Here is a 144,179-nt window from a genome sequence, read left to right as displayed (position 1 = left end):
AGTAATGCAAGGCTGAGCTGTTAGGCAATAAGAAGCTCTCAAAACTGGGCAAGCTGGCCTACATGGCTTTGTGTACCAGGCATGGTGCATATAAATGACTGCAAACATCTCAGGATCCAGTGCAGAAATCTCCTTAGCATGCAAGATTTGCAGTGCAGAGTGTGACAACTTTCTGGCTTCCACTCTATGAATGCTTAGAAAGACAAAGATGTAGTACAAAGGCTATTTCTTCCAAATTACAGATGAGTTTGCTTTCAACACCTTTGTAATATACAAAAAAGATGAAGAATGTAGATCCGCTTACCAAGGCTAAATACATAAAAACTTTATTGAAACATGTAGCTGCAGTCCGTTTTAATAAAGTTTTTTATGCGTTCATCTGTGGTAGCTGGATCTATGTTCTTCCTCCTGATAACTTCTTTGTGGGACTGGTTTAATATACAAAAAGAATTAATCAAGGCACTGAGCAAAAACACATCACAATTTTTTTTTGTATTGCTGTTTTGTGCCAGTTTAATATTTTCAGTAAGAAGCCATACTTTTCCATTACTCTGATAAGAACCCATAAGGTGAAGTTCAGAAAAGTCCACCCACTTGGAAAACATAGACAAATAAATAATATTTATATATTTATATAGAACTCATTTTATTTTTACTGAAACACATTATGCTTTATATCATACTATTTTGTCTTTTAAAGCAACATTTACAAACTTCAGAATGTATCAAATATGAAGCAAGTTGCTTCAGCCAGACACTGCATTCATATTTTCCTGTGCTTTGCAATATGCCAGTAACAGTTTTACTTCTACTGCAATATAAAAAAACTAACTACAGATTTTCTCAGGTTACATTCTCAATAAACATGTATATATTTTCAGCATGGGAAAGTGACGTGTAATCATAACTTTTTTCATAATGGTATTAATCTGCAGTTTAATTCAGTAAACATTTGTCTGTAAAAGTGAGGATTACCATTTTTAAGTGTTAAGTGTTCACAAGAAGAAAAAAAAAATTAGGAAATTGATTTCTTCACACAAAAATTCAAGATGCTGCTATTCCAGAAAATGTTAGTCCATAAAGTTAAAATGCATTTGACAAATTGCAAACTTCCACTTATATACTTTACAATGAGGTTGCTAAGCTTGTCCTTGGACTGTTTTCAGTCATGACTAAGCTCAAAGACTGGAAAAAAAAGTTAATATAAATGGATTAATACGCAAGTCGCATAATGAAATGATCTGAATGCTAGAATTTAAATTGTGTTAATTAACTTAACTTGGCAAAACAAAGGATGCTGAACAAAGAGGAGTTAAAACCAGTCTTATTGAATGCAAGGTGGCTTTCACCGAAACTTATAAACTCTCATTTTAAGGAAGAAAACTCACGCATTCCTCTATTTACTATAATGAACTCCAGCAGCCATGCACATTGAGTTGAAGGGGAAATAAACAGGGCATAATAAATACAAATCAGTATATACACTGACAGTACTCACACACACACATATACGCATTCACACACACACACACACACACACACACACACACACACACACACACACACACACACACACACACACACACACACACACACATCAAGCTAGCGGTCTATATATGTGTTGAACATCACTGTGCTCCTGTACAAACCAAGATTATACGCAACATATCTGTGTGGTCACCACCTGGCCTGAATGCTTCCAGCAGGACACTAATGACTCTTGTAAGCTTGGTAGCAGAGGACATTGATGGACTTCTATCACTATCATAAGTCACATATTAAACTCAACTTAATGTTTACAGATCACTCAGGTATGAATACAAAACTGCAGATGTGCATACCATAGCAAGGGTGAGGGGCACATCAAATACCTGATGTACATACACATGTAATAAGATGAACACATTGAAAATTTTCTTCATTTTAAAAGACAATAGCACAATTTGAACTAGAAAAATCTTAGGAAGGAATGATGTGCACATCTTGTTCTACAGTGGTTTGATATTGCAGTGGCAGAGGATGTCAGATCTTTAGGTGAATGAGGGAGCATCAGGTGGGAGTATTTAAGCTAAAGCTATAGATGGTAGTGAACCATCTAGTAAATCAAGGAAGGCAAGGTGAGACTGGTAAGGAATGAATTGGAGTAAGGAGTCAGGACAGGTTAAGAAAGAAGAAAGAAGAGGCAGCCAGAAAGCAAGAGTACACAACATGAGGTTATAAGAGGAATACACACAAGCTATGGACAATCAGTAAGATGAAGGGAAGAAGTAGTTGTGGAAAAAAGAATAAGTCCGAAAGTGGAATGGCAGGGATAGACATCAGTGAGCAAATGATGATGGGAAGGCAGTGTCAGAAGGAGTTATGCAACAATATGCCAGTAACAGTTTTAAAAGTGTAACAAATGAAGTGGCACAGAGAGGCAGCAAACCAGGTGTGAAGGACAGAAAGATGCAGAATCAGAACAATGGACCTGTCTTCTAGGAAAAGTACAGGCAGGCTGAAGAAGAGATCACATGCTTAAAGTACGTGATAACCAACAGAGACAGTGTGGAGTGTCATGAGTTGTGGTCTAGAGGAAGTGCAGCTGTATGTGAGAGGGATAGAAATATGGGGTGAAAAGGAAAGAATACAAGAATTACTGTGAGATGAGAAAAGGATGCTTTGATATCAAGAAGATTAAGAAACTTAGGAAAGAATTTAGACCTAGAAATTGTGATATTGGATATGGGAGAATATGACAAAGGTGGTCACCAATAGGGTGGGGTGGACATATTTTGTGCTCAGTACGGGAATCATTGACCTAACAGTGGGTTGGAGGTAGAATCCCAAGAAGTGCTGCTCATACCAGTGGACAGCACACTGAAAAGGAAAGCAAAGGATATGGGGGCATAATGAATTGTTTTAGATGGGATCATCGTTGGCAGCTTGGAACTTGCAGAAGAATGGGGGAAACCTGGCAAAGAGATCAGTTGTGTTCCAGATATGTTTTCCATCTCAACTCAGAAGGAACAGTTGTGCTCAGAACTAGGTTGGAAAGGAACCCAACAACTCTTAAACTAAAAGTTAATGGGAAAGCAGTGCTACTGATTCAAAAGAAGAAGAAAGGTACTCATACACTAGAAAGGAGTAGAAGGGACACATATAATAGCAGCAGAATAATCATGGATGACATGGATCATGGCTAGGTAGTACAGTGTGCAATTCAATTAATGAGTCTGGGTATGAATATAGGAGAGTGGAGATACATGACTTGAAGGTGGACATGGTATCAGAGAAAAACAGGACAGAAACAAGAGGAGGTGATATGTGGCAGTGCCTGGGTATATTTTATTCCGGAATGACAAAGGGAAGGAGAATGGAAGTGTATTAGTGACATACACAAAGAAAGGCATCAAATGTAAGGTCAAACTATAGTGTATTGGGTCCCAATCATATCACGGAGAGATGATGAGAAAATGAGAGAGAAAATGTCGGGGTGATTATAGTAATGGGGTATCTGAATCTGCTTGGAATAGACTAGGGGATTCAAAATTCCTGGGTAGAGATGGGGTAAGAATTGAAAAAGTCCTTCAACCAAGAGGGGATCAGCATGTAGGAGTGCATCAGAAAGGACAATCTTTTGAGCTGGCCCTAATCAAAGTAGTTGGTGTCAAAGATATTCATGAAAAATGCAATAGTAGCCAACAGTGGTCATGACAATGTGGTTTGGAGTTACATAGAAGGGTAAGAACACATGGACAGACACGATGGAATTAGATTATGATACACTGGGTGAAGTCAGGTAAAATTTAGTTGGGGGGACTGGGGATAAACTGCTAGAGTAAACAACCTATGTGAATGGATTAGGGATGTATGCCTCAGGCATATGGACAAGAATTTGAAAAAAAAAAACAGAATAAAAAAAAAAACAAAGCACAACTGACTGCAAAGAAAGTGAAGCTGTTGATTAGGTCAAAAGACAGGCTAATCAAGATGTGGAAGGGGGATGATGGGGATGTAGCCAAGACACAGTAGGTGGATGTAAACAGAAAAGCTATAAGGAGAGATAAGGCAGCAGAGATGAAGGCCAGAGTGAAGTCAGTAGAAGTTGATAAGAGGGCAATAAGGATTTCTTTTGGTGTACAGCAAAACAAGAAAGGGGGACCTAGACAGTCTACATAATGATGACAGGGAAATTTATGAAGTGTGATAAAAAGTAGAGGTATTGAATGCCGATGTTCCTTCAGTCTACATCAAAAAGCAAAAACAGTATATCCCTGCTGTGAGAGAGGTAAGGTAGAATTGGTAGAATAGAGTACAGATAATAAGATAGATATGGAGAAGGTTGAGAGGGAAGTGATTTTCATTAGGAAGGATGAATACAAAGACTGCCATAGCAGTGTTCTAGGGTCCTCTTGAAACTGAAAATAGATGATTGCAAATCCCATTATGAAAATTTTTATAAATCCCTGTCCAGTGTATAAGTACCTAATTAAAGGAAAAATCAGCAAGTGAGTAGCCTCGTATGAGAAAAGAGAACAAGAACAATTTGCAAAATTACAGCATTGTTATCTTAATAACTATATCAGGGAGACACACGGAGGGGATCCTGAGTGAAAGGTTGTTTTCCTAGATGACAACACTCTCCCAGACAACAACCAAAATGGATTCATGGCCTTATAAAGCTGTCAGTCAGTCCTGTTCCCAGTTTTGTGGATGGGTTATAGAACTTGAGAGGGAATCATATATAAATGTGGCCTGCCAGTGTTGCTGTCAGATCTAGGAGGGTGGACAAATGGTTAATGTGCTTGCCTTACAAACACAAGATGCAGGGTTTGAGTCTCATAAGGGATAATTGGCTAGGCTTGCAAAGGCAGTTAGCCTAGTACTAATCTATGAACTTCAGCCTGCAAAGGTTGCTTCTAAGAAAGTTGGAAATAGACCAAAACTAAGGAACTGGACTACTGCATTGATGGAAATTATGAAAAAAGGATTATTTTGAGATTGGTGGTGTCAGGAGAAAGAAACATGCGAATATACATTGCTAACATTGACAGACAGTCAGTGGCCAAAGTTTAACTTGTTCACCAGCACTGTCCCTACAGCTATAGTGATATAGTTATTTGTTTAATAATGTTGCCATTTATTGTTTAATCACAAGTTATGCTTTATCTGCAATGTCACAGAATGCTATGTTTACTAAAATTAAAGGAAACATTATTACAACTGAACAAGAAGTCTATTTTTCTCTAGATCATCATAGAGAACATCTGCATCTTTTATTGCATTAATTATGTTTCCTATTCTACAGTCCTCAGCATATTTGGTTATCCACAGTCAGTCAGTTTCATATCTGAAGAAAATAACCAAAAATGAAGAGAGAGAGAGAAAGAAATAAAGGAAGGCTGGGAAGACATGATTCACAAACCACGATGCTTTGCCAGAGATGGTCTGCACCTGTCACCCCTGGGATTCAGGTTACTGACTAAAGCTCTTGCCACCCCTATAATGCCTTTTTTAGGCAAGGTTCAAAGGATAAAACCACCACTATAACAGACACAAGCATGCAAAATCAGAAGGTAATGCTACTCAATGCTAGAAGTCTAAACCTCAAAATGCACTCTCTTGAGGCACTCCTAAAAATGGAGAACATCAATATCTGTGCAGTAACTGAGACCTGGTTCAAGGCTCCAGAGAGCACCCCTGTAATACCAGGCTACAACTCTTACCACACTTTTTGGCCACAAAATCAAGACCGAAACACTAAAGTTGGAGGAGTGTCCATATTCACCAAGGATATTCACAGCTCCAGGCTAGTTGCCCAACACAATGCATCTGAAATTCTCCAGGTGCAACTAACACTAGGTAAGACTGTAATCCAAATTGTAGCTTGCTACAGATCCCCCACTATGCCCCAAGATTCTCACTACACCTTTCTAAACATACTGGAAAATATTAAAATACAACCAAACACCCTAATACTGGGTGATTTCAACTACCCTGCCATTAACTGGGAAAACTACTCAGGTACCAACTCCTTTTCCCAACGGTTCTTGGAATTCATAAATTCCAACGCCCTAGATCAACTAATTCATTGTCCCACCAGGGGCTCCAATATCCTAGACCTGGTCATTACCAACATGGGAGATAGATGTCCCACACCAGTGGTCACCCCCTCATTGGTCAGGTCTGACCATAAGCAAATCACCCTTGACATCCACATCCCACCCCCACCCCCCATTAAGAAAACCTCCTTAAAAAACTTCTCCAAAGCCAACTTCATGCTACTAAAGTCAGAAGTGACAAACTTCACGACACCCATGCAGATGGGATCTGAAAGTGCGACTGCAGATTCCTACACTAAGGCACTGTACGAGCACATCCACTCGTGCATGAATCATGCCATCCCAAATAAAACCAAGATGCTCTTCTCCAAAAAAAGGAAGCCAATCTGGTGGTCCCCTGCTATAAACAAACTATACAACAGAAGGAAGAAACTGTTGCAGAAAAGAGGAAAATCCCAGGATGCAAAAAACGCCCTGACTAGCCTCAGTAAGAAGCTGAGATCCCTCATAAAATCCTCAAAAGCTAGTTACGAAAATAAAATTGCCAAAGATTCCAAAGACACCCACAAGTCATTCTGTAGTTATGTCAAGAATCTAAATGGTGATGCTCAGATATGCTCTGAGCTACAACAGAATGGCATTAAATATACTGATCCCAAGGATATTGCCAATATCCTGGCAGATTGATTTAGTGCCAACTTCACCCCCCTCTCACCTCCTAAAGGGCCCATCTCAATACCAAAAGATTGCCAAATTCCGGTAATCAAGGCCACACATGTAGAAACCGCACTCTCCAAAGCTAAGACTACAGCATCCATGGGACCAGATGACATTCCAGGCTGTGTACTACATGAACTACAAAATGAACTGGCACCTCTCCTAAGTGTCATGTTTAATCATAGCCTCACCTCAGGCTTTGTGCCCACTGAGTGGCGCACAGCTACAGTTACCTCACTCCACAAGGAGGGATCCACCTTGGATCCCAGAAACTACAGTCCCATCAGTCTGACAAGCCCGATCTGCAAGGGCATGGAATGCATTATCATGGAACTTATAAACAAAGACATTGGCAACGTTCAAACACTGGACCCCTGGGTTTGTGAAGGGCCGATCTTGTTTCCTGAATCTGATTGACTTCTTCGAATCAATCTCCAGAGCTGTGGAGGAGGGTAAGGCGGTCCACACAGCCTATCTGGACCTCGCCAAGGCCTTCGACACCATCCCCCACTCTGGAATCATAGATAAACTTACTAAGCTGGGCATAAATCCCTATGTCACTCGATGGGTTGTCAACTGGCTTACTGACAGAACCTAGACTGTAAAAGTAGCCGACTCCAAATCCAGCTCCAGACAAGTGACAAGTGGAGTACCTCATGGTTCAGCCTGGGACCACTCTTGCTTGGCATCTACTTCTCTGAAGTACAGGCCAACACTAAGGGACTCTGGCTAACAAAGTTTGCAGATGATTGCAAACTGGGAGCCATTATTGAATCCCCAAATTATGTGGATATTCTACATATGGCCTTACAGAAACATGTCTGGTGCCAGAGCCATGGGCTCAAGCTTAATGCCAAGAAATGTATAGTTATCCCCTTTGGAAAAAAAACATGCACCCATGAATTACCACATAGGTGGCAGTACACTAAACATCGAAAGTGTGATGAGAGATTTAGAGACAGAGGTGGACAGTGGTCTCACGTTCGATAACCACATCGCCACAACAGTCAGGAAATCCTTCTATGTGGCACTCCTCATCACTAAGGGCTTTTCATCCAGAAAAAAGGAGGTCATTGTCCTACTGTACTCATCCCTCATTAGACCCATTATAGAATACACCGCCTCGTTTGGTATGTACCTCTCAAGACATCTGCAACAACTGGAAAGGCCACAGAAATACCTCACTAAAAGAATCACAGGCCTAAAGCAGATGCTATATGCTGACCGTCTAAAACAACTCCAGCTATGTGGCATATCGTCTACTCAGAGGCGATCTCTGCTTAACATACAAGGCCATGTTAAACCCTGAGCTGTTGGACATGCTACGCTTAAAGAAATCCCAATTCCTCAGAGCCACATGCTCCAGGGATCTAAACATTGTCATCACAATGAACAAAACATGCTGGAGGGATAGGTTTCTGACCCAGAGACTCCCCATACTCTGGAATAGACTGCCCATACATGTCAAGCAGAGCGCCTCACTGGCCCTCTTCAAAAGGAACCTTGATGATTGGATGGGAGATAGGAAATTCACCCCGGGGATCATGTCAGTCGCCCAGCTAGGCAGGGGTCCAAAGAAGTAAATATTGTGGGAAGAAATATCCAGGGAATTTTTATGGCTAGGCTTGTATAGGCCCTAGGGCCGATAGCCTAGCACCAACTTACGAACCTATGAACCTATGAAAGAAAGAGAGTAAGAAAGAAAAAAGTGGCTTAGTAGAGATCCATGTGGGACACCAATTGCAGTCCCTATTGGGATAGCCAGGTAACTCTCACCCCTGACTTTCTATTGCATAACAAATGTTCTACTCATGCTCCCATTTTGTATTTACCATTCCACATTGGAATTGATTCAGGAAATCTTTATGCTTTGTAAAGTACATTTTCCAATATGAGTAGGTTCCTGTTATATTCGATACCACTGGTATTAATTATTGTATAAACAATTTCTAGTCCTACATTGTTTTCTTGGTTTCTGGCTTTTAATTTTTTCTTTATAAATACATAATAAATAATGAATAATTTATATCTCATAATAAATAATTTATAAATAGTTCCTTGCTCAGGCCTTTTTAATAAGTATTATACTTTAATAAAACAAATTCCTTTTCATTTCTTCCATTTTTATATTACAAAGATGCCACCAGTTAGAAAAATACTTTGCTCATTTTAACCTAATAACTAATGAAGTGTTTAATTTAAGTATGTTTTATTATTTCTTTAAATAAAAATCTCATTTTATGCTCCATTTGGACCAATTTCTGTATTTAAATTTACATTTTTCTAGACTATGGTAGTTTCAGGGTGGAAGGTTGTATAAAAACTGCTGGAATTACATCTACAAAAAGTCCTTGTTAAGGATTAGTTTTAGAAATGTGCCAACTTTTATCTTACAAGCATCGAAGAGGGCTTTTTTATAGTGTAAAATTAATTATGAGTATAATATATGGATTCAGTAACAACAAAAATAGGAATTATCACTAAGAAATGTTGTATATTGGTAATCCAATGCTGGTGAGCCAGAGGGGTCTGTCTATATTAGAAGACCGACTGTTTAGGTGATTGAACACCTTAACATTGATCTTCTAATATCGAACCACACAATGTCAAATGACCCAGGGAAACACGTCCCTCGGCCACAACACAAAAAACATTACTTTACATCTAAATTAAGTGGGGGCTGTGCCTCACACACACCCCCCCTAACTAAATATACCAACTCCGAGATCGCTCAACAGAAGGGAAATATCAAACTCCGTCGAATGGCCAAGGGAAATCTTTCCCTGCGTTAAATCGGCTGTTTGCCGTTTTTTGCTTTCGATATTAGAAGATCGATGTTTAGGTGTTTGATCACCTAAACATTCGGTCTATTAATATAGACCCAAGACAGAGCATCCATCTGAGTCTCTGACAAACGGAGTTTGGAAATGGACTCAGGCTATAAGTAGGGATGACCAGGAAGCTACAAGACATGGCCAGTGACCAGCTCTCCTCAACCCAGAGAGAGGGAGGGTGAGCTACAACCAGTGACCTCTACTGGAGTCCAGTAGCTTTGCAGGACATCTTAAGTTTAATACAGGTGGCTGTGACAATGTCCTAACACCTTTGCATTAGTTGTCTCCACAGCTAGAGTCATTGATGAGTCACCACAAAGTATGATGGTTCCCAGGCTCTGTCTTCACTGCTCATCACTGGATTTCTCACTCCCAGGGCCTAATAAACAACACCATTCAAGTTGACTTTCTGAAGAGTCAGGGGCCTAACCATTGAAGGGTCATGACTGGGGTACACTCAGAGGAGCTATTGGAGGATTCAGGTGAGGACAAACAAGCAAGCTGGGGAGAACAGCCTGAGGTGGGGTGAAGTCAGGAGAAGGTAGAGAATGGAGGAAAAGCACCATCTTGAATAGATGAATGTATGTATATAATTACATGAGACACAGTCTAGTTTTACAAAACATGATAGACATCCTTTCTAGAAAAAATTATATTTTAGTAAAACAGTTATTAATATTAATAATATTGAGCATAACAGATTTGCAAATACAAAAAAAGTTTTTGAAATGTCTAAACCAAAAACTCAGATTAAAGAAGTGGTCAATGATACGTGTTTGCTTTCAGAACATTGATCGTTTAGCATTAGAAAATAAAGGTTTATTTGTCAATGCAAATTGTTAGCTCAGAGGACATTAGAAAGTGCTTCTACAGCACAATTAGAGAGGTAAGAAAGCTAATTCTCTGCATACAGGCACCCCCAGCATTGGTCAGATCTAGACACCATTCAGTAGTTGTTATTTATAGGACACAACCCAATATGCCTACAAAAACCTACTTTAGGAATTTTTCTAAAACAAACATGGTGCTGACAACCATATCTGGTTCAGACCCGTCCACCATTTGATAAACCCACTGCATTTGCTCATTTCAATGAGCCTTCATTTCTGATTCAGCACAAACATGATGGCAAATTTAGGAACAAACCACTATGGTGGAACCCTGATATTTTACAAAATATATAACAAAATAAAAAAGTCTCAACCTTAGGAACAACTGGAAACCCTTTGTTCCAAAATGAACTTATGAAATTAATTCACTCAAGCCTATAGTGGCTTTTTGTTTACTTCCAATTCACACCCGCAGCTCCTCATGGTGTTCAGAAACTTTCGGGCTCTGACTTCATTTACTAAGTAACTTACCAGCTAATAATATGCAATATTAGAAAGGGCAAGGACTTGTTAACAAAGTGACACTAAGATTGTTAATCTAGAATATACTGCAGTACTTTTCATCACTTATTACTCACATGTTCATATTTATGTTCATATTTTCATAACTGAGGGTCCTACATTTTATTAAGGGGTATGGTGGATATGTCAAATCCATTGTCAGAGTCATGTCACACTATTTCTGATATATTGATAATTGTTTATTAGTAATTATGAAAATAAACAATAATACCATATGTACTTAACACTTCAAAATACAAGTGACTTACAAACTGTTGCATGACATCAGGTGAAACCTTAAAATTGTGGAAGAAGTCTGTCTTTCGAGTTTGCATACGTTGATAACCTTGAGAAACATTCAGTGTTATTTATTCTGCTGAATATAAAATTAAGCATATGTTTTCATATTTCTGTAAATATTACAATAAACATGTACTCATACAGGAATTTGTTGACATGTGAAAGCTTATGTTTGGTATACAAAAACGTTCTAACAATACATGTCTACATTATACAGTTTCCAAAATATGATACATTTTGAAAGTTTAACAAAAATATAATTTGGGTTTGTGTGCAGTATCTATCAACAGACTATTATCCCTGCAAAGAATACTTCTTACTGATACCATTGAAATTTGTACAGTATTAATAGCTTTCATTGTTCACAAAATATTTATTTTTGTTTATCTTATTCTTTTTTCAGTTTTTTTTTAAATGCTCCAGAATGCAAGATGTGTGCAGGCTGCTACAGGCATGACATTCCACACCACTTGGGTGCTAATTAGTTAAAAAACTACTTAGACATAAAATCAAATCCACCAAGGCTAAATATTAACTCAAAGCAATCATCACTAGCTAGGACAACCATAAATCATTTTAGCTATGTTAATAACCTTAAGAAAGCCCAGCATTACAACAAACTGAAAATAGAAATATTTTCCACTAAACCGACTAAGACATATTGAACGTATTTCCAGTTAATGATAGCTTAAACATTCCTCAGTCTCCCCCTAGCTTGTCCCTGCATATCTTGTAAACAGAGCCTCCATACAACACCTCTAAAGAAGTCCTAAAGGACCCCTATAAGGTAAAATGCCCTAGCTCTGAGGGGCCTGATAATGTACCAGGGTGTTTTCTTGTCAGAGTGAAAAATGACCTTACATACTTACTCCTTAATTGGATCACATCAGCCTTTCAGAAGGCTTCATGCCAGATACTAAGAGAACAATGTTAGTAATTCCCCCTTCACAAGAGTGGCCCTACCGTAGATCATGTCAGCTATACATCAATGCACCTCACTAGCCTTGGCTATAAGACAGTGGAATGCATCAATTATACAACCCATAAATAAATATACTTGTAGTTTACATTTCCTCTTCCCAAATCAGCTTGGATTTCTTGCACTTGTGATAACTACCACTTATTTTTTCTTTAGTCACATCCAAATTTATCACATTTTTATAGCCAAGTCAGTTATCCATCTATATAATATTCCAAAAGTAAGTTATTAACCTATGATATATCCATTCTTCTGCACTTCTGTACTTGCCAGTATGGAATCTTTTTCAGCTGTTTCCCCTTCTGTAGCCAGCCTTATACCACTAAGTATTTTGAGACAGTGTAGTTACTGCCTCGTTGCTTACCAAAAACTTTTTATTGCTACCTTCCAATGATACAGTAAGTCAGAGGTATAAGTATTTACTTAACTTGGAGGCTACCTTATCACCTCAAAACACATTTGTTAAATATAACACATATACATAATATAGCACAGAGTATTTGCACTAAACCAAGTTATGCTGAGATTATTAAGAAAAGACTGCCTAAACCTCCTAGGCTAAAGACTAAGAAATCTCAGGCATTAATTCACACAGGAATATATTCACCTTCACCCGCACTTAAGACAATACCTTTAACAGTCACAAGGGTGCCATGTGTGGCCCACTGAGATTGCATCAAGCCATGCTAATGTTTTAGCAATAGGTAACTCTTTTCTAAGGCATAACAGAAATCATACTCAGCAGGCTGGATAAAAAAAGGGTGCCTGTTAACTGTATTTCTAGAGCAAGGATCCAGGGTGTAACATGGGCTCATGGATCCCTCCATCCTGTCAAATATGATTATGACCTGGTAGTGGTCCACATAGGGTGAATGACCATAGACACTCTATCCAGAGGGCCATGCAGAAGGGTATGACTGAGCTTGCTATGCATGTGTCTGAGACAGGAAAGACATGGATCTTGAATGATATTTTGCAATCACCCAGAATGATGATGAGATTCAGGGACACGATAATTGTTTTTTAAAAATCTGCCATTTAGTTATTGCCATTCTGGGGGAATCCAGTATGTGTCAGCTTTGGATGACATACTGTTAAGCCTTTTTGTTTTGGTTGTGATGATCTGCACCTCTCGAAGTAAGGTTTATGCATTCTGGCTAAAGCCTTTGCTGCCCCCATAGTGCCTTTTATTAGGCATTCCGATGGACATGCCAACCTAGTAAATTCTAATTTAGAACACATTAATGTGGCTTTACTCAGTGCCAGGAGTTGTAACACATTACTTTGGCTTTACTTAGTGCCAGGAGTCTTAACAAAAAAAGTGTCTGAACTTGGAGGAGGTACTGCAACTTGAATGCACTCGTATATGAGTAGTTAGAGAAACATAGTTTCAGAGATTTGAAAACACTCCCTCTGCTCCTGAGTATATAGTCTGTCATATCTTCAGACCTACTGGCAGTCATTGGGGAGAGTATCAGTATTTGTCAAGGATATCAGCACTTCATGACATATAACTTGGTTCTGAAATTCCCATTAATCCCATGAACTTTCTGCTGGGGGACATGAACTATCCATCAGTAAACTGACTGACCTACACTGCCAATGCTTAACATGCTCGGAGCTTCCCTGAAATTATAAATGTGAATTCTATTTCACAGATAGTTAACCATCCTAATAATGGCCCCAATATCCTTGCTCTAGTTCTCACAAATATGGCCACTTCTTGTACATTTCCATATGCATCATAATGCTTTGTTAAAACAGACCATAATTTAGTGAACATTTCCTTTAAAACTGGTGGCATTTCCCCTGTAAATAGCTCTATGTTTAGGGACCTCTCAGAAGCAAGCCTTCTCTTGATGACTTAAACAATTTCTGTGGTAAACCTCCTCTGAAGAATTCAATTGCTAAATCTGTCTTCTACTCCCACTTAAATAGTTGTGTTGATAAGGCAGTCCCTAGCCACAACAAATATAATGAGACATTAAATACAAATCTCTGTGGTGGAATATCCATATAAATAAATTATATAACAAGAATAAAAAAACTGCTTAATGCTTATATGAGGTCTCATTCTGCTTACCTTAAGAGCACATTTATGTAAGCTAACAAAGATCTAAGATGAAGCATTGGGAATCTCAAAGCTGACTAAAAATTTAAAATATCCACTAGAACCAAAAATAAATGTAAATCTTTATTTAAAAATGTATGTTAGTTAAGAACTAATATCCAACCATGTTTGGAACAAGTCAAAAATAATACTTCAGTCTCTGACCCAAAGGAATCAGCTAATACCCTAGCTAATAAATGTAGTGCAAATTTTACTCCACCCACAGTTATAGCCATTCTTCAGGTTCCACAATCCCAGTATCCCTTTAGTTACTATAGAACAAGTTCTCTCAGCCATCTCAGTAATTAAGAATACTTAATCAATGTCCATTGATAACATACTAGGTAACCAGATTATCAGTGCCAAATACGACTTATGTGACCCCTAAATAACATATTTATTCTAAGCTTCTCCACTGGTTACATTCATGAAACCTGGAAAACAGGCACAGTAATGCCATTACTCAAGGGTAGCTTAACCACAGACCCTGGTAACTATAAACCCATTACTTTCACTAGCCTCATATGAAACGATACAAAGAGTATTATCTCAAACTTCATTAATCTAGGCATTGGAAAGTCTCTTAAACCTGGACCTTCACCAAATTGGATTTGTCAAAGGAAAGTACCTGCATCTTTAGCCTCATTGATCTCTGAAAAAGTAATTGAAGCAGTGAGTAATGGTTATGTAGTGCATTCCATGTATCTAGATCTGGTCAAGGTCTTTGACATGATTTTACATTATTGATAGACTTGTAAATCTGAATATAAATCCTCATATTTATATTATGCAGTGGAAAACTAACAGTTTATCTGACAGAACCCATATGGTTAGAGTAGCAGTTGCCTCTTCTGAAATTAAAAAAGTTACAAGTGGTGTACCCCAGAGTTCAGTTTTGAGCCCTCCCCAATTTGGCATGTATTTCTCAGACTTTCAGGGCAGCACTCCTGGTCTATGATTAACTAAGTTTGGATTAATTTGGTGTTGTCATTCAAACTTTAACTGACTCACAATTGCTCCAACATGGCTTAGACTATGTTAAGAATTGTGCAAGGGCAATGGTCTCAAATTAAATGTAAAAAAATGTAACATAGTTCATTTTGGTAAAGAGGCAACCCTCCAATCAGTCACTGTTGTAAGAGATCTAGGTACTCCTGTTGATAATTCCTTATCATTTGGACATCATGTATATATTTATATATGTATGTATATATATATATATATATATATATATATATATATATATATATATATATATATATATATGTATATATATATATATATATATATATATATATATATATATATATATTTATGGGTCTAGGACTATTCACTGAAAGCACATTTCACTGAAAGTCAAATGACTGTGCACAAATCACCGAAAGCTCGATTCACTGAAAAATCAATTCACTGAAACACATTTCACTGAAAGTTATATATGGCCTTTGGGACACTGTTGTGCAACCCTGGAGTTAGTATATATAGTAAGGGGTGGTGTAGCCCCCACCTATTTTAAATATTTTGAACTATATACATAGATACTTGCAATTCCAGTAAATTACTCTTTTTCTGAACTTAATATATACGATGTTACAAGAGTCGATGTTTTACATTTTCAATGTTTTGGGATTTAGACATTCTAGTCTCGACATTGTCATGCTCGACATTACAGAAATTCAACTTAATGAAGGGGATCCATATAGCTATAAATGTGCATTACACTAGTAATAATAATAATTATAATAATATGCTGTTAAACTCATTTATCAAACTAATACATATAAAATTATGATTTAGTTATTAAAATAACTTTAATAACATCTAAGATCAAAATCCATCCAAAGTCTGACTACCCTAAATTGTTCTGGGACTGCTTTTACGGCTAACAATGTTTGCATGGCCAATTGGCATACTAAGGGACTTTGTCTTAATACAAAAATAGTGAAGTTGTGGAATCCCTTTCTAAACAAATTGGTGCTTTAGAAAAGAAACTGTCAAATACTGCAGACTACAACTTGTCAATTGCTGTTTCAAACTTTTGCTTTGATAGAAAACAGGTGTCTAAAGGATTGCATGTTTGGAAATTCCCTAATGGGATTCAGCAAGGTTTTTCTTTATATCATGAACTAGTGGATATGTTAGACAGATACAGACTGGAACTTGAAATGTTTTAATGAAGGCAATATTAAACAACTGAACTTATTACATGAGGACATTTACAAACTGGACTTAAGTATTAAAAGCAATTTGTTGTTTGATTGTTAGAGTTATAAGTATTTTAAAGTGTTTAAAAGGTTGACAAGGAGATTGAAGTTATTAAGTGTAAGAAACTAGAAAATAAATTAGAATGGGATGATACAGGATATAGAGATCAGAAGGCTTATCCTGCAAAAAAATTACAAGATGAATGATTACCTTTGTGCTAGTGAACAACTAAACTTCAATGATTTGGCATCTGGGAATGATTACAGTAATGTTCCTTTTGATATTCTCCTGGATGACCCTTCGGAATCCCCCTTCACAGATTCTAGAGATTTTTAGACCAAAGTCAAGGATGGAATGAGACTGTCAATGCCCAGTATTCCCCAAATGATTCCATCATGGGAAACTTTACCCACAGGAGGGGCTGGGGGGGCAAGGCAGGAATATGAAGGGAAGGGGTCATGCATGATAATACAGCATAGTTTATTAACTGATACATATGGTATTATAAGCTCCCACAGCTGATTTAATATTTTAAGTTAAAGTGGAGTTGGACTTACTGATACACATTTTAAATTGTTTCAGTGTTGTTTCACTTTCATTCCAAATGTTAAATTTGATGTTGCTGATTGTCTTACTGAATTGAGGTTATTTACGAGAAAACTGAACTTGTCATTACTAATAATCAACAGATTAATTAAAAAAGGTCTGTGGAGATGCCTAGAAAGAAAAGTACTTTTAATCCCTCTTTACATCCATTATTGAACTTCTTTGAGATGATTTGTGAAAGGGATATAACTACAATTTGCAAGGCTGATCATAATTTTGGGCATGATGATTTGAGTGCAGATGAAAGAATTTTATTTTATTCAGTAATGAAAAATAACACCTTACAATGGGAGGGGGATAGTACTTATGAATTTTTGAATTACTCACGTAAAATGATTAATGTTATGTGATACTAGTAAATACTTGGCTGTGTCCTTAAATAAATTAATATTGAATATATGATGATTGATTTATATCTGAATGATCTGGTGTTGCATGTTTTGATTAACCCTACAGTGCATACTTATCTACAAAAGAATAAACCATTTGTACCCTCCATTTTAGGTATTTCCAAGGTACACCCATAGTTGTCGTCCATGATTCTAAAACTTACTCATTGACCACATATATAGATTTTAGTCTAAGGAATTTTTTTGAATGGTGTCCCACACTTGGTAAAAGGTTTGTGGGATTTTTCGGGATGCTTTACATCTAATTTATTTAATGAGGAATTAATTTTCCCCAGTGAAAATGCGGTAGACTTGTTTCAGTCTATTCCACGCAATGAAGGCCTTGAACAGTTTAGCAAAGCTCCTTCTCTTTATGACTGCTTGGAAACCAATGAAATTAACATTCTTACCAATCTCATGGAAACAGTGTTAAAAATAACTGTATATACTCTGAGAGTGAATAATATAGGCAAACCTATGGGGTAGCTATTGGTGCAGTGTGTGCCCCTAGTTTTACTTATTTAGTTATGTTAGCATGGGAGCTGACATTTATTCCTCATTCAGCTTTTGTTTCTTGTTGGAATTTATACATCCAATATTTGAACAATGTATGTATTCTAAGAAATTTCACCACTGACAAAATAAGGTAGTTCTGGAAATAGATTAGTGATATTACATCTTTTTTGAAATTCACACACAATTATTCTCTTAAGAGGGATGATTATTTAGATGTTACAATATACAAAAATGAAAGGAATTTTAAATCTAACATACACAAAAAATCTATTTTCTCTAATTACTACTTTCATTTTCAAAGCTGTCATCCAATTGCAAAAAAAGTTTTTAATTAATGCCCAGTTTGTTAGGCTAGCTAGAATGTGTCCATTGATGGCTTCTTCTGGTTGAAATGTCACAAACTTCAACGGATGTTTCTGGAAAGAGATTATCCTTAAAAGCTTGTCAGGGCTATAATGTTTGAAGTGTCGTGTGACAACAATATTAAATTTAAGACCTTATTGGGGCAACAGTTAGAACTCAAGCACCCAGCAAAGATCCCTTTGAGAGGTTTGATAAAGCGTTAGCTTTAAAATATGACCCCTTGATGTACCAAATGAAAGCCATTGTGACCATGAATTGGGGCATTTCACAATCAGATAATGCTTTGTCACAGGTGGTTGGTACACATCCCAGGTTTATATACAAAAGGGGCTGACCTCAACTCAGACTCAGAGCCAATAGAGGGTAACCCATCCCAGTGGAAACTAAGGTATGTGTAGCTCTTAGGTTACTAGCTATGGGTACATTCCAAAGACCAACTGGGGACATGATGGGGGTGTCACAGGCATCAGCATCCAGGATACTCCCACAGTTCCTGGATGCCATGCTACCACATGCCAGTGAACACATTTATTTTCCCCACACAGTAGCCACATCTTTTGCATTTGATGTAGTCATTAAGTGGTATTCCTACAGCCTGTCATAACCCCTCAATCTGTTACCACAACAAAGGGCCAAGCCTACAGACAGACATTATACATGCTCTGAGTAATCTAGAAGGTGACTAGTATAACAGCAGGTTGCAACAGGTCAGATTAACTGCAAGATATAAAGGCCCTCACTTAAATGTCTCAGTAGTTACAACAGTTCAGTGACTGTATTTTACAGTATAGTACCAGAAAACCACAAATGTATGAGAACAGTGCAGACATATGGGGCGAAATGCTGGACATACTGCAAAAACATGTACATGGAGAGGTATGCAGACTGTCATCCTATGTCTGGTGCAACATCATACCTCTCAACGTCTTGTGGCAGTAAATCTGGCCAAAGCCATGAATAAAAGTTTTAAATATTGCTCTTACAAATGTAGGTTGATATAATAATAAGTATCGCATTAGCATGAATCTCCTGATGTGTACAGAGTCTGAAACTCAAATGTCTGTCATTATTTATTGACTTTAATCTTCTCTGATTTGGCACTAATTTGCCATAAAATCACAATGTTATGTAAAATGGACCAAAAGTATGAGGCAAAATTCTGGACATTCTATGAAGCTCTGTACTGTTGTGAGGTATGACTCATATATTAAGGTCAGCAAACAGCCAGGGAATGCCTTGGACAATATCAAGGAAGTGCGGTACTGTGGTAACTGGTGCAGCAGCCAATAGCCTGCAGCACACATAATCCCAAACTGGAGTACAGGTAGCTCTGGCCTGGAGTAACCTTGTAAGTACTGACAGTCACACTGGGCATGCTCCTACACTTCGCTAAATTGAGCCCAAGTCTGTTGCCTCTACCGCCCAAAGACTTGCTACGTGGAAATATGTCTATACATACATACAGCTATGTATACATATATGTCTCTCCTTATCCCCCTCACACTTGATTAGTGACTCTATCAGTATGTGGTACATATATACATATGATAACGATATATATATATATATATATATATATATATATATATATATAAATATATATATATATATATATATAGCTATATAAAGTACAATGATACATAGACTCTCCGCATATATCTACATAAAACATTTACATAACGTACACACACAACAATAGTTAAGGAGGAATCCCTGTTATACACATTTATAAAGATATGTGTGGGGATGTACGAATGTGCCCACATATCCCAGAATGCTGTGGTTGTCTGCAGTTACACGTCACAACAGTTGTCTAATGGCACCAGACCAAGGCCACAACAGTACATAATCCACTCACTCACAGACCCCTGTGCCTGTGGACTGTCACCCTGTAGACAGCCACAGGTACACAGGTGGTGTTATGTACAATGGGAGCAATGGATGCCTTGGACAGGCCATATTGTTCCTGGCCAGATGTCCAACTATCGAACTGTAAACAGCAACATATGGCCAGACTGGTAAGTGTACACACATAGCAGGGATATTACCAGGTATCCTGCCCCTAGTACATTAGATACAATAACAGTACCAATCAGTATCACTCTGCAGGGCACACATGTTGTGTAACACAAGGCCACTTTGTGTACTCCACATGTACTGTGTCTGCATCCATATATGCAACAGACATAAACTGTGGTGTGTGTGATAAGCACTGTGAGCTGTAGTGTGTAATACTAGATAGGAAGGGGTTCTATTCTCACATCATCCTACTTGTTTGTATGTGTATAAATATATCCCCTTATAGCACTATGTATATGCCCAGATGGACTATCTCTGTGCAATGGTATACATTTTATGGCCCTGTGACTCACTGCTGGCCTCTAAATTGTCCTTCTCTACAAGGCTTGCTGATGTCATCCACCTTAAGAGCACTGGCTGACAATCTAGTATGAGATAAATTCCGTGGTGTATGCGATAAGTACTGTTAGCTCTAGTATGTAACAGTAGATAGGTAGGGGTTCTAATCTCACATCATCCAACTTGTGTGTGTGTATATAAATATATCCCCCTGCAGCAATACAGACATGGCCATCTGGCCTATCTCTGTGCAATGGTTATGCATTTTAAGACCCTGTGACTAGTTGCTGGCCTCTATATTGGCTTCGTTTATAAGGCCTGCTGATGTAATCCACCTTAAGGGTACTAGCTGACAGTCTAATGTCAGATAAACTCTGTGGCACATGCAATAAGTACTGCAAGCTGTAGTGTGTTATAGTTTCCCCATATGGGCTATCTCTGTGCAATGGTATGCATCTTATGGCCCCGTGACTGGCTACTGGCCTTTAAATTGCCCTCCTCTATAAGGCCTGCTGATGTCATCCATCTTAAGAGCACTGGCTGACAATCTAATATCAGATAAACTCCATGGTAAATGCGATAAGTACTATGAGATGTAGTGTGTAACAGTAGCTAGTTAGGGGTTAATCTTACATTATTCAAGTGTGTGTGTGTGTGTGTGTGTGTGTGTGTGTGTGTGTGTGTGTGTGTGTGTGTGTGTGTGTGTGCGTGCATAAATATATCCTCTTACAGCACTACTGACATGCCCATATGGGTTATCCTCGTGTAATGGTTATAGGTATAGGAAAAACCATAGCTATTCATTTCTTATAAAGCAACAGCTGTACATTTTGACTGGTTTTGTATATGAATTTGGATTCCCAAACCCCAGGGAGAGTAGAGAGAGGGGTGAGGACAACATAAATGCGCTGTCAAGCCAGTTAGGCCAAATTAGTTGTGTCTAGTGGACATGTGTGCAAAATGGAAAGCTAAGCATGGGGTGATATTTTTTTGAGGGACAGATGCCCTTTTTTTTAAGGAGAGAATGGAATGCTGGGGAAGAGACATAGGTACATGTGGGGGAGGTAAGATGGGTAGTAGAGGATGCAATAGCAGACAGACAAGACAGCAGACAAGGGTGGTGTGTGACACATGTGGGGGTAAACACCTTGGACAGGGAGGGTGTTGTGGAATTGGAGTTGCATGCACCTCCAGATGGCAGCAGAGTAACTGACAACCCCACCCATGGGCAGTCGACACTGCTCCTTCACTGCCCCGAAGGAGGCTGTGCTGGTGGCTGGGCACCAGGGCCAGCCTGCCCCACCAGGTCAGTCAGTGTGCCCCCAGTCTCATGCAGGTGTCATTCATAGGTCCAATGAATGATCCTGCACACCATAGCCAGCAGTTCCTGTTGGGTGACTGAAGCTCCTCAGTCACTGCTCCCAGGAAGAGGCCAGGCCCCATCCCATGAGACAGTCCCACCTGATGCCACAGATGGTGCAGGGGCAGTGTAGGGGGCACAACCAGTCTGGGTCACAGAGGTTCTAGGACCCAGTGCCATGGCCAGTTGAGGCAAGGTAGGCAGATCACTGGAAACTGACCTACCCTAACGTGCTGTGGTGATGGAGGTAGAGCAATAAGTATAGGTTAGTTATGAACGATACATAGTTAGTAATAGCAGCATTCCAGAAAAGTGGAAATAACCCAATTGCATGTCAATGCATATTTGGTGAAATACAGCAATACATGCCACAACAGTTAGTATGTTAACAACATGCCAGTAACAGTTACAGCATAAGGCCAGCAAAATTGGTAATTCAACAAGATATGTTAATATGCAACAATAATAACAAACATCCCCAAAATACAGGTAATTTAACAATGTATGAGAATACTAAACCACAACCAATGGATAACAATAACAATGAAATGAAGATAAGGAGTGGGGAGAGAGTGAGTAAAACAGTCCATTAGTACCATTATAGGCTATTTACTTGAAAACAGTACCTATCTACTTTACAGGGCTGTCCTTTCTTTATGCAAACCAGTCCCCTATAGCTGCTATAGCACTTACATACTTCTCAAGCTATTTGCATGGATCAGGCAGTAACAACTGTGGGTGCACATCTACACAGAACACTTGAACATCAGGTGGACCTATATAACTACCAAGGTGTAGTGTGAACTGATGCAGTGTTACTTTGCAATTTAGGTAGTCATTCTAATGGTAATCCTGTGACAGATGGATTATGCACTACTAATCACATTACATGACAGCATGACACTTGAGAGACATGTACATGTACAGTACAGAAACAAAACAACTATCATGCCTTGCTTGGCAGGCATGGGGATAGAACCCAATAGCAGTGATTGCAGAGGATATCTGCATGGAATATATGAAATGGCTGCAACAACTTTGAACAGACACTCCAGGCATACAGCCATACCAAGATTACACATGTTATTCATTTCATTTTATTTGATTATAATTATATTTATTTCCTTTATGTTATGCTGTACTTTCACATTCTTGCTAATGATTTTAACAGTCTGTGACATCTAGACACACAATTATTTACTCATAATATAGGCTACCTCTCCCACTTACCTGTAGTTCCCGTGGAAAGAGAATTTGTAAACATTATGCAAATTATATTGTAATATTTAGTGCTACATAGCACTGGATTTGAACCCTGGTCTGTGTGTGGCAAAATGTACTACAGACAGAGCATTTAACAAACTGAGGTACTGAGCCACTGCTGACTACTTCTTGACTGATATTTGCTAGAGCTTACATGAAACCAATATATGCCCTGGTAATACTACTACAGTTGTATAATAGACTGTAGTGACAGTGGAACACACATGCATGAAATACAACCATGACAGAGAAAGTAGGTAATCTATACATAAGTATATTGAATGGAGATGTACACAATATATTGTTACTGGTTTGAAATATCTGTGACGTCAGCAAACAATATCAGATCATGGTTTAGGCTACCTCACCCATCTATCTTGCTTATCTTCTATTTGTGGATGACAGAGCATTACGTGGACAATATTGACCTTGAAACAGCATTAAACGGTACTGTATATGTGTTAAATAAGATATTTGGCTGACGTTATATTTGCATGCTATAGCTATTACAGTGTTATACTTGACTACAGCACCTTTCTTTACAATGTACTACAATGGTTAAATCAAGGTAAACCTGATGTACACAATTTACCTTGGTGTTATTGGTAGTAATTCATGTGTTATTGAAAGACAGTTATCATTATTCATTTCTTGACAAGCAGCTCTAATTCCATGCTTATTGCACTACAGACTTTATTGTATATACTTTCATGCAGTTTCTGGTTCTGTTTCCAGTTTTTATTAAACAGCAGATGTCATTATTCAGGTCTTGCAATACAGCTTGACTTCCACACTTATTGCACTACAGACTTTATTGTATATACTTTTATGCAGTTTCTGGTACTGTTTCCAATTTTAATTGAACAACAGTTGTCATTATTCAGGTCTTGCAATACAGCTCTACTTCCACAGTTATTGCACTATAGACTTTCTTGTATATACTTGAATACAGGTAATGCTATTGTTTCATGATTTATTGCACTACAGTTGGCATTATTCATTTATTGTACTACAGCTGTAAGTCTACATTTATTGCTATACAAACTTTAATGTACAGACATTATTGCAGGTAATGCTTTACTCTTTCTTGCTTATTTCACTACAGTTAGCAAAATACATCCATATTCACCACACTCACGGTGCAACCTGGCCAAGCGCATGGCATGTGCCTTGAGGTTGTGAGCCCTCTCCTCTGAAGCTGTTGGGAGAGAAGAACAACCTTATGCATACCAGTTTAGCAGACATTCAGATTTAGATATTGGTGGTACAGAGTTAAAAGTACTTACATACATGTGGGACATTCCCTGCTCACAATTCTTGGACCCAGGTGTCCAAGAGATCCCCCCCTACATCTCTTCAGGTTGTCATAGTGGTGATGACATTGCTCCCTTGTGCTGGGGTTACCAGTTGCACTAGTGAGGTCCCTTGCCAGCCAGTCTCAGGCCTTCACCTTGCACTCTGAGCCCTGGTAACCTCCCTGCAGAAGCCGGCCTTCATAGTTCTTTACAAGGAGTTCAACTGAGATCCTGGACTCCAGGATGCACCAACACTGCACCCAAAAGTGCAAACCCTCACCAACATCTACAGTAGTATCCTTCAGAGACAGAACTCCAACAGATTATGCTGTATTCCCACCTATTGGGCTTAATATAGCCTGTTTTCCTGCCTTTATATGCCATTGGACAACATTTAAAAATGCGGTGCCTCACTTGGCAACATGCAAACCAGTGCAGTTGAGTTGAGCAGTTCAAAAACTTGAAGACCCATATGCTTACCATTGCTTACTGGTGCTCAAACTAGCTAAGCAGAGCTGAGCAGTGCGTAAACATTTTCAGCCGTTATTGTGTTTATGCAGTGCTTAGCAGGGTTTAGCAGAGCATAGCAGAGCTTAGTGGGCCAGAATTTAAATATAAGTGGTATAATTCCTATTTCAAAAATAAATGCTTATTTTCCCTTGCATGTATTCAAACTCTGCATTTACTGTTTACAAGGCCATACCTCTACCCATTTAGCTACAAGGATATGTGGAATTCCACTACCCCTTTACATATAACTCTCAGCTGCCTATAAGCACTGCTGAGCACCATGCCATGCCACGCAAACCTGCTCAGCTATGCTTAAACATGACCTTTCAATAAATAATTAATTGCATCTGGTTTCTATTTTTAGATGTCTGGTAGGTGTCTCGGCACTACTTAGCATTGCTGCAAACATCCTTTAAAAAAAATAGAAATAAGACAAAAATAAAAAATAAACACTTACAACAATAAAATAACCACTTGACATTATAAACTTGGACAGTGCAGGGAGTGTCTTACTCATCTGCAAACATAGTTGGCACCACACTCCCTACACTGATTCAATAACTGCGTTCCACAGATCTCCCACTGCAACATGCCATGATTAATATGCATGGTATACTGCCAAGAGGGAACCATGTACATGGACGTGATAACATTCTGTGTGGACTCTACACTGTGCCTACATGGAGTTTATTAAATCCTGGGGAATGTTTTACATTTTTGAGGGTGGTACTGCAGAGGTTAGTCAGTATGACAAAGGGATTAAACTCACTGATGGTTGCAATTGTGGTTCAGCTGGTGTGGTTTATTTATCTGTCTCCAACTTTTGTAAGGCATTTTATGTGGGTAAGACAGGCATTCAAACAAAATAATATATGAACATATATATGAAATCAGTAAGGGAAATGAAAAGAATGCCTTGTATAGACACTCACTTAAGTTTCAGAAATGTATTAAGTTTCTATTTGCTGTGTTAGAAAAAGGTTCCCAGAAGCCGTAGGGGTGGTCTCTGGGAAACTATAATTGAATACAAGAAACTGAAATGGCAGCTTAGTCTAAATGCTACAAATCCTCCAGGTTTGAATAGTGATGCTTCATTTTCTAGTGTATTAAAATTAAACCCAGCCAACCTTTGAAGGGATTTTGATCTTAGGTATTGTTACAGTCATTTTAAATAAATAAATCATAGTTTCATATTTATTAGTTTGTTAAATTAATTTAATGGCATATTAGTAGTAGAAGTAGTGGAATACATATTTATATGTATAAATATATTCATATTTGTATTTGCATTTGTAGAGAGCTGGATTAAATATTTTACATGTTATATAACTTTAAATTTTAAATGTTACAATCATGATTCATATATTTTGGCTTTAAATTGGTGAATTTTGGGTAGTAGAAATCAGGTTCTGATGATGATGTCTTGGTGATTTTGGAGTAAAAAGCACTCAACCTGTTGGAATAAATATTTGAATATTTACTAACTGACATCCACCTGTATTTTGAGATAGTTTTTCTTCATAGGTATGTGACTAGCCTTTTGTACTATGAAAGATCCGACCCTATATGACCTCCTCTTCCCTTGTCACATTCAAAGTAAAAATAGATAATGTTAGGGGCAGCCTCAAATTCTCCTCTAATCTATCTTGTTTTTCTTCTTTGAGGCTAGAGAGAATTTTGAATAGGGTTTTTGACAAGGCTTTAAATGGTCTGCAGACCAATTGCCTAGTACGTACCTATGACTCTATGAATCTTGGAGGAAATCCTACCTGCTTAACCTAATGAATTATTAAACATGTCACTGATGCTTTGAATGAGGACATATCAGTTCACAGACTGTACCTTGACCTTCCAAAAGTCTTTGATACCATCTCAAACAGAGGAATTGGAGACAAACTAATAAACCTAAATGTAAATCCTGATGTAACTCTCTGGATAGATAACTGGCTCACAGACCGAACCATGTAATTAGAATTGGTGGCAAACTATCAAAGGGCTTATTAGTACTAGGGCTGGTCTTATTTCATATTTATTTCCCTGATTTCAGATCTAATGTCAAGGATCTCTGGTTGTCTAGATTTGAAGATGATTGCAAACTTGAAGCTATCATCAACTCATAAGTTGAATCCTAGACCTTACAAGATGGCGTAAAGCATGCAATAAAACAGTACCAGGACCAAGGTCTAAAGCCAAATGTTAAAAAGTGTTGTGTCTTGCCATTTGTAAAATATAAGCACCTAGCACATAGAACATGTCCTCCTCAAAACAGATAGAGTTATTAGGGACCTGGATACTTTCATAGGCAATGTGATTCCTTTTGGCCAACAGGTTTTTACAGTCATGGAAGAAATAGAGGTTGGATCCAGCAATGTTATTATCCCTCTTTACTGCTCCCTTATAGAATATAATGCTCCCTTGACCACCTGCCTGCCCAAACACATGATCCATCTTGAAAGACTCCAGCACTTTCACATTAATAATATCAAGGGGTTGTGTTCTGTATTCTTTTCAGAGCATCTTAAAGCTCTCCTTCTATTCTCTGACTCAAACAGACTGCTGTGGGATGGCATCTGTCTATCTAATATGTCCTGAAATGATCCCATCCTACATGACCCTCCACACATTCAAACTGCATGTAACACCACAAACACGTATTCTAGAGGCCTAACCACTTAGCTCAAAATAAACAGAACTTGCTTCTGGTATAGAAAATTCTCCCAAATAATGCCTCTCTATTACAACAAACTTTCCCTTAATATTAAATAAGGTTCTGTAACCCTTTTTAAAAACAAATTGGATGAATGGAAGGGCAACTATAAATATACCAGAGGGCTGGCTCCACAATCCCTCAAAGAAAGTTGCAACATGTTGTGGGTATTGCATACAGCTCGACTGTCTAATAATAACCTATGAACCTATATCTCTTCCTGTCTTTTATGCACCCCTAACTTGGTATCTGCCATTTCTGCTCAATATGCATCTTTCTGTCTATTTTGCCATTTTTGATTCTTACTTTTTGCTCTGATCCTTGCTTGGATCCTGCTCCTCACAGCAGCTGTGATTGTTTTTGCTTTAGCTTACCATCCACTAATCGCACATTCCTCTTTCGCACTCTACACAATATTTTGCATATCCAAAAGACTCTTTCTTTATAGAAACTGCTGTCTTCCTTCAATAACATTCCACCATGCATACGTTTGGTGCTTGTAATCCACTATGCCTCATTTCATGCACTTTTTTCTAGAACTTCCCAAGGTATTCTTTATTTTTATTTCAAGAATTGAGGCTGTTAGTAAGGACCCATTAACATGCGCTTTTTATAGGTTCATAGGTTCATAGAAGGTTACTAGGCTAATGGCCGAAGAGCCCTTACAAGTCTAGTTATATTTCTTCCAAGTTGCCCCAGTTGTCAATGGTTAGGTGAGTGATGTTCACAGAGGTGAAGGTCTATATTAGTTAATACCAACTTCCTCTGTCCAGGAGGGGCATGGGCACCACACCAGGAGTGAATTTGCGTTCACTCTTTCATTAATCTATACTGTATTTGAAGAGGGTCAGGGAGGGGCTCTGTTTATCATGAATTGGAAGCTTGTTCCAGTAAAGTGTCAGTCTCTGGGTGATGTATCTATCTCTCCAGCATGACCTGCTCATGTCAGAGGCTAAGTGAAGATCCCTGGAGCAGGTGACCCTCCTGCAGTTTGAATTATGAATGTGTAGCATTTCCATCAGGGCCGTGTCAGAGATTGCCCTGTAAGCAGGCACAGGTCACCCTTTAGTAACCTGTAGGAGATAGAATACAGTGACAGGGATTGTCAGCAAACTTGGCCAGCCACAGGCCATCCACGTTTGCCTGTACTTCTGAGAAAAATGGAAAAACTGAGCCTTTCAACTTTTGCATCTATACAAGGCACTGCCAACCACCTCTAAATGAAGAGAAGCACCATGCAAACTCTAAGCCTAAATATAAGTAAAGAGAAACAATACTTAAGCAAACTACCAATCAGGGAAGCACACAGCAAGCACCTCACCAGCAATGCCCAACTCCAACAAGCCAGATCAACACACTTCTGCCACAAAGGTGCAGAAAAGCACCCTCCCATTGTAGAGCAGCTGGACTGTACCCCAAGTGCAACAAGACCTTACAAACTACCTACAGCAGCCCTACAATGAAAAGATACAGTGTAATACAATGCAATTAACTACTTAAATTAACAGCAGAGATGACATTTTTTTAAACTGCTGCAGCACAGTCACAGTATATAAGTAAAGTGCAAAAAAATACTTACAGCACTTTTGTGTTTCCCAGCTCAGATATACCAGATAAACACCTACTGCCACAAGATGAATAATCCCAGTCCTCCTAATACAAAAGCACAGTAAAGGAGTGTCTGGAGTGAAATATTACCACAAACTAACTTAAAGGATATAAAATGCTGCCACAAAAAAGCATGTAAATACGGATACAAAATGTACTTTAAACAGCTTATAAAAGTGTGATTATTCAATAAAAGGACTTTGTATCTTGTAGTCTAGCTTATTCTTTCAGAAACGTGGCATATCCAGCTTTTTCTCCACCAGCTGGGCATTGCCTGGAACATAAGGCAAAAAAAAAACCTCAAACCACTTCTATTGCTGTCTAAATGACAGCTCCTCCCCAGTCAACCCTGTTCCTTTTGATAAGGAATGAATGGGCCAATTGGCTGGGAAGGTACAGAGGATCAACAGGCAGTGGAAGGCAAAAGAACAATAAAAATAAAAAGGAGTTGTTCCAACATAACAGATTGAAATTTATAGTTGTGGCTGTACCTGTCAGTTGGCAACAGACATTGGGACAAGTACTGCAAAACCTTTCTAATAAGCAGTGCTACTATGATGACATTCCAGTGATGAAAAATAACGAAGACCAATTAGATATCCTGCAAATTTCCTAGACAATCTGGGACATGGAGACATAGAATGAGAAGATATAATTCTATTTTTTTTTCAAAATATACATATAATAATGTGGGTATTATATAAATCTCAAAAAGAGTTAAAGGTTGAGAAGCAAGAATGAAAAGTTCTAATACATTTTTGAAGAATTTTTGGCTCAAGGCAGTTTACTATCACATGCTTCCATTACCACTCCTTGTTCAACAGGTCTGTAGAATCTGGATAGACTTCCTAGACTAAATCTGTCTCATGTTTAGTGGTGGTAAGGAGATCAAGACATCCATCTTAGTGTAGTGTCACACTTCTTTATAGGAGTGTTGTTGCTCCTAATCTCATCACCTATGTGCACCCATCCTGCCCCAGGTGTGGGAGTGCCATGGGCTAGCTGATATATCTCTCTGCCTCCTCATTGACTCAGCTGCAGTCCTGTCTCGTAAAGACATCTTCCTTGCATGTCCCCGGCTTCCACCCAGAATCAATCATGAGAGTGCCTTTGAGTGCACATTAACCCCCCCTCCAAGATGGGCATGCCCTTCCTCCCTTATCCCTTTTGTAAAAATAATTTTATGCTGATCACTCACTGCCAGCTACTAATAGTCATATTCTGGCAAAGAAAGGCTACATGCTTATTGACTTGTGTGCAGTATTGGACCCTACCCCTACACAGACAGCCATAAGATATTCAGTATAGGGAAAGAGAGCAATATTATTACCATGAAGGACTGTCACAACTAACATAAGCAAACAGAAAGGACCAGCATTCCTATTATTCACTTTGCACACCCCTTTAGGAGGCAGGATTGTGACTGCAGTGAAACAATATTCAAAATAAATAGACATTATACAGTCTCATTGGAGACTTTGTCACATGGAAGGAAAGTATCAGTATTAAGAGCAATGTTTGGTAAGTGGCATCCCTTGGTAGACCATTAGCTGGTTTCCACATGGTATAAATCCAAAGAATTTAAGACATTCATGAAACAAAATGGAATTAAGCTCCTCATGTCCACAAGATACCATTCAGCCACAAATGTACTGAATGAATGATTTTTACAAGCATTTAAGGAACATGTGAAAAACGTGTTTCTCAATGGCAAGTCCCTATACCACACTGACAGGTGCACAAGCATATAACAGGAATATTATTCGATGTATTTCATAAGGATCTTAGTGAAAATTGCAAGGTCAGTTTGTTTGACACATGTTTATATTTGAAGCAAAGTTTTTTTATAATTGCACATGGCTCTATCTGGATTTTCTCCAACAGTGTGTCTGTTATTTTGTGCATGCATTGACTCTGAACACCCTGGTCTTATTACTGTTTTAGCCTTATCAGTTCAGATTCTATTGCATGATGAATTTCCTTTCACTACCCTTGTTTGTGTTTTTTTTCCAATGTATTACATAAATATGGAAAACAACTTATACTGTTTTTGCTCCCATCAGACCTGCTCTATGACTCCAGTATCTTTACTCAATTGACCCATTCCCCCTGTCAGACAAGAACAAGAGTCAAGTATCTTTGAGGTAGATGACAGTCTTAAGACCCATTGCTTCTTGCCTGGGTGCCTCATTAGTCCATTTTTTCCTTCCTATGTTGAGAGTTGTATAGTAGGGAGTGAGGCAGTTACTGGTCAAGTGAGGTGGCCTGTCACTTTCTAATTGGAGAATCTTCCTCCCTTGTGTTGGCTTACTGAGCTCAGCCTCTAAGCTGTTGGCCATAGCAAGAGTACTTTAACATACTCTCTCTGCTTGTGCATGCAGTGTGTACTCACAAATTCTTTATCGGATCATAGGATCATAGGAGGTTACTAGGCTAATGGCCCCAGGGCCCTTACATATCTAGCCAAGTTCAACCCATGTTCCCAAGGGTGTCTGATTCAAGCAGAACCTAAAATCAGCACATATTGCCCCTGCCCAAGTGGGACACATGGAACCCCTGGGGTGAATTTCTGGTTACCCATCCAATCATCCTAATTATACTTAAATAGGGCCAATGAGGGGCTTTGTTTAACATGAATAGGAAGCTTGTTCCAAAGGTAGAGCAACCTCAGTGAGACAAATCTATCACTCCATCAAGTCCTGTTGATGTCACATACCAGGTTAAGATCCTTTGAGCAAGAGACCAGTGCGCCATTTGACTTGTGAATATGCAGCATTTCCATTAAAGCTGGGTCAGAGATTGCTCTACATGCAAGGCACAGGTCGCCTCTGAGCAGTCTGTATATCATAGAGTAAAGTGACAATGATTTCAGTCTGCCTGCATAAGATAGAGCTTAAAGACCCTGAATTTTCTCTGTAAGGAACCTTCATGGTCTCTCTATTTGCTGCAGGTGTTTGGAAAGAAACATACCAAAGGGAATATTGTACTCTATTATTGGCCTGATGAGGGAAGAGTACAGAGGGGTTATAACCTCTTTTTTCTGGAGGCAATGCCCTTACTTAGAGATGAGCAATATAAAATGCCTTTCTTGCCACTGTGGAGACATGGTGATCGAAGTTAAGGTCGCTGTAGACTTGTGTGCCCAGATTTCTTACCACTGACTGCATGCTTTGGGTGTTGCTATTGATATGGTAGTTTGCAGGAACGTAACTCTTGCTGAAGGGGATGATAATGCCTTTTTTGCATTAAGTTTAAGACCGTGACTTTGGCACCAGTCATTAGTCTTCATAGGTGCAGTACCTAGTACTCACATTAAGCATATCTAAAGAATTGACCCTCCCCCAGAATGGGCGGAATGACAGCAGCTACTCATTCCTGTCAGCTTCTGTAGACAGCTGAGGTGCTAGTCAAAAGTCAGGTCACCTCCATTATGGTTAGGGCTTTACCTCTCTAAGACATGAAGCTGGCCTGTTTCTCTTGTGTTTTTACACTAACATGCAGTACTGGTTGAAATGATATTGTACCTTTGAGGTAACTCTGTGCACATCTTTTGCATATATAGTGCTATTATGTCATGCATACTAACCTATGTGGTACTTATTAAGCTATAGTTTCTTTGTATGGTATGACGTACAGTGTAACAGCTGAGTGATGTGCCCAGAGAATGCATAATGATGTGCATTGTGATTACATGTATGCAAGCCTGATTTTCCTGCTGCAGCTGTGTCACTATGGTTCATTCATGGATGGACCATTCATAGGTCCCAGTGTGCACCTTAATGAGATGAATATTACAGTGTAGTGGTCTTCCAAAGCCACTATTGCTCTGCTGATCTTTATGCACTGCATTTCATGGACAGGATTGTGGCATGAAATGGTACATTATTCACGTGTAATCTGGATGAGTGGATAGCATAATGTAAGTTCCCTCCTGGATTGGCACCTTTGTCCCTTATGGACAGAGATAACACGTACATGTCTGCCTACCCTTGGATTATTCATATTCATAATACAAGGAGTTCTCAGTTAATCAAACCAAAAATGCCATGGATTGAAACTTATTTGGAATGCATGGCTAGGCTTCTGAAGATGCTCTTGAATCATTAGCCTAAAGCATGTCCGCACTTCTATATATGCTCACAGCTTCATAAATTGTTAACTGGAAAGCATCAGTTAGTGTTTCATGCATTTGTAATAAAATTGTACTTTACCAGACAAGTGTATTTCCCTGACAGCATAGTTATTTCTTCTTGGCCAAAATACTCTGTTGTTTTTTTCTTGTCCAATATACCATAGTGTGCTATGAACAGATCAGTGCATAAAAGTACTGCTAGTAAACTTAGTCTTTTACACCAAGTCTGTTATACAGCTAGCTTCCAAGCAGCTGTTTCTTATGATTATTTTATCCCATCATTTCTTTGTGCTGTTTTATGCATTTTTAAATTCTGATGCTCAGTTACTCTATTCCACTGCCTCACTGCCTTGGATAATGGACTTAAAGTTCAAGCACATTAAAATGGTTTTGCATTTCCTAAAATACCATGCTTTAGAAGTCTCTGTGTAAATCTATGCCCCATCCATAATCTAATCCCCAATCTCTGTATAACCAGGGTATAATCTCATTTTGATCTCCAATTTTAGTATGATAGCCAGCACAAGCTTATCAAACAGAAGGGTCCCTATTACAACATCGAAAATTCAGTTCAGCGAACGGCATTTTCAGTGCACTTACATCGAACATGCTGTTCATCAAACTGTTCATAGTGAGCTTGTGGTACAGTGAAGATCGGAAAATTTGCCCTTTCCTCACTGTAGTGCGATCTCGGAGCTGGTATATATAATTAGCGGGGGTGCAGCCCTCTACAAGAGTGGAATTCGATGAATGGTATTTTCAATGAAATGCCATTTGTTCAAGAGAGTTTTTGCTGATGTAATATAGACCCCAAACAGAACTGGTTGTAACACTGGGTGCAGCATTTTGGCCAGATTTCCTCAAACAAGTACTGTCTAACTGTTATCAAACAGGCAGAATGTATTTCAGTCTGCCATTCTATACCTTACATTTCCTGCCATCCTTGTGTGAGGTACAGTCTGGGGTGAAGAGGTCCTCTTTTCTCGCCTCTCAACCTCTTAGAGCAAAAAATCTGGACAAAGCCTACAGTGATGGAGAAACAAATAGGGACAGATTTTAAATATTGCTCTTACAAACTTAGAAAGTTGATAAAATAATAGGTACTCCTTGTTACTGATGATGCAGTCATAGAAATTAATGAATGAAGAAGGACTGGCAAGACTTTTCCTGTATAAAGCCATACTGTCCACCTACTGTCAGATATTTAGCTTAAGAACTCCACCAAACTGCCCACAGCATCTATAAATGTGTCAGAGATATTCCGTTTCTTAACTGGTTATTTTACCCCTCTCCAAACCAGCTTTTTATAACATACTAAATATGATAATTTTTGCAGTTCACTGAAGGAAGTTTAAGGTTCTTTCTGACCATGTTTGTTCTCTTGTTTTGTCATCTGTCATTTTTTTTGTAATTATTCTTTATTCTGGCATACGCCAATCCCTGTAGTGCAACTACCCACCACTAGGGACTCCATACTTCCTCTTCCTGCCTCTAGCCCAACATATCCTTCTCCATTTTTTCTCCTTAATGAATATTTTCTATTCTGTCTCTGATCTTATTGCATATATACTTTGCCAAACTCACTGCTGCATTTGTTACTATCATCTATTGTATATACCTTGAATCTAAGTATCAGTATAATGCATTCATTGTCCATTAAATGTATATGTTTCTGTAATGCCCGCAATATCTAGAGATAAGTGTAGGAGGACAATACACATGTAACTAAGTATTAGGTATCTGGTATGTAAACATCTTACTCAGTACTCACTTTAACTTCTTGTCTACTGTGCTTTTATTCAGTTTAGCTACATCATGCACTCCCCCTGCTGTCTGAGAAAAGATGGTACTCCTAGAACCCAGTTCAGTTCTGTAGTAAGCTTTCAAGGTAAACCTAGATAATTGGATGCGCAGTCTCAAATTCTCTTCCAGTCCATCTTGTCTTCCCTCCTTGAGGATAGAGGGAACTTTTAAATAGTTTTTTTTTTTAGCTAGGTAAGTAATGGTCTGCAGACTGATTGTGTAGTTATTACCGATATACTTATGAACCTAAGACATTGATTGATTGCATTAGAGAAGATCTGCACCAATCAGGCATAATTGCTGAAGAAGGTGAGACAGTGACAGTGAATTGAGAGAAGTGATGAGAATTAACGTGACATCCTGGATTCACGAAGAAAAAAAATGGGAAAAAGAGAGATGGTGATGATGATGATGATGGTGCTGACTGCATATAGTGTCTGTGAGGTTCTCGGCTTCATCCTTTTGGAATCTGTAGAACAGCTATGATCATATTTCTTTTCTTTTTCTCTTGCTCTGCCTAGGGGTATACTGCTTTCTTGTTTTCAATCCTCATGGTGTATACGGCTTTGTTTCTTTCCTCTTACAGGAAGTTGTGGGATGGAGGTTGCTATGTTCTTGTTTTCTTTCTGGTTTTGTTATTTTGGCTCCACAGTGCCATGGAAAAGTATACCTATGACTTCACATATATGGCCCTTAAGCTGTGCACTTACTAATTAATAAAGATTTCATACAGTGATTCTCTTGCCATAATGATTGTGTCATGTATATTTTGGTGCACTTTTGCTGCCTTTCCTGATATATACCTATGCCTCTGGATGATTACAGTGTATTAAGCTTATATTACAGCAGTTGTATGCAGGTTTGTGACCTATCAACAATTATGTAGCTTTTTTATGTTAGTGTAGAGTTTTTTCCCTGCCAATGATTTTTTTGTGCTGTGCCTGAGTAAAAGAGCCCATTCAAGCTTCTTGGTACTGTCAGTGGTCAAACAGGTTGCACACTTACCTTTGATACAGAAGGCTGTGGTTTCTATACCCACACCAGGTAAATTGATTGCTGACACTGTAGTGCAGATTAAGGGGGTTGCTGCATTCTTGAGTGAGCTGTCCTTTTAATAAGATGTTAAACTGAAGCCCCATCTGCTTGAGTTGTGGTATCTCAGGTGGATGTAAATGAACCCCTGACTCCTGTTGAAAATATTAGGGAAAGTACCTGATGTCCTGTCTAAATACCATCTTGGATCTCCCTGAAAAGAAGCTACTAGCCTAGTGGAACTAAATTGGTCAACAAAGGGTACATAACAAATAAATGATTTCTTTAGAGCATTCTTGTCTTTGGTGATAATGCTGAAACTTTGAATTACAAGGCAATGAGGAACCAAAATGCCAAATACAAATGCCCAAATCATCAAAAGGGGCAAACATTTTTTACAGTAGCCAAGCTCCCACCCAAGTATTTTCATATGGTGGCAACCACTACACCATCCCCCTGAACTTCTACATACCAACTTCACATTTGCACAAACAGAAAAAAGGGAGAAGTCTCCCAAGACAAAGGTATCACTGCTCTAACACACTTAGAAATCAGACTAGCAGTGACTTCCAATGGAACGGTGTGACCAGAGTTCTATTCCTCAACTTTTGGGGATTTGGGTATTTGATGCTGGAGGAATCTGATCTCAGCCATCCATGTATTTACCAGTTAAGAGATTTCAGTCTTGTCTAATTTATTAGAAAATGTATCACAAAGAGCTTTTTTAGTAATGCATAGAATATATTTTGTGTCATTCATAGCTTGTAAAATTGTCATTTAAATTTGTTTGAATGGATTTTCAGTTTCTTTGCACATTTTTGTGTTGCTAGTGGAATGGGCATTCCTAAAGTCCTAGTCTGAGATTGAATAAAATAGTATGTCACATCTACTGATTGTTTTTACAGAAAATGTAGATTACAATTGAAGCTTCTTTCCCTTTTTATTGTAATATACACAAAAATCTTTCATTTTCTTAGCCATTCAATGTTAAAAAAAATATTTGCTCTTTTCTAAAACGGGAGTGATGTCATGCATGCAATGAAAAGTAATGCACCCTTTGTCAATTTTAGCCATAAAATAAGTGAAGTTCTTTTCCATTTCATTTGAAATGTTACCTAGATGATCAGATGGCAGTGAGAAAGGCTGAGGTATGTAAATTTCTACTAGATTTTGTCACTTTTGTTTGATATCATTTAACTACTAGATTTTCACAAAATCCCCCCAATCAATTTGTATTTCCATATGCATTTGTTACAGCACATATGAGTAAGTTGAAGAATTCTATGTAATTTTTCTCCGACAGACTATTAAAAGATCAGCATCCATTAAAAAAGTTCCAGAATCCAGTGAGAAAGTTATTTCTAAGAAGAGAGGCTGTTTGTGTGCTGGTCTGAAGGCTGACAGAAAGGACTGGAAAGATATTGTAAAAATATACTTAACTATTCATTTAAAGAACAATATGGAAATGGTTGAAGGCTTCATATTTTATTTATTCGCCGATGTCTGTTCAAACCTTGGTATGCACTGTTATATATTCTTTGATTTACTGCTTTATTGAGAATGGGTGTGCAGATAGTTTGAACTGGATTTTCTTGCACACAGAAGTGAAGTAAGAGCAGAATAAAATGACATTAGACTGTCACATAAATCAAGCAATGAATAATGGATACATCTGTTAAATAGTGATATATGCAGCAATATAATATGCAGGCCACTGTATAAGACCGGTTTTAACTCACTTTCCTCTCCATATAATACAGAACACTATGATTAAATTGTCTTCCAAGTGTCATTTATTACATGCTCCAAAATCAAGAAAAGGATGATACTCTTGCATATTTAAGAAAAAGTGATGTGAATATGTTTTGCACAATTTTGATAGAATCGCTACTTGCTTTAGAGTTCAGTAATTTAGTTTTTCTCTAATGTAGTAATGCACCATTTAATATTTTAAGTTATTATTATGAACTCTCATGGTATACCTGTCTTTGCAGTATTAGAGCAAACCAAATCACTCCTGGAATTAGATAAGTTTATGATCAGCAGACAGATGTTTTAAAAGGCAGTTTCCTATGCAAAGCTGCAGTTTTAGGTCTGCCTAGTGTAGTGGAATGCTTGCTTGGCATTACTTAGATTGCAAATATTGTGTTATATCTGAACTGTGAGATGTTAAATCTCTGACTAGCTGAAAACATAACACATCAGTGACAGAATTCTTGAATTTGTCATTAGTGTTTTAAAGGGTACAAAAGTAGGCTGAACAGAAAGATATTGTCTGCTATGTGCTCATATCAGCACAAATAGTAGTCATTAAATAAGTTATGTATTATTTTCACATGGCATTTCTGTACTGAGAATGTGAAGCATTTCACATCCCAGTTCTTCCAGTCCCAGTGTCTGGCAATAGAATTAAATGTTTTGAATCCTGCTTCTACATCTGAATACATCACAGAAAAATTAGTAACTAAACTAATCATTAACACAAGTATTGTATCAATCCTTACTTTGATAATGGGGAACCTACAAGGAAAGTATCCTGTTTTTATTAACTTTGCAGATCAACCTTCAACTGGATTAAGGGTACAATCACAGAATGAATGAATGAATCCTGTATAATACCATCAGATTGAATGTATCCAGATGCATTTATTCACTTGCACTTTAACTCTCAGGATTATCCTAGCAACACTTCTTTCTTACTTTTTAAGTTAGAACCATGAAGGAATAAACTGTTGTGAATTAAAAAATAATCTAAGAGAAAAACAAAGTTAATATATGCACACCTTAACATCACTACTGTTGCCATATCTTGTAATAAATTCTACAAGGTAATAAATGAGTATGTGTTATGCATACACAGCATCACAGCTAAAGCAAATACTAAGGAGACGGAGATGATGTGGCACACTGACTCAGGTGTAACAGTCTGATCTCATAGTCCGAATGTCTGCAGCTCCGTTTACACTTACCGTATGTTCACTGTCTATCAGCAGTCTTCATGCTCCCCTTCTGTGTGATATTTCCCTATGTACTTTAGTTTCCGTCCAAATCTTTCCAGCAGACTGATTACATGGAATTCCCTTTGGAATTCTGAATTGTCCATGTGTGTGTGTGTGTGTGTGTGTGTACATGTGAGCACAGGTGAGCATGTCTGTGACTTAAAAGTGTCCTTGGACCAAACCAACCAGTTAACAAATCATGAAAATAAATTAATAAATAAATAAATTAATTAATTAATAAGAATGAGTTCATAAGTCCAGCACAACAGTGAACATATAAGTTACAACTGTGTTTGGCAAATAAACATTATCAAGAGACATACTGATGATTTAGGCAAGTCATTACAATCTCATAACAGTGAATGGATATACCTCGAGATATGGAGGGGATAGAAAATGTAGAGGACATGAGCAAGGTCCCAGCGAAGGTGACCACAAGGCTACAAATAGGACTATCTTTGAATGGATAATCAAGTATCAAAATAAATCATGTCAACTTTTTTTTAATCTTTATTTATATGAGGAAAATAAGCACTGAACATCAATGATGTTACAGAGAAAAGAAGTCCAGTCCCTTACACACAATATTGGTCCAGTCATTTAGAAGACCCTATAGCTTGTGTATTCAACCCATAACAGCAGAACACAAAATGAAAACAGTTATTATTCTACCCCTAGATATGCTAAACATTCTTTTCATATCTATTTTGAAATGATATAATTGTTTGCTGCAGTTCCACAATGTGAGTTATTTTTCCCTTACATATTAGCCTTGATCTCAGCTTGGTGTATTTTCTTTTTATTTTTTTTTTGAATACTGTCACTTTCAAGGTACTAAATAACATTTTGCACTTTATACCCTCTTTGATATTGATAATGTGAAAGTACATGAAAGTAAAACAAACAAAGCAAAACATTTCTGAGGGATAATCATGTCTCAAAATAAATGGGTTAAAATATCGGTAAGAGATGAAAAAAAAAAGCCTTATTCCAATCATGTAGAATCTCTGGTCTGTGCCATCATTGCCTGTGACAGGTTTAGACCTACTTCTGATAACAGCCATATAGATCTTCCCTGGAGAAAACGAGAGAACATTTAAAAAAAAATTGTCAAATCTCCACTTCTCATACTAGATAAACTACAATTAGATATAGGTACCATTTTATTGAACTCCTATGTTATGTATTTTTAATTGTTTTCTTAATAAGCATATTAATTTTTCACAATTTCAGGTATTCATTTTGTTTCCCAGCCAATCGGTTCCTTAACTGTCATCCTTTCTTACTGGAATGACTTTGATAAAAGTGTAAGGGCAGGATTCATGAAGCTTCCGTGTAAGAGTTACAAGGCTTACACGGAGGCTGCAGTTAAACAGTGTGACATCAGCATGTCATGCATATGCATGAGGGCATGCTGAATCACACCTAAGGCTAACACGGTCCGTGGAAGACAGTAGGGGGTGTGTCCGTAGGCCGAGCCCTGCAAACAGACACGCCCCCAGAAGAGTAAAAGTCCCGAAAGTAAACCCACACATAAGAGTCCGTGTAAATGTGAATAAACACAACACAACACATGCCCCCACAGACTACGAACATAAAATGTAGAAATGAACATCTGATATATTTTTTTTTTAAATTGTAAAGATGTTTGCCCGTGAGTGCGCTCGTTTGCGCGGGCGTGCCCGTAGCTTCGCCACAGTTAGCAGTCAGTGGAAAAGCATATAAGAACTAAATATGCAAAGTAAGCCAAAAAGCAATAGCTTAGCGGTAGAGATGTCGGCTGAAGAGCAGGCAGTCATGGTTTGAGCCCCCACAACATCAATTTTTATTTTTAGTGAAATAAGCACGAAACAAGTCCCTGACATATATGTACACATGTAAAATTATATTTTATGTAAAATGTAATGAAATGGGCCATGTATTTTGAAGAAATGTGAGATAATAAAAAAAAAAAATGTCAGATGTGCCTATAGCTGAGCTACAGTCTAACAAGTTGAGTATATCTGCCTGTAGGTGAGCAGTGTTTTTACAGGTTTAAAATGAGTGCCCGTAGGTGAGCAGTGGTTTAACAGGTGTAAAATGAGTGCCCGGGGTTGAGCAGCGTTTTAACATGCTGAAACTGTGTGCCCGTAGCTGAGCTGAGCGTAATATGCGTGCTGACAGCCAAATGACACGTAAACCAGCGTAACCCATTAGCGTGGAGCTGCGCGCCGCGAAAACAAGCTAATCGACGGGCAACATTGAGCAAGCTGTATCAAAACTGCCTTTACACAGACACACCTCCTAGCCTGTGTAGACAGACATAAAATATAAAAAGCAATAGCTAGGTTTGAACCCTGGATACCATGCACCATAGTCAAAGTACTGAACCACTAAGCCATGACAGTTGCACTTAGAAATGCAATAATAGCATATATATAGGAATGAATAGAAAGAGGAGCATGACAAAGCAGGTTTTGTGAAGCTGATACAATTCAAAAATGGCCAGTCACAGATAAGTGTGGGAAAAACGGAATATATAAGCCCCATAGGCGGGAATACACAGCATAACCATTTGTAGAACTGACTTGCAGCCAGGATGTCAGGTGTAGGTGAGGGTAGTTGCTTCCGAGCACAGAGGTGGGGCATTGAGGAGTCCAAATATATGGTTTGGCTCCTTGTCCACAATCATGAGGCCCAACTCATGCAGGGCCAGGTCTTGTGGGGAGCATATAGGGCTGAGGCGTGGGACCGGTTGGCTCATGATCTCACCAGTGCCACAGGGATACCAAGGACTGGTGAGCAGGTCCGTCACCACCATGCGGACCTGAAGAGACGGAAGCAGGACCAACTGAACCGTTGGATCCAGGAGGCCTGGCAAATGCCCAACGCCCCACTACTGAGTAAGTTACATGTAATCATTTATGTAAGAAATTAACCTAGCTGATATTATGGAGATGTGTATTCCAATATTACTTTATTTATATTACAGCTGCAGGTGTCCGTTCTGCGAACCGTCGAGCCTATGGTGATAGGCTGGCACAGTTGCGCCACCAGGCAGGTCAGTAATTCTCTCCCTGTAACTGTAAATAAATATATAAGTATGACAGTTAGCAAAATAGTGCAGTGTAGTCACTAATTAATAAAATGTGCAAGTAACAGTGTAAGAGGGTTTGCAAGTATTGCTTGATTACAAAAGTGTGATGCAGCCTGTAATCCAAACATAAAAATGAAACAAGTCTGAAATAAAGATGTCCCACCTGTAATATAATAGTACATAACCTGCAGCAGGCTGAAAAGTACAGCTGCAGAAGCTGAGTAAAACACATGTGTGAAATATATCCCTGTTGAAATACAGAAACATGACAGAAGTGAGACTGTTGGAAAGGATTGTTATAACTACAGGTAAAACATGTCAATAAAGCCTAGAATTAAGTACCATCCTGAATTGTAAAAATAAAACAAGTGAGAGAGTGTGAGAAAGAGGTATGAATCCACCAATAAAGTAGTAATAACTCCTGAATAAAGTATACTGCAGTCAGTACAGAATGAAATTAATGTGACAGGCAGAACCAAACAGTAACATGTGTTGAAAACGGTACCGCAGCTGGAATGTGTGTCCCAAAATCTGGATATGTTGCTCTCAGTCTGCAATATGCAGATAGTATGGTTGTCTGAAATACCAAACACCCACAGTTGTCTATAGCTATATAAAGCAAATGTAGCAGGCTGATGTAGCTGAACAGAGCCAGATATGAATGTGTATGAATAAAAATGAAAATGTATATTGATGTAGCAGTAACATTCCTATCACCAACCTGAAATAGTTATCACATAGGAAACTGTAGGCAGAACTGTAGTGTGTATATATCTGCAGCTAGTAGAAATGTACAGCATATGTATTGGTATTTGAAGTTGTTAATTAAATTTTCTTCACCCTCCCTACCCTATAACCACATATAATACATTCCACGTGAAATTGGTATGTGCGATCACAATTAACACCCCTGGACATTTGTCCTGTTGGTTCATACATATTTGCATGTACGTTGATGCATCTGTCCTGTTCATACATCCAAACCTGATGGCCTGTTGCCATCAATCAACCCTGCATGTTGTTGGATTGTGTATTGCTGTTCAAATTATGCATGTGTTATGCTTGCTGTTCAATGGTTTGAATATATGGGTGTTTGGTTAATGGGAATACTAATGCATGCTGTTACAACTAATTGTGAATGGTATTGTACGTTACTAACCCAAACTATCATAACATAATGCAAAACATAGGACGACAGGGAAGGCGGGTTCCAGCGGACCCACCTCTCCCTCCTCAGCTGGCGAGTGCACCTGGCAGTAGTGCCCAGGCCGGACACTCCTCCGGTGGCCCTGTGCCACCTGCGGGTGGAAGTGCTGCAGGGGATGGCTGGAGGAGAACATCCATTCACCCTCCATAATGTCCGGACTGTGGTGTGTAGGGAGATCCGGGATGCTGTTCTTGGGCACCCTACGCCAGCTTGAGGCACGGATGGCACAACTAACGGGCGTACCTGCTGCCCGGCCTACACAGCCCCCAGCACAGCCCCGTCCTGGGCAGTGAAGGCACGGTGGCAACTGCCCATGGGTGGGGATCTCAGTTCCACTGTTGCCATCTGTGGGCTCATGGGCTCGAGATATCCAAACATCCGTCCCCGTCAATTGTGTAACCCCCCCACATGTGTCATACACCGCCCCTGTATGTGTCTTGTTTGTCTTGTCTGTTAACCTACCCAACCTACCTCCCCAGCTATACCGACTTCCTGTACCTGACATACCACTCTCACCTGAAAAAAAAAAAAAAAAGGGCACTCTGTACCCACAAAAAAATTACGCCCCATACATAGCTGCCCATTTTGCACACATGTCTGCTGGACATGGAAACTGTCAATTACAATTGGCTGTCCAACAAGTATTATTGTTGTCCTTACACATCTCTCAGGGGTGGAAGGTTTCAAATGTCACACCAAATTACAAACATATGCACAGCTGTTGCTGATGAAGAAATGGGCAGCTATGGGCCTTACCTACATCCCTCCTGCAAAACCCGAGCTTGTTTCCCTACTGTCCTACCCTCTTTGTGACCCCTTTTTCACCACTTTCCTGTCTCCCCATTTTCATTTCATTCAAAGAAATTAGTGTGGGTGTGCGCAAGAGTAAGCACTTTTAAGCAGTTGTAAGCGGGTATGCGCGGAGCTGAACTCCAGTTCGCATGCGTGAGCTCTGTGCAAACCAGCGTTAACCCGGTTACAACTGCTTAAAAGTGCCTTAGTCACTCTGAATGTCAAGGCCTGCAGTCTGCTCAAAAGCAAAATAAAATCCCACTGTCAGTCCCGAACCCAGGACCTTGGAAACAGTAGTCTGCATGACTTACCACTAAGCCATGACTGCTATATAAGAGCATTGTGCTACAATAAATATATCATGCAATAGTAGGAATGAATATAAAGGGAATATAGGATGTGTAGTACACAAAGCATGTCATGTATATTTACTGTCAAATGTAGTGGATTTCCATAATAGTAGTGTGTGAACAAAAACAGCCATGCTACTTGGTAGCTAGTAGGTAATAATGTCACTGTAGCACCTTGCAAGCCACACACATACTCACAGCAGGATAATCACTGCCCATACCCCACAACCTCTTACAGCAACACATCCGGACTAAGTAATAAAAAATGTGGAGCAAAGACCCAAAACAGGGACACATTTCAAATATTGCTCCGACAAACTTAGACAGTTGAGAGAGTAACAGGTTTTGCATTATGTTGGATGTTTGGAAGGGTACGAAGTCTGAAACTGAAATGTTTGTCACTATAGTCTGACTTGAGCCCTGAGTGATTTGCCAGAAAAAGCTGTTTATGAGATATGGACCAAAATATGAGGCAAAAATGTGGACATCCTGCAAATATCTGTACACTTGAGAGGTCTGACACTGCCATATTTGAATAGTTAAGAGCCTAGACATAGCAACAGTGACTGAGTTACAGGGATGCCCCACAGACTCCCTGTGAAATGTACAAACAGTAGGCAGAAAGGTGTTACAACACATGCAATGGTAAATATGAAGTACTGAAAGTATGCACCACTTGCACGGCAGAAATAGTGTAGTAATACATATGCTCATGCTAACCCACAGTCACAACTGCAGAATACCAGACAATTTAATGGGTGTACCCCACTGATATGTACCATTCCATGAGGCAGATAAAAGATGCACCTGAGAGTCTCTGGGGCCTGCTCAGCAGCATACTCAAATACCCTAATAGATGTCAAGGCCCACACCATGGCCAGACCACACTGCATGCAGTAACACCCTAGCAGATATAGCAAGCATTCCAAGGTGTGAATGTACATGGAAAATAGGAAAGCCACAGCAAAACACTACAGTCAAGACACCTAGCAGGCATACAAGTAGTGAATGTAAAGGGCAAATATTGAAGCCATAGCAACAAAGTGCAAGAGCCACTGCTATATACCAGTTACACCACATGTCCCACAGGAAAGCACACACACCCACATTAACAGTAGTAGTAGTCTTAGGTGTCAGTGTACATACACACTTAGTACAGGAAACTGGAGAAATGAATGGAGAAATGTTAATCTACAACACAGCCGGAAATATGAGAGAGATACTAACCTTTACACTCACAGAACAGTGTCCACAGCATACCAGCATGATCTCTGCCCTTAAACTATGAAAGGGCTACGCCTATCTCACATACCTTTTTATAGCACTGTCCTGAAATCACAGTGAGAACTGCAATCAGTACACAACTGGCTGCATGCAATTAGCAAATGCTGGCTAACAATTGGTGCAGAGGCCATCACATGGACATATGCAGATACCTACAAAAGCATGCTGTACTCCCAGTCCACACATGCAATACTTTCATTGCACCCTCTGGAGGTAGGGAGAGAAAGAGAGAGAAAAAAAAATACACAAACAAAAACACTCAACAAAACCTACTATAAAGCTGACATCTGTCAACTGGAGCAGCAGCAGGACACCAATCCAACAGGCAACGCAAGCAGCTGTGACAAACACAGGTAATGTAAAGTAATACTTTAAAAGTCTACATACTGTGAACCCTCCATATGTGTCATTGGTCTGTATCTATATGTATATGAAGATGTGCACAGGGCAAGGGACATACAGCAACTATCAGTGAAGGCTGTACATACATATGTATGTGAGGGCATCTATGTGCACGTATCAATGTAGGTTGAATGTAGGTTGTAGTGCAATGTACAAAGTAGGTTTCACAGTTATGTATGTTTAGCAGTATGTTAGTGTGTGTATACAGTTTTGTAAACAAACATGTTGATATACCTATCTATCATATAGATATGCATGTATGTCAATATATATATGTATGTATATATATATATATATATATATATATATATATATATATATATATATATATATATATATAATATGCATATATGTATACATAGATTGAGAGGGATGTAGGAATACATAGACAGATGTAGATAGATAGAATATGTACAAACATATATATGTAATACACATATACAGATAAAGATATATGTAGATACATATACATAGACAGACAGATCTGACTATCTACAGATATGACTGTATATGACTATATCACACTCCCCCTGTCCCACCCCCTCTGTCTCTCTCACCCCCTCTCCCCCCCGCTCCATAGCTATAGCAATATATGTACATCGATATATATATGTGTATATGTATACAGACATATATATATATATATATATATATATATATATATATATATATATATATATATATATATATATATATATATATATATATATATATATTTATATATATATATATATATATATATGTATATACACATATATATATATATAGAGAGAGATGTATATATATTCTGAGTGAGGCACATGTGTACAGATGTATTGCAACAGGTGTCTGGTGACAAAGGCATGGAGTGAACACCAGTGTCGAAACTGGAGTACCATACCCCATTTCAAATCACCTACACCAGTAACCACCAGATATGTGATTGGCTGCCCACCACTGCATGTGTCAGGGGTGAACAGGGTCATAAATGTGTACAATATTCCCCCCAATGATAGTCACAGTGGCACACTATTCCTGGAATACCTGTACATGGTATGTGTCAGCAGACATGGTGTGTCAGCTATGGACATGTAGGTCAGTGTACCCCTCCACACCACACAATGGCTTCCACGGTATGTACCTCACATGACAGATACAGATATGGAGAAGGACACAGTGACATGTACGACACTGTGACAATGCATTCAAACACATTACCAATGCACAGTGACTGACAACACCACAGAGTGCACACATACTACCCACATCGAGGTTACCACTCCTGGATTTACATACTTAAGTCAGACCCATGATAGATGTCCAACAACCATAGTAACACCTCACATCATCCACAACCTAAATGACCGCTGTGTGTTGTCCTTGACACCACAGTAGGGAGCACATGGCAGAGGTACAGGTTCCTACCCACAGATAAGACATACCCTGCAATAAACCACACAGTGTTAAGAAGCAAGACTCCCCATGAGTACATGTCACACATACCCCTGCTGAATGTTAGTCACATAGGTAATATGCCATATGAGTCACCCTGTGTAACTGTTTGACAGGAGCAGGTACCATCACATCACATGTCACAATGGTCAGGGTCACTTGACACACACACCCTTTATGGAATCTACATTTATGTGTACATATACATTTTCTGTTTATTATGCATACATGTATTATGTGTTTTTCAGGTCTTTCATGGGTTTAATGTCTGTTATGTTTTCACGTCTGTTATGACTATTTTCGTGAACTAGCTAGTTCCATCAAACGTGATTATGAATTCATTAAAACTAATTGATCACGATTTTCACGACATTAGGTATGCCTAACTTATCATAAATAATTTAGATCATTAATACAATACATAAAAATAAACAATTATTATTAAACATTATAAAAATTATTAAAAATTATTATAATATAACATTACTCAAAAAATATCACTTGAAATTCATCAAGTATATGTGGTATGTGTGACATTTACACACCTTCATGTATTTAACACACTTTTCATGCACTCTTTTTAGGGCTTTTTGTAGTACCATCACATACAAACAACCGTGTGTTTTTAACCTTTTGTTATGTTTTTAAGATCTGCTGTGCAAATATTATTTTAATTAACATTAAGCATTAATTTAAGTAATATTAACTCTTAGTAGCAGTTTTCAGTATCATCAAATATTGTAGTATACTTACTTATTGTTCTACAATTATACATAAATATATAAAAACATATAAATACATTAATTTTTCTTTCTAAACTAGTTTATAAACTGATTTTTTACCATGTTTTCTAACATGTTTTTTAAAACTTACAACACCTTTTGGGGTATTTGAGGTTTTTACCTTATACACAACGACATGGGTAGCTTTAGAACCTTGATTTAACAGTAAAATAAAACAAAATAAAACTAAGGTTCTAAAGCTGTATAAAAGTCAACATTACTGTGGTATAGTAGTTTATTAAAGGTTGCAACAAGCAACACATTCCACAGGATTCACTTTCACATCAACAGATTGTTTTATGTATTTGTGTTGTAGGCACACCTACAAGGTTGTTCAGTTTGCTACCATTAATCGGTTACTGTCTTTTTAAACAGTTCCTTTTTAAATTCATCCATTCTCTTTTTAAAATTCAATTTACTTCATGTTAATTAGACTAATTGAATTACTGCTTGAATACCTTAATGAGGGTTACGCCTTTATAAGGATCAAACTGTCAGTGGTCTTTGTTTTATGATCTGAAGAAGTCAGCTTATTAAACTGACGAAAAGCGCTTAAATAAACCTTTTTTTGACTGCCTGGAGTCGTTCACGGCTTGTTCTTGTGGTTCTACAATGGTCAGGGTAGCAGAACAGTATGCTGCTGTAGTCCCAGGGGCAATGGCATATTGTATTGTATTGTATTGTATTGTGTTGTATTGTATTGGTATGTAGAGGTGCCTCCTTTGTGGAATGGAACCACTGCTGCTGTACGCCAGTGTACAGGTACATATCCTGTAGTCAGGCTAGTGTTATATAGCACTTCTATATGTGGGTTTAGCTCCTCTTGGAGTTCATGTAGCATGCAACCGGGGATACCATCAGGTCCCATTGATGCTGTGTTTTTTGCTTTTCTGAGGGCGGCTCTCACCTGGACATCTGTGATGACAGGAGGTTACATTCAGCTGGGATAAGTATGTCTTCGTTTGGGGGAGAGGGGGGGAAATTGCACTGAACCTGTCTGCCACAATGTTGCCAATATCTGTGGGTTCAGTGAATTATTTGTTGTTGTGTACTAACTATGAGCATATTGGAGGGTTTCTGACCAGGTTTCTAACATAACTGAAGAAGGCCTTGTGGTTATCTGTAGTGTCCCCGGTGATTTCCCTCTCAAAGTTGCCCATGGATGTTTGTATGAGAGAACATAGCTCCTTACTAGTGCTGATCAGACATGCCTTCCCTTTATGGAATTATGCTCTGTCTTGCAGTAGCTTCCATCTTTTGTTATACAATCTGTCTATGGCTGGGGTCCACCAGACAGGATGCTTTCCCTTTGTGGAGAGTGTCTTGGTCTTATATGGGATTGCATGATCCATGCATTCTCGGAGATGTCCGTAGAAATCATTTGTGAAGGAGTCAGCATTGTGGGTTGTGGCTACCACTGGCCCAGTGGGCTTAAAGGATACCATCTCAGTCTTAAGAAGTGTAAAGTTTGCGTTTGAAATGTTATTCACTGTAGTCATTTGTGCTGGTGGTGGAGGTGGGATATGTATATCCAGGGCGATTAGTTTGTGGTCAGATCACAATAGTTGATGATGTACCCCATACAGTACCTCGATACAAACCCCCAGAGTGAGGAGGTGCTTTGGACCTGAATCAGTGTGCTGACTGCTGGGGTTTGGTAGTATGTCGTATGGAGTGTGCCAGGTACTGTTGCACAGTTGTTGGCTGAGCACTGATACCTGGCCATTTACATGTGTATCCACCAATAGACAAACAGATGCTATATATGGGAAATATGTTGTATCACAACAGTCGAGTAGCATGTGTAGTATGTGTGCCAAATTCTGCTGACATATTTTGCTGATATCATTTTATTTCCTTTTTCAGGACCATGGCTCACCAGCGCAATCCAGCATACTCTGCAGCCGAGGATGAGGAAATACACCAGAGCCTGGTGCGGGATTATGCAATACTCTTTTCCCGCACCAGCCAGAATCAGCAGGAGAGGGCTGCACTGTGGAAAGACCTGGTCTGTCGGGTAAATGACATAGGCACGCATAATAGGACATATGAGCAGGTACGACATCACTGCAGTGATTTAATCAGAAATGTCCATCAGCGTGCGTTGGATATACACAGGCAACAGGTTGCCACAGGTGGTGGGGTGGCTACACATCCCCCACTCACCAGACTGGAGGGACTACTCCTAAGTGTTGTGGCTCCTGCCCACCAACAACAACAACAGCAGCAGACCTGCATTATGATGGAGGCTGGAGCTACACAGCACCATGACTACGAGCGTGCAGATAATATGCCATATGTATAGTTGACTGTTGTGTACACTGGTAGTTAATGCATGTGTGAGGTGTGTCCTTGGTTTGTAACTGTCATCATAGTATTTAATGTGCAAGTGTGATATTCTCAATATCAGCAGCTGACCTGTGAAAGGCAACTGTTGTACTACTGACCTGTATCATACTCAGTAACAATGGCACAGTTGTGCCCACTGACATTAATTTCCTCACTTCTGCAGGTCCCTCAACAGCAGCATATCCATGCTGGTGAGTGTGTATTAGCAATACCTTTAATAGTCTTGATAGTAATAGTAATATTAGGCTCATTCAGTAGTGCTCTGTGTATGCATGCAGGTGTGTCTGTGTCTGTGTGTTGATATCTCACACACTGAGTAGTGTGCAAGTGTGCAACTGTGTGCAAGAGTGCGACTGTGTGCATGTGTGCACCTGTGCATGTGTGCATGTGTGCACCTGTGCATGTGTGCACCTGTGCATGTGTGCATGTGTGCATGTGTGCACCTGTGCATGTGTGCATGTGTGCATGTGTGCACCTGTGCATGTGTGCATGTGTGCATGTGTGCATGTGTGCATCACTGGTAACATTGTGTAGACATTATAAACTGTGTTTCCTGTTTCCCTGCCACAGGTTCTGGTGCTGCTCTGGTGTCATGCAGCAGGGAACTTGAATCAGGTGCCACGGGCACTGATAATGATGACATCTGTGTCATGGCACAGGAAAGTGTGCCAGGGTCCATCATTGATCAGCCAATTGACAGTACACAGCTGTCAACCCCATCAATGTGCACATTCATCCTGCCAATACATCCTTTGTCACAAATGTCCCTGGGTGATGGACAAGATACAGTGGGCATTGACCAGGGTAATGTGGTATCTGTGGCACATGCGTCCCCACACAGCAGCCATGGGCATGGCCCTGAGATGGTACCACACAGACAGATGTCCAGGGGTTCTCGTGGGAGCATCCGTGGGCGTATTGCCCCTGTCAGACGTGCCCACAGAGGTCTTACAACCTCAGCTATGTTTCGGGCTGTCATGCAGGCACAGTCACATATGGAATGGTACGCCAGACAGGGTCTGAGGGAGCTGACAGCATGTCGCACAGCCATGACTGACAGTATGCGTGACACTGCGGCTGCCATCCGTAATTTCACCGATGTCATAGACAGACGTTGTGGGGACATATTAGATCAGTTCCACAACTACATGTCCATGAGCCAGGGCAGTGGTGGACGGTTGAGGCGTCGACGTGAGCATATGCCAGCAACAGCAGCAGGGCCACGGCCACCCCCATAGTGCCAGCAGCAGCCCTAGCAATGCTGGGTCTGTGCTGTCATCAGACCACCCCAGGAGACCACGTGCACGTGGCTCTGGACAGGCCCAACAGGGATCTGTGTCCAGTCAACGAACACCTGCTTCTGATGACAGTACCCAGTCTGGAATGGTACTGGATACGGTCCGTAGCACCCCTGCAAGGCACAGGTACCGTGTCCGTAGCCAGAGACACTGATCTGTATGACCTGGCAGGTACAGTCTGTGGCTGTCCACAAACACCGGTATATGGCAGCAATGAGGTGGAACTGTGTGCATCCATACACACATGCAAATTGACAACACCTAGGGCTACCGCATACATGCACACACTGCATCAACATTGCTCCACCTTGTACTGCTGTCCCTCACCAACACACATACACATACATGTCAATTGGTGGCATCAGTGGCAGACTCAGACATACCAAGTTCACACCCTGTGCATATGATGAAACTGTGCCACCTCCTGCAATCTGTAACATCAGTGCAGGTACAGGTTAACATGTTGCTGATGCACAGGGTGACTACATAGATGTGTAGTAATAGTATCATGTTGTTAACAGTACTGTGTGCTGATATAATTGTGGGTATATCCCAGCATGCCTGATGCAGTAAGGGTATGATTGTCTTGTACTGCTTTCTACACCCATGGTAAGTACCATAGTGTATCATCTGCACATGTTTGCATACTGGTGGTAAGGATGTCAACAGAAGGCCACATGCATAGGTAGCACAGGGGATAAGGTAATGAAAGTATTGATACACAATGGACATGTAAACTGAAAGTGGCATGTTGCCCACACTGGACTCTGCAATGCGGATGTTTGCGGATGTTGATATGTGTGCAGTACTACACGACTGGTACAGGACACACAGGAGCACCCTAGCACTGCAAGCTCACATTTCATACCATGCTAGACAGCCCCAACACACAAAACTAACTTTCACAGGAGGGAGAGTCCCCATAAATGTCAGGGATACTGTGGTGGCAGCACAGGTAGCATAAATCCTACTAAGTATGGAACCACTGAGTGAAGGCTCAGTGTCTGTTATTTGACATGTGTATTACTGCAGGTATGAGCACCTGGGTTTCCATCCGGTTATTGTACATCCTGACGGTACATGGTCTGTACACTTGTGTGCGCTGAGACTGGACCCTGGCCATCTGACCTGTGTATTTCCATGTACATGTGTATAGTGCCTGCATATTTGCACTGTTACCTACTGGAAGTGGTACAGTTTGTTTGTTGTACAATGGACTACATGCAACCCTGCTTACTGTAGCTTTGTTTGCATGCATGTTTACTTGCAGTTACCCTGGAACACTGATCCCACCTGCAATGCAGATTTACAGAGCTTCTGTGTACTCCTAGTGACATCTGCATAGCTTACTATATGTATGTCCATGTCTCACTTGACAGAACGTCACTGTTTGTCCTGTTCGCATGTGCGTTGCCTGTGACACATTGCATATGACTTACCTGGCATTTGAACACGTGAGCAGTCATATATGCCAGTGATAACTAATCACAGGCACTACACCCTCACATACTCACCTTCTGTACCTTGTTCCCCATTGACCCTATGTGCTATTAATCACCATTGCAATCACAATACTATGGTAGCATGTGCAAAGGTCACTTGTCAGTCATCTCTATGGTACCATTGTGGAATATGTGAATCATGTGGCAATGTCACAGCTGCCACATGTACACAGTCAACCCTCTCCCCTACACATGGACGTACAACACGTGTGAAATGCAACCACATAGACAAACTGGGGACTAAGCACTCTGAACCCAGTACTGGCATAACCTGTCAGGTGGCATGAAATACTACAGTGACTACAATACCAGTCTGATGTAGACCTACACTGACAGCAATCCAAACACATGAACACACTGGGGCATTCGTGGAGCCTCAGAATAGCATCCTGCCTGAGCAGCAGACACCTCTGCAGCCGGCACACAGGCATACGTTAAGCCAGAACACAGCACGTGCAACACATAGCACACAAATCCTGTGTGCCAAACAGTCACAGCCTGTACGGCTAGACAACACACCTGCTACAGTTGTATTAGGTACCTTTATTGTCCGGTACAGTGAGGTACCGCTTACCAGGCTGGACAAGATGAAGGTCACAGTGATATGCCCGTGGGGCACTATGGTTCACCACATAACACAAGCATACAGGTCAGTCAGAGGCATGGACACATATGACTCAGTCATTGTCCATGCCACTATGGCTGACCTGTGATGTACCTCCCTGGGCTACATGATAGGGAACATAGAAGGGCTCTCTGAGCATGTGGCACAGGCTGGTATGACCCTGACCTTGGTTGGCATCATACCCTCACCAAGAATGCTGAAGTATTACTGAATACTGATGAATTACTGTAGCTACAACACCCTAGCTGAATGGTTCCTAGCAGGTAGTCACTGCATTGCTATGGAACAACTTGTTACCACTCCCAAAACAGGTGAAAACATGCAGCACCTGTTCATCAGCAACATGTAGACTATATGCCCCAGATCAGATGTGTATCCCTCGCTGCTAGGATGATACCATATTCAACTCACACTGTATATACACATACCACATGCAGCACCCGCACAGAAAACCACAGTCATAATGTTATCCAGTGCAAATACCATGTATTCACATGTGGCAGGCGTCAGACATGGGAACTATTGAAGGTCACAGGTATATATGTGTATTTGGCACACACATACATCATCTGTGTGCATTGCCATTACTGGTTTAATCGATGTCATGCATCATTGTGAACAACAACCCACACACATGGGCATTCTGTGTGACAAAAACACACGTGGCATTTGTGCAATTCAAAGCCATAACTAACTGTGCTATGACAGTAGTGAGAGATGCAGTAGCAGAGTGTGCTATTTGCATTACTGGGAGATTTGCCCTCTTCTGCTGTACTTGTAGGGTGCTGACATCATTTCTGTGTAGAGATTGGAATATGCAGCAGCTGGTGTGTTGTACTGGTTGCCAAAAGGGTCAGTTCTCTCACACATGTAATTGCACACACCCTACTTCCACCCCCCCCCCACACACACACTTGCCATAAAGGTCAGTTCTCTCACACATGTAATTGCACACATCCTACTTCCACCACACACACACACTTGCCATAAGGGTCAGTTCTCTCACACATGTAATTGCACACACCCTACTTCCACCCCCCACACACATGGGCATTCTGTGTGACAAAAACACACGTGGCATTTGTGGAATTCAAAGCCATAACTAACTGTGCTATGACAGTAGTGAAAGACGCAGTAGCAGAGTGTGCTATTTGCATTACTGGGAGATTTTCCCTCTTCTGCTTTACTTGTAAGGTGCTGACATCATCTCTGTGTAGAGATTGGAATATGCAGGAGCTGGTGTGTTGTACTGGTTGCCAAAAGGGTCAGTTCTCTCACACATGTAATTGCACACACCCTACTTCCACCCCCCACATTTGCCAAAAGGGTCAGTTCTCTCACACATGTAATTGCACACACCCTACTTCCACCATACACACACTTGCCATAAGGGTCAGTTCTCTCACACATGTAATTGCACACACCCTACTTCCACCCCCCCACACACACACATGGGCATTCTGTGTGACAAAAACACACGTGGCATTTGTGGAATTCAAAGCCATAACTAACTGTGCTATGACAGTAGTAAGAGATGCAGTAGCAGAGCATGCTATTTGCATTACTGGGAGATTTGCCCTCTTCTGCTGTACTTGTAGGGTGCTGACATCATCTCTGTGTAGAGATTGGAATATGCAGCAGATGGTGTGTTGTACTGGTTGCCAAAAGGGTCAGTTCTCTCACACATGTAATTGCACACAACCTACTTCCACCCCCCCCCACACACACACACACACTTGCCATAAGGGTCAGTTCTCTCACACATGTAATTGCACACACCCTACTTCCACCACACACACACACACACACACTCTTGCCATAAGGGTCAGTTCTCTCACACATGTAATTGCACACACCCTACTTCCACCCCCCACACACACATGGGCATTCTGTGTGACAAAAACACACGTGGCATTTGTGGAATTCAAAGCCATAACTAACTGTGCTATAACAGTAGTGAGAGACGCAGTAGCAGAGCGTGCTATTTGCATTACTGGGAGATTTGCCGTCTTCTGCTGTACTTGTAAGGTGCTGACATCATCTCTGTCTAGAGATTGGAATATGCAGCAGCTGGTGTGTTGTACTGGTTGCCAAAAGGGTCAGTTCTCTCACACATGTAATTGCACACACCCTACTTCCACCCCCCCCCCCCACACACACACTTGCCATAAAGGTCAGTTCTCTCACACATGTAATTGCACACATCCTACTTCCACCACACACACACACTTGCCATAAGGGTCAGTTCTCTCACACATGTAATTGCACACACCCTATTTCTACCCCCCCTGGGCATTCTGTGTGACAAAAACACACGTGGCATTTGTGGAATTCAAAGCCATAACTAAATGTGCTATGACAGTAGTGAGAGACGCAGTAGCAGAGCGTGCTATTTGCATTACTGGGAGATTTTCCCTCTTCTGCTTTACTTGTAAGGTGCTGACATCATCTCTGTGTAGAGATTGGAATATGCAGGAGCTGGTGTGTTGTACTGGTTGCCAAAAGAGTCAGTTCTCTCACACATGTAATTGCACACACCCTACTTCCACCCCCCCCACACACACACTTGCCATAAGGGTCAGTTCTCTCACACATGTAATTGCACACACCCTACTTCCACCACACACACACTTGCCATAAGGGTCAGTTCTCTCACACATGTAATTGCACACACCCTACTTCCACCCCCCCCCACACACACACATGGGCATTCTGTGAGACAAAAACACACGTGGCATTTGTGGAATTCAAAGCCATAACTAACTGTGCTATGACAGTAGTAAGAGATGCAGTAGCAGAGCGTGCTATTTGCATTACTGGGAGATTTGCCCTCTTCTGCTGTACTTGTAGGGTGCTGACATCATCTCTGTGTAGAGATTGGAATATGCAGCAGATGGTGTGTTGTACTGGTTGCCAAAAGGGTCAGTTCTCTCACACATGTAATTGCACACAACCTACTTCCACCCCCCCCACACACACACACACACTTGCCATAAGGGTCAGTTCTCTCACACATGTAATTGCACACACCCTACTTCCACCACACACACACACACACACACTCTTGCCATAAGGGTCAGTTCTCTCACACATGTAATTGCACACACCCTACTTCCACCCCCCACACACACATGGGCATTCTGTGTGACAAAAACACACGTGGCATTTGTGGAATTCAAAGCCATAACTAACTGTGCTATAACAGTAGTGAGAGACGCAGTAGCAGAGCGTGCTATTTGCATTACTGGGAGATTTGCCCTCTTCTGCTGTACTTGTAAGGTGCCGACATCATCTCTGTCTAGAGATTGGAATATGCAGCAGCTGGTGTGTTGTACTGGTTGCCAAAAGGGTCAGTTCTCTCACACATGTAATTGCACACACCCTACTTCCACCCCCCACACACACACACACACTTGCCATAAGGGTCAGTTCTCTCACACATGTAATTGAACACACCCTACTTCCACCACACACACACACTTGCCATAAGGGTCAGTTCTCTCACACATGTAATTGCACACACCCTACTTCCACCCCCCACACACACATGGGCATTCTGTGTGACAAAAACACACGTGGCATTTGTGGAATTCAAAGCCATAACTAACTGTGCTATGACAGTAGTGAGAGACGCAGTAGCAGAGTGTGCTATTTGCATTACTGGGAGGTTTCTCTTCTCCGGCTGTACTTATAGGGTGCTGACATCATCAGTGTTTAGAAAGGGGAATGTGCATCCTGTAGTGTGTTCTCCTAGTTGCCAAAAGGGACATTTCTCTCATACAGGATTGCACACACACCAAAATCCACTTACTTATACAGCATTGCACACACACTAACCCCCCCCCCCTCTCTCTTTCTCAAACACACACACGGAGCATTTGCAGGATTCAAACCCCTACCTAACTACTTTATGACACTTAAGACGGACGCATTAGCGGGGCAAGTTATTTGCATTACTGGGAGGTTTTTCTTCTCCTGCTGTACTTATAGGGTGCTCACATCATCAGTGTTTAGAAAGGGGAATGTGCATCCTGTAGTGTGTTCTCCTAGTTGCCAAAAGGGACATTTCTTTCACACACTAACCCCCTTCACCCAAACTGAGCAATTGCAGGATTCAAACCCCTACCTAATTATGTTTTGACATTCAAGATGGACGCATTAGCGGAGTGCGCTATTCGCAATACTGGAAGGTTTCGCTTCTCCTGCTGTACTTATAGGGTGCTGACATCATCAGTGTTTAGAAAGGGGTATGTGCATCCTGTAGTGTGTTTTCCTAGTTGCCAAAAGGGACATTTCTCTCACACAGAATTGCACACACACCAAAATCCACTTACCCACACACACTGAGCATTTGCAGGATTCAAACCCCTACCTAACTATATTACGACACTTGAGGAAGACACATTAGCAGAGCGCACTATCGGAATTACTAGGCAGCTGTTCTGCACCTGCAGTATTTATAGGGTGCTGACATCATTATTTATACAGAGGTATGTACATCTATTACTACCTGTCAGGTGGGGGATAGCATATATATATGCATTTGCAGCCACCTACTTCAGGGTCAGATATGCACATCAGCACAGGCAGGTTATGTTTTATACCGTGCTTCATGAACACAGGACCTGTAACACAACCAGTTCAGACCACCCCTCCCACATCCGGGACACACACTTTGCTTCCCTGGGAACAGTGCCAAGATATGAAGTTGTTCACATACACCATTCCAGTTGTTAATGTCAGGTACAGGTATATTGTGTGTGGGAACTACTCAGGCCTCTACAACTTTACCCTACAGCCACTACAATTTGTGAGTCCATGTGCTATGGCAGGACCACTCACCACAGCCACAAGGGGGAATACATATTTCACCTGACCATCTGCAACATGGGTACTCACTGTTCCACACCAGAGGTAGACCACCATTGTTGATATCTGACCATACCCACCTTTCCCTGGACATCCATATCCCATCCCTACCCCCAGGCAAGGTTGTCACTGCAAACAAAGTGTATTTATCAAAAGCAGACTTTGCACTTGTGAAGACTGGGGTGGAAGACTTCAGAGGACCCATGCTGGGGGAGTATACAGGCCACTCTGCATAATCCTTGACAATTGCATTCTATGAGCATGTGGAAGGTTTGCATTGATCATGCTATCCCAAATATACTCATGACGCCTCCACAACAGGACACCTGTCAGGTGTACACCAGCCATATATGAGCTGTCCAACAGATGGAGTGAGCTAATACATTGCAGAGCAGTAGCCCACAGAGGGAGGACATCTCTGAACAGTACTGGCACGACACTTCAATCCCTCATAATCATCACGACAAAGTGTTGACAGTGAAATTGTCCAGACACTGCATATAAGGCTCCCATCAGTCTGTTATTGACGCCCACTTATTGTTAGAGGACCTCACCAACCCTCTTCCAGCACACACCAACAACATGGATGTGGCATAGCAAATTCAACCCCTAGGATCTCCACTGTGTCCCTGCTTGATGGAGGCACAGCACACTAGCCTCAAACGGTGCCTTATGTGACCTACTTTACAGTGGCACAGTAGCCTATTGTACTGGGGAGGCAGACACCAAGCACACTCTGGCTAAGCCTTCATTCCCTAGGGCAAACAGCCTAGTATTGACCTCTACACCCATATGTTTAATTGTCAGATGCACAATATTTGTTGCTGATAGACTGTTTGCAGGTCTTTATTGCCATAGCATTCCCTGTTTCTATGAACAACTTGTGTATCTGTGGAAGATGTTTGAATATGAGAGGGATCCACTATATCACTTATGTCTCTGTAGTCATTTAACTGTGTGCACTGGGCAGATTGCTGTAATGTGGTTGGTTCCTGGAATAACACGTACAAATACCAGATATGTGTGGCCAACTGCTAAACTGAGATATGGCCTAAGTGTGTGAGCATGCCCAGTTCAGGCTTTCCATGGCATGTTGTCTGACATATGTCTCATTTATCAAAGTGTGCGAGCATGCCCAGTGTGAGCTTTCTATATGTTGAACTCTGCAGTCCACCACATTTGTGGATGAGTGTGAACTTCAACAATATCTCACGTTTATGGTTGTGTGTTGGGTGTCATGTTGTGTACTTACTGGCCAACTGCTTTGTGTCTGAACACAACAGGGATTATACTGTGCCTGCAGGGTTTGCATGGGATACTTTGCATACAGTTGTCAACATCCTTTCATACTGACCTAACACTGTAGTACCATATAGTGTACTGGTTCAGTACTTTCACTGTGGTGGACAGTATCCTGGGCTTTAGTCCTATCACTGCTTTAAATTTTCATAGTGAGCACAACAGACTGTTTAGGGGCCAGTTGTGCACATATGACCATGTTGCATTATGTTCAGATATGGACTACTTAAACCAGGCTTGTCCAACATTGGTAGTGTATTCCACAACATAGGTGGACATTGGCAAACACTAGCGATGTGCCCTAGGCCATTTCTAATGCTAGTCAGAGAGTGTGTTTGTCCTTCGACACACATTGTAACTGGAGTTTGCCATGACATATGTCATGGTTAGTATACTGTGCCTCGTCTACCCGTGACATAACAGTGATACCCAGGGTAAACCTACCATCTCCCATCCAATCATCAAGATTCCTCTTGAGGAAAGTCGATGAGTGACTCTCTGGCTAACCTGTACTGGGAGTTTACTCAAGAGTGGGGGTGGCTTCTGTGTTATGGATCATTCAGTACAGCTTGTCCTATGTATGTCAGTGCTGGGGTTCAGGTCTCTCATGTGCATAGCTCACTGCCATTCAGATTGTACAAGGTGCAGCATGTTCATTGATTCCAGCTTGGGCATGGCTTTATACATCAGGCACAGCTTGCCTCTGGGCGGGCAGTATGGCAGTGTGTGGAGCTGCAGTTTGTTTAATCAGGCAACACATGTCATCTGTTCAAGCTATTTGATACTCCTGGTGAGGTACTTTTGGGGTCTTTCCAGTTGATGGAGGTGTCTGCTGAGGTACATCCCACAGGGGCCATTGTAGTCAATTGTGATGCTGATGAAGGATGACTGCAGAGCCACAATGACCTCCCCTGATCTAGATCTGACTACCTTCATGATTAGGTGGGTATATGGTATGTTTCTGTAACCACAACAGCCACATGCTTGTCCAATGCAAGATATCTATCAACTTGTGTCCCCAGGTCTCTTATTACATCTTAAGTACTTAATGGGTTAACACCTATGTGGTAATTGGTGGGCACTTACTGTATATCCACAGGGGTTGACTATACACTTTTCTGCAATTAGCTTGCTGACATGGCTATGGCACCAGTTGTCTATTTCTATGTGGCCCTTTTGTGGGATGCTTGTGTCAGCTGGAGGGTCAGATATGGTGGCCAGTTTGTAGTCCTCTGCAAACTTGTTCAGGCACAGTCCTTCCATGTTGGCCTGTACCTATGGGATATATATACCAAACAAGGGAGGTCCCAGGACCGAGCCTTGTGGGATGCCAGTTATATCTGGTTTGTAGTCTGATATGGCTGCAGCATTTCTGACCATGTCAGTTCTGTCCTTGGTCTGGTTTGCAACCCCTCTACTGACATAGGGGTTTATATTTAAGCTGGTGAGCTTATCTATAATGAACACGTGGGGTATTGTATGGAAGCCTTTTGCAAGGGCCAGCTAGGCTATGTGGACCACATTCCCCTCATCAATGACCTTAATGACTGTTTCAAATGAGTCAAACATGTTTAAGGGGCAGGATCTGCACTTAAGAAAGCCACACTGGGTAGGGTCCAGTGTCAGTGGGTTCCCAATATCTTTATGTCTGAGGTACATGCTGATCCTTTCCATAGCTTTGCAGACCAAGCTTGTCAGGATTCTGGGGTGGTAGTTTGCAGTATCCATTCAGGCAACACCTTTGTGGAGAAGGACCACTGTTGTTGTACACTGCTCTTTGGGTACATATACTGTGGTAAGGCTAACATTGAGCAGTAGTGTTATTTGGCATTCCATTCTTCTCGGAGTCCATGTTGGACTCAGCCCAGGACACCATCTCGTACCATTGATGCTGTGTGTTTTGCTTTGTAGATGCTGGCTGTTACCTCAGCATCTGCAATGTCAGGGGGCCAGCACTCTGCTGGGATAGATATTTTGCATTTTTTTTGGGGGGGGGGGTTTGCACTGCACCTGTCAGGTTGGATGTTGGCAATATGTGTTTGTGTTTGGTATGTTGTTTGTAATATTTGAGTGATTCAGGGCATATCTGTGAATTCCCAACAAGGTTCCTACCATCAGTTAAGAAAGCCTTGTGATTATCCTTAGTGTCCTGTACAATTTGTATCTTCATAGGTTCATAGGTTCATACTAGGCTATCCGCCCTAGGGCATTTATAAGCCTAGCCAGAGTGTGTGTGGCTTTGCTATGTGAATATTATGGCCATTTAGGATTTACTTTACTGTGCCTCTGTCTGGACGTGACACAGTAAAGACCCCCAGTGTACATCTACGATCACCCATCCACTTGGCAAGATTCCTGTTGAAGAGAGTCAGTGAGGGGCTCTGCCTAACATGGAGTGGGATTCCGTTCCAGAGTGTAGGGAGCCTCTGGGTTATGTATCTGTCCCTCCAGCACATCCTATTTCATTATGTGTTGAGGTTGACATCTCTCACTCTCACAGCTCCGATGGATTTGGGTTTTCTGGGGTGGAGCATGTCCATTAATCCTGTGTTGGACATGGCCTTGTACAACAGGCATACAACGCCTCTGCATAGGCAGTATGTGACTGCATACAGCTGGGGTGTCTACAGCCAAGCAGCATATGACATATATTTGAGACCCTTTATCCTCTTGGTGAGGTACCTTTGAGGTCTTTCTAACTGCTGCAGGTGTTGGGTAAGGTACATCCCAAATGAGGCATTGTACTAAATTATGGGCTGGATAGGAGAACAGTATAGGGGCACAATGACCTCTGTTGACATAGATGTGAATCCTTTCATGATAAGGTATCCAATATAGACAGTCTTCCTAGCCACGTTGGCAATGTGAGTGTCACATGACAGGTTACTGTCCACTTGTGTCCCTAGGTCCCTGATTACTCCTTCCATACATAATGGATTACCACCTATGTGGTAATTTGTGAGTACCTTGTTTGGTATTTGGTGAGACATTCATACTGTCCAGTGTCTTCAGGACAGTGGAGTGGGGTTCCTGTGTGGGAGAGTGTGGTCTGTAACATGCTACAGACTGTACAGCAGTTTTGCCTATGGTTAGTTGCACATGGGTGGTCTCCGATGCTTCGTGCATTGTCAGTTACCTGGACGTGTGGGTATCTGTGCTGAATATGGATACTCCCCCTCCTTTTATGTTTTGGTCCAGGTTTTGAGGCCATAACGCATGATATGAGGTATAACCTGGTAGTGCTGGTGTGCTGTCAGGAGCCTTGCTGCAGGTTTCTGTCACTGCACGGACATCGATGTTCTCCATACTGGGGAGGGCCTCGGGAGCATGCATGCTGAGGTTTACACGTCTGGCATTGGGCAGCATTACCCTTATGTTTCTTTCCACTTATGTTTTCTAGGGAGGTGGGTTAGTCTTTTCAGCCTTGCCTACAAAAGGCTCTATGGAGGTAGCAAGAGCCATATCCAATATTCAGATGCCCACGGGTAACAGGTGCAAGCCATCTCTGGCACAGAAGCGTGGCTTGTCAAGCATGACATCCCAAGCAGACAGACATTGGATCCCCTTGGAATGACACCAGTAATTGTGCCACTTGTTAAAGCAGATCATTCTGTGTTTGTACTGTGGCATCGTTCTTGATGAGGGTAGGATGCTGCACACGGTCAGTGTCATACCGGCCTGGACTACATAATCGGAGAACTCATCTATGTCTCTTTTCATGTAGTCCAGGGAGGTACATCTCAGGTCATTCATGCCAGCGTGGACAATGACTGCATCATATTTCTACTTGCTTTGGGGTGACCTGTGTACTTGTGTTATGTGGCATATTGTAGCAGCCTACAGGCAGCATACTGTACCCTTTCCCTTGTTCAGTCTGGTGAGCGGGACAGCAGTGTGTCTGACTATGGAGTCACCTATTACAACTGTATCAGGCATGTTGTTTCTCCTTCTGGCCTGTGACTGTTTGGCAGACCAGCTTTGTGTACTATGTGTTGCATGTGCTATGTTTAGAGGTAGTGGTTGCATGGGTGTCTGCTTTGGAGGCCTCTGTTGATATGGTGTGTTTGTAATTAGAGCCTCTGGGAATGTTTTTCTGTGTTTATGTCTTTGGTTTGCAGTTGTGATAGGTCTATGTGAGACTGGGTTTGTGGTGTGTGTGGTTACCTTCTCCTCCTGACTAGTTTTGACAGTACTGAGTTGAGAGAGCTCAGCCTCCAGTTTGGATAAATGGTTGCATCTCTCACATATATTTGTATTTCTTGGGGGGAGGTGAGGGTTGTCTGTGTACATCGGGCAGGTGTAACATTGCCTCAAGATTCACAGATTCAACTTGTTGTAGCTGGCCTTAGTGGATTGTATGAGTGGACATATTTTATTGCCATACTACTGATCAGAGATTACTTCCCTTTTTATGTTTGCTCTATCATGTAGTAGCTTCCTCATTCTCTTGCATGGTTTGGTAATGGCTGGGGTCCACCATGCCAGATGCCTGCGTGTATGGCATTGTGTCTTGGTTTTATTTGGGATTGCATAATCCATGCATTCCTGGCAGTGTTCATGGAATGCCTGTATAACAGGTTCTGAGGTGTGGCCCATATTTTGTACCTGCACAGGGCCTTTAATGGATTCCACATCAGTTTGGAGGAGTGCAACTTTTGCTTTACACATGTTTTTCACTGTGGTTTTCTGGCCAGGGACTGTGGTCAGGATGTGTATATCCGGTGTGATTACTCTATGGTCTGATCTTACCAGTGAGGGATACACTTCTCATCTTGCCATCAAGTACCCATGTTGCTGATTATCACATCCAGTATGCTTACCCCTCTTGTGGGAGTGGTACATTGTTCCTGGGCATTTTGGTTTATGGATTCTAGGAACCTTTGTCCTAGAGTGTTGGAGCTAGAATAATGCTCCCAGTCTATGTTTGGGTATTTTCAGTCACCCAATATAATGTGGTTTGGAGGGCTTGATATATTCATGTATTCCAACATAGGCCAAGTGCAGTTCCTGGTGTTAGGATGGTAGTCTGTAGCAGGCTATAAACTGGGAGGCAGTTTTAGCCACTGTTACTTGTCCATGGCTAGTCCATGCTGCTTCTTGTTGTGGTACCAACATGGGGTGTGGTTATCCTTGACAATTATTGCTAGTCACCCTCCTTTTGTAGCTTGTTCCATGTTTTGAGGCTGTAAAGCACAGTATGAGGTGTAACCTGGTAGTGTTAGGGTGCTGTTGTGAGCCTTGACCCAGTTTTCTGTTACAGGACAGATATCAACATTCTCCATACTGGGGGAGTTTAGACTGCATGCATCTTGCTGTTTAGACTTCTGGCATTGGGTAGCATTACATCTAGGTTCTTATCCCTTGTGATACCTATGGAGGTGGGTTTGTGTTTTGAGCCTTACCTATTCAAGGCACGCTGTGGGTAACAACAGCCTTTGCCAGTATCCGTACGGCCAGGACTGATAGGTGCACGCCACCCCTAGCAGGTGGAGCATCATGTCATGCTCAGCATGTCATCCCAGGCTGGCACACATTGGATCCCCTTTGACTAACAGCAATACTTCAGCCAATTATTGCAATTGATCATCTCATCTTCATATTGTGGCATCATGCTTGGTGAGGGTAGGATGTTAGTCAGGGTCCTCAAGTTTGCATATACTACATGGTGTTACATTGCTTAACACATGGCAATCATGCCTCCGGTGGTGCTGCAGGGCTGCCTCTGTCGGATGCACATACTACACTCCCTGTACATATTTGAGAGCAGGTTATGTCATTTTAGGCATCCCTGTTATTATATGAGTGAGTCAGAGAGGGGTATCATTCCCAGGGTTCCTACTGAGCCAGTGTATGTGCTATGCATTGCCTCTTTGCCAAGGCCAGGCCATACTGGGCATGCCTCCTTCTGCCTACTGGGGCAGGCTCAGGTTGTTCCTCCTCCGAGTCATGCTCTGCCTGTGATGGCCTTGGCAATGGTGGGGGGCTGTTTGGCCCGGCCCTATGCTGGTCCTGCTGCAGCTGTTTTCGCAAGATCATATTATGTAGCATAGCACATACCATGACAATTTGGGTACATGTAGTTGGTGAGTACTGCAAGGCTCCACCAGATGTGTCCAGACACTGGAACCGTGACTTGAGCAGCCCAAACACATGCTCTATCACATTACGTGTTTGTGCGTGTGCATCATTATGGCGTTCCTGTTCAGGTGTGTGTGCGTTTCTGATGGGTGTCATCAGCCACGGCTCCAGTGCATAACCTGCATCCCCCACTAGATGTCCATGTGGGATGTCCCCAATGGCAAATGTCTGGTACAGCTGCGTTAAATGCCAGATATGGGAATCATGGTAGCTCCCAGGGCAGCCAGCACACACATTCATTATTATGTCCTGGGCATCACACACGACCTGGCAGTTGATGGAGGGGAAGCCCTTGCGGTTTATGTAGGCCCTACCCCACTCACCAGATGGTGCTTTGATGCGTATGTGCGTGCAGTCTATTGCACCCACTACCTCAGGGTATTCCGCTATTTGCTGGAAGAGACGCATATTGCTGGCCAATACCTCACGGGCATTGGGGAAATATACATGATCACCGACATGTGCTGACATGGCATCCAGGAACTGGTGCAGTACCCTGGAGGCTGATGCCTGTGATATACCCATCATATCACCAGTTGGTCTCTGGAAGGTACCTGTTGCTAGTATTCTTAGGCCAACACATACCTTGGTTTCCACTGGGATGGGTTCCCCTCTGTTGGTTCTGTGTGTGAGGCGTGGCCTGCACAGCTTGACAATTTGCTGCAGGAGGTCTCTGTCCACTCTATAGTGCTCCACTATCTCCAGCTCATGTAACCCGTGGTAGGTGACCCTGGACCTGTGCACTCTTCTCCGTCTCCTCACTGTGGGTTGTCTGGCACCATTTGCATTGTCACCACCCTCAGCAAGTCGCCTATGTCTCCTTATGACAGCTATTTCAGTTTTCAGTTCTAATAGCTTACTCCTGTCTTGCAGTGTCTCTTGAGAGAAACATCCTGCACTACTGTTTGCAGAGTTTTAAGTGCTGGGCTGGGCTACTATTCTGCCTGTGTAATTGCCTGCTTCTAATTGTTATCACCTGCTAGCTCCAGCAGTATTCCCTGCTAGCTTCCTACTAATTCTGTTGCTTCCTTTTTCCTTTCTGTTTCCTCAGGGGGGAGCAACGCGCATACCAGCAGAAACAGGCTCACAGTGGCTTACACGCGCGCACACATGCTTACACGGTTTATAATCTTCTTATTCGGGTTAAAACATGCGCACACCAGCACAAACAGTCTTACAAAAGTCTTACAAGTCTGCCAACAGGCTCCCACATGCTCAGTTTGCCTTACACGTGTGCACACTGCCCTACTCATGCCTCATGGCGCGCTGCAAGATGCGCCAGCAAGAAACTTTGGTGTTGGCAACAGTGTACACCTTCCATTTCTTGACTTTCCCATGCTTATTTTGTGGCAGTCCTCTTTCCATGATATGTGTCTGACATCTGTCATGTAACACTGACCTCCAATGAACTGCATTTCTTTCTGCCATTCCCCTCTGTGATGTCACCTATCTCCTAGTCTGTTCCTCCCCCTTATGTAACTCTTACACTACTCAGAATGTGCTCATTTGCTATGTGACAGTGGAATTCAGTATCCTAACACTCATTTACATCAGATTGCCTACTAATGCTTAGTTACATGTCTTAGACTCAGCTTCCCCCCTTAGCAACGACTAAACGGTGGCCATGTTGTTTTTGGTCTGCTGGTCCCTGCATTGTAAACCCATATATTGCATAAAACCCACATTTGTGGGTTTATAACCTTCATTTTTATGTTTTATATAGCGCAGCCCGTTTGCGTGGGGCTGCGCTGCATTCAAACATATTTATTTCTCATATTTGCATCGGGGTACCTTGCCAATGGCCACATATTTGGCCATTGGCATGCTGCCTGACACATATGCACCCTTTATTTGGAACTGACATGGCTGCATTGTGTTATTTACAGAAACGTACAAAGTTGTCAACTGAGTACATTTCTGCAGCGAATACGGCTATTACATGGGTTGGTTTGAGCTTCGTGCATCGCTAATCTACCTCATTTGCATGCCTTTCAGCTGCAAGTGAGGTGATTAGCATATCCACGCCCAGTCCGTGTAAGAGACATTTTAGCTGGTCTCTTACACGGAATTTTGGGCTGTTCTTGGATCGCGAGGGCTGTATGGAGTCTTACACTACTCTTAGACTCCGTGCAAGCCTTCGTGAATCCTGCCCTAAGTCTTTTAACCAAAGAATATATTTCATGTCTTTACACAATTTGTTACATACATTTATACATCTTCCAAATACTTAATAGTATCATTAATATTATTATTATTGTTGTTATTATTACCAAACATTCTTTATCTTTCCAATCTTCACTTTTTAATTGCTACTATAGGGACAACCTCATTACAAGCTTTATTACCATAATAATTAAATATAAATAACAGTGTTAGCATCATTAGACTGATAGAAACATATCCCAACTAAGTTGCTGAACTGTTGTCATGCTTCGTTCTGATCTAATTAGCCATATCTCTTTCTACCATAACCATGTCCTCTTGCACCAATCCCTTAACAATATTTATAGACAATACTATCAATAACTTATAGTTAGTAATTTCATATAAACCTTGTAAATGTGTATGAATTCATCACAGTTGATCATTAATCTGTAAGTGAAATGAACTCAGATCTAATATATCTTGTACATTTGTTAAACAATTGTACCAAGCTCAAACCAAAGAATTGTGTAGGTTAGTCTAATCGTTATACCAAATTCAATCCAAAGAATTGTGTGGGTTTATTTGAGTGTGGGGAGTGCCTTCTGTGTGGAGTCTGCATGTCCTCCCCATGGTTGGGTAGCGTTCGAAAGACATGTGTAAATGGGCGTGCCTTTGTTGAAGGTTGAATGTTGAGCTGGCACCTCGGTATTCGTCAAAATCTACTGCCAATCATTAGCGGACCGGAGTTCCGCTGTGGCGACCCCTAACAGGGAAAAGCCGAAAGACAGCAACAACCACAACAACCAAGCTCAAACCAAAGAATTGTTTGGGTTTATCTACTGGTGATATCAAACTCAACCCAAAGAATTGTGTGTGTTTACTGAGTGGTTGTACCAAACTCAAACCAAAGATTTCTGTGAGCTTATTAAGCAACTGAACAAAGCTCAAATCAAACTGGTGTGAATTTATTAAGCAGCTGTACCAAACTCAAACCAAACAACTGGTCAAATGTATTTGAACTAAGTTTTAATCAATTACAGTTAAAACTGTCTGCAACAATTCAGGTTTCATTAACATTCCCAAGATTTTTTATAAAGGTAATGTGTTCTAGACCTAGACTGAATATGTTTATTGGTTGTCATACAGTAGTAAGAACTATATTTTGTTTTTTGCTACTTAATATTACAGAAACCATATTTACTAGGGTAACATCATTCCTATGGTCAGTCATTTCAACTAACCTTCCATCTCTGACTTTCATTTTTAGTGTCTTCTACACCTGAACAAGCAGTTGGCCATATAAAAGTACATTGACTTGCAGAACAAAATTCCATCAAAAGAACATAATCCAAAGTGTGCTTGGCTACACATATAAAAGTAAATATTGTTTGGCAACCTACACCCCCAAAAACTAATTATAAATTACTTGGTAAACAGGATCATAAATTCTTAACAGAGTTTGCTGGGCAAGCATATTTATCTATGGACTCCGGTTTGGGTAAAATGAATAGACAGAGTCTGCAAGAAGTGAAGATGGAAGGGGAGTAGAAGGTTTAGGAAGAGGAAGAGGCCATGTCAGGTCTTTGCATAGGGGTCAGAATGGGAAGTAACTGAATTAGTTAGGATGAGTGTTGTTTAGACTGGCAAGAGGGGGCATCAGTCTCTTTGATGTGTGTATTTGGAGCTCACCCACCCTCCACCACAGCTTGTTCAGCATAATAGGTTAGTGCTTTGACAGGTTTGAAGTTAGTTTGGGGGCATGGGATTTAAAGGGGTTCCTCCTTTCTCCCTTTTCTTGTTCTGAGTTTTGTATTCAATTTCTGGGGTGAGCATTGCTTTACACTGTTTCTGTTAGGGGATTACAAGGAGTGTAGTGGCATTCCGAACAGTAATTGGACACTGTATTATCTTGAGCCTAGCAGTTTTTAACACTGGCTTAAGTTTGTTATGTCATTTACGCTCTGATGTTTCTAAAATGTCTGATTTCTGGTGGAATTATGTCTTGCACTAATTGTGGCGTTGCTGTTCAGTAACATAGTCACTTACCTATGAGGTATGTTTATATGGTGTCGGTTCAGGTGTACACAGACAAATTCTTTCTCTGGCAAAGCTAATCTCTTGTATGTTGGGGCTACTCTGTGCCTTTTATAGTCACTCCCCCACCACCATCCAACAACAGACAGTTTCCAATAGCCTAAAAAAGATGGGAAGTATTCTCATAAAATCAGCATTTCCAAAGTCATATGAAAGTATTAAATAACCAATTGAACACAGTCATTTCCTCTTTACATTCAGAAGGGTGATGTCCGGCTGAAATTGTTTACTTTTCTTTTCTCTTTTATTTCTTAACTTGGCCTACAGTGCTGAGCTGATAATGCTGATATTCCTTGCTGTGAATTAATATGAATAAGAAATGTAGTTTTCAAGCTAAGCAGAACCCCAGTACACTGGTATAAACACTCGAACAGATGAGCTTACTCCAAGTGCAATTTGATAGCCATCAAATTCAGAAACCACCAATGGTCCTTTGATCTTCTTTTCCTTCGCATGCATCTAACCTAGGGAAAACATAGTAACTGAAACATAATCATGATCTACACGATTTTGAGAATTTTAGCAAAAATGGGTTGGTATAATTGTTAAGGTGTTCGCCTTACGAACACAGGGTGCAGGTTTTGATTTTCAGATGGGATAATTGACTAGGCTTAAAATGACCCACAACGGCAGTTAAACTAGGAATGAACTATAAACCTATTTACACTAAGGAGTGATATGGGCCTTAATCTGAATGGTTGTCCTTGGCCAGACCTGAGCAGGAAAGTAATGATGGCATTATTACGGGAGAATTGGAAATGTGTTTGCCTCTGTTACTTCATAACATACAATCATATAGGGACTTCTTGCAGTACCTGTAATTGTTTTTGCTTCAGCTTACCACCTATCTCACAGGGTCTAGATTTCTTGCACTAAAAGGTTGATGAGTATGAGCTCCAAATATATTAAGTCATAACCATGGCATCTTCAAAAGCTGACACCACATTGCCTGATTGGTAGGACAAGGAAGAGGGATATATATGAGATGGGGTCTATATTAGATAATTTAACTTTCAAAAGTTCGACTGTCATATGGTCGACACGATATGATCGAATTTTTGAAAGTTCAACTGTTTTAACGAAGATCTCCGTACAGCACGGAATGGGAAGAATTCCCTTTTCTGCACAGTAGTACAATCTCGGAGTTGGTATATTTAAAGAGGGGAGGGTGTGGGGGCTCAGCCCCCCAAATGTTCAGGTAGGTTATTTGTGTAATTTATTTTTTTTATTAGATTTTCGAACTTTTAAAAGTTCTATCATATGGTGTCGACCATGTGACAGTCGAACTTTTGAAAGTTTGATTATCTAATATACACTCCCATCTCACACATATCCCTCTTCCTTGTCCTACCAATCAGGCAATGTGGTGTCAGCTTTTGAAGATGCCATTGGTTATGACTTAATATGTTTAGAGCTCATACCCCTCAACCTTTTAGTGCAAGAAATCTGGACAAAGCCATAAATAATGGGGGAACAAAGGCTTAAAATTTGGAACAGATTTTACATATTGATCTTACAAACTTAGAAAGTTGATAGAATAATATGTTTTGCATTAGTAAGCATTTTCTGGAGGATATGAAGTCTGAAACTCAAACATATGTAATTTTTAAATGACTTCAGTCCTCAATGATTTACCAGAAAATCAAAAATGTTATCAGGAAGTAAACTAAAAATATGAAGAAAAAATCTGGACAGTTGAGAGGTTATGATAACACACAGTCAGCAACTACTTTTCATATTCAGAACAATAAAATGTGCATTCCTGGTGACTAAACAGAGTTTGTAGTTTTGGGCCCTACATTTGTAGGAACAACAGTAAGACACTGGATATAAGGAAACAGAGCGATATCATAATCATGAGTGTCTGGTATGGCTAATGTATGGAAAACAAAAGGAAGCAGCATCTCTATATCCTTGTAAACTGCCTATTGTGCTATAATAATTTAATCTGAAGTAGTTGACTTAATTTGTTCTTCAACCTGTGGGTCTATGGATCCAAATTGGATCCAACATGGCCACATAACCAGCATCTGATCCGAGCTCCAAGCTTCTCCCCTTACCCATAATGCCCCGTCTCCTTCCTCCCTTCAGATCTCATTTGCCGCGGAATAGCTTGCATTGTGGTCTTGAGCTCTGAGTGATTTTCGTGGTGAGTAACTAGTCATTTTTGATCTCCCTTCACTTTTCTGTGTTTTTCTATCTTCCCACACCTCCCATATCCATGTCGGGTGCGATAAAAAAAAAAAAAAAGTAGTTGTCATTGTTGTTTCCCCCTCTGGCCTTCCAACCTTTAGCCTTTCTGTGTTAGTGAGTGTGTGTGTGACTGTGTGCTGATACCCCTAAGCCTGGATTCAGGAAGTGCACAGAGTGTGGCCATAAACTCTCTCCAGCTGATGGCCACACTCTGTGTGTAGTCCGTCTGGGAGCAGCCCACTTACTTACCACCTGCCCTATTTGTAAAGGATTCAGCCCATGAGCCCTTAAGGATAGGAGGGATAAGCTGATCCTGAAGGGTTTGCTCCCCTCCTCGAGGACAGCTGTCCCCACACCTCCGGCTTTGGCCACTTCTACTTCTATTTCTGTCACTTCTCCTTCCCAGGCCTCTGGGACTCAAACTCCTGCCAAGAGGTCAGGGGAAGGAGAGAAGCACCTTAAAAAGGATAGACTCAGGAAGTGGTCTCTGGACTGCTCAGCTCCAGTGGGGCCTCTTCCTAAGTCTAAGCCCTCTCCAGGCCTAGTACTCCCTGGCTCCATTCTCCAAGGTTCTCCCCTCAGCCTGGAGGTGTCTCGGTCTCCTTTGAGAGCTTACCCTCATTGGCACTCCCAGCCGGTGCCAGTGGCCTCCTCCTCCCGGTCTACCCATAGCCTTAGCAAGGCAGAGATGGACAGGATGATGCGGAAGTTTATCTGCACCCAAATCCAAATGAGAGTCTTGCCAGCCCCCTCTCCTTCTGGAGCAGGGAGCTTGCAGACATTTTTCACCCCAATAACTCCTTCTCCAATCCGACCGTCGGTTTTGGAGTCCTTGGTTCCGAGGACTCTTGGGGTCGGGGGGGGTCAGCACCGATGGTGCCTTGTACCTCAATGCTGACCATTGCCTTGAGTGTGTTAGATCATGACCAGGTCGGATCAGAGCTCTCGGAGCTGTAGCCTCAGTGTCAGATCTGAGGGGGTGCTGCCAGCTTTGAGTTTGTTGGAGTGCAGTCTTCCCCTCGACATCTCGGCTCCTGCAGTCTCAGCTCTGACTCACCCATCAGATCTGAGGAGGAATGGCTCCTATGCTTGTTCCTCAGGACGTCCGCTCCCATCGGCCTTTGATGTGGTGGAGAGGGTTATCTCAAGTGCATCAAGACCCCTGACCATCTCGTCCTTGGTCTCTGCCCCTACTCCCTTGGTTTTGGGTACAGCTCCAACCCTCCTGCCATCTCAGGGACAGCCTGTGCCTGGTTTGCCTCAGGAAGCCCCCATTCGGGAGCAGCAAGATGTTTGCAAGCTCCCCCCAAAGAGTCCCAGTGAGGAGGCTCCTCACAAATGGGCATGCAAAAGGAGGCATTTGGACTCCTCATCAGAGTCCCTAAACAAAGACACTGTCTTGGAGGAAGGGGAAGTTTCCCCCCGATCACTCCCAAGGATGTCTCCTTTGGAGACACCATGGAACTCCTTCGCCAGAGGAGAGGTGGTTGACCCAGAAACCAACTCCGGGTGAGTCAGTGTTCCTAGAGCCATTCTGCTCAGGCCCATCTACTTCCTGGGTGTCTCATCCCGCAGACCCACTTGTGGACCTCATAACATCTCGGGCATGGAAGGAACCAGACACCATGGAGCTCTTCTCCAAACACCCAGATAAGGTCCTCAGTCCCCTACCAGACAGGATTAGTTGGAGCAAGGGGTCTCCAGTGGACCCAATGGTGGTGGCAGCTGCCATGAAGAAAGAGTTCATGCATGAGAGCTCTATGGTCCATCCTCCTGACTGGGAGTCAAGGATCATGGACCATCTAGGGAAGCAGGTGTACGCTTCAGCAACATTTACTATAAGGTGCTGAACTATATGGTGCACATCATTCGGCTGCAATAAGACCTAGTTAAGGAGGTTGTTGAGTCGCCCCTGGAGACCATGTCAGCGAAGAGCAAGAAGATGCTCCTGCATGTTTTTCCATTTCCAGCTGAAGACCAAATCATTATCAGTTCAGAGCCCTCCCCTTTGGTCTCACCACAGCCCCCAGGGTGTTCACCAAAGTGATGGCTGTCATAGCGGCTCACCTGAGGCTTCAGGGAATTCAGGTTTTCCCTTATCTTGATGATTGGCTCTTTGCTGCTCCCACCAAGTTTCTGCTTTGCCAAGCCAGGGATTATTTCCTTTTATTTGCAAACAGTCTGGGCATCGCCATCAATTTCAGCAAGTCATCACTGACCCCAGCCCAGGTTCTAGAATTCATTGGTGCTTGGTTGGATACCATCCAAATGAAAGTTTACCTCCCCCAGAAAGAGTACACAGTCTAAAAGTTCATGTCTCATACATGCTTCAGGCTCATCTTCACACAGCAGAGACAGTTCTGTGGGTGCTGGGGTCCATGGCAGCCACAATCAATCTACTACCCCTTCCATGACTTCATATGCAAATTCTCCAGTGGATGCTAGCAGTCCAGTGGTCTCTATTAGATCTTCCATTGTCCCATCCAGTCTGTATATCCTGGGTTGGCAGAACTCTCTTTGGTGGTGGATTCTTTCCCATTACATTATTAGGGGGCACCCCTTTCTTCTGTCTTTTCCCACACCACAGTGACCACAGATGCCTCTCAGCTGGGCCGGGACAGTCCAAGGCACGTGGTCCCCTTCTGAGACCACTTTGCATATCACCCTCCTAGAGATGAGAGCTGTTCTTCTTGCATTGCAGGCCTTTCATGCCCGTCTTCCTCTAGGGACTATTGCGATCCAGACAGACAACATGTCTGTAGTCTGGTACATCAACAAACAAGGAGGAACCAGGTCTTATCCCCTTTGTCATGAATCCATGAGAGTATGGCAATGGGCAATTTCCACTGACCATTTTCTGATGGCAATGCACATCCTGAAGCGGTCCAACATTCTAGCGGACAGGCTCAGTAGGACTATTCTGATGCCTTATGAGTGGTCTCTGAATCCTTCAGTAGCGGAACAGATCTTCCTCAAGTGGGGTCAGCCTTGCTGCAATCTCTTAACATTTCCTTCCAGTGTGAAATGCAGCAAGTTCATCACTCTGAACCCCCTCCCCTCAGGGGGAAGTCCCCAGAGATGCACTGGTCTATGCTTGGCCTTCTGGTCTTCTTTATGCCTACCCCCTGTTACCTCTCATTTCGAAGTTTCTTCAGAAAGCTTGCAGGCTGGGGAACACAGTTATCCTCATTGTCCCATTCTGGCCTCAACAAGTCTGGTTTCCCTCCCTTTGGTCTCATCTAGTAGTTCCACCATAGACCTTGGATCAGGTTCCAGATCTCATTTCACATCCCTCGGGGATTCCTCACCCAGACCTGGACAGTCTAAAACTCACCGATTCGCTGCTCCAGTTCCCTTGATTATTAGGACTCCTGGTTTATCTTCTCCAGTTAAAACCATTTTGGTGGTGGCTCACAAGTCTTCCACCAGAAAAGTATATCATAGCAAGTGGAAATGGTTCTCAATATTGGCATCTCAGTGGGATTTGGATCCCTTTATGGTTCCTGTCTCAGCAGTATTAGAATTTTTGGTGGGGATCTTTCAACAAGGTGCGATTTCCTCTACTGTTAAAGTTCCACTGGCTGCTATTTCTAATTTTCATGTGGGGAGAATATGTCTTCACTAGCCTCTTCTAGACTTTGCAAGACCTTCCTTAAAGGTACCTTTATTTTAAGGCCCCCACTGAAGGATCTTACACCTCCATGGGATCTCACTTTTGTACTTCAGGCTTTAGTCTCCCCTCCATTTGAACCTGCAACTTCAGTAGATTTGCAGTATCTATCTTGAAAGACTGCCTTTTTGGTAGCTATTACATCTGCTAGGAGGGTGTCGGAACTTCAAGCATTGTCCATCAAAGCTCCTTACATGATTTTTCATAAGCACAGGGTTTCCCTGTGCACTAATCCATCCTTCCTTCCCAAAGTGGTGTCAGAAGCTAATATTAATCAAACTATCAATCCTCCTATCTTTTTTCCTAATTTCCGGAACAGGGGTGGGTATAAATTACATTTGCTGGATGTACACAGGAAATTGAGATTTTACTTACTCAGGACAAAATCCTTTCATAAATCTGATCAGTTGTTTGTCTTCTATTCAAAGCCATTCTTAGGGAAACCAATTTCTAAAGTGACTATTCTCATTGGATTTCCCAATGTATTATTCAAGCATATTATATCAAAGGAATTTCCCCTTAAGGTCAGGTAAAAGCCCATTCCACCAGGTCTATGGCCACTTCAGTGGCTTTTTAGTCCAGGGTGTCACTGGATGATATTTGATCTGCAGCCACCTGGTCCTCATCTCATACTTTCATCTCATATTACAAATTGGGCATTGTATCCAAGAATAGGGCATTCTTTGGCTCAGCAGTGCTCCAGAATATCCTTCCATAAGTGCCATCCAGGTGTTTGTAGCTGGGGACTCTGTCCCAAAAGTTGAAGACCAAATGAAGTCAACTACTTCAGATAAAGAAGTTATGTACTCACAGTAACATTCCCACTGAGTAGTTGTACTTCATTTGTCTTCAACCATTCCCCCCCCTCCTTCCCCCAACCTTGTTACTATTGTCCTGGCCTTGTATATGGGAGATGAATATTCCAGAGGCATCCCTTGGTATGCGTGGCTCAGGAATTTTGGGGGTGCCAATAGTGGTTAGGTCTCCTTGGGTCAGGCTTATGTTTAGTTGAGCAGCAAACTCGATCTGAAGGAAGGAAGGAAACAGTGGGCATTATGGGTAAGGGGAGGAGCTTAGAGCTCAGATCAGATGCTGGTTATGTGGTCATGTTGGATCCGATTCAGATCCATAGACCCACAGGTTGAAGACTAATGAAATACAACTACTCAGATGGAACATTATAGTGACTACATAACTTCTTTTATTTATTAACTCTGCATGTTCCTTCTGGGAGTAGGTGGTACTGATTACAGTAAACGAGTGCATAGAGTAGCTCTCCATAGCTTGTATGGAGGCTCTGCCACATAAAAAGGCAGTGACACTATCAAGGACAATCCTCATCATCATCATCATCATCAGCCTCCTTTTTCCATTTTCAACATGGATTTGGGGTATCTTGTTAACTATTGCCATCTCTCTCAACTCAGTGTCACACATCTGCCTTCTTCAACACTCATGCCTGACTATCACAAATCTTCTTTCACACAATCCATCTACTTCTTTGCTGGACATCCTCATTTTCTCTTATCTTCTTCGTGTCTGTACCAAATCTTCTTTATCAGATTGTCTTCTGCTTTTATGCACGTGTCTGAACCACCATAATCTGTTCTCTTTGATCTTTTCTTCAATTGGAGCTACTTTGGCTTCTGCTCTTATGTCTTCATTTCTTCATCTGTCACACAGTGTGCATCTTACCACCCTTCTCAGGCACATTATTTCTATCACCTCTAGCTTCTTCATCTGCTCTGCCTTTACTGCCCAGGTTTCTGTACCATACAGTATTACTGGTCACACTACTGTCTTGTACACCTTACTTTTCAGCTTCTTTGGCATTCTTCTGTCATTGACTACACCTGACACTATGTCATTTGGCTGCAGCCCCTCTGATTCTAGCTTTGGCCTCTTCATTCAGACTTCCCTTCTCCTCAACCACCCCTACCAGATACTTGAACCTATTTACCTGTTCCACTGTCTTCCCTGCTATCTAAATTCTCAGCTTTTTCTGATTTCTCCAATTTTCTGCCATTACCAATGTCTTATCTGTGCTTAGTTTCGTCCCATGTGCCTTCAGTTTTGCATTCCATTCCCCTATCCTTTGCTGAAGTTCTTGCTCAGAGTCTGCCTGTAATGCCACATCATCTGCATACAGTAATGTTGTTGATCTCTCCACTCCAATCTGTTTGCTAATGTAGTCCAACACCAATATGAACATCAGTGAGCTCAGAGCTGAACCCTGGTGTACACCCACTCCCAATGGGAACCCTTCAGTGAGGATAAACACTGTTCGTACTTGAGTCATTGTGTCCTTGTACATAGCCTACACTAATTCTACCAATATTTCTGGGATTTCAAACCACTGCAGTACTGCCCAGATCAGCTTTCTTGGGACCTTGTCATATGCTTTCTCCAAGTCTAGGAATGCCCAGTTGGACTCTTTCCTCATCTCTAGCTTCTTCTCAACTATCTGTTTCACTGCAAACATCGGGTCAGTTGTGCTGCATCCTGATCTGAATCTGAACTGCTCATCTCCCATCTTACATTCTACTACTCTGCTTATCTGTTTATCAATCACCCTCTCCAGAACTTTCATGCAATGTGATAGGAGTTTGATGCCTCTGTACTGCCCACAGCTGTGGATATCCCCTTTGTTCATGTACACTGGAACAAGTATGCTTATTCTCTATTCATCTGGGATATGCCTTTCTCTCCACACTGCTAGGAGTATCCTCAGGAGCCATTTCCCCCCTATTTCACCCAGCATCTTTATCATATCTGCTATGACCTCATCTGATATTGCTGCTTTCCTTAACTTCATTTTCCTTAGTGCTATTCTTATTTCTTCTAGGGTGAGCGCCTCTTTTTCTGTCATTGTTGGGTGTTTCTGGGGCAGTACAGCTTCTGTGGGGTTTTCTTCATTCAGAAGCTGCTGTAAATACACCTTCCATCTGCCTTTGATGTCATGTGGACTGGTGAGCACTGCAGGTTGTTGCTGGTATACCTTATGAAGGGTATCTGACTATCTTCTTTATCTTTCTGTCTTTGCCTTACAACCTAATATAGTTTCTTTGTACTACCTACTGAGTTAATTTCCAGAAATTAGTAATACAAGTACTAGGAAGAAGCTGAAGGGTAAATCAAGAATCAGACACTAAATTTTAAATGGTGTAAGCATTTTTTTCCATATTTATTAAAACAAACTTCTACAGACAAGAAGTGCAAAGTAAAGAACACAGTTTAAGTAGCCCTCCATTAAACCATGCAACCCAAAAGAAAGTTACATCACTGAAACAAATTATCAGTGATGTAACTTCCTTTTGGGTCACATGATTTAATGTAGGGCTATTTAAACTGTGTTCTTTACTTTGCTCTTGTTGTCTGAAGAAGTTTGTTTTAATAAATATGGATGAAAGCTCTTACATCATCTGCTTCTTCCTAGTACTTGTATTACTACTTTCCAGAAGTTGGCAGAGTGCCTCCAATGTCCTATTCTTTGCTATTGCATCTCCTTTCTTAGACAACCAGTATTCCTTCCTAGCCTGGTCGGTCTTTTCTATCTCCCATTTTTCCTGCACTCCTTCTTTCTTTTGATCGCTTCCTGGACTTCTGCATTCTACCACCAGCTTACTTATGTACCTTATTTCCATACCTGCCTCAGCCACATATCTGTTCTATAGTCTTAACACATGCTGTTTTTAGGAGCTGCCTTTCTTCATCAACTACACCTATCTCCTCCTCTTCTTGGGGTGCTAGATCCCTGAGTAATTCCTTGAAATGTTGTACTTCCTCTCTGGTCAACTTCCAGGTCTTTAGCCTGGTCTCTGTTAACTTTATATCGCTCTTTGACCACTGCTTGCATATGATTGTGGCAACTAGTGGTTAATGCTGTGGGCTGACTGTTTCACTGGGGATGACTTTAGAATAATGGATTCTACCCCAGTGCCTTTTCCTTGCTAGGAGGAAGTCTACCTGAGTTGCATGTTGGCTATTCTTGTATGTGAGATTGTGACTCTCTCTCTTCTGAACCATGTAATGGCCACTATCAAGCCATTTGCCAGACAGAAGTCTAGAATGGCTTCTCCTTCTTTATTCCTACAGCTCCACCCATGTGGACCCAATCAGTGCTCATATCTTGTTCTGTCTGTCCCGATATGTGCATTCAAGTCACCCATTATCAACACCAATTCATGTTGTCCTGCTTTATCTAGTAGGTCCTGTGACTGCTGTCTGAATGCACTCTTTTCCTCACTATCACATCCCTGCTGTGGGACATAGGCTGAGATAATGAATAATGCCCTGTCATTATACTGCAGTTTGACCGCCATGAGTTTGTCATTAATTCTGATGATATCCCTCAATGCCTTCTGAAGCATCCCTCTCACCACAATTCCAACACCATTTCTAGTCTATCCCCTCCTGAGTAGTAGACTTTGGATCCCAAGCCAAGTGGCTTTGCTGCACTGCCCTTCCATCTCATCTCTTGGATACATACAATGCCCAGCCTCCTCCGTATCATCATGTCATCCACTGTTAGGAGTGGGTTTGTCTGCATCAAGTACTGATAGATTGTTAGATACCAATAAGGCCTCTTATGAGAAAGCTTGCATATTGCAATACAACCATTTGACTAATAAAATTAAGAATGCTTTGAGCTCTAACTGGAATATATTTAGGGTGAATAAGGACATTTTTGATAAGGTGGGTAAAGCATCTAGATTTGTGTATAGTACAGGAGCAAACTTTGAGAAATGTTTGGAAAGTAAAATAGATTCTCCAGGTATAATAGATGCCTGTACTAGACCATGTGGAGCTTGCAATCAATGTTCCTTTATTTTTAAGGAAAAATCAGTCACTCTGAACAATAGAATGCACAGCAGAGTCTATTTTAAAAAAGGTAATTGCAGGATGAGTAGGGTAGTTTATCTAAGTATCTGTGCCATGTAGGTAAGACTGAGATGTAGACTATATGAGCATGTAAATGATATAAGGAATGGGAAACAAAATAGTGCATTATATAAACATTCTCAAGTTTGTTTGAACTTTGAAAAGTTTTTATTTGGGATTTTGGAAATTATTAATCTCAAGAAAAAAGAAACAGAATGGCAGCTTAGGTTAACTGCGATGTTTCCCCCAGGTTTGAATGATGCAATTTCCATTGTGCCACCTTTACATGAAAAAGCAAGTAAAATATAGCAACTATAACAACACAATAGTATATATTAGCTTAATTTATATATATATATATATATATATATATATATATATATATATATATATATATACATATACATTTTTTTAAAAAAATGCATAAAGGTTTGCATCTTAATATTTTATTTTATCATGTTTAAGTTGTAATTATCCTATCCAGGTTCTTTTAAACATTTATTGGTTTTTGATGGAGTTAATTAATGACCATATTTGATTGGTGGAGATGTAACTGATGACAGGGGGGTTATTCTGATGAAGTCTCTTTTTTATTGAGACAAAAGCACTCAATAACTGTGCTAATAAAGACTGGTTTGGATTACAGTAGCTGCGATTGTGGTCTCTCGGACTTTTTACATTTTTATTATTAGTCTGAGATCGTGCTTAACTGTTTTTTATTTTATCATATTTGTGAGTGTGTTGCGTGCTGTGCTTAATAAACTCTTTTGCCATGGAATACTTCATTGATAGCTTAATAAGTTTGGGCTGACCAGTTGGATTCCTCATTGGTGGTTATTTATAGACTTTATACAACACTGTATCAGTTATTTTGTCAATCTGTGGCTCTAATGGCATACAGGACAGGCTAAGATGCTGCTTTTGACTAATCATTACCAAATCCATATGTGCACTTTAAGTTTTGTTCCAATTGCTTGATCATTTCTTTTTTTTTCCAATAACACCATCTATGTTACAGTGCATTATGTGGCTGTGGGCGACATCTGTGATTTTACAGTATCATGTAATGCCAGCTAAGGTGAAGTTGCATCTGCAAGGTAATCCTGTGCAAGCCATTTGTATATATACAGCTATTACGTCATACTTACTAACCTATGCATTCTTTGCATGGTATGATACCTACCAATTGAATGGTGTACTCAGAAAAGGCATGGTCATGTACAGTGTGACTTGATGTAGGCAGACTTGTTCCATTTGCTATCACTGCAGCAGTAAAGTTTTATATGTGAACCATTCATAGGCTCCAGTGTGCACATTACTTGATTTGAAAAACTACTCTGCAGTTGTCTTTCTAGGCCATTACTGATGCACTCCTTTTTTTTTTTTTTTTTTTTTTTTTGTACAGAGCATTGCATGGACTTGACTCTAGCATAAGACAGTACAGTTCTGTACCTTTCAGGGTATGCACATGGCTTCATAAAGTATGATTCAGATAGTGTCAGTTTTGCATTCATTTTCTGAGGCTGGGGTACTTTGCACTACTCTCTGTTTTGCTGCTAATGGAGTACTATCTTCATTGTCAGAATAATCTACTTATTTCTTGTCACACATAAATGCATGAACATGTGAGTACATGCAGATTCCAATATAAAACAGTTCTTGAAGCCATAGCTGTTCTGCAGCCACTCTACAAGCAGTTGTTTCTCACATGCCCTTCTCCCATCATTCTTTGATCTGTAGCATGCATTCTTTAGACTTGCTATTCACTTATTGTATTCCATTGTCTCCTTACCCGGGATAACACGTTTCAGGACCATATAAGCTTTTTTTGTGTGTGATGTAGTATTTTATCAGGCTTAAATATACCTTCTTATAGGCATCATTTGCAGTCCATTTATCACTGCCTTGTCTTCTTACTACAGATTAAGCATTCCCATCAGTATCTACACAATATGAGGTACCCACGTCATAAGCCCATTCTTGTGTATACGTCTAATTTTGTGTTTGCTTTTACACTTGCACCCTTTTGCCTTTGCTATTTTATTAATTGCATTGAACACTTTCTTAATGCCTACCTAGCCTTTATCTGTGTGACCTTTTGACCTTTTCATAATATTCAGTATATGACATCACCTCTGTTCCTGTACAGTCCAAGAATGACCTATCAGTTTTTGAAATCCACTCTTCTTGTCTCTTACCCTGACACCATATTAGACATTGACACTGCCTTTATACGTTGTACATCTTGATTCAACCTAGTTGTGCTTACAGTGTAAAAACCCTTTTCGTCTGCCATTCTACTTAAAACCATGTGGTTAAAAGTATGTGCTGATGTTGTTTTACTCCTTCAAGGTACAAGGTACATGTTGTTGTTCTTTATTTAAAAAAAAATCCTTCTGTCACATATTTACTGTTGTGTTTTGAACATAAAGTCTGAACACCTTAAAATGATTTTTTTACTTCTCATAATGGTATTCTCGGAGCTCTGTCTGGACATTAAACCCCCATCCATGACCCAAGGCATCAGCATTCTATAATCAGTGTATAAGCTGCTCATGTTCTCCAAATGCATTCTGTTAGCTGACAAACATATACTAAACATCATTGGTCTTCACACTCTATGCACTCTACAGCATTTTGACCAGTTTTCCAATAACAACTACTATCTGTTTGGAATCAAGCAACCAGAGTCCATTCCATCCCATTCTGTCATTTGGGACCCACTGGTCTGCACCTTAACTTATCTACCAGTTTCATCTGAGCTACAGTGCTAAAGGGATTGTGGATGCCTAGATATACCCTACCCTTGGGGGTGCAGCCTATTGTTTTCCTGATGCAGTCATTGTAATGAATGAAAAAGGATGGTGACAAGATACCTCTTGTACAAAGCCATTCTGTCAATTAGTGGTCAGAAAATTAGCATTAAGGAACTTCACTTTTCTTCCATACAAAATCTCCTCCATGGTCTTCTCTACTTTGTTATTAATAGACTTTTAGTTTGTTTTGGGTTATTCCTATGCCTATCTTTCAAAAGCAGGTGATGCAATGTCAACTGCAGTCAGTCTCACAACACAAAGCAGGCTACTATGCAAAGCCTATAAGAAGCTATTATGTGTTCATTGTTTTTCAGCCTCACTCAGCTATTTTACTAATGTGGGAACCAGCTCGTGTGAATCTTGTACCTTATTTTCTGAAGACACTTCAGTTCAGCTGGCTCAGTGGTGTTCGTGGAATAAAGCCCTAATGATTGTGCAGACCCCTTTACTTAGATTAGAAGAAGGAACAGCATGCATTGGTGGTATGGGTGCGGCTATATGATATTTGTTTGCCTATATCAGGTGGGAGAGCAATGGCTAGGCCCACTAGGGTGGATTGTGAAATCTGTGGCTTACCAGACAGTGACAGCATACATGGAAGCATGCATGCAACTAATGTTGCAAGCCATTGCTTTAGCCAGTTAAGAGGTGGGCAGAGGCTTACAGACACAAGCAGCAGCATTCTTGAAGCTGTTAGGATTGCCAACAGTCTGATGTGCTCACCTCTTACCCCTGTGAGGAGAGAAAGGTTTTGAGTAGCTCAGGGACTAAAGTTGTTGATGGATTGTTTAGGGGAAAGGCTGGATTGTAAGGTACGGCTTGAAGTACAAATAAAGACACTTCAACGTCTTGCCTATTTTTTCCTACTTTCTCTTCCTTCTGAAGATTTGCGCCCAGCAATACCTGATCTACCTTCCCAAACTTGTATTCTGCCTTGTCTCTAGTAGATAAATAGATGTGAATCCATTAATTCTGCTTGTTAGAGAATATTTCTTTCATTCCTCCATTTGTTTCCACTAAAGTAAACTCCTGCCAGTTTGATCTAGTGTCTAATGGGAATATGTTGTTTCTTTCACCAGTTTTCAGATTCCAGGAAATATTTCCTTATTCAAGACTACTTGGCCAACAGTATGAGCTTTGTTGCTTTCTACATTGCTTGTATTGGCCATTTTTGTCAGTATTGCCCCAAATTTCATCTTCTGTGCACCTTCATTTTTTTTTCTTGATAACATATTACAAATTTTAATCAAGGCTAGTTTCTTTTCACATACATTATTTTTATCCTGATGCATTACCACATTTTTTTACTAATTAGTCTTTATTGCATTTCTGCAGCTTTTCTACCTTTCTGTATTTCAGATATACTCTACATTATTTTCCACTGTGTTTCCCAGTAGAATGATGCATGCAGTCTGGTAATCCCATATGTCTCTACTTTACTTTGTGACACATAATAGTATTACTGGAGGGATGTCAGATAACGCAGTGACATGATTATTGTTAGCAAACCTAAGCCAATATCACATCTCCAGTCCATTCCCTCTCCATCATCAAGGTCTGTGTAAATGTATTCCATTATTACAAGATCTCAGTGTGGTCCAGGATAGCTTTCAGAAACTTTCTACACCTTCTTATCTCTCTCTCTCTCCCTCTGAATTGAAGATATGGTTGTTTCTGAAACTTGCCCATGGAGGTTTATGGTTCCTCATCAGCATGCTTCTTCTCCTCCTTTCACAGCCTCTAAATCTTCTGCATTTATCATCATGCTCCTTCATTCTGGCATCTGCCAATCTGTATAGTCCATCTGCCCACTAGGAGTACCACACTTCCTCTCCTGGTATCAAGTCCCAAATATTAGTCTGCTCTCCTTTTGTTTTGTTTTTTTCATCATAATCAAGTATATTTTCTGTTGTGCATCTGACCTTATTTTTTTTCATCTTTTTACTTTTCCTGCCTGTTAATTATCGGCTCCTTAGAAAGTCATCAGGGGTGGTTTGCATTTTTCTTTTTCTTCCCGTCCCTAGCTGCGCACACTTGACTAAGCATCAAGGAGGGGCTTGCAATGGTCAATCCATAGAGGATGTCCCCTCACTTCTGCCAGGGGCATTCCCTCCAAGCAGACCTGCCCATCCCCTGGATCACAAGTGGTGGTCTTCACTGTCGCATCTTTGGCCTAGAGTATGCATAAGTCCCTCCCACTACCTGGAGGGCTGTGTGGATAACATCCCTTTATTCCTGTTCCTCCCTTCCTGGCTCTTCCAGATCAGGGGCTTCTAACTGGACCCTACTAATTGGGGTTACAGTAAGGGCTCCATCCTTCTGTACCATGGAGCCAGGCTATGTCTCTAATTTTATTGCATGCATATTTTATCAATTGCCACATCATTTTTACCCCTCTCATTCTTTCTCTATATCCTGAATCAGAGTATTAGAATATCACAGTCCCTGTCCACCAGTGCTTATACATCTGTCATGTCTACAATATCTATGCTTCTGTAGGAGTATAATACACAAAAACTGAGCCTTGGGTATTCCAACCCTGACACTACACTCATCACTTCCAGTATTGTTTTATTTATTGTCAGCTCTACTCTACTTTAGTCTTTATACCACATGCACTCCCTCTTAATTCTGACAAATAGTTGCATTCCTAACCCCAGATCTGTTTAAATGGGCATTTCAAAATGCTTTTCTCATGCAGATTAAATACCATCCTTTTACGCTAGAGATAGGGAAAAATAATCCACAGCACAGGCTATCTGATCATTCCATGTATCTTGCCTTTCACTTAAAGTTCACTACCTATAACACCCCCAACAACTGTATTCTGTTGTTCTCCCTTCATATATTCCTTGCACCTAATACTGCTAGCTACGCAGGCAAGTCTACAAAGGTGCTATGTATACTGATACATATTTATTTGATTAGAATATTAAGAAAAGTATTGCTTAAAAAGGAATTCCAGTGTACTCTGCCATACTTCTTAATCTATAGGTAGCCAGATTATTTATATATGACTGAATAGGAAATCATTCCACCATTTTGAAATTATTTCTGTTTTACTTGATTTGCTATGTGTTGCATAACTAAATGTATTATCTCTGTGCTGCCAAGGTACAGACAGGTGAGAGTACTACAGTAATGTGACTCATTTACAAACTGCACTTATAAAGTTACAAATGTCTAAAGGTTTAAATCAATGAAACCAACTGGTCAAATTTTCAACTTGGTGAGACATTTTTAAGATATTCTTCCTTAACTATGTTTTTGTACTGCTGTTTCTGAGCTCTCTATATATTCCTTTTTCCTTCCTGGGATCTTATAGGTTCATAGGTGAGTACTAAGCTAACTGCTTTTGCCAGCCATTTTAAGCCTAGCCCAATTATCCCTTATGAGACTCAAACCCTGCACCTTGTGTTTGTAAGGCAAACACCTTAACCATTAGGCCACCCTCCCAACCCTCTTTTTTAAGTTATAAAATAATTATCTTCTTTACTCTCTCATCAGGTCTTGTATTCCTGTTCTCAACAATACTACCATCCACTTCACTTATTGTGCTGCCACCCCACCCCCATCTTTTAGCAACCTCCACTATAATTGTAGCTCTCTTATCATATGGAGTTTGAGTATGGAACATACCTCTCAACTTTTTTGAGTAAGAAATCAGGACAAAGCCATAAATAATGGGGGGGGGGGCAAAGGCCCAAAAATAGGGACACTTTTTAAATATTGCTCTTTCAAATTTAGAAAGTTGGTAGAGTAAATATTTTTGCATTAATATGAATTTCCTGAAGGATGTGAAGTCAAAAAGTTAAATGTCTGCCATTATCTTCTGACGTCAGTCCCAATGATTTGACAATCATTTGTCAGAAAACCACACTTTTATGAGAAGCAGACTAAAAATATCAGGCAAAAATCCAGACATTCTGCGAAAATCTGGACAGTTGAGAAGTATGGTATGCAATTCTTATCCTCCTATTACTACTGCTGGTTTATTATCCAGCCTACCCTGTGCACTGTCACTTATTACCACCCCAGATTACAAGCCTCTTTGTGATGGTGCACATTAATAATCTCACCAATACTCACTTGTACTGTTCAGTTTGTGAATATAATTATCTTTGTTTCATTGTTTGCTGTGCATGACAGTGGAATATTATGAATTACTTTAACACTGCATTCTGCAGCTTAGTGATTCTTGGCTCCATACAGTTGGGTGTTTGTAGACAAGCCATGACTGTATATTTTTCTACTCTCTTCGTTCTGCACGTGGATAAACTGTTGTCTTGATTTCATATATCTTGCTGGGTAGTGTTTTGTTTCTTTCCCTTGCAGATATGCAGATATTGGATGCAGGCTGCTGTGTTTTTAATAACAGATAATGCAATGCTTCTGTCATTCCAGACTAGTAAATTGCTTTAACTGTAGCAATGGAGCTGCAGTGACTGCATACATAATTGATTATTTAAATAGGCAGATCCAAAACCCACATCTATGAAGTAATGCAGGGACTTCTAGTTTCTTGCATATTTTAACCATATTATTAAAATTATTAGCCATGCTCCAAATAAGAAAATGTCCTTTTTTCTAAGAAAGAAGGGGATATCATGCATGTTAGGAAATGGTAAATACCTTCTGCCAAGATATTATCAATAAACTGATAAAAGTTCACTTCATTTTCTTTTGAAACATCACATAGATGATGAAATGGCAGTGGAAAAATGTGAAGCATGTGAATTAGTAAATACATTTCCACTAATTATTAACATTTTTTGTTTGATGACATAATTTGCTTCTTAGAATTTTATACAAATTTGCCATAATCGATGTACACTTCCATATGCATGTTGTACAGTACCTACAATTTATTTGGAGAATACTATATGATTTTACAGTCATAGATTGCAAAAAATATTTGCAACCATTTTAAAAGTTCAGGACTCAAGATAAAAACTAATTTCTAAGAAGAGAGAAAAAAGTTGTTTGTATAGTGGTCGAAGGGCAGACTGACAGGAATAGAAAGACACTGCAATATATATTTAATTATACAGTTAAGGAACAATTTGGAAATGATTGAAAACATTATATTTTATTTACTCAAAAATTATTTTATATTTACTACAGCATGTTGCTTTATATGTGTGCTTTGTTGCTTTATTGAGTAGTGTTAGGTATACAGCCTTAGCTGAATATTCTTTCCAGAAATGTTACAGTAAAGTAAGTGAGTAATACAAATGATACCAGCTTGTCACATAAATCAGTCAATGAATAATAGATACAACTATTTAAATTTGATACATGCATCTCTATAGGCAGGATACTTAAAAATCTGTTTTAGCTGACTTGCCTCTACAAATGTACAGATTACTGTCTTCCAAGTATCATTTATTGTACACTCTAACATAAGTGAAGGTTGGTATCCCTTCTGCATGTTTAAGAACAGGCTATCTGCATATGCTGTGGACAGTTATGACTGAACTACCTTCTTTAGAGTTTAATGTTCTTATTTTCACTACTATAGAACTGTACCATTAAGCTGTTGTTATGAATTGCCAAGCTGTACTGTTATTTACAGTATTACAATTTATTTATTAATTTGACATTTGATTACCGGGAAAAGTCCAGCTGACTAGGAAAAGCTCCAAAGTATTACGAACAATAATTTTGCAAGGAAAAGCTCCAAAGTATTACAAAACATTTTAAGAACAATAATTTTACAATCTTCAAAAATAATACAAAAAACACCTACAGTTTAAATAATTATACCAAATTAGACATGATATGAAAATGTTGGTTAAGAATAGATACAAATTATATGACAATGATTTGACATTTAAAGAAATTTTAGCCAGTTTATAGAGAACTTAAATGTAAATTAGTATAATACAAACAGAAATTGCACTATGAAGTGAGAGCAAAAGCAGGTTTATGACATATTTAGAGATAAAGCCAGGGGAAAGAAATTGATAGAAGCAAGGAAGGTGAGTGAAGAAGGGAGAGAAAGGAGATGTAATATATAAATAGGTACTTATTCATATTTAGGAATATAGTTTATCCTGGTGTTGAGCAAGAACAGAGTCAGATTTTGGCTAGGAAGACTTTCAGAAGAATACAGGTATGGAGTTCTAGGCCTTAGCAGAGTGATACGAGTACAGACAATGCCCACAGATTTGATAGGTTTGACGACAGACAGCAGTTTGTGGTCACTGGATCATAATAAACAACTGGGAACATAGTTGTGTAGAAAGGCATTTAGTGCTGTACAAGCAGATGGATACTGAATAATTTTATAGGGATGTAAGAAGATGTATATGTATATACATATATGTTAGTTCATGGGGTACTTCTAACTAATGTATGCTTTTTAATGTTATGCACTGGTATTTGCTACAAATGTAGTAACTTTGTTATGGCATTTTTCTGGTTTTGATTTTTGTGGTGCCTTGAGGTTAGTAAGACTGGGAGTATCATAAAGAGTGAATGAAGGAAATAAATAGTGGCAAGTGTAGTTTTAGTTGCAATTGTGAGAAAGTTTTTGGCTCTGTAAAGTAACTCTAGTTTTTGATGAGTTTTTCTTATGCAGTTTTGTATATGCAGGTTGAATTTAAGATTACCATTCAATATCATCCCTAATAATTTGCTATGAGACATGACTTAGTGGTTATATTATCAAGAGAGAGGACTTTATTATTATATTTTTTGCATCAGAGAGAGAAAGACATGGAGAAAAAAAGTAGTATTTTTTTGTTGTTGTTGAACATGACGTGTGAGTTACAGAGGCATGTTTCAATGGCTGTTAAAGGTTTCTGGGTAATTTGTTGGAGGTGTGTCATGTCGTCAGATGTACAAATGAGTGTAGAGTCATCTGATTACTGTATTACAACATTCTAAATCACTCCTGGAATTACACACGCTTATGATCAGCAGATTGTGACTAGTAGGATATGTTTAAAAAAGCAGTGTCGTGCCCTCTTGCCAGGATGCAATATTGGTTGTGTCCAGTGCAGCAGAATGGTTGTTTCACACGTTTAAGATTGTAAACATCTATGACAAATTAAGACAGAGTTCTTGAACTTGTGGTCAGTGTTTTAAATGATACTGAAGTAGGTTGAAAAGAAAGACGTTTCCTCCTGTGACCTCTTGCCAGCTTAGATTGTAGTCAATAAATAAGTTATGCATGATCTGCACATGGCATTTTGTGTACTGTGTGAAGCATTTTAAATCCCAGTGCATGCCATTCTTGCTAAGTAATCAAATCAGATGTTTTGAGGTCTGTTCCTGTATCTGCAGATGAAGGCATCACACACACAAACTATAGGAAAATTAGTAGCTAAACTTCTTCTTTCGGCTTTTCCCAGTTAGGGGTCGCCACAGCGGATCACCTTGTCCGCACATTGAATGGCAGTGGAGTTTTACAGTGTCGAGTTGCCAGCCCGGCACCCAACCTTCCACGGAAGACACACTCACATGCACACCTAGGGCCAATTTAGGGTGTCCAATCCACCTGCAGCATGTCTTTGGGATGTGGGAGAAAACCGGAACACCCGGAGGAAACCCACGCAACCACAGGGAGGACATGCAGACTCTGCACAGAAGGCACCCCAGCCGAGGATTGAACCGGAGAACCTCTTGCTGTGAGGCGGCAATGCTAACCACTGCACCACCGTGGCCACCCTAGGAAAATTAGTAGCTAAACTAATAATTACAAAAGTGTTGGATAAATTATTTTGAGAGTGGGGCTACAACAAAGACAGCACCATTTTCATTTGTTTTGTGGGCCACTTACAATATCAGCAATGCATTTTATTACTAAAACTTTGTTCAAAATATTGCATGAGCCTAAAATTCATTTGCTTTAATTTTTTGTAGCATTTGCATGGAGCTACTCGTTAATAACTGTGATGGCCTGGAGTCCCACCCGTGATAGATTTCTTTGTCTTTCATTCACTGATTGCTGAGAAAGATAGCGGTTTCCACTGATTTTCAGGTAGAGGGCTGATCAGAGAATGAATGAATGAGTAACTTCTGTATACGATTATCAGTTAGTTATTAGTTAGTTATATGTATTTGCAAATGATCCCAACAGAATTTCAATTACAGTTTATACAAATTAAAAAAACAAAAAACAGCTAAAAGAACCTCAAATTATTTAAAAGGGCACTTTAACTTTGCAACAATTATCATACATTTGACTGAATTCAAAAATGGCAAAAAAATGAGTATGTAAAATGTTTACACAGCAGCTCAACTTACTGGCCAAATTAATAATAAGGGGATTTGGAGAAAAGATCACACTGACTCCTTGGTGAGAGATCTGATTCATAGCTCTTAGGTCTAAGAGTCACATTTTACTTTTGTTTAGTAGCTGTGAGTAGTCTGCATATACCCCATGTCTGTGAGTTATTACTCCATATATTCTGGCTTTCTCCCAGTGCTATTCTAAATTGTGTGTGTGTGTGTGTGTGTGTGTGTGTGTGTGTGTGTGTGTGTGTGTGTGTGTGTGTGTGTGTGTGTGTGTGTGTGGTTGCACTTGTGTGTCTATGTATATACCACTTATATCTATATATATCTATATATCTATATATCTATATATATATATATATATATATATATATATATATATATATATATATATATATATATATATATATATATATATATATATATGGATTCACTTTATATACTCGAAATACTGAAATATCAAAATTCAGTATTTCAAAGCTATAAAGTCGAATTTTTGAAACCACGAAAACTCAGAACTGAGAAATTCAAAATCTCGCACACCGGAGATTTTGAATTTCGCTCTTCTACTGCACACACACATACCATCCTCCCCACACATAAACACAAGCTCTCTACTCCATAAAAGCAGGGGGGCAAGCCCCCCTGTACCCCCCTACTTAAATATTCTCACTCCACGGTCGCATTACACACAAACACACACAAAACACCACCACACAAGCTACATTCTCCTCGCACGCACACATCTGTCATAGGACCACACAGCTTGCCCAAATTATTAGGTGCCTCGACCACCTCACTCCTGTGTACAATGAAATGACAACAGTTATATTAAGGGACTGCATCTTGCATATAGCTTTTTAAATATTTGTAAAATATGCTAGACATATGCATTAAGTGCAAACCTTGCTTTCTGAACTTTAGAGCATTGAACTTTGATTAACCTGAAAAGATGTTTATCAGCTTACAGGGTCAAATAAGAGGAACTATCACAAGTCTGCAGTCAGCTAAGGGGTAACTGTTCTCTTAGAAGTCGAAGTATGCAGATGTACTAAAAGTAAAACTAGACATGATTATATGACAGAAACACTGAAAATAAAAAACAGACATGATACAAGCCTTGTTTACAATTTAGGAAATAATTTGTAATTTTCCATACCTCTTTGACCTTGTTATTTATACAAGACTATAAAATACTCAGTAGCCAGAAATAAATTGGAACACATCATCCAGATTTGATTGATCTTTGCACTAGCCTGAAATGAGCATACATCTATTTTGCCAGTGTCAGCCCTGTCTTAACGGAATTCATCTTCTGGATTTGATTTGACTGATTTGCTTTGATCAACATGAACTTTTAGATTAGATTGAGGTCTTGGATGTATCAGTGTCTGCAAGTGTGTTGAATAAACAGATAGCTGCATTGTATAGATTAGAGTTCCTCTATCAGTAGGCTTGATAATTCCTTTAATGCGTGTAAGTACACACATCTTTACTTTTAATTTAATTTGTTGATTATGATAATAAACTGTTTAAGCTTGTGCCTTGGTGTCTTGTGTCACTTCTTCTCAACTGTATGAACCACAGAATTAAAATAATGGACTGTAACAACATCACAGCAAAAAAAGACATTGACACACACCACAGTTCTTACCCAAAACCCTTAACACACACACACTTACCTGAATCCATGACCACAGAGAAACATCAGAAACATGAAATTTAAAACCGCCGGTATTCGAGGGTTTGAATTTCATGCTTCTGAGCTTTCGCTGCTCTCAGGATTCCACTTTATGGGCTAGGAATACTGAATTTCGATATTTCAGTATTTTGAGCTTCTAAAGTGAATCCATATATATATATATATATATATATATATATATATATATATATATATATATATATATATATATCCCCTTCAGATGATCAAACTTTTAAAAACTCAACTTTCGTATGGTCGAGACCATATGATCCAACGTTTAACAGTTTGAATGGGCTTAATACAGATCTCCACACAGCACGGAATGGGAAGATTTCCCTTTTCCACAATACAGTGTGATCTTGGAGTTGGTATATTTAAATAGTGGGTGGTGTGGGGGGTTGCTCCCCTGGTAGAAACTTTTATTTTATGCTTTTTTTTTTTGTTTTATTTATTTATTTTTTTATTACATGTTCAAACTTTTAACTGTTCTATCATATGGTCTCGGCCATATGAAAGTTGAACATTTGAAAGTTCGACTATGCAAAGTAGACCCATATATATATATATATATATATATATATATATATATATATATATATATATATCGCTAAAAAATAAAACAGTGTGGTAGCAGTAAAATTCCTGGAGTAAAAAACTTTGTAAACACAAAGTAAACCAAACGAACTGTAAAACCAGGACCAAGTAAGGCTTCAGGTAAAAACAAAACTATTTAATAAATGTTAGCGCTTTCATGCCTTTACAGGCACTTCATCAGACAAATAACAACAGTTATAATTTTGAATTTATAGCAGTTACAATCAATTAAAACAGTTAATTAAATGACATAACTTCCTTTCCTTCAAAATAAGTTTTCAAGGCACATAGCCATTCAAACCTATAGGTCTATGTGCCTGCAGTAACATAATCTATCTAGTTTCACATTTCTCAATACTGTTGTTTACATCTCCTCCCTTTTTGTTAATAACAATATTTTGTAATACTAAAAACTTGAATAAATGCCCCTTGAATGCTTGGACATGTCTATATAGAGGACAAGTAATATATTTGTTTCTACCAACATGTTCTAATACCCTTTCTTTTAAACTCCTACTAGTCTTACCTTCATAGAAACTACCACATAAAATACAAAATGCAAGATAAACTAGATGCTTGCTACAACAATCTGAATAAAACCTATGTGTAAATACATAATCTAAACTGGGATGCTTAAACGTCTTTGTATCTGAAATAAAACCACATGCTGTGCACTTCCTACAGGCAAAGTTGCCTTGTTTACAGAACTGTGGCCCTTTTGCTCATGTCTTGTCATAGCATAATTGTTGCTTAAGTGACATAGCATTTTTAAAACAAAAATGTGGAGTATCACCTACTACCTCATGTATCTTATCATCTGAAATAAGGACTAGCCAATTTTTTCTAATGACATCACATATCATACCTACGTCACTAGTAAAGGTTATAGTTGGTCTAACATATCTACTACGTGTTGTTTATTTTCCTCCTGTGAATAGTTCCGGAGAAAAAAGCTTTAATTGTATTATTTCTAGTAACATGATAAAGGTCCTTATCACGATATCCACGGTCTTTCAATTCTTGTTTAAAAGTAGTTAGTGCATTGTGTAGCTGATCTTCTTGTGTATGCAATTTAGATATTCTTAATGTTTGACTTTTAGTTATATTATTAAATACATATCCTGGGTGCATACTAGTACAATGTAATAATGTATTTCTTTTACATGTTTTCTTGTATATAGCCGTTTCTAGCAGACCTCTGTCACCTTTATATAAATGTACATCCAAGAAGACTATGTACTGAATATGAAAATTCTTCGTAAATTTTAAAAAACTAGTTGTGGACTCAAGATACACAATAAAACAATCCAATTCAGATGTGGTACCTTCCCATGGCAGGAAAATGATGTCCACAAAACGTCTAAAAAACTTTAAATGTTTAATAAAACAATGGGATATGTGAACAAATTCTTCTTCCCATTGTGCCATCACCAGTTTGGCGTAGCTATTGGCACATGCTGTGCCCATAGCTACACCTACCTTTTGCAGATATACTTGTTCATTAAACATAAATGCATTATTTTCTAAAATAAGATTTACAAGGGCATATATCAAGAAAATCATATCATTGTTATAAGAGCTATGCTTGTGCAAATATATTCTAACTGCTTCCACACCCTCTAAATTGGGTATTACTGTAAATAATGTATTAACATCCAATGTGACTAATAAACAATTCGATCCATCATAGGTGGAATTATATTCATATGAATCTGTAAGGAAGTGTTGTGTATCCCTTAATACAGTGCTGACTTTATTAACCACTGGTCTTAAATGATGTTCAACAAAAATAGAAAGTGGCTCCATGAGCAAGCCACTGCCTGAAACTATAGGTTGCAAAGGCAGATTTATGGCATCTTTATGTATTTTTGGTACGCCATATATCATTGGTATTAATGGATGTTCAACAGAAAAATATTCATACATTTCCTCATCTATTATTCTGTTCATCAACAAATCATATAACTCATCACTGACAAACCGTATCATCATATCCATTGAGCCTGTTTTCATTTTGGCATAAACAGTTACATCAGATAACATACAAAGCATGTTCTCATTATATGCGTTCTTGTCAAAAATGGCAATCCCTCCACCTTTATCAGCCAGACGTAGTTGTATATCCGGATTGTCTTTCAATGAATTTAAAACTATTTGTTGTGCAGCGGTCAAGTTAACAAATTTGTTCCTTGCATTGCATTGTCTAATGCTAAATAAATCCAGTTCACACTTGTTTAAAAATAATTCCACTGATGCTGAAAATTATGGGCAGAATACACTCGGCTTTCTATACATTTGAATATGTGTATCATCATTGTTCTTAAATATACTTCTCAGCATAATGTTCTTAGCAAACAGTCAAAGTTGTAGCATAACTTCAATAAAATCTGCCTTTCTTGCTGACATATATGACAGCCCTAAATTAAGTACCCTGACCTCTTCAGGTGTCAAGTGGAGCGAGGACAAGTTAAAAACTAAATCGGTGTTTTCATTTGCTTCCATGCCAACGTCTTGGCTGAACCCATCTCGAATGACTATTTTCTCTTCCTCTTGTCATTCCTTAGGTCCATTTCTTTTATCGGAACTGGTAGTAATGGAAAAGGGTTGACATTGTAGTTGTATGTTGGTGGCATCTTCTTTCTGGCTCCTAATCTTTCGCCCTCTGTGAATCTGGAAGTTCGCTCTAAGTCTGAGGACATCGACGGTCTTACATCAGACAGTGGCTCCACATGGTTGCAGCTGGGAAGAGTTGTGGTGGTCTCTTTTGAAATAGAGGAAATCCTTCCTTTAACGCTAGTTGTAATATTAACTGTGTTTGCTACAGTAGGATTAGAATCACACGGCCAAACAAATATGTGTCCTTTAACAAAATCATTGTAGTCATGATTCAGTTTCTTACTTTTCAAGGATCTCAGTTTATTCTCATCAATAGACACATTTGTAAAAATTTCTTCTAGTTTAGTCCTATATATATTGGCACCTGATCTGAAATCAAATTGCTTCAGTAGATTGTCTATTTCATTAGATAGATTATTTTTCTCTGGTTTAAAGAAGGTTATCAATAGCCGCATGTAATTAAAACTTATTTCCAAATTCATTTCCTGCCATTTCCAAAGTAACTCTGGAAAGCTAGACCCATGTGCTGGCATTTTCAGGACATGTAAGCCTCAGGGAATTACTTAAAAATGTAAACAGGCTTTGAGATGTAGGCGTTGCCATTGGTAACACTTCAGGTTATACAGTTTGTTCTCAATGTCTCTCAATCTAAGACATTGGAGACTTTAATATAGACTGGAATAACTGTAATACTACACATCCAACCACTCATTTCAACCTTTATGGTTTCTCACAAACTATTGACTCCACCATCAGAATTAATAGACCAAACAACAAAGAAAGCACCTTGGACTGGATACTAACTAATAGCCCTCATCAAGTATACATAGCAGGAACCCTCCCAGATGACCTAAGTGACCACTCACTAACCTATATTATTAGACATAAAACCAACTTAACTTTCCCATTTTCATACAGAACACTACGCACCAAAAAGTAATTTAACCCAGAACTTTTCCAAAATGAACTCAAACAATGCAACTGGTCACCACTAAAATATCTTCCAATCAGTGAAGCAGTAGAATACTTCACTTCAACATTCCTAGCTATCCTGGACCATCATGCCCTTTCATGTTCTATTAGAAATAAAACTAAACCAGCCCCCTGGCTTACTAATAATACTTGACAAAAAATCCTTCTCAGAGACAAATACTGGGCAAAATGGCATTCCACGAAAAATCCTTCAGATCAGCAAATCTTTAGAGAATATAGAAATACTACTAAAAAATCCATCCTATTAGACAAGAAGAACTTTTACCTACAGCACTCCTACCACAAGGAACCACAAAAATGTTGGGCTAGTATTAACAAACTTCTATACCCTGGTCAATCAATCACTCCCAACCCAGTTGGCTCCAACCCTGACAATCCCTCTCAAACCGCTAACAACACACAGACGCGATCCAAAAGCTTGCTAGCCATCTATCTCCTGATACCTCAAATCCGCCCACCTCTACCATAATCCCACCCCCTCCATTTCATATACAACCAGTATCTGCTTCCAGCATCTGCTCCCTTCTCTAAAGGCTAAAACCTACCACCCCCTCAGCAGACCAACTCCCAGCAGAATTCCTACAAAAAGGAGCTAAAACCATTGCTTACCCCATTTCCATTCTGATCAACAGAACCATAAGTGAAGGAACTATCCCATCCATCTGGAAAATTTCTTATATTATCCACTACATAAAGGGGGCCAGTCCAATGAATATTCTAACTTTCGTCCTATAGCTCTGTTATCTCCTCTTGCTGAAATTATGGAAAAATGTATCCATAATCAACTACTAGAACACCTTCTCCATAACAACTTACTTACCAACTGTCAAAATGGATTCTGACCTTACCATAGCACCACCACTGCCCTTCTATCCTTCACAGACAGCATCAATAAAAACCGTAACAACAATATTCTTTCCTCTGCAGTATTCATTGATTTATCTAAAGCCTTTGATATGGTTAATCACCAACTCCTACTACACATACTGAAATCCCTTTCACTCAACACACTAGCCATTAATTGGTTTAAATCTTACCTTGAAAACCGGCAACAGGCTGTACTCTGGAAAAATAATCTCTCTAATAACCTTCCAATCTCCCTTGGTGTCCCACAGGGCTCTATTTTAGGCCCACTCCTATTTTCCATTTATATTAATGACCTTCAATCAGCACTCCCACACTCTACCTGCATTCAATACGCAGATGACTCTACTATTATCTGTAAAGCCTCCTCTCACACTGAACTTACATCTCTTACCCAAGAAGCTTTCAACACTGTAGAACAATGGTTCTCAGACCGCTGTCTCCTCCTCAACCCCCAAAAAACTAAATTGTTACTCTTTACACCAACCCGTAACTCCACCCATATTCATTTCACACTTACATCTAATGATGGCACTGTTATTTCTCCCGACAAAACCACTAAACTATTAGCAATAACAATAGACAATAACCTAAACTTTGATAGTCATATAAACAACACAATAAAATCAGTGAACAAAAAACTAGGATCCCTTTACAGAATCAAGCCCTTTCTTACACCACTAGCTAGGACCACTATAGCCAGAACCCACTTAATATCAACTCTATTTTATGCCTCCCCTGTATATACCAACCTTTCAAAAAATAACATAAACAAACTGACTATATCTTACAATAATATTGCGAGATTTTCTACAGGTTCTTCCTTCCAAACTCATCACTGTCGGAACCTAAAACAATTAGATTGGCTAGAATTTGCCAACCACCTTAAATATCTTCAGCTTGCCATTGTCCATAAGACCCTGCATCAACCCATTAACATCCCAGTACTCTCCACAATCATTAAACCTTACAAAAACCTACAGAACTTATGCTCCTCTAACAAACTGCTGATCAACATTTCAAAATCAAATAACTCATCAGGTGACTCCCTGTACTCTAACTCTGTAGGAAAGCTATGGAATTTATTACCCACTGAACTAACAACTCTAACCTCTCTTTCACTCTTTAAAAAGAAACTTTTGCTATTCCTTAAGACACACTGGCAATGCAGCTGTACTCACCCTGACTAACTTCTTTCCTTTTAAACTAATACTTGCTCTTTAACTTATAATATTTTCCTAGAGCAGTAAAATACCATATTATTAAAAATAAACTTTATTATATGCTGCATATAGACCATCTCTTGCACACTACCTATTGATGCTTACTGCTTATTTCATCACCACTGATTATTGTATTCATATATTTATAAAAAAAAAAAATATATATATATATATATATATATATATATATATATATATATATTTTCATGCTATTATTATTCTTGAGACCTGTCATGATTTTTGCATTATTTGTATATTTGTTATAATTTGATCTGTTATGGCTTTTCTCCCCGGGCCTCTACTGAGAATGGACATGTATCCAGCTAGACTAGCCCGGTCAACAAATGTAAAATAACGTAAAATAAATAAAATAAAATAAAAATAAATCTACTGATAAAAAATTCCTTCTCTAGTATGTCCATCTTGTTAACTGGTTCTAACTCACACAAATTCAAAGAGAAAAGCGGGTTGTCATTAAATCACATAAGCCGATGTAACCTGCTTGTCAGGTCCTGCTTTCTGGTAGTTTCAGGTACATAATCCAGTTCCAATATGATCGAACTTTTAAAAGTTCTAATAGTCTGAATACAGATCTCCATACAGCATGGAATGGGAAGATTTCCCTTTTCTGCGATGTAGTGCGATCTCGGAGTTGGTATACTTAAATAGCGGGGGGTGTGAGGGGGGACTTGCTCCCCTGGTAGAAACTTTTATTTTATGTTTTTTTTTTGTTTGATTTTTTTTTTTTTATTACATGTTCAAACTTTTAACTGTTCGATCATATGGTCTCGGCCATATGAAAGTCGAACATTTGAAAGTTTGACTATGTAAAGTAGACCCATATATATATATATATATATATATATATATATATATATATATATGTGTGTGTGTGTGTGTGTGTGTGTGTGTGTGTGTATGTATATATATATATATATATATATATATATATATATGTGTGTGTGTGTGTGTGTGTGTGTGTGTGTGTGTGTGTGTGTGTGTATATATATATATATATATATAGATATATATATATATATATATATAGATATATATATATATATATATATATATATATATATATATATATATATATATATATCTATATATATTTATACCTATATATCTATATAAATATTTATATATATATATATATATAGAGAGAGAGAGGGAGAGAGATAATAAGCCTGGCCTGTGTATTGGACCAACCCATTTAATAAATCATGAATACTGAGTTCATAAGCACAGCACAATGTTAAGCACTTAAATGACAACTGCATTTTGCAAATATACTCTTTTAAAAGACATGCTGATGATTTGTGGCGGTTGTTAAAAGTTCATAAAGGTGAATCACTACTAAAAAACAAATATATCCTCTTGGGCACGGTGGGTGATTCAGTATTATAAGATGTAGATTTCCTGGGTGCACTTGGATAATATGATACAGAGCATAAGAGCATGGTTCCAGATCAGGAGGCTACATAATAAGAAATAAGTTAGATCTATGAATGGATGAGCAAGTAGAGAAACAAATAATGTCAGACATTTATAAAAATCATTGTTTATATGATGAAAAGTGAGTACTAAACTACTGTAGACAAGAGTGACAGATAAAAGAAGTTCAGTCCCAGTCCCCTGCATACAATATTGCTTCAGTCATTAAGAAAACCCTGCTACTGCTATACACAACTATATAAGTTGTTTATTAGAGAATAGCTCAGCACAAGATTTTATATTCTGAGCCTGAACAGGCTACACGTTTTTCATACTCCACGAGAAATGTCATAATTGCTAGCTACAGTTTCGTAATAAGAAATCATTTTCCATAATATTTTAGCCTTAATCTCAGTTCTCTGCATGGTATTTATTAAATACTAATGATTTTTAGCTGACTTGCAAGATGATGAATAATTCTTGTCATTCTATCCCTTCTAATGCTATTTTACTAAACATTTTGAGGGCTCACATAAGAGAATCTTTTCTATATTCTATAATAAAGCATGTTATCACACATTCTGTAGTGCACACATTTATACCTGAAAAGCATACAGTGTATACCAGTTTGTCATTATTCCTTAATTGTCTCAGCATTATTCCTTAACTTGTCTCAGGTGTTTTACCTGTTCTGTTTTATTTATTTATTTTATTTATTTTACATTTGTTACATAGTGTTTTGAATCACTATAGCTCACTTTTTTAGATTCATAAAACATAACCAGAAACTACAAGAAAAATAAAATAAAGCATTTCTGAATCATAGCCATGTCTCAAGATTTCTGGTGTACAACCACGTCTCAAAATAGATGAGTTAAATATATTAGTAAGACTTCTAACAAGATAACTGACTCCAGTTATGTAGAACCTCAGATCTATGCCATTATGTCCAGTAACAAGACAGATCCTTCTGCTAGTAAAAACTATGCATACCTGTTCAGGAAAAAAAACAGAATACTAGTCATATCCAAAATATTAATGTTAGATCAACTACAATAACACATAGGTGATAATTTATTGATCTCCTTGGCTATGAATTTCAAGATGTTTACATAATAATCATTTTTATTTTTCAAATTTCTGGTATTAGACTTAATTAATACCCCTTCATTTCATCAGCTGCCATTGAAGCCTTAGTGAAATTTTATTGACTTAAGTGTAACTTTTTTTTGTTTTTTTTAGCCAAATAACACATTTCACATCTTTACATAATTTGTGACATGCATTATGACTTTCTGCCTTACCTGTTGTTCTCGGTGCATGTCATTATGGCATCTACCTATTGTCTTATACCCTTCCCCCTCCCCTCTGACCTGTCCAAGGTTTGAAATCCCTTGTTTGTTTGGCACCAACTGTAGATCATCTCCCCTAGCCACTACATGTGCAAGTGAACATTTGCTTTTATTTGCATTGTGCATTTAGCCCTATCAGATAACTTTGTTAGTGATTTTCCATGGAAACAATTCCTGTTGCTTTAAATTGCTGTTTGAGATTGACCACTGCAGTATTACCTGATGATAATTATGTTTTTCTTTTTTACCTGATGTCTGGAATTTTATCTGGCATGCATTATCTCTATGCTATGGCTGCATGTGTTCTATTGAACGGCTTAGAATGTGTTTCCTGAGTATGCTGACTGTGTATTGCTGATATTTATTCCCTTCTCCTGTTGTCTGCAGTTTACTCGGCATATATTGTAATTAATACAACAGCCATAGCTGTAATACTGAACGGTAGTGCCTAATTTCTGTCCTCTGACTTAGGTTGACTCCATTCTACATGCTTTTGTGATAATATAGTGAAATGGTTTGTCTGCACTGCCCTTGTATATCTCCTTCCTACCTTAATAGTTAATATCTGTACGGTCCGATGTCTATGAAAACCTGTCTACCCCTGTTAACATCATAGAATGCTGCCTGGTCTGGATGAAACCATAGGTTTCTACTGTAGGTTTATGGCCTACCAGACCCTATCCCTTTCTATCCTTGCTCCTTGCTGAACAGAATCCCGTACATCCATAGAGCACCACTTACAGGCTGTACTGTTACTTTATTTGTACCTAACAACTAAAACCAGAAGGTAAAGGAAAACAGTATTCATGGCTTAACAGTGTTCCATCTCACTTGCCTGTAAAACGGGGCACACTGTATGACCATATTTTTACACCATCAGCTAAGCATTATTGTGACCAACCTAGTTAGCAGCGCCATCCAGTGGTCATACACATAACCTTGGGATCTGGCATTTGGGTCTTCCATACCTAATTAAATACAGAATCTCATTACCCTGTAGGCAGTGTTAGCTCTACATTATACTCATATCTTCCATTAATGATTAGTATACCAAACAAATTATCTTCCAAAATTGCCTGCTAGTGCCTTGGTCAGTTACAGCACCCTTCCCTTAGTTCTACCCCCACCCCATTATTAGTTGGCTTATCATTGCATATCTACTAACCAAGCTACTATTGCCTGACTTACCCCTGTCTATCTTTTATTCCACAGCTCATCCACTGCGTCAGGAATTCAGTCACCCACCCCTGAATACTTCAAGCTGAATTTCACTGAACAGACCACCTGTGACCAGCTACTTTATATATGCAGGTTACTATCTAATACTATAACAACCTGTTAGCAGGACTGGTAGAAGACCAGGTGCTGTCTGCAGTTGGGCCCCATCCCAGTAGTAGTCCCCTATGACCTCCCATGTCTCACTAAGAAACCTAGTCCACTATATTGCTAGACTACTATATTATACTGCTCTAGCAAACTCCTAGTGCCCCAATTTCTGTTTTAAGTTTCACACTCACATATATCCATATAACTGCATAATTGCCATATTTCATTACATTATTTAAATACCCAAAGAACTCTTTAATTGGCTTTATCTTTACTTCTGTTTTAGCAAACCAACACAATTTAATTAAGAATTTCCCTTACCTAGCTCACTGATTGTTTTTAGGACTCTGCCTTACCTGTTGATCTCAGTGATACCCCACTCCGTTCACCCTCGCTTACTCTCAGGCTCACTCCACTCCCCTACCCTGCCCCCAGGGATCAGTTTTTGTACTTACTTTTTTCACTTGCTTATAGAAAAACAGCTCTTGTACTCACTTTCCTCACTTATCTAGAGGAAAATAGTTTTTTATTCAGGTATGTCCAAGGGTCAGCTCCCAGTGTTCTCTCTTGTCTATCTGATGAATCTGGGCATCTTGAGGCAATGTAGAAATTGCCTCATGTACACAGACAACCTTCTCCTCCTACCACCCAACAGTACAACCTGCGAGAGATGTACTTATCTAGCCAAACTGGAGGTAAAGCTCTCTCCAACCAAGACTGAACTTGACAGTCAAGAGGAGAAGGTAAACATTTGCACGACACCACACTCATCACATAGTCTCACTAAATCTACACCACCAAAATCCACACATAGTAACACAAAAACATTTTCGGAGGCTCTCAATAATAATCTGTCTAAGCAACAGAGACCTCCAAAGCAGAAACACAAGCAACCTCCATCCCCCAACACAACTCAAATGACACATAGCCCACAGACTCAGTGTGCCACTCAACCACAGCCAATAAGGCAAAACAATGTACCCAACACGCTAGTCATAGGCGACTCTATAGTCAGGCACACTGATGTCCCACTCACCAGGCTAAACAAGGAGAAGGTTACTGTCAGCTGCCTGTCGAGTGCCAGGATCTGCCACATAACTCACGCACTCAGGTCACTCCTCAACAAGTACAAATATGACTCTGTCATTGTCCATGTTGGTGTGAATGACCTGAGACATACCTCCCTGGACTACATGAAAAGAGACATGGAAGAGCTCTCCCAATCTTGTAGCCCAGGCAGGTATGACCCTAGCCCTGAGTAGCATTCTGCCGTCACCCAGAATGATACCGCAGTACAAGGACAAAATGATTGACTTCAACAATTGGCTAAGCTTCTGGTGTCATAGGGGATCCGGTATCTGTCTGCTTGGGATGACATGGTCGACAGACCACGATGCTTTGCACCTGTCGCCCCTGGGATTCCAGATACTGGGTAAGGCTCTTACCACCCCATAGTGCCTTTTTTAGGCAAGGTTCAAATGACAAATTCACCACTGTAACAGGAACAGGCAAGCAAAAACTGAGGGTAATGCTACTCAATGCTAGAAGTCAAAATCTCAAAATGCACTCGAGGCACTCCTTAAAATGGAGACCATCGATATCTGTGCAGTGACTGAGACCTGGTTCAAGGTTCCAGAGAGCACCCCTGCACTACCAGGCTATAACTCATACCACACTTTTCGGCCAAGTAACCTGGACCAAAATACCAAAGGCGGAGCTGTGTCCATATTCATTAAGGATATCCACATCTCCAGGCTAGTTGCTCAGCATAATGCATCCGAGGTTATCTAAGTGCAACTAACTCTGGACAAAACTGCAATCCAAATTGTAGCTTGCTACAGATCCCCCACCATGCTCCAGGATTCCCACTCCTCTTTTCTTGATGTACTGGAAAATATTAGGGTTCAACCAAACACCCTAATAATGGGCAACTTCAACTACCCCACCATTAAATGGGAAAACTACTCGTGTACCAACTCCTTAGCACAACGCTTTCTGGAATTCATAAACTTCAATGCCCTGGATCAACTTATCCACACCCCCACCAGGGGCAACAATATCCTAGACCTAGTCATTACCAACATGAGTGACTGGTGTTCCACACCTGAAGTCAACTCCTCGTTGGTCCAATCCGACCATAAGCTAATCACCATTGATATCCACATCCCACCCCCCCATTAAAGAAGCCACGTTAAAAAATTTCTCCAAAGCCAACTTCATGCTTCTTAAGACAGAAGTGGTGAACTTCATGACACCCATGCAGATGGACAATACAGTTACAACTGCTGAATCCTACACAAATGCACTCTATAAGCATTTACACAAATGCATGGATCATGCTATCCCAAACAGAACCAAGACACTATCCTCCAAAAAAAGGAAGCCAATCTGGTGGTCCCCTGCCATAAACAAACTGTACAACAGAAGGAAGAAACTGTTGCAGAAGAGAGTAAAATCCCATGAGTGGAGAAACTCCCTGGTCAGCCTCAGTAAGAAGCTAAGATCCCTTATAAGATACTCCAAAGTTAGCTACGAAAACAAAATCACAGCTAATTCTAAGGACAACCACAAAGCATTCTATAGCTATGTCAAGAATCTTGATGGCAACACCCAGATCTGCTCTGAGTTACAGCACAATGGCACGAAAATTACACAACCAACTGATATTGCCAACATCCGGGCAGATAGGTTCAGAGCTAACTTTACCCCCCCTCACCCCCTAAATGGCCCATATCTATACAGGAAGAATGCAGAGTCCCTGTAATCACAACTACGCAGGTAAAAGCAGCATTCTCTAAAGCCAAAAACACAGCATCCATGGGACCAGACAACATCCCAGGCTGCATTTTACATGAACTTCAAAATGAACTGGCTCCCCACTTAAGCACCATGTTCAACAATAGCCTTGCATCAGGCTTTGTGCCCACTGAATGGTGCACAGCAACAGTTATACCACTCCACAAAGGGGGAGCCACCACTGATCTGGGAACTATCGACCTATTAGCCTGATGAGCCTGGTCTGCAAGGCCATGGAATGTATCATCATGGAACTCATAAGCAAAGACATTGGTAACCTCCAAACTCTGGATCCCACCCAGTTTGGGTGTGTGAAAGGCAGTTCATGCCTCCTGGACCTGATCAACTTCTTTGAGGCAGTTACCAAAGCCGTAGATGAAGGTAAGGTGGTTCACACAGCCTATCTTGACCTCACCAAGGCTTTCAACACCATCCCCCATTCTGGAATTACAGCTAAACCCAGTAAACTAGGTATAAATCCCTAGGTCATAAGATGGGTTGCCAACTGGCTTACTGACAGAACCCACACTGTAAAAGTTGCAGACTCCAAATCTGACCTCAAACCAGTGACAAGTGGAGGACCACAGGGTTCAGTCCTGGGACCTCTCCTGTTTGGTATCTACTTCTCTGAAGTACAGGCTAACACAGAAGGCCTCTGGCTAGCCAAGTTCACAGATGACTGCAAACTAGGAGCCATAGTCAAGTCCCCAAATGATGTGGACATCATACAGAAGGGCCTCGCTGAGACAGATTCCTGGTGTCAGAGCCATGGCCTCAAGCTCAGTGCCAAAAAGTGCATCCTCTTTGGTAAAAACTCTGTGCCCATGAACTACCACATAGGCAGCAATCTACTTAACACTGAATGTTTGATAAGAGACCTTGGGACCCAGGTGGACAGTAGTCTCTCCTTTCATAGTCATATCGCCACAGTAGTCAGAAAGTCCTTCTATGTGGCACACCTCATCATAAAAGGGTTCTCATCCAGGAAAAAAGAGGTCATTGTTCCCCTCTACTCGCCACTCATTAGACCCATTATAGAGTACAATGCCCCTTTTGGAATGTACCTCACAAGACATCTGCAGCAGCTGAAAAGGCCACAGAAGTACCTCGCAAAGAGGATTACTGGCCTCAAACAAATGCCCTACACTGACCGTCTCAAAAAACTCCAGCTTTATTCCGTAGCATATTGCCTACTCCGAGGTGATCTCTGCCAAACATATAAAGCTATGTCAAAACCAGAGCTGTTGGAAATGCTACACCTAATGAAATCCCAATCCCTCCGAGCTACACGCTCTAGGGACCTAAACCTTGTCACCACAATAAACAGCACATGCTGGAGGGATAGATTCCTGTCCCAGAGACTTCCCATACTCTGTAACAGGCTACCCATCTATGTCAAGCAAAGTTCTTCATTAGCACTCTTCAAGAAAAATCTTGATGAGTGGATGGGAAATAGGAAATACACCCCGGGGATCACTTCTGTGTCTCTGCTCAACAGTGGCACAGGAAAATAACTTTCTTGGGTGGCGTAAGCCAGGGAACCTTGTTGGCTAGGCTTACGTAGGCCCTTGGGCTGATAGCCTAGTACCTACCTATGAACCTAATCCAGGGCCAAGCCCCTGTATAAACCCCACATCTAAGCCATGTCCCACACCCAACCAAAGTCCCATGACTAGACCAAAAAATAGTCTTTTACTACTAAATTTAAATATCCGTAGCATCAATAACAAAGTGCACCTCCTCTATGCTTTACTATCCACCTATTCCCCGATATACTATCATTAACTGAAATCTGGGTAAAACCCACTACACCCGACAATGAGTTCCTCCCAACAGATTACAATGTGCTGCACCATGATGGATTGTCTAAAAAGGGGGAGGTGTAGCATTAATTTACAAAAACAACCTACAACTTGTCGCCATAAATACTCAATCCCCCCCCCCCCCCATTAATAATTCTGAATTTCTCCTAGCCAAACTCAAACTAACTGACAAAAAAATCAATCAATTTAATCACCGGTTACATACCACCAGGTAAAAACATCCCCTCCCTAGAAGCCCTCCTACAGTGGGTAAATCAATATCTACCCCAAGAAGCTATCATCCTAGGTGATTTCATTATTGACTGGAACAATGCTGAACTACTAACCCCACCACCCATATTAATCTCTATAACTTCTCCCAAATCATTCAGTCTAGCACTAGACTAGGAAACAATAAAACCAAAGAAAGCCTCCTAGACTGTATCTTGATAAGTAAGGTCAACACTCCATACCATGCAGGAGCCCTTCCAGACACCCTTAGCGACCACCAACCTATCTTCTTACTAAAATAGAAAACTCAAACCAACTCTACCCCTTATAACAAATTACATGGAACAAAAATAACTTCGACCAATTCAACTTCAAACTTGAACTAAAACACCATAACTGGAACATGCTAAATCTACTATCCCTAGATCAAGCAGTAACCTAATTCAACAATACTTTCCTACAGATCTTAAATAATCACTCCCCAGCTCATACTACTAAACTCAAAAAAAAAATGTCCCTTGGATCAGCAAAGAAACAAAAGATAGCACAAAGGAATAGAGCCTGGCACCTATGGAGAGTGATTAACACTCTAACAAATAGCACTACCTTTGACCTTATGGCAATTATCATACAACTGGTAGTGATGTCTGAAAGGCTGGAATGAATCTATTCTGCTGTCATTATTAATAGCTGTACAGTCTGAAGTGAGTGCACTCACCACAGTGCTCACTTTAGGTGCTCCAATGTCCTCCTATGTGGCTGCCTTTTCACTTCAATTTCTTCAGGCGCTATAGAGACAAAAAGAGCATTGTGTAATATCTGTGGATAATGCACAGTGGTAGGTTATACACAAAGCACAGATAAGCTCTACTTACATTATACAGGTGGTGTTTGCTCTTTAACTACCTCGTGTCACTATAATGGTGGCAGTACTGTTCCCCTAACATTTAAAATGTCAGTAAGACAGGTGACAGCTTGGGCTAAACTATTCCAGGCTTTATTTGTATACCAAGACCGTTGACTGCCCTCCTACAGGAACCTTTGACTGTAATCATTATGGAGGAGTTAGAGAAAAATTTTTTAGAGAACATTTTTTTAACAATCTACCCCCTTCTATTTCCTCCTCAGACATTCTGAAGAAACATATTGAAATTGATTTAAAACCCCAAGCAATCTACCATAATAAGCTAAGACAGTATATAATGCACTTCCCACCAACAGAGGTAGACAAATATTTTGGCTCCTCACATCACCTCTGCACCCTAAGAGGAGTATTACTGCAAAAATTGCGGACAAGTGGTGCCTGTATCAGGTTTTACTTGTACTATTAACTGCAGACTGATGAGCATTGATGGATACCTCATTTGCATGACACATTATGGGCTCAGAAGATATAGGCACTGTATTGTTATGATTCACAATGGTACTTTAAGGTGGGAAAGTGGAGCAACAGGCAGGAGGCTGCCATCGAGTGTAACACCTGTCATGGAGAAATAGGAGGTCCTAGGCTCTCTCAGAAGTAGTGACACTTCTATAGAGTCACACATTATGGAGCTGTATGCTGGGACAGAGTTGGACAAACCCCAGATGTAATCCATTGAAGATACCCGAGGTATCTAAACTTATTTCTGTGTAATAACACCTGTTTGTCTGCTATACCCCTTAATCATTGTTAAACTTACTAAAGCTGTCTGACTTATGATATGTAGGTACATCATCTGCATAGGGCATGCAAATGTTTATATCTATGAAACTCAATTGCATGTATATTTCTGGCACTGGACCATACTAACACTGGATATCTTGTGCATTAGTGCATTCGCAAGTGACTCTTTATTTGTCACCAGCACTGTGGAACTGCACTACCTGATGTTGGAGGATATGTAACCTCTGGTAATGATGGCAGGGATTAGCTGTCCCATTCAGGGAATACAGAATGTGTGTTAGATACAGGGAATGTGACCACCACATCCCCACCACAGACAATGGACACAGGTTTTATGCCTGAAGATACCCAGGGTACCAACACCTCACAGGGATGGCAGGTTAATAGGAACACTATCAATCAGGGAAGTGTTCTAGCCCCTAGTAGACTGATGACAGAATCTGGCCATAGTACTAAATGGCAGAGAGGTAGACACGGTTGGGCACATAGTGATGCTCACTAGAGACATGGTTAGTGCCCTCCCCCCAGAGGTTGTTGTGTCAGTCACTGCAATCAAGCATATATGGAGAGCCATTCTGGAGGTACAGGCTAGTGTCATCACAGCCATGGAGAAGATAATGAAGATGATTCAGGGTATGTGGTTGATGACATATAGTAGTGCAATTCCAGGAAGTGCAATTGCTTGGGTAGACTCAGTCTCACACTTGAACATGCAGTATCTTTTTTTGGCTCCCCTGCCAGGGGTGGGGTTGGCCATTTAGCCAGACAGCTGCTACATCCACAAATGGTAGCCAACATGGCTGTGGGCAACCAAATTCCTGCTCCTGCAGTGCTAGCACATCAACAGTCATCTGTTGTGGGAGTCTCTGTACACAGGAGGGGGCATCCTCATGGTCGTGGCCATCACCACAGTGGCACATGTTGTATGAGGCATAGTTCAAGGTCATGTAACACATCATCATCTAGTCAGGGTTGTGGTATATCTGTAGAACCATTTCCCATGGGTAAGTGTGTGCACAGGATGCTAAAACCTTTACCATGCCCTGGACCTCTCCATCAGACAGTGCCATAGTGCTGCAAGTAATGCTGAGACTGTTTCCCTGCAGACTCACACCACTACCCCCAGTACATCACACACTTTAAATGACACTAGCCTTTTGCAAAGATTGTTATGTTAAAAGCACCCTTCTTCCACGGAACTGACAGGACACACACAAGAATGTTTTACTTTCATACACCTCAGCATTCACATACATTCCTTTGAAAGATATCCACTTTTATGCTCCTTTCCCCACTTGTGCAAATGATGATAATTATGCCATGCCCCTTTGTACATTATTGTTTGGGTTACCTATGTGTGATTGATTTTGTTGCATCACTTTTAATGTAGTGCATTTGTTAAAAGAGGCTAATTTGAATAATATTGTTAATTAACGTATTGTTATATGGCTATTAGCCTATACCTTACCCAAGTCTGTTTTCCTGAATCACACACTCTGCATTTGTCCACTTGTCACACAAATTAGCTTGCCATGATACAATAATATTTTCAGAATCCCATATGCTACAAACTACACGATTGGCAGAAGTATTCTCATATTAATCACTGATGGTGTGTTAACTGAAAAGATTTATTATAGATTTGCTGTCAGCTAAGTAAATTTGGTTTCTGCAATTTTATTTGAAAAAGTTCAAAAACTGCCTGTATTATCTATAAATATAACCGATGCAGAACTTTATAGTCTCAAAATCAACCCCTACTAGAAGAAATTAAGTTAAATAATTAATAATAAATAACAACGTATACCTCAGTAAAAAAGTGCTCCCAAGACTGTAGTTAAAACCTTTTTACTTAACAAGGAATCGTGGTCTATTGGTCTGCTGTGCTCTCCAACTCATTTACAGTTTGGTTTACATTAAATAATTAATAAGGTCACTCTTTATACTCCGGTTATGTATGCAAATTGAGGAACACTATCCTTCTTACCCTTAGTGCATTATAAGGTCTAACTGCTTTCCTGTACAACTGAATGGTCTACTTAACTTCTAAATAAAATGGCCTTTACTTCTGTCATCATCTTACCTAACTTCTAGTGTTTTTTCTATTTCATTCTAATGGCTGCACCTCTTTGACTCTTTTTTGAAAAAAAAAAACTGTTTCAATAGTTGATTGATACTAAAAATGTGTAATTGTTATATAATTATGCAAGTTGCTCTGTGTTATTTCAGAATTAGAATGGATAACGACTGGCATGGAAAAATTGTGTATAAAACTAAAAAGTTCTATAAAAATTTCTTAGTGATAATCCATCTTTATTACTATTGGCACTTATTAAGAATAGATTGGTGCAGGAGTTCATGGTTAATAAGAGGTATTAGAACAATATGGATCTGAGTGTTATGTGCCAAGAGCATGCCAACTTAGTTGGGTCTTCTTTCTATTGGGCAGATGATACAATCAGTAAATTACTTATGTTTAATGATTATGTTTATAAAATTTGTGATGAGATAGTTGCTAAAGTACATATTAAGAAGGGAAGAACAAATACACATTGGGATGATAAGGAATGTTTGGTTACAATAGTAAAAATATTTTTTTTTATTTTTATTTAACAGTTGTTTACTGGGATAGTCCGACTGGACAACAGGTGTCCTTTTTCAGTGGAGTCTTGGGGAGAAAAGCTCTGCAAAGTTACAAAGTAGCTTACTAAAAAGTGATTAACAATAGTTTAGAAAAAGTAATTAACAATAGTTTAAAAAATGATTAACAATAGTTAAAAATGATTAGAAATATTTAAGAGAATATCCTTAAGTAAGGGTGACATTGATTAACAAAAGCTGAGAAAACGTCTTTGAGTAAGGTTAACAGTTGGGCAATGGCAAGGTTGTAGATGCATATGATCACAATGCATTTTGTATATCCAGTTGACTTCATAGAAATAAAACAAAGTGATAAGATACTAGTAGTTATTTACACTATGTACAAATCTGTCTAGGTAGATTATAATCAGTGTTCATTTAGTTTTATTTTATTTTACATTTGTTGACTGAGATAGTCCGACTGGATACATATCCATTTTCAGCAGAGGCCCTGGGAGAAAAGCTCCACAAATTAATAACAGAACTCAAATAACATTGGTAAAACACAAAATATTAAAGGTTACATAATTATGAATTTTATTAAAAATAACAAAAGACTTCCACAAGATTACAATAATTCAGCTGATACAATCTATGTAAGAGGAGGTGAGGTGAGAAAAGAAACAGAGATTAATAGAGTGGGAAAGGGGGTGGGAGTGGGAGGTCAGCCTGGGGGGGAGCAGGAGCATATCCAAGAGAGTTTTAGGTGTTCTTTGAGTTGTGTTTTGAAAGAAGCTGTAAAGTTGGCAGTGGTAATGGCAAAAGGTAAGGAGTTCCCAATTTTGCCTATGCAATTTTAGAAGAGGGAATCACCTGCTGTGTTATTGCTTTTGGTCACCTTGAGAGGCTTTTTATCACTACAGCAAAGTTGTCTGGGATTGGTTTGTATTTTTAGTAAGTTGGATAGTGCTGGGGTTTTATCTGGTAGTAGTAGGAGTTTGTGAGCAAAAGAAAGCTGGTGGAATGATAGGAGGTTAAGGAACTCAAACCAGTTAAGTTGATGCAGTGAGAGACAGTGGTGGGCTTGATAGGAGGTACTGGTGGCAAATTTGGCTATTTTATTGTAGCAGTTGTTAAGCTTGGCAATTTCTGTTTTGGGAAGGTTGGTGAGGATTGGTGAAGTATAGAATAGGGTGGAGAGAAGGTGAGTTTGAGCTATGGTTGTTCTGACAGGTCGAGTTAGAAAAGGTTTATTTTTGTAAAGACTGCAGAGTTTTTTGTGGACATTTTTTATGGTGTGATTTATATGCAGGTCGAATTTGAAGTTATGGTCAATGGTAACCCGTAGCAATTTAGTGTGGGTATCTAAAGACATGATAGTGCTATCTCTGGATACAATATTAAACGATTTGGGTATAGTGGTGGATTTGTTACGTTTGAACAGCAACAGTTTGGACTTTTTGGGATTAAGTAGTCAATTATTTTTCAGAAACCATGTTTCAATAGAATGGAAGGCTTTTTGGGTGAGAGAGAGGAGTTCATGAGGATCATTGGCTGAGTAGATGACTGTTAAGTCATCCATGTATTGTATGTCAGTTGTGTCTAGGCAAATGTTGTGGAAATTATCAGTGAAAATGGAGAAAATAAGGGGCCCTAGAATGGACCCTTGTGGGACTCCAGTAGTAATGGGTAGCAGTGAGGATAGATTGTTGTCCCATCAAACTGCTTCATGCTTTCCTTGTAAGTAGTTCAAAAACCAGACTAATGTGTGGTTATTTAGGCCCAGATCAGTGAGAGAGTGGAGTAGTTTAGGGTTGCTGATCATGTCAAAGGCTTTTGACGGGTCCAAGAAAATGGCAGACGATAGTTTCCATAAGTGTCTGTTTTGGTTAATGTGGTTGGCGAAAGAGAGTAAGGCTGTGGTTGTGCTGAGGGCAGGCTGGAATCCATGTTGTGTGGGACAGAGAAGATGGTTATTAAGTAGGTATGGCATAAGTTGGTGGTGTATGCATTTTTCAAGTATTTTTGCTACTGGGGACAAGATGGCAATTGGATGATAGTTGGAGATGTCGGTGGATGTACCAGCTTTATGTTGATGGGTGATGTAGGAGGTTTTCCAGATTGGTGGGATGGTAAGTTTAGATATGGATTTGTTGAGGAGGATAGAGATTGGGTAGGTGAGTTCATTAGCTGCCAGCTGTAGGTATTCTGCTGGGATGCAGTCAGCTGCTAGGGTGGTAGGTTTGAGTTTAATTAGTAGTCTTTTGACATGGTTGGTAAAATGGGTTGGAACTGAAAGGCTGTTTTTAGTCTAGCTACAGGTTCGGGGAAACTGGTGGTTGTAGTAGTGGGTTGGTTTTGAGGTAGTTTGGAGATGGTTTATAAGAAGTATTTGTTGAATGAGTCCGCTATATCTGTGATATTGGTAGAGGAGGCTGGAGATGGGGTAGAGTGTTTGCCAGGGTGGAGCAGTTTATTTATTCCTGCCCAGAACTTTTTGGGGTTGTTTTGATGCCTTTTTTGCAATTGTATGAAATAGTTATTTTTATCCAGGAGAATAACTTTTTTTAGTTTCGTTTCTAAGTTTTTGGAATTATTCCCTAGTGGTATGATTGTTGAGCATTTTTAATATTTGTTTCTTCATGTGTCCTGTCATATACTCAGACAAGTGGGTCAGGATGTTAAGGCTGTACTCCTACATTATAAGTATGTTTGTGGGTTCACTTTCACCCATTTGTGTTTCTATTAAATATTTCAGTTGAGGTTTCTGTCTTATTATACCAACTACTTCATTAGATGTGGGAAATATGTATGAGCAACATTTTGGGAGATGGACATCTGTGTCATGGATAATCTTTGTCAATATACTTGTTTTCTTTACTTACAACCTGTGAGTAAAATGTCTGTTTGAGCATCATGGTTTCTTTGTATATACATTTGCCTCAGACATCATTAGAGACCCTTGTTGGATTGCCCAAGTAGCTTATCACATTAATTTTCTATCTGGCAGAATATAGGTGATGATGGCTATTGACTCACATTCCTCTGTCAGACATCTATGCTATCAGCCTTGTTAAACTGAGCAGTGTTTGTTGATCCTTCAAGTATAGTAGGTGTAACTTTATCATAATCAAAACATGTATCAGCTAGTTTTTTCACTGTATTTGTATTTCTCCCTCCCCCACCCTCTTTGTCACTATCCATTATATCACATATATTTATTTTCTTTATTATTATTTTGTGTATCTTTATTTATTTTACTATTGCATGCAGCAACAGCATCTAAACCTGCCCCCACCCCTCCAGCAAAACCTGTTGACCTCCCAAAGATGACACCACCACCACCAGAAACTCCCAGCACATCTGGATCCCAGCCTGCTATAGCCACCTTCATACCTCCTACCCCAGCTATGCACCAACTGCTGGGACTGCTGTATCCACCAGTAGCAGAGCCAGTGGAGGTGACATCTTTATCACCATCAGCAACTGGCAGACAGTGAGAGGGTGATTATCAAAAGGAGGCTGGATGACCAAAACAGCCCAATCAAGAACCTCATACAGCAACCCTTTGAGTTACATCCCTGTGGAACACTGTCTCTGCCAACTGAGACAAGGCCCACTGGTAATGGTACCAAAGATGTCTAGTAACATCCCACTGGATCACAGCTGGCACAGGCTGCAGCTGTGGATATCCCATCTTATTTCACATCATGGAGTTCCGCACCACTTTTTGGCCATGCCACCCTTTTGGATGTTCATTGTTCCCCTCAAAATTGTCTTCCCTCTGTATGTCTGATGTCTCCTCAATGATTATGTCCCCTCCTTGTATAGTGACATAACCTGTCATTCATGTCTGTCTTCCCCTAATGCCTAACATAACCATCTTACCTTTCTCTTATATCCATTGCTTCCTTCCCTAACTTACCTCCTCTTTATGTATGAAATATGGGCACCTGCCCCACAAATAAATAAATAAATAGCAACTTACCCTACCTTCTTTGCCCCATCCTGCTCAATCCTTAGTTGCTCACCTTCTATTCTACCCTCTGCTTGCTTCCCCTTTTCATCTCATTCTTGGACTCCTATTTCCACCCTTTATTTTGGTCAAAAATAGATAAGCACACCTCACACATGGCCATCTAGGGATTTCAAATCACTTACTTTCTGCAATTGTACTGTGTGTAACTGGTTGCAAAGATCTCCACCAATGTCCATGTACAACTGATAAGAGCTGGCACTGCTTATTGTATAGCAAAGAGGGGGGCTGCCATGTTCCATATTTCCATATATAATGGCCTCAGCCAGCACCAGCATGCACATGAGCGAAGCTCCACTATATGGCAGTTTCCACATACTACATATGGTACAACTGTCAAGATACAAGTATGTTTCACTTGGAATGAATTACAATGCCAGCTATGCCTGTGTGACAAATGAGACTGTAAAAGTGATGTCATGATAAGTCAGTGTTGGCTCACTTATCTTTCTTTCAGCAAATGTGTAACCACCAACTTCTGTGTGCTTCCCTCATGCATTTCCTCTGATTGTTTATATACCTAAACTGTAAAAGAAGAGCTTTGCATAATTACAGTGTGAAGAGCTGTGGGTTCAAATCTCCCTAGGGCTGTATTCTTTTATTTTTGTCTTATTCTTTCATTCTTCAACTCTGTAACAACCAACTGCATGTGCTTCCTTGAAGCTTTTGGCATTCCTGATTCTGTATCTCAACCTATAAATGAAGTACTTGTCACAATTAAGGTTGGAAAGACTGGATTCACATCCCTTTAGATGTGCACATGCTTTTATTCTTTTATTCTGGAAAATGGTCTGAAGCAAAATGTAATAAGGGCAACATAGCAGGTATTCCTTTTCAAGCAGATATAGTTAGAAGAGACGTGAGTATTTATGTAAGCAACTGTCGCTCTCATTCAATCATCATGCTTCTGTCATATCGGGAACTCCCCCATTTATCCCAGTTACTTTCCAATGGAATATCTTCAAGACCAGAGAAGTCTTACCACTGTGCTCTTCCCTTAAGAGACCAATCAGTGAATACAATCGCCCCTTTTAGTACGTATAAATCCAAGCATGTAGATCATCTAGAATGTCCCCAATCATTTTTATCCCAAAAAAATTAAACGTCTTAAATATTTCAACTATTCCGATAGATTAGCACAACTCTCCTTATAATCAGTAGCCTACCAACTACTCCAAAGTGACCAGTGTCTTACATTTCAAGCCGCAAAAGACCAACCCTATTAGAACTCCTATTTCTAAGCAAAAGCAAAGTCTCCAGAAGCACTAATGCTAGGGTCTAAATTTGCACCAACAAATATACAAGACTCACTGGAAGGATAGGTTCCTAGCTCAGTTAATTCCTAGCCTATTGAATAAATTACCAGTATAGGTTAAGCAAAGAACGGGTTTGTCTGCCTTTAAGGCTAGCCTTGATGAGTGGTTGGGTAGACACAACTTCTCTCCAGGGTTATTATGTACAGACTTGGTTGATTTGGAGATGGCACATACATACAGACACACACAAACTCACATCCTCACACACACTTACATACACCACATACACTACACACACAGACACACACACACACACAGACACACACACACACACACACACACACACACACACACACACACACACACAGACCCCAACATCAACAGACAGACAGACACATGCACACAGCATAAGCGGACCATGTCACTGACATCCAATTACATAACTCATTAGTAAAGAGTAATTTGAGAATGCAACTTTAAATGTGATACCCATAATTCTGATCTGTGTGGTGTATCCCATGGTTTTTCCTGTGTCAGCAGTTGCTGCTTTAATAGTAAACAGTAAAGCTGCATCCAGACTCTCATGTTTATCTTTCTTACAGGACCTGTGTAGTAGGCCTAAGTACTCCTGAAGGATCCCACACATCACAGTGTGGGCCGCTCACTGGTCATGCCTGCAGTCAGTTAGTCATTTGTGTACAAGCCTTCCTGACTGATTTAATTTACAAATGCTACTACTTTTCTCACCATAGAATGTAATTCTGTAGGAGACTTACGTCCTTCTAACTTCTTTCTAAATTACATCTGATGCAGCTTGTAGTAGTGATGCCTGTTGATTGTTACAGCTCCGCTCCAAGAACCTTAACATGTGCAGTAAGATATCCTTAAGTAAGACGTCTCCAAGTCATGATGTCTTGTGATCAGCTACATGCATGAAAAGTAGAACAGACAACTACAAGCATGTAGAATGTGATACAGTGACATGCATTCTTAGGCACATTTCCAGTTTCATTTGATTTACAGTACTGCAGGTTCAACATTTCATGAAAAAAATGGGAGCTACTTTTTCTGCCACTTGAATCTTACTAAAAGGATTGCCATCTGTCCAGTATGTATTTTTGTTTTATTACACCACCATCATTTGTGTCCAGTACATAACTGCCAGCTGTGAAATAAATGATTTGAGCATGGATGAGTTAGAAACATCATAGCCCACCCATCATTTACAACAGAAGGGCTACTTCTACAGTGGCCTTGTGGTAGAGGAAGATAAAGCCTTTACTGTGCCCTAGATCACCAGTGTTAAATTAGCATCCAGAGGAAGGAACACAGAAGAGTAAGAGAGCGAGAGATGGATGTCAGCTAGCCCATCCTGGGATTAGAGAGGCAGCCTAGGTTTTCTCTCTGACACTGGACCAGCATCCTCAATTACCTCTCTGCCTTAAAGTGTCAGACAGAATGAACCTGGGGGAGTCTGAGATAGGTCCAGCAGAACTGATGAGTGAGGATAGGAGCTGGTGACATTTGATGCTACTGAAATTAAAATATATGAAAAGCAAACAGACGGGATCATAAGAGTGACTGCAGTTCATGTTAAAATTACAAAGACAGTAAGTGTGATCCTCAGAAAAGTCAACCTGTGACAGGGAAAATGGAGACAATTTATTCTAAGATTGTATGTGTGGAATATGCATTGAGTCTGAGATTGCACAATTATGGTACCCCCTCCCACTTCAAGATGCAGTAATTTTAGAATTAGCGTGGAGGTCCAGTGTTCAGGAGGCAAAGCTGAAAATATGTTACAGGTATCATAGTGAGTTTCAACAATCTCTGCTACTTTTTTTCAAGTGGAGTTTATTTTTTTAAAATAAGGAACATGTAGTCATCCTATAGGGAAAGGGGATATCGGAATAGTCTACGTGCTAGTAGATGCGGATTTTGGTCTTCTCTCTCTTTCTCTTTCTCTCTCTCTCTCTCTCTCTCTCTTTATTGGGTGGACAACTACTCCACTTTCAGTAATAGTTCTCATCCAAACTTCATTTGTCCTGACAATGGTCATAGGCAAGGTAAAACCATTAATGGGTCATAGGTTCATAGATTTATTGGTTGTTACTAGGCTAATGACCAGTAGGGCCCTCACAAGCCTAATCATACACCCCAAAACCATTTGGGTCCCAAGTATCATGGTTGTCTCTATGGGGGTTGGGTTGGTGGCATGTTAGTAGGGAAGTAGCTAAGGATTTGTGGGGGGGGGGGTGTTAATTAGAATAAAACTTTTCATATTGACTGCCTCTGTCCATAAAGGACATGGAGATCAGACCGGGGTAAATTTACGATTTCTCATCCAACTGTCAAGGTTTAATTTGAATAGGGACAGGGATACATGGATGGGTACCCTAGCCCATAGTTTAAGGATCCTTTTGTACACATATCTGTCACTCCAGCATGTTCTGTTTATGTACAAGATAAGTTCATATCCCCGGATGTAGTGTTTCTGATGCTGTTTGTTTTGTGCATATACAACAGATATTTCAGGGCCTGTTCTGAGGAAACCTTGTAAGCTAGTCAAAGATCCCCTCCCAGCAGCCTGTAGGTGACTGAATACAGTGAAAGAGCCTTTAGGCAATCAGTGTAGGACAGAGTATTCATGCCCTGAATTCTCCTGGTGAGAAACATTTGAGTGTGTTCCAACTTTTGTAAGTGTCTAGTTAGATACATGCCAAGCAGGGCACATGGAAGCGGTGTTCTCAGCTTTAGTGAGTACTTCCAGCACCCGGTCCCTGATAATAGCTGGAGGAAGCATGTTGAAGGGGATTTCACCTGGTGAGTTGAGGTTAGTGGAGGGTGAAGTTTGAGCTGAATTATTTGGGCAGTGGATTTGCTATGTCAGAAAGTCCAAGCCATGCTATGTCACCGTGACCGGTGAAAGTGGTACTGTTCATCACCAGTTTGGCACTCTGTTGTGTGTTATTGGTAAGGCTCCGGACATAGCTGAAGAAGGCCTTCATATAGTCCTTAGTCTGTGAGTGTATCCTGAACTTCTAGTTGACCTTGTTGGTCTTAATTAGACCTCTTAGTTTCTTGTTCAGTTGTATAAGGGAGCACTTGTCCTTAAACTAGTTGCTCTTCCTGATTCTGGACATGAGTTTTCTTCTTTATTATATACCCTGTTTAGGTGAGGATTCCACCAATGGGGTTTGTTTTTAGTAGGTACAGCACCATATATGCAGCCAGTCACATGTTTTTGAATAATTCTAATTAGGTAGATTTGGTTTTGGTGTTAAGGGAAGCCTGAATTTTAACAAACTGTCACTTAATAGGATGTAGTTTGCCTTTGAATAGTTCCTAAATGTTACTGGTTTTGCAGGATTTTCTGGGTTGATTTTTAATTCAAATAGGACAGCTTTGTGATCTCAGCTCACTAGTGAGGACATGACAGGAGGTGGAGACAAGGTTCTCCCATGCTGGTAAATACCAGATCCAGTATATTTGATCCTCTGGTTGGAATTGTACCTGTGACTTTGAGGGAGTGTACATTTCCCAGTCTACGGAGGGGGAGTAAAAGTCACCTATGAATATGGTGTTTGGATAGATGTTGAGCACATCTTGAAGGTTTAGTTTACAGTCGTGAGACTCTAGGGCCATAGTTGGAGACCTGTATCTAGCCATATTATGGTGAGCGATCTTATCTATTGGGAATTGTATGTGGATGAGCTCCATGGTATCAATCTCTTAACCAAAGGGGAGGCATGTCTGTTGCTAATGATAAGAAAAATCTTGTGAAGCTCCAGAAAGGAAAGATATTAAATGTTTTATGGTGGAATCACACCTAGCAATTTCATGCATATGGTCCACATTTGGATATCAATTTTATTTATTTATTTTTTAATAAAGAAAGACAATACATCTGTATGCTGTCAAAACAGACATTTTAAAAATTTGTAAAACTTACAGAAAGTTTTTATTTGGGGCAGACTCCAAAAGAGTTGCCCTCATTGAAAATCTGCCCTAATTCCAAAAGACTTGCTCTCTGTGTAAGTGACTTACTTCAGTGTAAGGCCTATCTATAAAGAGGCTTACTATGGGGAGCAGATTCCAAGACACCTGCTCTCAGTGAAAGTGGTCATTTACACTGAGAGCATGTTTTTTAGAACTGGGGCCATTGTGTTTAACCAATAATCAAAGGATTTTAGAAAAATTGATTTTACAAACTTGAAATGAGAGAGACTGACAGAATTGTCATGTTACTATGTATCCTTTTAAAAGTTCAGTGTTTTTTGCAACATGTTTACTTGTGGTGAAGTAGTTCTGTCATACTTTGGATGAAAGTGCTTAATTTATCAAGACTTAATACCTCTTATTTCTTACCTTCAGTTTTTTACTTTCCAGTCTCTGTACAAGAATATAGGAAATAATTTCCCCCGATAATTCCAAATTGTTATTAAAGACCTATACAGAAAAGAAAGCATCACCAAAGTAGGAAAATGCATCTGCAATATATGAAAACAAAATGCAGAAGCTTGACTTTTATAAATATGATATTATGGGAACAGTGGATAAGAAAAATTAAAAGAAAGTGAAGCATTATTAAACAATACAAATAATACTTCTCAACAGTACAGATTTTTGAAGAATGTCCAGATTTTTGCCCTGAAATATGTGGGTTTCTGGAAAGTTACTGGGATGATCTGAGAAATGAAATAACTAAATAATGACACACATCTGAGTTTCAGACTTCATGTACTTTAGAAAATGCATTTTAACACAAACCATGCTATTCTGGCTACTTTCTATGTTTATAAGAGCAATATTTAAAATCTGTCCCTATTTCGGGGGCTTTGTCCCCACATTATAGGAGGCTTTTCCCAGATTTCTTGGGCTAAGAGGTTGAGAGGTATGATACAAATGGATGCTAAAGTCTGCAAGAGATTTGAGAATGAAATGACAATTTTTATTCTGAAAAGTTTAGGGTCAAAAAGGTGACAAATTTAAAGACTAATCTGAAACAGGGTACCAGTCTCAAAATGCATGAGGCCTGGCAACACAGAATACAATTGTCCCTCTGATGTCTAGGGCAGAAGGTAAATTAAACAAACTAAAAGTAGGCTACTCCCATACAGGCAGAGACCTACGAACCAGGCCCAGAAAAATGTTTGTATGGCAAAATGATTTCAGTGACACTATGAGCACATTCTGAAGTACTAAGCAATATTTCTTATCAGGTACTGAGGATGTTTTTGTATCCTGAGAAGGGAAGAATTTCACAAAAATTAGTATCACACAGACATAAAAGTAATGGAATAAGATGAGTTTTCTGAGAAAACTCAGTGATCATTAATTATTGTTCCAGTGTGACACATACCTCTCAACTGCCCAGATTTTTGCAGAGTGTCCAGATTTTTGCTTCATGTTTTTGGTCTGCTCCTTAGAAAATGTGTGGTTTTCTGGCAAATCATTGAGGATCAAATTCACTAAATAATGATGTACATTTGAATTTCAGACTTTATATCCTTCAGAAAGTGCATGTAACACAAAACCTTTTATTCTAACAACTTCTAAGTTTCTAAGAGCAATAATTAAAATATGTCCCTATTTTTGAGCCTCTTTCTTCCCATTATTTTTGGCTTTCTCCAGATTTCTTGTGCTAAGAAGTTGTGAGGTATGAGCTGCAGCTGCATGTCTGTCAGTACAGGCAATGAACCAAGTATGACTAAGAATTCCCAATAAGCAGCGTTACAGTAATGAGCTTCTGGTGATAGCAAAAAATAATGAGGAATACCTGGATAAAATACAAAGTATCCTTTTAAACAGGCTGAAACAATGTTTGCTTAGAGGCAACAGAGATAATTCTGAATGCTTCATAGTAAAACATAATGGTTTGGATACTTTACTTGGCAAAAGTAGACTACATATATCTCAAAATAGGTTGGAGGTTGAGTTAAAAGCATCATCAAAAGTCTCAATATTTGTTACAGCCTCTCTGGTTGTGTACATGGATAAAGACCTGACAATGGCCCAAGTTACTGATGGAGCTGCAGGAAATATAGGAGTTTCCATTCTGGAGGTGAGGGCAGTGTCATCAGCTTGTCCTACAATGATGGTGGAGGCAGAACCAGATAATGGTTAAAAGGGCCCTAGGCAGGGTAATGGATAGGGGCCCTCCCAGCAAGAGCACCCTCCCCAGAACCCCTCACCACTGCAGCAGTTCCAGTGTCCTATTGCTTCTCCTCAGTTACCATAAACACTGTTCTAACCCGTCAGTATGCATGCTATTTTTTCTTTACTTCTACAATGATTAAAAACTTTTGATTTAATTTAAAACTTTTATTTCAAATTTTATAGCACAAACACTGATAGCCATTTGCTAAACAAAGCAATACAGTCTCACAATGAAAACAGACTTAGAATGAACATAAATTCCTCTGCCCATGAAACACACATTCAGAGAAAATGTATCTGGTCAGTGGCAAACTAAGTTTACCTTTGGCCTGTTTTCAAATCCTGGGCCCCTTGCACACATTTGTAGGACCATGCATACATACATGTGTTCTTTGATTCACCTTTCTCATTGTATTAAATTATATTCCTTGTATTGTCACCACCACTTGTTAGAGTGTGCTTTAAATTTGTAGTTTTAAACATTTTTCCACTAAGTAATGAAATAAAATGTATGAACCAATAATGACAAACCTACCCATTTCAGAACATTTCAACCATAAAAGGCCATTCATGCTTATTTCCTTACAATCCATCAATATCAGTCAATATGCACAATCTCTCCAAAAGTAGAAGTCATCTGAATAATTCCATATTAAAGGGATTTGTAACTAATGAAAATGTTGCTGCTGGCAAACATCTTTGCATTTCAAGTTTCATTGAAAACTTCAGTGCCTGCTGCTCTCAAAGAATTAATGGCCTATGTCACATTAAAAAATGGTAAGCTGGAAATAGGGTATGGCTGGCAAACCAATATCAGGTTCACAGTTACTAGTAACTCAATCAAAGGGTTCACACTCAGCCAGCAGGCCCATTCCACCTTAAAGTGCACCACAGTGTTAACAATCCATCTATATGGTGTGAGACTACAACCCACTGTCTTCTGCACTAATGGCAAGTGTGCTACTAGCACTACTTTAGAATTCTGTAGCACAAACACTTATGGCCATTTGCTAAACAAAACAGTTGCAAATTGAAAACAGATTTAGCATGAGCAACAGTAAACTTCTCTTAGCTTGAAATACACAATTTCTTGAAAATGCACTGAAACTCATATTCTTTGTTCGTGCACCCCTGAGGGTTAATTGAGCAGTCTGTTAGTTGGTGTATAGGATTCAGGCTATTGTTCCTGGCTGTAACCAACATACAGGGTTTGAAATGGAGCAAGTTAATTAACTAAACTGCTATCCCTAAATAGGGCATTACACATATCACCTCTCTCCTTACAAGTTCTGTAACCTACCTATGGAAGGGAGGATTGGCTTGCTTGTTCATAGGTTCACAGGTGATTACTAGGCTAATGGCACAAGAGCCTTTACAAGCCTAGCCAATAATACTGAGGATATGACAACATTATCTTAATTCCCTAGATACAGGATGGGGTAGTATCAGGGCAGTGGGTGTTAGGGTGTTAGACCCCTTAGTCATTTTACAGACTGCCTCTGTCCATAAGGGATATGGTCAGTGCCCTGGGAGAGAATTTACAGTTCCCCATCCATGTATACAAATTCCTTTTGAACAGAGTAAGGGATGGGCTTTGTTTTACAAAGATGGGAAGTTTATTCCATAGATAAGGTAGCCTTTGGGACACAAATCTGTCTCTCCAGCAAGTTCTGTTAGCATCACAAATAAGGTTCAGATCCATGGAATGTGCAAACCTGATATAATTTTTCTTGCAAATATGTAACATTTTCATTAAGGCTGGATCAGAAAATGCTTTGCAGGTCAGGCATAAGTAACCTCTCAATAAATGATATGAGCTAGAGTAAAGGGACAGTACCTTTAGTCGGTCTGCATAAGACATGCATCTTACGCTTTGCATGTTTTTAGTGAGAAATCTCTGGGGTCATTCCAGTTTGTCTAAGTGCTTAGTTAGGTGCATGCAGAAGGGAACACTGTACTCAACTATGGGCCTGATAAGGGCTGAGTACAGTAGCTGTATGACTTCCATTAATCTTGATGCCATGCCTTTACTTATAAATTGAGCCACACTGAAGGATTTTCTCACTATTACAGCTACCTGGTTGTCAACGTTTAGATTACTATCTGCCTGTGTTCTCAGGTCCTTCAACACTGGGTCTACATTTAGGGGTGTGCTATCAATATTATAATTTGTAAGTGTAAAACATAAACTTCAGACTCTCCACGTTTTTAAATAAAATTAGAACGATTTATTTGAGAAAAAGGTGAGCGCTTTCGCGTATCTCCAGATATGCTTCTTCAGACAATATACAGCTTAATGAAGCTAGAGTTTATATAGGTTCATAGGTTCATAGGTTCATACTAGGCTATCTGCCCGAGGGCATTTACAAGCCTAGCCCATCGTTTTGTGGCTTACGCCACCCCTTTAGTATGGGGAACTATACCCATTATTTTGCTGTGCCTCTGTCGAGCAGTGACACTGAGGTAATCCCTGGGGTATATCTGCGATCTCCCATCCATTGGTCAAGATTTCTCTTGAACAAGGCCAGCGAGGTGCTCAGCCTCACATGTACCGGGATTTTGTTCCATAGCATAGGGAGTCTTTGGGTGATGAATCTATCCCTCCAGCACGTCCTATTAATAGCCGTGTCGAGGTTTAAGTCTCCCGCCCTTGTGGCTCTGATGGATCTAGATTTTTTGAGGTGAAGCATATTCATCAAATCTGGGTTTGACATGGCCTTGTATGTTAGGCAAAGGTCACCTCTGAGCAAGCGGTGGCGACTGAATAGAGCTGGAGTTCTTTCAGTCGGGCAGCATAGGACAGATTTTGAGACCCTTTATCCTTTTGGTGAGGAACTTTGTGGCCTCTCCAGCTGCTGCAAGTGTCGGGTCAGATACATTCCGAATGGGGCATTGTACTCAATCATTGGTCTGATGAGTGATGAGTAAAGGGAGACTATGACCTCCCTTGATCTAGATGAGAATCCCTTCATGATAAGGTGGGCAATGTAGAAGGTCTTCCTAACTACTTTAGCTACATGGGTGTCGAATGACAGACTACTATCAACCTGGGTCCCCAGGTCCCTGATAACTTCTTCTGTGCTCAGTGGATTGCCACCTATTTGGTAGCTAGGGGTAACCTTGTTTTTCCCGAAGGGTATGACTATGCATTTTTGGCATTTAACTTTAGGCCGTGGCTCTGGCACCAGTTATCCATTTCTGTGAGACCCTTCTGAAGGATATCTGTGTCAGATGTGTTTTCTACTATGGCCCAGTTTGCAGTCATCTGCAAACTTTGTCAGCCATAACCCTCCTGTGTTGGCTTGTACTGGAAAAGTAGATGCCAAACAAGAGTGGGCCCAGGACTGAGCCCTGTGGGACACCACTTGTGACAGGCTTTGAGTCTGACATGGCGCCAGCAACTCTGACCCTGTGGGTTCTGTCACTCAGCCAGTTTGCAACCCATCTTGTGATGTATGGGTTAACATTTAAGCTGATGAGTTTTTCAATGATACCCGAGTGGGGTATTGTATCGAAGGCCTTAGCCAGATCGAGGTAGGCTGTATGGACTGCCTTTCCCTCATCAATGGCTTTGGTGACTGTTTTGAAAAGGTCAACCAAGTTTAAAAGGCATGATCTGCCTTTGACAAAGCCAAACTGGGTTGGATCCAAAGTCTGCAAATTCCCTATGTCTTTATTTATGAGGTCCATTATGATCCTCTCCATGGCTTTGCAGATAAGGCTTGTCAAGCTAATGGGCCGGTAATTTCCAGGGTCTGTGGAGGCACCGCCTTTGTGAAGTGGGACCACAGTTGCAGTGCGCCACTCCTGGGTGCGTATCCAGAGGTAAGACTTTGATTAAACAGCTGTCCTAGCTGTGGGTTTAATTCCTCATTGAGTTCATGGAGCACACAGCCGGGGACACCATCAGGTCCCATGGATGCTGTGTTTTTGCTTTGGAGAGAGCAGTTCTCACTTGGGCGCTGGAGATGTTTGGGGGCTGCACTCGTTTGATATAGATATCTCTCCTTTGGGGAGGGGAGAAGTTTGCACTGAACCTGTCAGCCAGTATGTTGGCAATGTCTGTAGGATCAGTAATCTTCACATCATTTTGAACTAGTTCTGAGCATATCTGGGAGTTTCCTCCTAGGTTTCTAACATAGCTAAAGAAGGCCTTATGATTGTCTTTTGAGTCTTTAGCTATTTTTCTCTCGAAATTTGCTTTGGATGATTTTATGAGAGCTCTTAGTTTTTTACTTATGGTGATCAAGGGTGTCTTACCTTTTAAGGATTTTGCTCTATCTTGTAGTAGCTTCCTCCTTTTGTTGTAGAGTTTGTTTATGGCTGGGGTCCACCAGACTGGACGCTTGCCTTTGGTACAAAGAGTCTTTGTTTTGCTTGGGATTGCCTTATCCATGCAGTCCTGCAGGTGCTGGTAGAAGGCATTTGTAAGTGATTCAGCGGCTTGAGTATTGTTTTCCTCTGGCTCGGGGGCCTTAAAGGAGACCACACTAGTCTTTAGAAGTGTGAAGTCGGCTTTTGAGAAGTTTTTTACTGTGGTCTTTTTTATTTCAGGTGGGGGTGGGATGAGGACCTCCAGCGAGATTAGTTTGTGATCTGATCTCACCAGTGAGGGGTATACTTCCGGTGTTGAACATTGTGCTCCCATGTTCGTGATGATGAGATCAAGTATGTTATCTCCTCTTGTGGGGATGGTGACTAGTTGTTCCATGGCATTTGAGTTTATGAATTCCAGGAACTTTTGGGCTAGGGTGTTTGGGCTTGATTAGTGTTCCCAGTCTATATTAGGGTAATTGAAGTCACCTAGTATGATGGTGTTTGGTGATACATTTATCCCTCTAGTGTTTTCAGGAAGGCCATGTGAGGTTCCTGAGTTTGTGAGGGTGGCCTGTAACATGCTACAATTTGCAGAGCAGTCTTGCCTATGGTTAATTGCACCTGGATGGTCTCCAATGCATCGTGCGTTGCCACCAGTCTTGAGGTGTGGGTGTCCTTGATGAATATGGATACCCCCCCTCCTTTCTTGGTATTGTCCGGATTTTGGGGCCGGAACGCATGATATGAGGTAAAACCTGATAGCTGGGGTGCTCTCAGGAGCCTTGAACCAGGTTTCTGTCACAGCACAGACATCGATGTTCTCCATACTGAGAAGGGCCTCGAGTGCATGCATTTTGAGATTTAGACTTCTGGCATTGAGCAGCATTACCCTTAGTTTTTTTCCTTTTTGTGTTCTAGGGTGGTAGGTTTAGAATTTGAGCCTTGCCTAAAAAGGCACTATGGGGTGGCAAGGGCCTTTGCCAATATCCGAATCCCAGGGTGACAGGTGCAAGCCATCCCTCAAGCAGCGTGGCTTGTCCAGCATGTCATCCCAGGTAGACAGATACTGGATCCCCTTTGAATGACACCAGTGTTTAAGCCAATTGTTAAAACTGATCATCTTATCTCTGTATTGTGGCATCATTCTTGGTGAAGGTAGGATACTGCTCAAGGTCAGGGTCATACCTGCCTGGGCTACATAATCAGAGAGCTCCTCAATGTCTCTTTTCATGTAGTCCAAGGAGGTACGTCTCAGGTCGTTTACACCAGCGTGGACAATGACTGAGTCATATTTGTACCTGCTGTTGAGAGACCTGAGTGCTTGCGTTATGTGGCGGATTCTAGCGCCCGACAGGCAGCTTACTGTGACCTTCTCCTTACTCAGTCTGGTGAGCCGATCGTCAGTGTGTCTGACTATGGAGTCACCAATGACTAGTGTGTCTGGCATTGTGTTTGGCCTTAAGGGCTGTGACTGTTTGACACTCTGACTGTGAGGTCTATGTGTTTCAGGTGTTGTGTTCTGAGGTGGTGGTTGTTTGGGTGTCTGCTTTGGTGGCCTCTGCTGTTTTGGTAGATTTTTGCTCAGAGCCTCCGAGTATGTCTTTGTGTGTTTATGTGTATGATTTGAGGTTGTAATGGTACTATGTGAGACTGGGTCTATAGTGTGTGTGGTAACCTTCTCCTCCTGACTGGTCTTGCCAGTCCTATGTTGAGAGAGCTCAGCCTCCAGTTTGGCCGTATAGTTGCATCTCTCGCATGCATTTGTGTTTTGTGGGAGGAGGAGAGGGTTGTCTGTGTACATGAGGCAATTGTAACATTGCCTCAATATTCCCAGGTTCACCAGCTGAGCAGGAGAGGACACTAGCAACTGATCCCTCGACATGCTAGAAGGATAGACAAAAACTTTAAAAAGATTCGGGGACGTGGGTGACCGAGAAATGGGGGTTGCCTTTTGGGGTACTATCTATGACAAGAGTGCCGTATCAAGGTAATAAGTACTGTAGGAGCAAGTGCTAGGTTTAACAGATAGAGAATAGTCTACTTGGAGTCAAGTAGAGATGATCTTTTTAGTTATAGGATACGCTGATTTGATCAGTAGTATAGTTCGAGGAAGGTAGTTTTAAGGGAAAATTTGAAGAGTGGACTTTAGGTAGCCCGAATAGTTTAAACCTGCTTAACCGGCGCTGCTAATTCATTATTCAATCAATTAACTAATTCAATTATGCAATTATACATTTAAATTCATTAAAATTTTTAAAGCAATACAAAGGCACAATGTAAGAAATGCATTTTGTTTACCATGACACTATTTAAAGCTTGCTTTAAGGTATGCTGGACTGACAAACCATTCAGAATTCATATTCACTTATAAATTAGTTTAAAAAAGATTTTTAGACAAATATAAAAAACTTTTTAAATAAATACTTAATATACTAAAAGTTATATACTGCATTCTAGAGATAACCAAATTCTATTTAGTATCTGTAGAGCAAGGTATGAGCAATACATTTATCTAGTATCATTATAATATAATTACTGTATAGCTTATTATAATGACTAATAATAATAATGCAATGTACAAGTAAAAATATATCAAAATATATCATAAATAAATTAATGAAATTATCTATTGCAATTTTATAATAAATACAATAAATATCTAAAATCAAATTCTGTCTTTAGATCGTAATATAAATATAGCAATAAATATAATAAACTTTTTAAAACCTAAGTTATAGTAAACATTAAATGCAAGAATTCAGAACCTTATTTATGAATTCATAAATCTTAGGAATATGTATCAAAAACATTATAATAATTTCATCAATAACTTATAGATAAGCATGAACATTAAATATTAGATAAATAAACAAAATCAAAGCTCATGTGTGAGGATACTATTTCTTGCAACATATTGAAAGCCAAACACAATTAATATTATAGGAGGTGCTGAACATCAATATAGCTATCTGCGTGTATTAAGAAAAGACCTTATTGTAACATAATTATTTAGGCCCGGAGAATAATGACCTTTAAGCCTAAAAATCCATTTCAATTCATTCAATTCTATCAAATTTATATAATCACCACCTCTGGCGTTCTGTTCCACTCTTTGTAATACTCTAAATACAAAAGAGTGTGATGGATTGGATATAATATGCTTCGCAAGGGCATTTAATTCATTTTTGTTTTTGATATCATACTGGTGATTATAAATTCTACTTTTCAGTTTCCTTTTAGTAAGGCCTACATAAAACGCTGGACAACATTCACAGGTGGCTAAGTATATTAGGCCTGAAGTGTCACAAGTGGCTCTAAATCTTGGTTTGAATACATAAGGGAATTCAGGATGTACAAAATCTTGTGACTTAGTAATGTATGTGCAATAATTGCAATGCTGACAAGGATAGGTCCCCAGAGGATGCCTTAGCATTAATTGAGCTTTACTACTTAAATCAGATCTATCACACAATATAGACTTCAAATTTTTATTGTTCCTATATGTTATGTGTGGATTTTTATCCACTAGTTTTGATGTAAATTCATCTGTCAGTAAAACCTTCCAATTGTTAGATAATATTTTCTTAATATTCTGAAAATCATTAGAATAAGTTGTTACAAAAGTTACCCTCTCATAATTGCTATCAGCATCTTTTCTAAAGAAGGGTGTGAGGGAATTCTTATACTTTGAACCAGTGGCCATTAAGTTATCTTTATATAAAGTGTTATTCATAACATTCATTACTAGATTATAATCATAGCCCCTGTCTAAAAACATATTCATCATATTATTTGCCTCTCTTAATAAGTCATGTTTATCAGCACAAATTCTATTCAATCTACTGAATTGGCTCTTTAAAATCCCTTTAAAAATATGACGCGGGTGCATACTATCATACTTCAAAATTGTGTTTCTCCAACACTTTTTCTTGTATAGTGTTGATATTAATCTCCCATTTCTAATGTTTAAAGTAACATCTAAAAAATTTACTGATATATATGATGTTTCAACAGTAAATTTAAGAACATTAGTTGTAGTTTCCAGATGTTCTTCAAATAGAATAAATTCTTCAACAGAGCCATCCCATACAATTAAAATATTGTCAACAAAACGTCTATATACTAAAACCTTGGTGAATGAAGTGTGCTGAAAAACATGATTTTTTTCCCAATGATGCATAACTAAATTGGCATATGTGTTTGCACAGGGGGTGCCCATAGCCACACCAGAGGTCTGTAGGTATAGGTCCCCCCTGAATGCAAACACATTATTGCCAAGAACCAAATCTAATAAATGGCAGATCAAAATTGCCTTGTTTCTATCTATAGTGGGAACATATTGCAGTAGTTCTCTCACTGCTTGAATCCCATCATCATTGGGAATAGCTAGACAGAGGGACAGAGCTGGGAAAGATGTGCAGCATGTAAGGGTGATAAAGGATAGTGAGGGAAAGGTACTCACAAGAGAGGAGAGTGTGTTGAGTAGATGGAAAGAGTATTTTGAGAGGCTGATGAATGAAGAGAATGAGAGAGAGAGAAGGTTGGATGATGTGGGGATAGTGAATCAGGAAGTGAAACAGATTAGCAAGGAGGAAGTAAGGGCAGCTATGAAGAGGATGAAGAATGGAAAGGCTGTTGGCCCAGATGACATACCAATGGAAGCATGGAGGTGCTTAGGAGAAATGGCAGTGGAATTTCTAACTAGATTGTTTAATGAAATTTTGGAAAGTCAGAGGATGCCTGAGGAGTGGAGAAAAAGTGTTTTGGTGCCTACCTTTAAGAATAAGGGTGATGTGCAGAGCTGCAGTAACTACAGAGGGATAAAACTGATTAGTCACAGCTTGAAGTTATGGGAAATAGTAGTGGAAGCAAGGTTAAGAAGGGAGGTGATGATTAGTGATCAGCAGTATGGTTTCATGCCAGGAAAGAGCACTACAGATGCAATGTTTGCTCTGAGAGTGTTGATGGAGAAATACAGAGAAGGTCAGAAGGAGTTGCACTGTGTCTTTGTAGACTTGGAGAAAGCATATGACAGGGTGCCTAGAGAAGAGTTGTGGTATTGTATGAGGAAGTCGGGAGTGGCAGAGAAGTACGTAAGAGTGGTACAGGATATGTACGAGGGTAGTGTGACAGTGGTGAGGACTGCAGTGGGAGTGACAGATCCGTTTAAGGTGGAGGTGGGATTACATCAAGGATCAGCTCTGAGTCCTTTCTTATTTGCAGTGGTGATGGACAGGTTGACAGATGAGATCAGACAGGAGGCCCGTGGACTATGATGTTTGCAGATGACATTGTGATCTGTAGTGAGAGTAGGAATCAGGTTGAGGAGACTCTGGAGAGGTGGAGATATGCTCTAGAGAGCAGAGGAATGAGGGTCAGCAGGGCTAAGACAGAATATATGTGTGTAAATGAGAGGGAGGGTAGAGGAATGGTGAGGATGCAGGGAGTAGAGTTGGTAAAAGTGGACGAGTTTAAGTACTTGGGATCAACAGTTCAGAGTAATGGTGAATGTGGAAGAGAGGTGAAGAAGAGAGTACAGGCAGGGTGGAATGGGTGGAGAAGAGTGTCAGGAGTGATTTGTGGCAGACGGGTATCCGTAAGAGTGAAAGGGAAGGTCTACAAGAGTGTAGTGAGACCAGCTATGTTATATGGGTTGGAGACAGTGGCATTGACAAAAAGGCAGGAGTCAGAGCTGGATGTGGCAGAGTTAAAGATGTTAAGATTTGCAATCGGTGTGACTAGGATGGATAGGATTAGGAATCGGTATATTAGAGGGTCAGCTCATGTTGGACAGTTTGGAGACAAAGCAAGAGAGACGAGATTGCGTTGGTTTGGACATGTGCTGAGGAGGGATGATGGGTATATTGGGAAAAAGATGCTAAGGATGGAGCTGCCAGGTAAGAGGAATAGAGGAAGGCCTAAGATAAGGTTTATGGATGTGGTGAGAGAGGACATGCAGGCGGTTGGTGTGACAGAGCAAGATGCAGAGGATAGGAAGAAATGGAAAGAGATGATCCGCTGTGGCGACCCCTAACGGGAAAAGCCGAAAGAGAATGATGATTGGGAATCGAAGTGAAAAGGCTTTGCACATCCATTGTAATAAGGAGATGTTTATCTTTTATGAAGGTAAAATCAAGTGAGTGCAAATAATCCAGGAGCTGGTATGTATCTTTAAGAATTGTGGGAATAGCATCAACCATAGGCCTTAAAGTATTCTCTAAATATATGGATATGTTTTCAGTAATCCATTTGGCTCCAGATACAATTGGGTGCATAGGTGGTGGCGTAACTCCCTTATGCATCTTTGGTAACCCTTTAATAATAGGGACTACAGGTGTATCATTGGAAAAAAAATCATACAGACTACTGGGAATCTGATAACACATGAGCAAATCATAAAGGTCATCATTAATAGTTTTAATTATTTTATCTAATTTGGCTTGACTAATTAATGAATATGTAGTGTCATCATTTAGCATTTCTTTCATTAAAGCATCATATTCAACTGTATCAAACAATGCTATACCCGCCCCTTTATCTACTGGTCTAAAAGTTAAAGAAGAATCATTACTAAGATTATGTAATGAATTCATACTATCATTTGACATATTAAAAAACGCACATTTCTTTTTCTTACTATAAAAATAATGATAAAATTCTGATTCACAGAGCTTAACAAATGAATCAACGTGATATGGCATCGGTGGCACAAAAGAACTTTTCTTTTTGTGAAGAAAAGAATTTGCTACATTATTATTTACTAATTTGGAGTCCTTTGAAAAATGCAGTTTCAATGTTACAGAACGAGCAAACAAGCGTAAGTCAATCAAGACATCCGACAATTTGCTCCCTTGCGAGGGAACAAAAGACAAGCCATTATTTAGTAAATCAATGTCATTGGTATTTAATTCATACCTGGACGTATTGAAATAAAGCGGTGCTATTGTTTTTGTCTTCTTCGTTGATACGTGCTTGCTTCGCCCGAATATTTCCTTTTTCTGGTTTCCCAGCTGTTCTTTCTTTCTTGCGTAAACGACTGTTTTCTGATGGGTAAGGGTAAAAAAGCTGTATTATCTTGTGGCTGACGTTTATTAATAGCTCCAGCAGTCTGTTGTAAGGATTTAGCAGCTTTATTTGCCTCTTGATTTAGGCAGTGGAAATTAATGTGGTACTGGCAATTGTAGCAAATGTCTCTGGAGGCGTGGTAAAAGTTTCTAGTGAAGCGTCATTTTGAGCGGCTGATGATGAATTTGCCGTTGAACCAGTAGGAACTGATGCTATAAGAGTGTGATCTAACGGCGCTAAACTTTGAGCGTGGTTTTCTCTTGGTTGATGAATATCAGACCTCCTGGGCCAAACAAAGACCCCACCTGTTGAAAAGTCTCTGAAATCATGCTGGAGTTTCTTAAGTTTGGTTTGTTGAAGTTTCATTGCATAAGCATTTACTTGACAATACACACTCTCTAACTTTCTAAGGCAAAAATCTTCTGAAAAATTGTCCCGCAATTCATTATTAGCGCTGTTAACTTTGGACAATAGTTCTTTCTCAAGCGGGTTAAAGTAATCGATCAATAGCTGCATGTATTTATAACTGGCTTCTATGTTTATGCCTTGCCACTTTTTGAGTAGTATCGGATGGGTATCTCCATATGATGGCATACAGAGAATACGCATTCCACGTGGTATAAGTTTATAGTGTAGGCACGCTTCCAAATGTTTGCATTGCCATATCATTCGTTGTAATTTGTACAAATCATTCTCCAATGTTTTTACTTTAGAATTGAAATGTTCTAAGTTATCAATTTTAACTTCAGTAAAATTCGGAGCTGGAATATTCAAATCCAGAGCCAATAAAGGATTCAACTTACAAGTAGTAATAGCAGTCCATTGTTGTTCGTTGGACAGTTTCCTCGGTTCTGAATTATAATCCAGTTCAACATCTGAATTCGCCATAACGTGTGCTGTAGAGATCCCAAAAAAGCCAAGCAAAGCAGCAACAGCTATATATAAAAAAACAGAGGAATCTCGACAGCTAAAGAGTCTTTGGTTAAATAGAACAATAGCAAGTGTAAAACATAAACTTCAGACTCTCCACGTTTTTAAATAAAATGAGAACGATTTATTTGAGAAAAAGGTGAGCGCTTTCGCGTATCTCCAGATACACTTCTTCAGACAATATACAACTTAATGAAGCTAGAGTTTATATAGCAAAAAGTAATTCATTATTCAATCAATTAACTAATTCAATTATGCAATTATGCATTTAAATTCATTAAAATCTTTTAAAGCAGTACAAAAGCACAATGTAAGAAATGCATTTTAGTTTACCATGACACTATTTAAAGCTTGCTTTAAAGTATGCTGGACTGACAAACCATTCAGAGTTCATATTCACTTATAAATTAGGTTAAAAAAGATTTTTAAACAAACATAAAAAACTTTTTAAATAAATACTTAATATACTAAAAGTTATATACTGCATTCTAGAGATAACCAAATTCTATTTAGTATCTGTAGAGCAAGATGTAAGCAATACATTTATCTAGTATCATTATAATATAATTACTGTATAGCTTATTATAATGACTAATAATAATAATGCAATGTACAAGTAAAATATATCAAAATGTATCATAAATAAATTAATGAAATTATCTATTGTAATTTTATAATAAATACAATGAATATCTAAAATCAAGTTCTGTCTTTAGATCATGATATAAATATAGCAATAAATATAATAAACTTTTTAAAACCTAAGTTATAGTAAACATTAAATGCAATAATTCAGAACCTTATTTATGAATTCATAAATCTTAGGAATATGTATCAAAAACAACATTATAATAATTTCATCAATAACTTATAGATAAGCATGAACATTAGATAAATAAACAAAATCAAACCTCATGTGTGAGGATACTATTTCTTGCAACATATTGAAAGCCAAACACAATTAATATTATAGGAGGTGCTGAACATCAATATAGCTATCTGCGTGTATTAAGAAAAGACCTTATTGTAACATAATTATTTAGGCCCGGAGAATAATGACCTTTAAGCCTAAAAATCCATTTCAATTCATTCAATTCTATCAAATTTACATAATCACCACCTCTGGCGTTCTGTTCCACTGTTTGTAATACTCTAAATACAAAAGAGTGTGATGGATTGGATATAATATGCTTCGCAAGGGCATTTAATTCATTTTTGTTTTTGATATCATACTGGTGATTATAAATTCTACTTTTCAGTTTCCTTTTAGTAAGGCCTACATAAAACGCTGGACAACATTCACAGGTGGCTAAGTATATTAGGCCTGAAGTGTCACAAGTGGCTCTAAATCTTGGTTTGAATACATAAGGGAATTCAGGATGTACAAAATCTTGTGACTTAGTAATGTATGTGCAATAATTGCAATGCTGACAAGGATAGGTCCCCAGAGGATGCCTTAGCATTAATTGAGCTTTACTACTTAAATCAGATCTATCACACAATATAGACTTCAAATTTTTATTGTCCCTATATGTTATGTGTGGATTTCTACCACTAGTTTTGATGTAAATTCATCTGTCAGTAAAACCTTCCAATTGTTAGATAATATTTTCTTAATATTCTGAAAATCATTAGAATAAGTTGTTACAAAAGTTACCCTCTCATAATTGCTATCAGCATCTTTTCTAAAGAAGGGTGTGAGGGAATTCTTATACTTTGAACCAGTGGCCATTAAGTTATCTTTATATAAAGTGTTATTCATAACATTCATTACTAGATTATAATCATAGCCCCTGTCTAAAAACATATTCATCATATTATTTGCCTCTCTTAATAAGTCATGTTTATCAGCACAAATTCTATTCAATCTACTGAACTGTCTCTTTAAAATCCCTTTAAAAATATGACGCGGGTGCATACTATCATACTTCAAAATTGTGTTTCTCCAACACTTTTTCTTGTATAGTGTTGATATTAATCTCCCATTGCTAATGTTTAAAGTAACATCTAAAAAATTTACTGATATATATGATGTTTCAACAGTAAATTTAAGAACATTAGTTGTAGTTTCCAGATGTTCTTTAAATAGAATAAATTCTTCAACAGAGCCATCCCATACAATTAAAATATTGTCAACAAAACGTCTATATACTAAAACCTTGGTGAATGAAGTGTGCTGAAAAACATGATTTTTTTCCCAATGATGCATAAATAAATTGGCATACGTGTTTGCACAGGGGGTGCCCATAGCCACACCAGAGGTCTGTAGGTATAGGTCCCCCCTGAATGCAAACACATTATTGCCAAGAACCAAATCTAATAAATGGCAGATCAAAATTGCCTTGTTTCTATCTATAGTGGGAACATATTGCAGTAGTTCTCTCACTGCTTGAATCCCATCATCATTGGGAATCGAAGTGAAAAGGCTTTGCACATCCATTGTAATAAGGAGATGTTTATCTTTTATGAAGGTAAAATCAAGTGAGTGCAAATAATCCAGGAGCTGGTATGTATCTTTAAGAATTGTGGGAATAGCATCAACCATAGGCCTTAAAGTATTCTTTAAATATATGGATATGTTTTCAGTAATCCATTTGGCTCCAGATACAATTGGGCGCATAGGTGGTGGCATAACTCCCTTATGCATCTTTGGTAACCCTTTAATAATAGGGACTACAGGTGTATCATTGGAAAAAAATTCATACAGACTACTGGGAATCTGATAACACATGAGCAAATCATAAAGGTCATCATTAATAGTTTTAATTATTTTATCTAATTTGGCTTGACTAATTAATGAATATGTAGTGTCATCATTTAGCATTTCTTTCATTAAAGCATCATATTCAACTGTATCAAACAATGCTATACCCGCCCCTTTATCTACTGGTCTAAAAGTTAAAGAAGAATCATTACTAAGATTATGTAATGAATTCATACTATCATTTGACATATTAAAAAACGCACATTTCTTTTTCTTACTATAAAAATAATGATAAAATTCTGATTCACAGAGCTTAACAAATGAATCAACGTGATATGGCATCAGTGGCACAAAAGAACTTTTCTTTTTGTGAAGAAAAGAATTTGCTACATTATTATTTACTAATTTGGAGTCCTTTGAAAAATGCAGTTTCAATGTTACAGAATGAGCAAAGTCAATCAAGACATCCGACAATTTGCTCCCTTGCGAGGATTTTCTCACTATTACAGCTACCTGGTTGTCAACGTTTAGATTACTATCTGCCTGTGTTCTCTGGTCCTTCAACACTGGGTCTACATTTAGGGGTGTGCTATCAATATTATAATTTGCAGGGATATCTGATTTACTGAAGAATATGTTTACACATTTTTTAGCATTTAGTCTCAGACCATGGTTTTGGCACTAGTGATTTGTCATTTTTAGGCCTGTTTCTAGGATGTCAACATCATTACTCCCAGCTTGCAGTCATAAGTCAACTTGCTGAGCCAAAGGGCCCCAACATTAGCCTTTACTTCAAAGAAGTATATACCAAACAGTAGGGTCCCAACACTGAGCCTGGTGGGAAACTTCTATTAACAGGTTTCTTACTGGAAGAGAGTTCACCTATCTGGACGTGTCCTATTAGTGAGCCAGTTTGCTATCCATCTGATGATTTAGGGGTTTATACCTAACTCACTAAGTTTATCTATGATTCCTAGGTGGGGAACTGTGTTGAAAGCTTTGGCCAGATCTAGATAAGTGGTGTGTACCATTTTACCCTCATCCATGGCCCTGGTGACTTTCATGAAGAAGACAACTAGACGGAGCAGGCAAGACCTCCTTTTGACAAAGCATAATTGGGTCTGGCCCATTGTTTGGAGATTTCCTATGTCATTTTTGATTAGGTCTATGACAATTCTCTTCATAGCCTTGCAGATAAGACTGGCCAAGATTATGGGTCTGTAGTTCCCTGGGTCAGTTGATGGGCCTCCCTTGTGCAGAGCAATCCTCCATTTCTCTGGGACAAACACCATCTGAAAGCTGTGTTTAAAGATGGTTTTTAGTGGCCCTGATAGAGTCTGTTTTAGCTATTTTAGAGGAATCCTGGAATGTTGTTGGGACTCATGGAGGCTGTGTTTTTGGTTTTAGTGAGCACAGTAAGGACCTGTACCCTTATAATGATCATTAGGGTAATGGTTGCTGGTATTTCTTTGGGGGAGGTAGGAGGGAGATGTTTGAACTGAACTTTTTAGTCAGCAGGTTTGCTATAGTTTCAGGCTAGGTGCAAGTGTTGCCGTTCATGATTAACTCGGCACATTGCTCAGCATTTTCAGAGATTGCAAACATATTTAAAAAAAGCCTTATAGTTGTCTTTCACCTGGGAAGCTATATTTGCCTCATAGTTTGCTTTGACAGATTTGACCAGCTCTCTCATTTGTTTGTTTAGACGGTGAGTGTCTTTTTGCACTGTTTTGTCTGTTCCTTCCTGGCTTTGGAGAGGATTTTTTTTTTCCTTTTGTTGAATGGCCTACTGCTAAAGGTCTACCAGTGTGGTTTATTTTTGTCTCTAATCATAGGTTTGAATCAGATAGGTACTATGCAGCTATGATTGTGGCTGTGCAGTGCTTTTGTGTACAACTCAGAGTAGGCCTGAGTGTCATCTCGGTTCAGATGGTCTGAGAAGTTTAATAAGCTGTCACTTAGTTTGAAGTAATTGGTCTTAGCAAAGTTCTTAACAGATTTGGAGTTTGATAGGGGCTCTAGGTTAGTTTTAATACTAAATGAAATTGTTTTGTGGTCAGATCTTACCAGGGAGGAGTTAATTTATGGAAGAGAACAGCATCATCCCATGCTCGTGAGTACTAGGTCTAGGGTGTTTGTACATGCAGTTGGGGAGCTAACTAGTTTCTCCAGGGTGTTTACATTGACGAAGTCCAAAATGAATTATGTGTTGAATAAAACTCCCAGTTTATGCAGGTGCAGTTGATGTCACCCAAAAGTATGTTGTTAGGCTAAATGTTAAGATATTCTAGTAAGACTTATGTTATGGGATCTGTAGCTAGCAAGGATATGATGAGGGTTGCACCAGGAGCAGCTCAAGCAGATCATGTTGTTGGATCAGTCTAGTAGCGTGCTTGTCCTTTATGAACACTGAGATACCTCCTACCTTTATTTTATCCTGAGCTGAGGGGGACTGAAATGTATGAAAGGCATTGCAGCTTTTGATATCTGGGGTGCTTTCCATGGTTTGGAACATTTTTTCCACAACTGCAGATATTTCTGAATTGTCCATAGTGAGGAGTGCTTCCAGGGAGTGCAGTTTTTTATTTAAACTCCTAGCACTGAGCAGTTGAACCTTTAGGTAGTAGTGAGTGATTTTTGTTATGTTGGAGGGTTTAACAAACTTGGCACAGCCTAGAAAAGGCACTATGGGGAAAGATAAAATTTTTTGCCAGTATCTGGAAGCCAAGTGGTGACAAGTGGAAACCTTCTTTGGCAAAGCATTGTAGTTTGCCGGTCATATCTCCCCAGGCTGATAGATATTGGGTCACTTTGTTGTGATACCAGAAACTAAGCCAATTGCTGAGGTTAATGTTTTGCTGGTACTGTGGCATCATCATTGGTGAAGGTAGGATGCTACTCAAGACTAGATTCATACTTGTCTGGGGCACGTATTTAGAGAGATTCATCATGTCTCCCTTCATATAGTCCAGTAGAGTATGTCTTAGGTCATTTATGCCCACATGGACTATGACCATGTTGTATTGGTACTTGTGGTTTAAAGACCTAAGTGCATGCATGATCTGGCAGATCCTGACTCCAGGCAGACAGCTCAATGTGATTTTCACCTTGTTTAACTCAGTAAGGGGAGATGTCTTACAATGGAATCCCCAATAACTAGAATGTTTGGCTGTGTGTGTGTTACCTAATGGGCTTGGAAGCTGAGCTACTATGATTTTCAGAGTTTTTCAGAGTTATGTGCTATGTGAGGTGCTTTCTTGTTTGAGTGTGTATGGATCCACTGAGAGACACTTTTTGGAGGTCTTGGAGGTTTGAGTAGATTACACGTGAGTATCTCCACATATGTGGGTCTGTGTGTTTGTTCCATAGTTTTGGTAGTGAGTGTTTTGGATGTGACACTGAGAACCTGGTTTACATTTTTCGTGTATGCATGTGACATTGTGTATCTACATCTCTCACACACTGTGTTTGTCTATTCTAAAATTAAATGACTGCCAGTGAACATGAGACAGTTACTACAATGCTTTAGGATGCCCATGTCCACCAGGCCAAAAACAGAGATGACAGG

Source organism: Protopterus annectens, chromosome 1.part2, assembly GCF_019279795.1.
Source record: "Protopterus annectens isolate FY-2018-M chromosome 1.part2, PAN1.0, whole genome shotgun sequence".
In the NCBI taxonomy this organism is placed as follows: Eukaryota; Metazoa; Chordata; order Ceratodontiformes; family Protopteridae; genus Protopterus; species Protopterus annectens.
Note: the sequence above shows the minus strand (reverse complement) of the source record.